Consider the following 134,743-nt stretch of genomic DNA (forward strand, 5'->3'; position numbering starts at 1 on the left):
GTTGCCACTAGTCTTCCTCATCGGTTAAGTAGACTAATATCACGTTCATTTCTTTGAATTCAGTCTCGACTGGAGGTATAACCCACCTTTTACAAAGCGATATGTTTATATTTACATTGTCTAAAACTGTCAGGGCAGTAGCCAAGTTTGCCAAGGTGTCCGCTTTCTTATTTTCTAATCTTGGAACATGCTCCAACATCACACTGTCAAATTTTTCCATCAGTTGTCTGGCATAAGCGCAATAAGGCTTCAAGTCTTCATGCTTCACCTCATACTAGAGTAAAAGTTGGCTGATTATCAACTTTGAATCGCCATAAGTCTCTATGCACGATACTCCAATCTCTAACGCCATTTGGAGGCCAATATCAAGGCCTGATATTCGACGACATTGTTCGTGAAAGAACTGGTGAAGGTCTACAGCAGAAGAGGATCGATCCCAATTTTAAAATTTTCACAGAAAAATCATTTTACATAAAAGAACAAAATTATGCATTATACAAATTTAATTTACAACATGCTTAATTCACAAAAGAATTAAGGAAGAAAATGACTTACCCTTGTAGCCAAATAATTCTTCACGTATTCCCTCTATCCAAATCATGAACCCTTTGTTCTTGATCTCGATCTCTAAAAAAGACTTCCAAAAAATATAAATGGCCACCACTAAAAAGCCAACCTCCGTATTCTCTTAGGAATGAGAACTTAGGAGTTATGCGCTCTGTAGTTTTGGAAGAGAGGGAAAGATTTGAGAGGAGGAAGAAGAAAAATTTTTCTTCTCTATTCTTGGAGAATTTTTTTCAGAGATCTCTCACTAACTCTTAGAGAGAAGAAGAAGATGATCAGTCCAAACTGAACCCATCTCTTACGTTCTGGTTGAGAGAGAATTAAAAGGAGAAAGTTGTAACTCCCTCCCTTTAATTAAATTAAAATTAGTTTAATTTAATTAAAAATTACATATATATAATAACTAACTTATTTTATATATATATATATACTATATGTTATATCAAATATAACACACAACCTATAGTTTTTATATTGTATCAAATATAATATAACCTATAGTTTTATTTTCTCTCAACAATGTATGGTATAAATCACATTTATACTAAATTCAATTATATGACTCTCATCCATATAACTAATATTTGAATCATATTTAAAATTTTAATTTCTCTCTACCATTTGTGGTATTTAACATATATCATATTTATATTAAATTTAATTATATGAAATCCATTCATATAATTAGTATTTGAATCATATCCAAATATTTAATTCCTCTCAAAGAAACCTTTATGTTATAATGTGTCGAATACATTATATTAATTATATCACATATAATTAATTTAATTAATTATATCACATATAATTAATTTAATTAATTATATCATATATAATTAATTCTCTAAATTAATCCAAAATTAATTCTCAATAATGCATGTTGAGCTATAGAGGAACTTTATAGACCTATAGTTTGAAGCGCTCCACCGGTACTTGGATAATTAATTAAACTCTTTAATTAAATTACCCAACATCCATTAACTGCCAGTTGCTCCACTAAAAACCGGCAACTGCACTCTTCACACTACATATATATTTCTATGTTCATTGGACATAACCAGTCAACATTGTAATGACCCTTCACAAATTGTTCGTAAGTACAACTAGGCCAAAATTATCGTTTTGCTCCTGTAGTTACATATAACTCCTTAAGTACCACTGATCCCTCTAATGAACAATAAGTCATAGTCCAACTATGAACAAATCTCTCTCGGGCTAAGAGAGGGTGGCCACATTGTTCAAACCCTGGAATCAGCCCTTGAGGGAGTAATTTATCTACTTACCTCGACATCAGGGAATGAGTGAATTCTGTCTTGTGTAGCTATGTTCCCAGCTCGCCAATCAGAAGAATCCCCAAAATGTTAGGCATATTGAGTCGGCGATTTAGCCACTCTCGCCCATGCAAATTAAAGGTCCGCCTTCATTGGTAGGAGCTCACAACTTACTCAAGATTCTAGTCATGTCACCTATGGTCATCCTGGTGAAATGTAAGTTTTTATTATTAACGACACTATATAATAAGACTAGTCATTTCGTGGTCCGGTCTTATACAAACTCTTTGTATATGTACCCCGTTCACATGTCTCTACACGAATTATTAGGATTAGATCATTTGTAGCACTTTACAACACTTGTAACATCTACAAAGCGAGTTGTATCCGTAGTTCACCAGGATAAGGTACCCAGCCTTATCCATCTACTACAGACTATTTAGGTTATCATCTAAACATGGTCCACCTGTATGTCTCTACATACATATTTAAGTTACATAAAATAACCTAGGATCTTAGTTTATTGGATTGAGTAAATGCTCATAAAATAACAATTATTTTATTAATAACAATTTATTTATACAATGTTTACAAACTACGAGAATACAAGAGAGATTTAGAATACCAATCCCAACAATCTCCCACTTGTCCTAAAACTTAGGGAGCCAAATGTACGATACAAATAAAGTACAAAATACAATAAATTAAGGCATACACGATACCTCAGTAACATTTCCCACTTGCCCTAGACAATATGACACATGTTACGTAAACCCAAACTTTCTAGATGACCCTCGAACAGTTTAGACGTGAGAGCCTTTCTTAACGGATTAGCAACATTGTGCTCTGAAGTAATCTTCATGACAATCACATCACCTCGATGCACAATCTCCCGAATCAAGTGATATTTTCACTCTATGTGTTTTCCTCTTCAATGACTCCTAGGTTCCTCAGAATTTGCCACAACACCACTGTTATCACAATAAAGTGTGATGGGAAAAGACATATTTGGAACAACTTCCAAATCAGTAAGGAACTTTTTAAGCCAAACAACCTCTTTAGCAGCTTCACAAGTAGCTATGTATTCGACTTCCATAGTGGAGTCTGCGGTGCATCCTTGCTTGATGTTTCTCCATATTATAGCCCCTCCATTCAGAGTACACTAACCCGATGTGGATTTTCGAGAATCCCAATCAATCTAAAAGCCAGAGCTCGTGCATCTTATAAGGATCAAATCCTTATCTCCATACACAAGCATATAGTCTCTCATTCTCTAAAGGTACTTGAGGATTGTCTTGACTGTTGTCCAATGATATAATCCTAGATTGAATTGATATCGATTAACAATCCCTACTGCATAGCAAATGTAAGGTATGGTACATAACATTGCATACATAAGGCTACCAACAACCAATGCATAGGGAATTCGTCTTATTTCCTCAAACTCTTGAGGAGTCTTAGGACACTGCTCCTTAGAAAATAAAATTCCATGCCTAAAAGGTAATAAACCCTTCTTGGAATTGTCTATCGAATATCAGACAAGCATTTTATCAATATACGATGCTTGAGATAATGCCAACCTTTTGTTCTTACGATCCCTAATGACCTAGATCCCTAAAATAAACTGCGCCTCTCCCAAATATTTCATTTGGAAATGGGTGGTCAACCATTTCTTTACATCAGTCAGAAAACCTACATCATTCCCAATTAGTAGGATTTTATCCATATACAGCACGAGGAAAGCTATTGAGTTGATGATTTTTCTTGTAAACACAAGGCTCATCAACACTCTGATCAAAGCCATAAGATTTGATTGCAGTATCAAATCTTATATCCCAAGATCGAGATGATTGTTTTAGTCCATAAATGAATCGATTAAGCTTGCAAACCTTTTGCTATTGATCTAGCTTAATGAATCCTTTTGGTTGATTCATGTAGATGGTTTCTTCAAGATTTTCATTCAAAAAGGCAGTCTTGACGTCCATTTTTCCATATTATATGGTCAAAATATGTGGCTATGGAAAAGAGAATTCTAATAGAATTTAACCTGACAACAGGTGAGAAGGTTTTCTCATAGTCCACTCTCTCAACTTGGGTATAACCATTTGCCACAAATTTAGCTTTAAAGGTATGTACTTTTCCATCTACACCTCTTTTTCTCTTCTAGATCAATCTATAACCTATAGGTTTTATCCCATCAGGATGATCTACAAGCTTCTAGAGAGAATTGAAGTACATAGACTGTTGGCTTTAATCATTCATCCTTGTCAACATCTTCAATTCCTTGTTTATAAGACAATGGATTCTCAACATCATCATCAGTTACGATGTCTTGGGCTTCTGTTAAACCCATGTAACGTACAGGTGGGTTCATAATCCTCCCACTACATCAAGGTAATCTCAACTCTTGAGATGGATGTGAATGACTAGATGAACGGACATCAACAACTCTTGTTGGATTATCAGCCCTTTCAACAACCCTTGTTGAAGTCTCAGTAGATTCATTAGAAATTTCACTTAAAACAAATTTTCTTCGTGGTTTATGATCCCTCATGTGGTCTTCTTCTAAGAAGGTAGAGTTGTCGATACAAACACTTTATTCTCACTTGGATCAAAGAAGTACCCACCTTTCATTTCCTTAGGTAGCCTATAAATAGACATACTTTTGAACGAGATTCCAACTTTTTGGGGTTTGCCATTAGTGTTGGGGTTGATGCCCTAAATTCTCGTGTCCCATAGTTTGTAAACATTTTTTGTACGAACTCTTGGGATGTGTAATATATGATATTTACTTCACTTCTTGACTTTGCACATTTGGATGTTTTATTTGCTTTACAACAAACCAATAAACTTAAAATCCCTGGTTGTCTTTATGTAACTTAAGCATGTAAGTAGATAAATTGCTCCCTTAAGGATTGATTCTAGGGCTTGAACATTGTGGTGCCACACCCTCTCCTGACCCGAGAGGGGTTAGTCATAGTGGGGCTATGATTTATTATTCATTAGAGGAATTAGTGATACTTAAGGATTTAGATGTAACTACATGGGCAAAACGATAATTTGGTCCTGTTGTAATTACAAGCAATTTATGAAGGATCATCATACTGTGGATTGGTTATATCTAATGGACACAGAAATATATCTATAATGGGAAGAGTGCAACTATCAGTCTTTAGTGGAGTGCCCGACAGTTAACGAATAGTGAATCATTTAATTAAAGAGTTTAATTAATTATTCACAAACCGTTGGAGCTTCAAGCTACGGGTCCATGAGGTCCCCTCGGTAGCTCATCGGATTTTATGAGAATAAAGTTTTGGATTAATTTGAATTGTTTAACTGAATTGAGGGAATTAATTATATATGATATAATGAAGTTTATGTAATTATATATGATATAATTATTATAATGTATTTGATGCCTTATAATATAAAGAATTTATGAAAAAGAATTAAATGTTTGAATATGATTCAAATGTTAACTATATGAATTACATTCATATAATTAAAATTTAATGTAAATGTGATTTATATTAAATACCATAAGAAAGATAAGAAACTATAAGTTATATATTGTATATGATACAATTTTGAACTATATGTTATATGTTATATATGATATAACATATGATTACATAATATATAATAAGTTAGTTATTATATATTTTTTGTTATAATTTTAATTATGAATTAAAATTATTTATTATTTTATTATTTGAATAATTTTCTAATTGTTTATTTTTTAATCCACCATTCACGTAAAAAAGTGGTGGAGGCGTCTCTTTCATATACCTGCAAAAAAGACAGAAAGAAAGTATGAGATACACAGAACGTAAGTTTCTCTCTAGATTTTTTGCTTTCCCTAAAGTTTTTCTTCTCAATTATTTCTTCCTTCTCCCTCAATCCCAAACCTCTCTAAAGCCCACATCTCCAAGATTCTCACCAGAGAATATCGGGGTCTCTTTCGTGGTTGTGTTCCTGGGATTCTTTTTTAAGAACGTCTTCAAGGGTAAGGTCTCCCAACCTTTTGTTTTTTTTTTAAGCATGTTGTATAATTTTGTTTTTTCCCTAATGCATGTACTGTAAAATATTTTTTTAAAAAACGATTGGGTTTTTGGGATGATCCACTTCCGCTATAATCCCTTTCACAAGGGTTCTTTCAATTGGTATCAGTGCCTTGGCTTGATCCGAAATTCCCAATTTTTTTAATTAATTTTATAGTGTTGGTGGGTATTTTTTAATCTGCTACATGACTATTCAAATTCATGTGATGAATGGCTTTCTATTGAATGTGTTTTGGTTGATGGATATTTTCAGGATAGGGTATAGATTTACAATATTATTTTCTTTACTTTTTGATTGTAAGGGTCCATGTTTCTGAGGCAAGTAATTGTTATTGAGTATGTAATATTGTATATCGAGTCGTTCGTGATGTTCCTAGAGGTTTTCTGGCATTTCGGGGCTGAATTTGGACATCAGATCGAAGAAAATCGATGTTGTGCACTAGCAGACTGCATCGCTCATCGCGACGTTGTGCCCTAGCGTCGCGACACTCCGAGTAGCAAAAGGAGAAATTTCTCCATAGCGTCGTGATGCTAGGCACAGTGTCTCGACACTCCGATGTGGAAAAACTTCTCCTGTTTGCTCATGGTTCGTCCAGTTCGAGTGGTTCGAGGGTGGTTCGGTTGACGGTTGGACCAGTTCACGGCTTGGTTCGACCGGTTCACTTGTATCAAACCGGATGACTTTTATTAATGTAATAGTTAGTCATTTTATTGTTTTATTAGTGTCCTATCCCAATCCATCAATCTTTAGTTTTTAAATATACATGTGATGTATGCTTTATTTCAATATATGTCATATTGTATGTCATATAGATTTAAAAAACCCACCATAGGTTATGCATTTATCATCATGCATCATTTTATATTATAATGGTTATAATATTAGAATATTCATGATTTAAAATTATATAGCATGCTCATGCATCATATAGTATAATTGTTATATTATATAAATGCATGCATTAATAACATATACATGCATCATATATATATTATAAGTGCTATAACATAAAGTATGAATGTATAGTTTCTTTAAAGTATGTTATTAATGTCCTTCATTACTTTATAAGATGTAAATGTTATATATATATATATATATATTAGTAATGAAATCGAGATTGCATGAAGCATGGCATTACCTTATGTTAATTTATAATTGTTATGATTAACTAATGTATGTCAAGCATGCAATATTTTTTAATTTTTTCATTTATTTATAATCGTTATAAATTAATGAAATTAGAATTAAAATCAATAATGAAAAGTTGCATCCAATCCTTAGGTTATAATCGTTTTTAAAATTTTTTTAAAATATGATTGAGATAGACCTAAGATCACATTTCTAATGAGATTAGAAATCTTAGTTTAATCTTTTAATCGGTTTAATAGGATTAAATTAATTTCTTCATAAAAGATAAAAGTGTAGCAAATATATCTATAAGGAACCTTTTGTTTAAGGTGGTTCTATCTAGGTTGGGGTACTTAAGATGATGGAAACATCGCACCCCTACCTGGAAAGATGAATTAGATAGATTTGTTACATGCATGCAAATTTGATTAAAAATTATTAGAGAGTTTAATAATACTTCAATCAAAATTGTTTAATCATCAAAGACAAGTCTTGTTTTTTAGAAAATTAAACTTCCACTTAGTTAAAATCATTAGCCAGGTTTTTCCTAAGTTAATTAACCCTAGGTAAAACACTAAGTGGAAAGAAAATAGGGTACATGATACTTCAGTTTTCCTCTACACGTTTCTCCTTGAAAATTCACACCGTGAGATCCACACTCGGCCTTGAGGCACCATGAGTGTCCCCTTAAAGGATGGAATTTGGGTAGGCCAATATCAAGGTGAATGGAGAGAGTGTTTGTAGTAAATGGGAGTGGAACGTGTGACAGCACATCCCCCAGTCACTCTCATTAGGTGGAACTAAAGTTTCATGCATTGCCTCATGGCATCATGGGTGTCCCCCTAAAGGATGGCAATTTGCATGACGCTTTGTTTTAACCTCCAGAATTGGATAGGGTTGCTTTAGTTTCATGTCCCAATTGGTTTTTCCCTATGGTTAGCTCATTGAGGCGGAACTCTAGGACCTAAAATGAGGGGTTACACTTACAAGAATCGTTAAGCTAGTTTAACGTATTCTAGACTGAACAATGGTGACTAACAGTGACAATAACAAGTAGTTGTTATGTCTATTGGTTGAGAATATCTCATTTTAGTGAAGGGATACTTGATCACTCTACGGTGACTTTTCTTCTATCTCACTAGTAAAATTAGATGTCACTTAGGGTACATTCTAATTTTGCTAAAATTGATTGGTTGTTTAAATAATTAATGAAAATTAAACTAATTTGAAAATAGTTTGTCATTTTCAACAATTATATAATGGCTACCGCTACTCTAAACTTACTCACCGCCGATAAGTTAACTGGTGAAATTATGCTACTTGGAAAACCATGATCAACATGATTTTAATAATCGATGATCTTCATTTTGTCCTAATGGAAGATTTTCTTCCCATTCTTGCTCAAAATGCTCCTCTAAACATTTAAGATGTATATGACTGTTGGACAAGAACGAACGAAAAGGCTCGAGTATATATCTTGGCTAGTCTTACCAAAGTTCTGGCCAAAAAGCATGAGCCCATGCTCACAGCCCGTGAGATCATGAAGTCCCTGAGGGGAATGTTCGGACAACATTCTGCACAACTTAGGCATGAAGCTCTGAGAGAAATCTTCAATGTTCATATGCAAGAAGGAGCATCTTTTTTAGAACATGTTCTCAACATGATGGTCCACTTCAACATTGCGGAGATGAACAGGTCTACCATCGATGAAGCCAGTTAGGTTTTCTTCATATTGGAATCTTTACCTGAAAATTTCCTTCATTTTTCTAGTAATGCTGTTACGAACAGGATTGACTACAACCTGACCACTCTGCTCAACAAGCTACAGACTTTTCAGTTCCTGCATAAAAACAAGAACAAGAAAGGTGAAGCAAATGTTGCTTCATCTTTTAAAAAGTTACACAAAGGTTCGACCTCTAGAACTATGTTTGTACCTTCTTCCTCCGGCACCAAAAAGTGGAAGAAGAAGAAAGGTGGAAAGGGGAAAGCTAACCCTGTAGTTGTTACTCAAAGGGCAGAAAACCAATCAAGGCTGCAAAGGGGATTTGTTTTCATTGCAACTAAGATGGTCATTGGAAGAGGAACTGCCTCAAATACTTGGCAGAAAAGAAGAAAGCCAAGCAAGGAAATCTGATTTACTTCTTCTGGAAACTTTCTTAGTGGAGAATGATGATTCTGCCTGGATTATTAACTCTAGGGCCACTAACCACATTTGTTCTTTATTTCAAAGAATTAGTTCCTGCGGCAACTTAAAGCTAGTGAGATGACGATGGGGGTTGGAACTGGGCATGTCATCTCAGTTGTGGCAATGGGAGGAATCCGATTGACTTTACAGAATAAATTTATTATTTTAGATAATTCTTATATGGTTCCTCATTTGAAAAGGAACCTTATTTCTGTAAAATTTTTGTTAGAACAATCCTATGCAATCAACTTTTTTGTTAATAAAGTGTTTATTTCCAAAAATGGCGTTGATATTTGTTCTGCAAAACTGGAATGACCTTTATGTACTAAGACCATTAGCTACTAAGGCCCTCCATAATATTGAAATGTTTAAAACTACAGTAACTCAAAATAAAAGACTTAGAATTTCTCCAAAAGAAAATGCCCAACGTTGGCACCTAAGATTAGGTGACATAAATCTCAATGAGATTGAGAGGTTAGTAAAGAACAGACTTCTAAATGAGTTAGAAGAAATGTTTTCCCAGTGTGTGAGTCATGCCTTGAAGGCAAAATGACAAAAAGACCTTTTACTGAAAAAAGTCATAGGGCCAAAGTACCTATCGAGCTCGCACATTCAGACCTTGTGGTCCGATGAATGTCAAGGATAGAGGAGGTTAGGAATATTTCATCACTTTTACTGATGATTATCCAGATATGGGTACGTTTACTTAATTCAACATAAGTCTGAGTCTTTTGAAAAGTTCAAAGAATTCAAGGCTGAAGTTGATAATGCATTAAATAAAATGATTAAAACATTTTGATCTGATCGAGGTGGAGAGTTGATGGATTTATCTTTCCAGAACTATTAATAGAACATGGAATAGTATCCCAACTCTCAGCACCTGGTACACCTCAGCAGAATGGTGTATCAGAAAGAAGAAATCGAACCTTGTTGGACATGGTTCGATCAGAATGAGTTACGCTTCCTTACCTAACTCGTTTTGGGGTTATGCAATAGAGACTGCAACGTATATCCTGAACTTCATTCCATCCAAGAGTGTTGCTAGAACACCTTTGGAGTTATGGAATGGTCGTAAAGTTAGTTTAACGTCATTTTTGAATCTAGGGTTACCCAGCACATGTGCTTGAGGCTAATCCTAAGAAATTGGAACGACGTTCAAGATTATGCCTATTTGTAGGCTACCTTACAGGAATGAGAGGTGGTCTTTTCTATGATCCAAAAGAGAACAAGGTGTTTGTATCGATGTTAGCTCTAAAAAAGAGCTAAGTTTATGGCCTTAACTTTCCTGTATTTGGATAATTTTTGTGCTTTATTTGTCCTATTTTTTAGAAGGATTAACCCAATGGAGCAAGTACGTTGTAAGGATAAATAATCAAGCAAAAAGGAAGGAAAATCAGGAGTTAAATGCACTAAGTCAAGCTTAGATGCAAAAGGACAATTCTACCTTGTTCTAACATTGCAACGCTCTTCATAAGCCTAAGTCCAATGCTCATTCGATGTTGAAAGGCAGTAGCATCAGGTATAGGACAGCGTTGCAACACTGCCCCATGTGTCTCAATGCTCCGGAGTTGGATCATCACTAACATTCCAATGCATCCCTTTTGAACTCTAACGTCTAAAGACAGAACACTCAGTATGCAACGCTCCTTCCAAGTGTTGCAACGGTACGACGATTGACGAAATTTTGTGCAACGCGCGACACAACCAAGCGTTGAAGGCATCGTTGCAACACCTCCTTTACGCTCTCCAATGTGCACTGCCACGTTGCAAGCTATTTCCAAATGTTGCAACTGAAGAAAATCAGACATGAGGATTTCCATGAGCAGCGGAAATATCAATTTAAATTCCATTCGAAATTGAAGATACATAATTACAGTACAAGAAACGGAAACTTATAGGTCATGCACAATACAAAATTACAACATGCTTAACAATAAAATCAGAGGATAGTATCATACTTTTGAGACTCATGCTTCAAAATCCCTCGATCACGAACGCTCATTCAGTCTCCAAGATAGCAACACACGAACACTCGAACACTACGACCGCAACACAGCACGATCAACAGCAAACATGAACTCAACGATCTCCAAGATTACAAACCCAACGAATAACCTCCAAAACCTCGAACTCAGTTGAGTTGAGTGAAGACACCACCGCAATGGCTACCTTGGTATTCTCTGTGTGAGAATCCAAAAGTGTGGGCTCTGTATGAACTTGGTTAGAGGAAGAGACCAGATGAGTAACAATCGTGTAGACGATTGAGCAAGTGGGAGATGAGATGTGTCTACCGTATAGATGAATGCTTAATCATTTAAAAGAACGCGAGCTATCGTATAGCAAAATCCCCGCGATTATTTAGCTACGACCAGCTGAGTGAACTATCGCATAATGTCACTCCACGATCGTTTAGTCTCTCTTTCAGCTATCGTTTAGTGAATCCAATTCACTTGACAGCGATCCGTGAGTTATTTCTGAGAATAGCAACTCTTGCAAAAATCTTTTAAATTTAGGAAAACATTTTTCCTTTTATCTCACGGTTATCATGAAAACCACCAATAACCTCCCACTCAATTGGTTATTAAAGAAAAAGAGACAATTATCCAATAACTAATATTATTATAAATATATATGATAACCAACTTACCATATTATATTTATAACCTATAGTTTTAATATTTTATCTCATGAAACATATAAACCATAGCTCTTTTTCTATTTCATGGTACTTAATGTAAATCTCATTTACATTAATCCTCCACTTGATGTATCTCATACATCACATCGATCATATCATATATAATCGAATTTTCTCTTGTCAATTTGAACATTTCAAATCAACATCAAGAACTGATTCTCAACTTGAATTCATTGAGCTACCAAAGGGACCTTATGGACCTGTAGCTTCAAGCTCCAACGGTACGTGAATAACTGACTAATCTCTTTAGTCATGGGATCCACCATCTGTTAACTACCAAGCACTCCACTAAAGACCGACAGTTGCACTCTCCTTACTATAGATATATTTTGTGTCCATATCAACCAATCAACAATACAATAACCCTCCACAGATCGCTCGTATGTACAACTGGGCTATTAACCGTTATGCCCCTGTAGTTACATCTAACTCTTTAAGTACCACTCATCCCTCTAGTGAACATAAGTCATAGTCTACTATGACTGAGTCCTCTCTTCCAAAGAGAAGTTGTGGCCACTATGTTCAAGACCCAAAATCAACCTTTAAGGGAACAATCTATCTACTTACCCCTACTTCAGGGAAGGAGTGAATTTCATCTTATGTAACTGAGTTCCCAGCTCCCAAATCAGACAAATCACCAAAAAGGTAGGCATGTTGAGTTAGCAATCTAGCCACTCTCACCCATACTAATCAAAGGACCACCCTCGAAGTTAGGAGCTACCAAAACACTCATGATTAAGGTCATGTCACCTATGGTCGTTTAGGTGAGATGTAAGTCTCAAGTATCAATGACGTTATATAAAGAGATTAGTCATCTCGTGATCTGGTCTTATACAAACTCTTTTTATAAGACACCCCCACTCGCATGTCTCCACATGAATGGTCAGGATCAATCATCTGTAGTAGTTCACAACACTTGCAAACTTCTACAAAGCAGGCCGTATTCGTAGTATCACCAGGATCAGGTATCTCTCCTTAATCCTTATACTACATACCTTTTTAGGTTATCACTTAAGGCATGATCCACTTGTATATCTCATATACATGCTTAAGTTTACATACAATAACCATGTAGCTTTGTTTATTGAATATGAGTAAATGCCAAAGAAAATGACTCTTATTTTATTCATAACAATGTGTACAGTTTACAAACTACGAGACTTTGGGAGAATTAGGACACCAATCCCAAGAGCAACGTTGCACGAAACCTATAAATAAGGTGATCAGGACCAACTTTCATATATCTCATTCCTACTGCAATTTACCTCAGAATAGAGTGCAATTTGAGAGTTTATTCTGGTTTTGGGAGCCATTAAAGCCAAATTTTTGAGCAATTGTCGCCATAGTCAACCTATTCTCTTTTGATCATTATAATTTCAATATGGCTTTTAAAGGCTAGGTAATTTTCTTGAGATAGTTTGTATGTCTTAATTCTTGAAGGTTTACTAGTTTAATTTATTCAATTATTGTGAACCCTTTGGGTGGATTTGTTTTATTATTAATAGAGTTTTGATGCATTTTTCTGACAAATTAATTTGTTGAATTTCTTGTATGCAAAATCATTCTAGCCTTTGCATTATTAAATGATTAATTTGCACGTATTAGGATCGCATGTTTAGGGTCTAGAGTGTTTCTGGCCAAATTCATGTATGCCCTAGTACAATCCTTCCCAAATAAATCATGCTATAAGATGTGGTTGTCCGGCTTGTAGTATGTCTCAATAATTGAACCATTTCTTATTGCTTTTTAGTTTTAACTCATATGTTGCTGAGAAGGAAAAGTTTTAAACTGAATAAGTGCTGGTTTGGATTTTTATCAAAATTAGCTAATTGGGCTATTATAATTTCTAATAGGTTGAGGGATTCACATAATTGGAGAAATTAACTAGTACCATGATAGAAAATAAAAAATATACAAACTAATCCCAAGAATTTTCCCTTAATTTGATTTAACCCTTTTCTATGCTAACTCTTGTTTTTCTCTGTTTGATTTTTAATTTATTTTATAAAACAAAAACAAAAACCATCAAAACCATTCAAGTGGAATTCATAAATTGCCCTAAGTTGATTCAACAGTCTCTTTATGGATTCGACCCCGATCTTACCGCTTTACTGCGTTTGTGGTATAAGTCCTAGATTGGTGAAAATAAATTATATTTGCTTAAGCCAGGGGCAGTTACGACAATACTAGTCCTAGAGTCTGAACAAAATTGGTGCCATTGTTGGGGATACTTGGCAATCAGCCTAGGAAAATTTTTGGATTCCTTTTTATAAAAAGAGAGAGAGAGAGAAAAAAAAAGTGTGTGTATTAACCAATAGGAGAGGAGAATCCGAAGGAGACGTAGAGAAGAAATCCCAGAAGAAGAAAATTCAGAAGTTGCTGACAACACAACAATGGGAGAGGCATTTCGTGAGAATACCTTAAGGGAGCTAGTAGAGTCTGACATGGACTAGCAGCCCCTGTGCATCGTATTTCCATCTACCACGGTGTCGTTCGAACTAAAACTGGGATTGATCAATCTATTGCCAACCTTTAGAGGGCATGTAGGGTAGAACCCCCATAAATACATCAAAGGCTTCCATATGGTTTGTGTAAGTATGAGACCCCACGGAGTCACAGAAGAGCAACTAAACCTTAGGGCATTTCCTTTTTCACTATAGGATGATGCCAAGGATTGGTCGTACTACTTGGCTCCAGGGTCAATCACTACTTGGAATGAACTTAAAAATAAATTTCTTGAAAAAATTTCCCGACTTCTAAAGCCCATTCTATAAGGAAGGATATTTATGGTATAAAACAGTTTGTGGGTGAGTCTTTATCTGAGTATTGGGAACATTATAAACACTTGTGTGTTAATTTCCCTCATCATCAGATTTCTGACCAATTACTAATTCAATACTTCTATAGTGGTTTGCTTACCAATGACAAGAACTCAATCGACTCAGTAGCTGGAGGCGCTCTTGCAAACAAGACGCTCAAGGAGGTCTAAGAATTGATATCATACATGGCTGAGAATAACAAGAATTTTGGCACCAGGACCACTGAATCTAATTTAACTGGTAATTTTGAGGTTAAAGGATTAAAAACTCAAATTTCTAACTTAACTTCTTTTGTGACGTAGTTTGCCCAAGGAGGAGTCGCTCAAGTCAAGGCTTGTGGAGCCTGCAGAATATTAGGACACACCTTTAAAGCATGTCCTCAAGCACAAGTCAACGTAGTTGGGGGTTACCAAAGGATGTACGACCCTCATGGCCCAATATACAATCCAGGTTGGCGTGATCATCTTAATCTCAAATGGGAGGTCGAGGCCAAGGACAAGGGCGTGATAGTTCTAATCATTCCAATCAATCATCGTCATCTTCCTCAGGTATGTCTTTAAAAGACATTGTCAAAAATTTGGCTGATAATTCCCTTAAATTTCAACAGGAAATTCAACAGCCGCAAAAAGACTCTCTCCAACTATCCCAGGACACAAAGGCTTATCAGCAAGAAGCCAGGGCGAACATGGCTAATCTAGGAACTCAAGTCACATAGTTAGCTGCTGCAGTGAGTTGAATAGAGAACAAAGGTTCAGGGAAGTTTCCTACCCAACCAGACCATGCTGACGTTAGTGCCATCACACTAAGAAGTGGTAATGAGCTTCCATCAGACAACCTATCTTCACCTGGTAAGTCCAACGAATAAGCTGAGAACAATGAGGGTAAATCTGAAGCACAACTATCTATTCCCAACATAAGTAATCTTCCTTTACCTTCTGTCGAACCTAAAGCTCCGTTTCCTAATAGGCTAGCAAAACCAAAACCAGAACATAGGGACGAGGAGTTGATCAAGATGTTCAAAAAGGTTTAGATAAACATTCCTCTCTTGAACACAATCCAGCAGATCCCAGGTATGCTAAATTTCTTAAGGAGTTATACACCAAAAAGAGGACAGGAAATGATAAAGAAAAGGTAGTGGTAAGTAAGAATGTATTCGCTCTCCTTAACATAATATTCCTGAAAAATACCAAGATCCAGATATGTTCACTTTGCCCTACATTATTGGCAATAGAGTCATCTGTCATGCCATGCTAGATCTAGGAGCCTCTATTAATGTCATGCCCTATCATATTTATGAGGATTTAAAATTGAATGATTTACAAAAAAAAAACTGTTGTATGCATCCAACTAGCTACTAGATCTTATATTCAACCCTTAGGGATTGTTGAGGATGTATTGTTGTAGGTTAAGGAATTGATTTTCCCCATCAATTTCTATATATTAAAAATGGATGAAATTTCTACGCCTTCATCTTCTACAATTCTGTTAGATAGGCCCTTTCACGAAAACTGCCAAGACAAAAATAGATGTACACAAGGGATGTCTGTCTGTAGAATTTGATGAGGAAGTTGTTTCCTTTAACATATATGATGCCATGAAATTCCCCGAGGAATATTTGTCCTTGTGTTTAATTGAGGTGTATAATGTTATAAATGATATTGTGTTGCATGATGATGATGATAATTCTGACATGTTGGTTGCTCCATGCATTGATCTGGATTTGCATGATTCCCATGATTTATCTCTTTCTGTTGTTGTTGTTAGCAATTTAGAAGAACCTTCTTCTGACTTCAATATTCTTGTTTTACAGGTACAAGGGATTGAGCTGAAGGCTCTCCCTAGCCATCTGAAATATGTGTACCTGGGAGAAGAGAATACCTTTCCAGTCATAATCTCCAGGAAGTTAATGATTGCCCAAAAGGAATCCCTAGTTGAAACTTTGAAAATTTAATGTAAATGTGATTTATATTAAATACCATAAGAAAGAGAAAAGAAACTATAGGTTATATATTGTATATGATACAATTTTGAATTATATGTTATATGTCATATATGATAAAACATATGATTGCATAGTATATAATAAGTTGGTTATTATATATTTTTTGTTATAATTTTAATTATGAATTAAAATTATTTATTATTTTATGATTTAAATAATTTTCACTCCACCACTCACGAAAAAAAGTGGTGGAGAGGTCTTTTTTTTAAAAAAAAAAAATAGGCAATATTATTATACAATATCAGGAGGATCCCACAGCCTGGGATCAAGCACCACAGCAAACAAAGCAACAACAAAACCGAGCTCTTAATCGAACCGGAGATCAAAAGCTATAGGAAAAGAAAACAGAATAACCGTCCAAAGAAACAATCACAAAACAAAACAAACCCCACAAACCCCACAAACCGAGAGCAACACCCAAAGAAATAAAAGACCGAACACAATAAGAAAGAAATAACATTAGTAAAAACTAAAGAAGACCAAGAAAATCAACCTGCCAGGAAATAGCACGAGCACAAACCATAGAAACAATAAGATGGAATAAAGCAGACACCACCCTTGGATGACCTCCCTCCAATTGATGATTCCTCTCCTACCAGATATAACAAATAGAAGCACACCAGAAACTCGAAACAACTTACTACGTACCCCTTACCCATCCCTACTCGACAAACCCAACTCAACTCGACAACCCATCCAGCCATCCGATGAGACGACCCCAACAAACGCAACACACCCGACCATACTTCTCTCCCAAACCCACACTCAAAGAATCAATGATCCCAAGACTCCCAACCCCCCACACACAAGAGTACACACTATCAGACGAGACATTCCACCTCCTAGCCCAATCCTGAGTACCCAACCTATCTTGTATAGCCAGCCAGGCATGAAAAGAGTATCGAGGAATATCACCCCCAAACCACAGAAGTCGCGCCTAAGACACCCTAGGACGAAGATCACGTAATCTCTCCTATGCACTCGCAATAGAAAACCAACCATTAGCACTCGGCACCCACACCCAATAATCCTCACCACTCACCCTAGGCCCCGCTGTTTGAATCAAACCCCAAATCTCATGCAACTCATGTGAAACAGAAGACCACCTCCAACCCCCCTCTCCATCTAGAAAATCCTCTTTCATATACCTACTCAGAAAAAGACAAAGAGAAAGTATGAGATACACAGAACATAAGTTTCTCTTTGAGATTTTTTGTTTTCCCTGAGGTTTTTCCTCTCAATTCTTTCTTCCTTCTCCCTCCATCCCAAAATCTCTCTATATAGCCCACACTTCCTAGATTCTCACCAGAGAATATTGTGGTCTCTTTCGTGGTTGTGTTTGTGGGATTCTTTTTTAAGAACATCTTCAAGTGTAAGGTTTCCTAACTTTTTGTTTTCTTCAATAATTTTGTTTTTTCCCTAATGCATATACTGTAAAATATTTTTTTAAAAATAATTGGGTTTTTTGGATGATCCACTTTCGTTGTAATCCCCTTCATAGGGGTTCTTTCAAATCCTCGTTGATTAACTTCACTACATTTAGCAACATTTTCCTTTTCTCTTTGTCCCTTGATATTCAGTATAGACTGGAGTTTATCTAGGGAGCTGATTTCATTGTCATGAACCCATTTTGCTTGACTTATGAGAACTTTCGCTCAAACAATTCTTGTATTGATTGCATGATCTGATGTGCAACCATGCTCTCAAATCTGTTGGCTAAGGTATCAGGTATGCTTGCCAAAATGTAAACTCTGGCCTCATCACAAACATTTCGTGTTGCATCATGGGTTGGGACTTGAGGACAATCCTCAGTCAAGACGATGTTGAGGTCGTTAACCATGAAAAAGTTTTTAATTGAATCTTTCCAAGTCGTATAATTAAAATCGATCAAATTGCAAACAATGGAAAAATGCAGTTTGCCATTTTTGTTGAAAAGAAACAAATTGATCTACATTCGATTTTAGCATAACACTAAAAGATCCAATCAATTTTAGCAAAAACTACATGAACCCCATATAACATCTAATTTTTGCCATGATGCTTCAGTGATTTAGGAGAAAATCTACCGAAGGGTAGTCAGTTATCCCTTCACTGAACTGAGAAATTCTCAACCAATTATTACACCAAAATAACTTTTATTCCTATACTAATCAGTCATCAATGATTTGGTCAAGAAATCATTAACTAGCTTAACAATTCCTTGTAAGTATGACCCTTCATTTTAGACCCTAGAATTCAACCCCAATGAGCCAACTATTAGAGTTGATGCCCTAAATCTCGTAGGGTCCTATAGTTTGTAAATGTATCGTACAAACTCATTGTTTATTTAATAAAATATATGATATATTATTCTAAATTTTGTTGCATTAATCACAAACCAATAAACTAAGTTCCAAGGTTATCTCGTAGCTTAAACATGTATGTAGAGATATATAGATGGATCATGTTTTAAGTGATAACCTAAATGGTCTATAGTAGATGGATAAGGCTGGATACCCTATCCTGACTACACTACAAGTAGGCCTGCTTTGTAGATGTTACAATTGTTGTAAAGTGCTACAAATCATCTGGTTCTTATCATTCATGTGGAGACATGTGAGTGGGGACATTCTATACAAAGGAGTTTGTATAAGATTGGACCACGAAATGTGTAGTCTCACGTTCTTAGTAGAGACATACATTTCATCAAGATGACCATAGGTAACATGACATGAATCCTGAGTGAGTTGTGAACTCCTACCTATGAAGGCGGTCTGTTGATTTGTATGGGTAAAGTGGCTACATCGCCTACTCAACAAGCCTACGATTGTGGGGATTCGTCTGATTAGGGAATTGGAAACACAACTACACAAGATGGAATTCACTCTTTCCCCAATGTCGGGATAAGTAGATAAATTGCTCCCTTAAGCGTTGATTCCGAGGCTTGAACAATGTGGCGCCACACCCTCTCCTAGCCCGAGAGGGATTAGTCATAGTGGGACTATGATTTATTGTTCATTAGAGGAATAAGTGGTACTTAAGGAGTTAGATGTAACTATAGGGGCAAAACGGTAATTTTGGTTTTAGCTGTACTTACGAACAACTTGTGAAAGGTCGTCGTACTGTTGACTGGTTATATCCAATGGACACAAAAATATATCTATAGTGCGAAGAGTACAGCTTTCAGTCTTTAGTGGAGTGCCCGACAGTTAATGGATGGTAAATAATTTAATTAAAGAGTTTGATTAATTATTCACATATCGTTGGAGCTTCAAGTTACAGGTCTATGAGGCCCCTCAATAGCTCAATGGGATTTAATGAGAATCAATTTTTAGATTAATTTGAATTGTTCAAATTAATTGAGAGAATTAATTATATGTGATATAATTAAGTTAATTATATATGATATAATTACTATAATGTATTTGATACATTATCATATAAAGTGTTTTTTAGAGGAATTAAATATTTGAATATGTTTCAAATATTAATTATGTGAATTAGATTCATATAATTAAAATTTAATGTAAGTATAATTTATATTAAATGCCATTAGTGAGAGAAAAGAAACTATAGATTATATTGTATATGATACAATATTGAAACTATAGGTTATATGTTATATTTGATATAACATATAGTTTAATATATATCATATGATAAAGTAGTTATCATATGAGTATATATTAAATTAATTAATTAATTATTATTTTATTATTTATGAAAATTAATTAATTTTATTTTAAAATTAATTATGGGGAGGGAGTTGTTTCATATGACGTGTGACAGCACATCCCTCATCTCTCTTATTAGGTCGAACTAAAGTTTCATGCATCGCCTTGTAGCATCGTAGGTGTCCCCTAAAGGATGGCAGTTTGCATGACGCTTTGTTTTAACCTCCAGAAATGGATAGGATTCCTTTAGTTTCATGTCCCAATTGATTTTTCCTTACGGTTGGCTCATTAGGGCGGAACTCTAGGACCTAAAATGAAGGGTTACATTTACAAGAATAGTTAAGCTAGTTTAACGTATTCTCGACCGAACAATGGTGACTAATAATGACAATAACAAATAGTTGTTATGTCTATTGGTTGCAATGTCTCATTTTAGTGAAGGGATACTTGATCACCTTATGGTGACTTTTCTCCTGCCTCACTAAAACATCATTGGAAAATTAGATGTCATTTAGGGTACATTAGAATTTTTCTAAAATCGGTTGGTTGTTTTCATGATCAATGCAAGTTATCTAATTAATAAATTGCTCGTTTTCAGCAATTTATATTATGGCTACCGCTATATAAACTTGCTCGCTACTGACAAATTAACGGGCGAAAACTAAACGTCTTAGAAAAACACGATCAACACAATTTTGATCATTGATGATCTTCGATTTCCTGATGCAGGATTATCCTCCCATTCCTGCTTCAAATGCTCCTCAAACGTTCGAGAGGTGTACAAATGTTGGATAAGGGTGAATGAAAAGGCTCGAGCGTATATCTTGGCTAGTCTAATCGAATTCTTAGCCAAGAAGCATGAGCCCATGCTCATAGCCCATGAGATCATGGAGTCCTTGAGGGGAATGTTCGAACAATCGTCCACACAACTCAGGCATGATGCTCTAAAACACATCTTCAATGCTTGTATGTTAGAAGGGGCATCTGTATGAGAACATGTTCTCAATATGATGGTCTACTTCAACGTGGCAGAGATGAATGGATCTTCCATTGATGAAGCTAGTTATATTAGCTTTATATTGGAATCTTTACTTGAAAGTTTCCTTCACTTCCGTAGCAATGTTGTTATGAATAGGATTGATTATAACTTGACCATCTTGCTCAATCAGCTGCAAACCTTCCAATCTTTGCATAAAAACAAGGTTCAGAAAGGTGAGGCAAATGTCGTTTCATCTTTCAAGAACTTCCACAAAGGTTCGACCTCTGGAACTAAGTCTGTATCTTCTTCCTCTGACACCAAAAAATTGTAGCAGAAGAAAGGTGGGAAGGCGAAAGCTAACTTTGGAGTTATTGCACAAGGAGGCAGAAGGCTACCCAAGGCTGCAAATAGAATCTGTTTCCATTGCAACCATGATGGTCATTGGAAAAGTAACTGCCCCAAATACTTGGCAGAAAAGAAGAAGGCCAGGCAAGGTAAATTTGGTTTACTTGTTTTGGAAACTTGCTTAGTGCAGAATGATGATTCTACCTAGATTATAGACTCTGACGCCACTAACCATGTTTGTTCTTCATTTTAGGGAATTAGTTTCTTGGTGGCAACTAGATGCTGGTGAGATGACGATGCGGGTTGGAATTAGGCACGTCGTCTCGACTGTAGTAGTGGGAGGTCTCTAGTTGACTTTATAGAATAAATTTCCTTTATTAGAAAATGTATATGTAGTTCCTGGTTTGAAAAGGAACTTAATTTCTGTAATGTACCTTTTAGAATAATCTTATTGTGTAGTTAATAAAGTGTTTATTTCTAAAAATGGTGTCAATATTTGTTCAGCTGAACTGGAAAATAACCTTTATGTGCTAAGATCGTTAACAACTAAGGCACCCCATAACACTGAGATTTTTAAGACTACAGTAACTCAACATAAAAAGACTTAAAATTTCTCTTAAAGAAAATGTCCATCTTTGGCACCTCAGATTAGAACACATAAATCTCAATAGGATTGAGATATTGGTAAAAAAAATGGACTTCTAAGTGAGCTAGAACAAAATTCTTTACCTACATGTGAGTCGTGCCTAGAAGGAAAAATGACTAAAAGACCTTTTACTGGAAAAGGTCACAGGGCCAAAGAACCTCTCAAGCTCATACATTCAGACCTTTATGGTCCGATGAATGTCAGAGCTAGAGGAGGTTTTGAATATTTCATCATTATTACTGATGATTATTCCAGATATGGGTACGTTTATTTAATGCAGCATAAGTCTGAGTCTTTTGAAAAGTTCAAAGAATTCAAGGCTGAAGTTGAAAATGCATTAAACAGAACAATTAAAACATTTCGATTTGATAGAGGTGGAGAGTTTATGGATCTAACATTCCAGAAATATTTGATAGAACATGGAATAGTATCATAACTCTCATCACCTGGTACACCTCAATAGAATGGTGTATCAGAAAGGAGAAATCGAACTCTGTTGGACATGGTTCGATCTATGATGAGTTACTCTTCCTTACCTGTCTCCTTTGGAATTGTGTAATGGACATAAAACTAGTTTATGTCATTTCAGAATCTGGAGTTGCCCAGCACACATGCTTGAGGCTAATCCTAAGAAATTGGAACCATGTTCAAGATTATGCCTATTTGTAGGCTACCCCAAAGGGATGAGAGGTGGTTTCTTCTTTTATCCTAAAGAAAACAAAGTGTTTGTATCAACAAACGCTACTTTTCTGGAAAAAGATCACATAAGGGAGCATAAACCTCGCAGTAAAATCATGTTGAATGAAATTTCCAAAGAAACTACTAATTCTTCAACAAGAGTTGTTGAAGAGCCTATTACCTCAATAAGAGTTTTTGAAGTAAGATCATCTAGTAGATCAAATCCACCTCAAGTGTTGATGGAACCTCGATGAAGTGGGAGGGTTGCAAACCCACCTGTCCGTTACATGGGTTTAACTGAAATCCTAGTTATAGTAGCTGACAGAGAAGTTGAGGTTTATTGTCTTACAAGAAGGCAATGAAGGATGTTGACAAAGATAAATGGATCAAAGCTATGGATCTCGAAATGGAGTCAATGTACTTCAATTTAGTTTGGGTTCTTATAGATCAACCCGATGGGGTTAAACCTATAGGTGGCAGGTCGGCAGATTCACCAGCATTTGTAAAGTTGTGCCTATGCAAACAATATTATAAATCACCAAACTAACTACTTATATTAATTGGTAGTACGAGCGGTAAGTCTAGAGTCGAACCTTAAGGAAGTGCGGAAGATTAGTTCGTCAAACTTGTTTTCAGTTAAAGTGATAAATGGGGGGAATTGGTATGGTTGGATAATTGAAATTGCGTGAAAATAAAAATGCAAGAAAAGTAAAGATAAATCGAGATATCTTAGTTTAGAGGAATGGATTTGCTCAATGTAATTTAGATCATCAACCCAATTTATGACTTAAATTTCTTGTTTATTCATAGCGCAATTGATTGGAAGCCCAACCAATGGTCCTAGTTATCTAATTAGTCAGTATGCATATAAAATGAATCCACTCCATACAAATTAACGAATCGCATTAAGATCTAGGGATTACACTAAGATGAGTGTTAATTCCCAACGCCTAATTAAACAATCAATATGGTTTTTCTCTAGGTTGTTAGGAACAAACCAGTCCTTTTTTCCTAACTAACCTATTACTTCCAATGGGATTATCCTATAAATACGTGTCAGATATTACAAGGTTATCTTAAAAGCATTAAAATTACATGACAAAATTATTGGGCGTCAATCAACAATCAAAATCATGCAATTCATACATATAGATTCAGATTAAAAACCATAAACAAGTTCGAATAAATCATTAAATTAAAATCTCATAAATTACATCGAGTTCCTCCAAATCCCTAAACTAAGAAACCAAAATCTTGCCTTCCCATAAGGAATGAGAAGTTACAATCCGGCATTACTCGATTAAATACTAAAGAAATGCCCAAAATACATTGGATGAGGGAAAAGAAGGGAAAAATCAGCTGAAGGCCGAAGGTGGGCGTCCTCTTTCTGACCTAAAAGGGAAGAACTTATATAGGGAAAGGTCATAGCGTTGCAACGCTGGCTAGCGCGCGCATCCGTCATTATATTTGTAGCATTGCAACACTACATGCAGCGTTGCAACACTGCCCTGTTTTGTCCAATACGGGCAGCTATTGTCTTATATGTTGGGATTTGTGTCCTAATTCTCCCGAAGTCTCGTTGTTTGTAATTATACACATTGTTTTATGAATAAAATAACTGTTATTTCATTATGGCATTTACTCATATCCAATAAACAAAGCTCCATGGTTATCTTATGTAAACTTAAGTATGTAGATGTGATATACAAGTGGATCATACCTTAAGTGATAACCTAAATAGGTTTGTAGTATAAGGATTAAGGTGGGATACCTGATGACACTACGGATACGGCCTGCTTTTTAGAGGTTTGCAAGTGTTGTAAACTACTACAGATGGTAGATCGTGGGCATTCATGTGGAGACATGCGAGCGGAGGTGTCCTATACAAAGAGTTTGTATAAGACCAGACCACGAGATGATTAGACTCTGTATATAACGTCGTTGATAATAGAGACTTACATCTCACCTAAACGACCATAGGTGACACGACCTCAATCCAGAGTGTTTTCGAAACTCCTGCCTTTTAGGGCAGTCCTTTGATTAGTATGGGTGAGAGTAGCCAGATTGCCAACTTAACATGCCTACCTTTTTGGGGACCTGTCTGATCTTGGAGCTGGGAACTCAATTACACAAGATGGAATTCACTTCTTCCCCGAAGAGAGGACTCAGTCATAGTAGGACTATACTTATGTTCATTAGAGGATTCAGTGGTACTTAAGGAGTTAGATGTAACTACAGAGGCATAACGGTTATTGGCCGAGTTGTACTTACGAGCGACCTGTGAAGGGTTGTCTCACTGTTGATTGGTTAAGATGGACACATAATATATCTGTGGTAAGAAGAGTTCAGCTATTGGTCTTTAGTGGAGTGTCTGGCAGTTAGATGGTGGATCTCATGACTAAAGAGTTTAGTTAGTTATTCACGTACCATTGGAGCTTCGAGCTACAAGTCCATAAGGTTCCCTTGATAGCTAAATGGATTCAAGTTGAGGATCAGTTCTTGGTGTTGATTTGAAATGTTCAAATTGACAAGAGGTAATTCGATTATATATGATATGATCGGTATGATGTATGAGATACATCAAGTGGAGGATTAATGTAAATGAGATTTACATTAAGTGCCATGGAAGAGAAAAAGAGCTATGGTTTATATGTTTTATGAGATGAAATATTAAAACTATAGGTTATATATATTATGGTAAGTTAGTTATTTATAATAATATTAATTATTGGATAATTATCTATTTTTCTCTAATAACCAATTGAGTGGGAGGTTATTGATGGTTTCATGGTAAAGTGAGATAATAGGAAAAATGTTTTTCTAATTTTAGTAAGAAAAAAAGTTTTTTTTTTTTTTAGATTTCCAATCTCGGAAAATACTCATGGATAGTTGTCAAGTAAATAAGATTTACTAAGTGACAGCTTGGAGTTAGCTAAACGATCATGGAGTGTTCTTAGGCGATAGACAATCAGCTAAGTGATGAGCTAAACGATCGCATAGCTTTTCCTAAACGATTAGGCATCGACCTATACGATAGGTTCTTCCATCTCCTACTTGCTCAGTCGTTTACATGATTATGTTTCCTCTGGTTTTTTGCCTCAAACCAAGTCCACACAGAGCCCACCCTCTGGATGCTCACACCAAGAATACCAAGATAGCCTTCTTGGTGGTTTCATACTCAACTCGATACTGTTGAGGTTCAGTGGAGGTTGTTCGTGGTGTTCGGGGTGTTCATGACCTTGGCAATCGCTTAGTTCGAGTGTGCAGTGTTCGTGTAGTGTAGCGGTCATGTTGGATGAGTGTTCGTGTGTTGCTGTGTTGATGTGATCAAGCGTTTGTGATCAAGGAACTCAAAGATGAATCTACAAAAGTGTGTTGATTTTTGTCCTTGATCTTTTGTATAGCATGTTTGTGATTTCTGTATTTCGCATAACCGTATGTTTCTGTTTCTAATTGTAATTGTAAAGTTTATATACGATTGTAATTTGGAATGATCCTTCCGCTACTCATGAAAATCCTCTTATTCGATTTCCTTCAATTAGTATCAGAGCTAGGTTGTTCTGATATTCCAAATTTCAATTCTGTTTTGAACTTCTTTTACAGTCTTGATGGGTTTTCTACATTTGTGTTTAATTGTTAAATGCATTTGTTAATGGAGTGATGAATGTTTTCGGATTTATTTGCCTTTGGTTAAAGCTTTCTTCAATTATAAAGTGTTAATTTGCAAGGGCCCCTGTGTTTTTGGGCGTAATTAACATGCTATCGAGTCTGTAATTCAAAGTGTTTGAGTTAGTCGAGTTGTTCGTGATGAAGTTTCGAAGCATGGAGATGCGGTTCTCAACGAGGAAGAAGACCAAGGGTTGGTTGTATCATGTAGCCTAAGGTAAACGATCGTTGGGATTTATCTAAACGATCGTGTATATTTTTCTATACGATCGTGTAGTATTTATTAAACGATCATTTACCTAATGCTAAACGAAGGGTAAATCATTTACTCTATTGCACAGCGTTGGTTGCCTGATCACGTAGGCGCTAAAGGTAGACAATCGTAGTGGGAGCATATGATGCTAATCATTTAGTAAAAGGCACGCGCTAGACGATCGTGTAGTTAGCTTGCTTCATCGCTTAGTTACTACCTACACGATCGCACGGTATATGATATGAAAACGCTCGCAAAGCGATCGTTTAGGCGATGGTGCTTTGCCGCATCATAGTCGTTTAGACGATCACGTAAGGTTGGCATTGTGCAGAGCGCACTAAACGATCGCATAACTTCATCGCTTAGTAAAAGGTACACGATCGTTGCTAAACGATCATTTAGCTCTAGAAGCGTTGGTAAACAATAGAGCGAAGTGTTTGTTCTTTCATGTACACGATCGTGGGGAGTTTAGTACACGATGGTTGGAGATACGTTGCTTCGCCCGGACGGTTCAAGATCAGGTTCACCTGTTTGAATCAAAGACTCCTTGTTTTTTGTAATAGTTAGCTTTAATTTTGTAGTTTTGAGGCAATTTTACCCGGTTCATCAACATTTGTTTATTATACATGTGTTGTATGGTGTTTATATGGAAAAGTGTTTGACATATAGTTTTAAAAACCCACCTTAGGTTGTGCAATTATTCATGCATCATGTATTATAAATGTTATAATCTAGCATGAAGAAATTACATGAAAGCATGCGCATGCATCATGAAATATAATAGTTATATTTTGCATGCAGTGAGAATTTTCATGCATCATCCTTTTATTATAAGTGTTATAGTCTAAGGGTGAATGGAAGCATGTTATACTTGTTTCGTTGTAGTTTTGTATAAGTGTTATATAAAAAAAGTAGCAACGAATGAACAATGCATTGAGCATGACACTTAGGCTGTTTATAAGCATTATGAATGTCTTGCATGTGTTAGCTTAGCATTGTGGTTTTGGTTGTTTCCGTTTATAAGTGTTACAAAGGAAATTAGAACTAAAATCAATAAGAAAGAGTTGCAAGCGGATTTAAGGTGAACTCACGTTTTTTAAAAGGGTTTTAAAATGTGATTGAGATAGACCTAAGTTCAAATGATTCTAAAGAGTTTAGTAACCTAGATTAATCTTTTAAAATCGGTTTAATAGGATTAAATTTGTTTTAAATCTATCTATAAGAGACCTTTTGTCTAAGGTGGGTTCTGACTAGGCTGGGGTTCTTAAGCTGACGGAAACGGAACACCCCTACCTGGGAACCTACCTAGAAAGTGAATTAGATGGATTTTCTACAAGCATGCGACAATTGGTCAAAGACTCCGTTAAAGAGTTTAATGGATGATGATCAAAAGTTGTTTAACTATCCAAGGTAAAAGTTACTCTTGGGCAAACCTAAAAACTCACTTAGTTAAAATCCTTAGCAGTGTTGTTTCTAAGTAAACTAAACCCTAGGTTATAAAATACTCAGTGGGAGGAAGAGATGTATCTGATATGTCTATGATTCCACTCATGTTTCTCCCTGTATGTTCACACCGTGAGATTCATGCTTGGCCTCGTGGTGCCCTGGGAGCATCCCCCTTCAGATGGTGTTTGCATGAGTCAATATCAAAGTGGACGGAGAGAGTGTTTATAGTAAGCTTGTGAAGGGTGTGTGTCAACACGTCCTATGGTCTCTGTCATTGGTTCACACCATGAGATCATTCTGTACTCCCTCGTGGCGCCCTGAGAGTATCCCCCTTTGGATGGGTTTTGTGCAATTGGTCAAGATCAAGGTGAACTCCAGAAATGGATAGGGTCACTTTAGGTTTTGCCCCAATCAGATTTTTTCCCTTCGGATTGGCTGCTTGGGGCAGATCTCTAGGACCTAAAATGGCAGGTCACACTTACAAGAGATTGTTAAGTAAGTTAATGATCTCTTGGCCAAATCAATGATGGCTAATCGTTATAAGAGCAACAGTTGTTCTGGTACTAATGACTGGTTGAGAACTTCTCGATTCAGGGGAGGGATAATTGACCTCCCTTCGGCGGCTTTTGTCCTAAACTTTTGAAGCGTCATTATGAAACCAAATGTCACACGAGGTTCATATTAGTTTTGATAAAAGCTTATTGGATGTTGTTTGTTTTACAACGGGTATTTGATTAAAACCTAACGTAAGTCAATATGTTTTTCTTTTCAGCAACTCGTTAGTATTTCTGTTTACTTCTTTTAATATGACCCAATACATACAGTGGAAAGAATCGTGTGAAACGTATTTCATGGCAAACGACTTCGAATTTATCATGATTGAGGAATGTCCTCAAATCTCGACCCTTGATGCACCACGAACTGTTCGCAATACATATGAGGTGTGGATGAAGGCTAATTCATTAGTCTGATTTTATATTTTGGCTAACATACCTGATGTTTTGGCCAAAAGGGTTGAGAACATGGTTATTACATGCGAAATCATGGACTCGTTGCAAGATATGTTTGAACCTCAGTTCTTACTTGTCGAGCACCAAGGAAGCCTTTTACTGGAAAAGGTAACAGAACCAAGGAAGCCTTAGAGCTTGTACATTAAGACCTTTGTAGTCCGATGAATGTTAGAGCTCGGGGTGGGTATGAATATTTCGTCTCTTTCATAGTTGATTATTCAAGATACGGGTATCTCCACCTAGTGCAACGTAAGTCTAAAGCCCTTGACAAGTTCAAGAAGTATAAGGTTGAAGTTGAAAACTTGTTAGGTAAGAAGATAAAAACACTACAATCTAATCGTGGTGGAGAGTATATGGACCTCCAATTCCAGAACTATATGATAGAACATGGGATTGCATCCCAACTCTCGACCCCTAGTACACTTCAGCAGAATGGTGTATCAAAAAGGAGAAACAGAACCTTGTTGGACATGATTCGATCTATGATGAGTTATACTCATCTTCCAGACTCGTGTTTGGGTTTTGCAGTGGAGACTACATGCTATACCCTAAACAACATTCCCTTGAAAAGTGTTTCTGAAACACCTTTTGAGTTGTGGAGAGGCCGTAAAGATAATTTACACCACTTCAGGATTTGGGGCTGTCTGGCACATGTGCTCGTGACTAACCCAAAGAAGTTGGAACCGCGTTCGAAGGTTTGCCTCTTTGTTGACTACCCCAAGGAAATGAGAGGTGGATACTTCTATGATCCGAGTGAGAACAAAGTGTTTGTTTCTACTCACGAAAATTCTCGTAATCGATTTCCTTCATTATAGCGTTGCAACGCTCCGTTTATGGGTGCTTTCATCCATTCACGTCCCTTGGAAGCCCGGTTGCTCAAATTAGCTCCTAATTGCTTCAAATTAACCCCAAATAGCTTGTAAAGATCAATTCTACCTCCAAGATGCTTGATACCTACAAAATCATCAAATAAACACATTAAATATAGTAATGACCTACAATTAAGCAGAGGAAAATAGCACATTTTTTGTGCTATCAATAAGTTGTAAATGGATCTACAAGAGGAAACGAGGTGCTGATAGGAAGGTGCAAACCTTCAAGGCTAGATTAGTGGCAAAGGGTTACACCCAGGTTGAGGGAGTTGACTATGAGAAGACTTTCTCACCTATTGACATGATTAAATCTATCCAGATACTCCTACCTATTGCCTCATATTGACTATGAGATTTGGCAAATGGACGTCAAGACTGCCTTTTTGAATGACAATCTTGAGGAGACCATTTATATGGAGCATCCCGAAGGATTCATAATCCAAAGTCAAGAGCAAAGGGTTTGCAGGCTTAATCAGTCCATTTATGGACTGAAGCAAGCTTCTCGATCTTGGAACATAAGGTTTGATACTGCAATTAAATATTATGGCTTTGATCAAAATGTTGACGAGCCTTGTGTTTACAAGAGGATCATCAACAGTTCAGTAGCTTTCTTAGTGTTATATATAGATGATATCCTACTCATTAGGAATGATGTAGGTCTACTGACTAAAGTTAAGAACTGGCTAGCGACCCAATTCCAAATGAAAGATTTGGGAGAGGCTCAGTTTTTCTGGGAATCCAGATCTTTTGAGATCGAAAGAACAAAACGCTAGCTCTGTCTCAAGTATCATACATTAACAAAATGCTTGTCAAATATTTGATGCAGAACTCCAAGAAAGGCTTACTACCTTTCAAGCATGGAGTGATATTGTCTAAGGAACAGTGTCCTAAGACACCTCAAGAGGTTAAGAAGATGAGACGGATCCCCTATGCATCAGTTGTTGGCAGCCTGATGTATGCGATGTTATATACGAGACTTGAAATCTGCTATACGATGGGGATAGTCAGTAGATATTAATCTAATCTAGGATTAGATCACTGGACCACCATTAAAAACATCCTCAAGTATCTACAAAGAATGAGGGACTACATGCTCGTGTATGGTTCTAAGGATCTTATCCTTACTAGATACACAAACTCTGATTTTCAAACTGATAAGTATTCTAGGAAATCCATATCCAAATTAGTGTTCATTCTTAACGGAGGAGCAGTAGTCTAGAGAAGCACCAAGCAAGGGTGCATCGCTGACTCCACCATGGAGGTTGAGTATGTAGCGACTCATGAATCTATTAAGGAATCTATTTGACTCAGGAAATTCTTGACTGATCTGGAAGTCGTTCCAGATATGTCAAAGCCCATCACACTTTATTGAGATAATAGTGGTGTTGTGGCTAATTTTCGAGAGCCTACGAGTATGGCCTACTTTTTAGATGTTATAATTATTGTAAAGTTCTACAAATGATCTGATCCTGATCATTCATGTGGAGACATGTAAGCAGGGATATTCTATACGAAGGATTTGTATAAGACCGAACCACGAAATGTGTAGTCTCATTATATAATAACATTCTTAATAGAGACTTATATTTCATCAAGATGACCATAGATAACACGACCTGAATACTGAGTGAGTTGTGAACTCCTGCCTATGAAGGCGGTCCTTTGATTTGCATGGCTAAGAGTGGGTAGATCGCCGACTCAATAAGCCTACCATTTTGAGGATTTGTCGAATTGGGGAGCTGGGAACACAGCTATACAAGACGGAATTCACTCATTCCCCAGTGTTGGGGAAAGTAGATAAATTGCTCCCTTAAGATTTAATTCTGGGGCTTGAACATTGTGGCGCCACACCCTCTTTTGGCCCAAGAGGGGTTAGTCATAGTGGGACTATGATTAGTTCATTAGAAGAATCAGTGTTACTTGAGGAGTTAGATGTAACTACAAGGGCAAAATGGTAATTTGGCTCAACTATACTTGTGAGCAATTTGTGAAGGGTCGTCGTACTGTGGATTGATTATATCCAATGGACACAAAAATATATTTGTAGTGCGAAGAGTACAGCTTTCAGTCTTTAATGGAGTGCCCGACAGTTAACGGATGGTAAATAATTTAATTAAGGAGTTTGATTAATTATTCACATATCGTTGGAACTTTAAGCTACAGGTCCATGAGGTCCCCTCGGTAGCTCAACAAGATTTAATGTGGATCGGTTTTTAGATTAATTTGAATTGTTCAAATTAAATGAGGGAATTAATTATATGTGATATAATTAAGTTAATTATATATGATATAATTACTATAATGTATTTGATACATTATAATATAAAGTATTTTTTGAGGAATTAAATATTTGAATATGTTTCAAATATTACTTATGTGAATTAGATTCATATAATTAAAATTTAATTTAAATATGATTTATATTAAATGTTAGTAGTGAGAGAAAAGAAACTATATGTTATATTGTATATGATACAATATTGAAACTATAGGTCATATGTTATATTTGATATGACACATAGTTTAATATATATCATATGAATATATATTAAATAAATAAATAAATTATGATTTAATTTATTTAGTAAAATTAATTAGTTTTATTTGTAAAATTACTTATGGGGAGGGAGTTGTAACCCCCCCCCCCCCCCCTCCCTTCTTTTTTCTCTCCACCACATATGTGTTACAAAGGTTCTTCCTTCTTGCTCCTGCAAGAAAGGGAAACAAGTGTGAGACACATTGAACTCAATGTAATTCTCCCAGACCTTTCTTCCTCAAAAAAATTTTCTCCATTCCCTGAATCCCAAAATTAGCTAGAGCCCACCACTCTTGGATCCTTCGTCCCAGAGGATACCAAGGTTGCATTCATGGTAGTGTCAATTAGAAAGGTTCTTTGTGAAGAAAGTCTTCAAAGGTAAGGTTTTCTGAAAACCCTAAAATTTCTTTTCTTTTCATTTTTGTAGCATGCTGTATTTTTTTATAAACGCGTGATCTGTACTTCATTTATGTAAAATTGTTTTTCTAAAAAGAATTGGGATTTGGGACGATCCTGCTTCCGCTCAAGGTTCTCCTCACATGGGTTCCTTCACCAACTGAAAGGAAAACCCAATTGGGGCAAAAACTAAAGCGATCCTATCCATTTCTAGAGTTTGCCTTGATATTGACCTAATGCACAAACCATCCGAAGAGAGATGCTCCTAGGGCGCCTCGAGGCTGCGTAAGAAGATCTTACGGTGCAAACTAATGAAGGACTCTGTAGAGCATGTTGACACACATCCCTCTCCCATTTACTATAAATACTCTCTCTATTCACCTTGATATTGACCTATAAAAACATCATCCGAAGGGGGATACTCCCAGGGCACCTCAAGGCCAAACATGAGTCTCACGGTGTGAACATTAAGGGAGAAATGTGAGTAGAAAAATTGACCTATCATAAACATTTTTCCCTCCCACTGAGTATTTTTTATAAAAACTTAGGGTTTATTTAACTGAGGAAAAATACGGGTAATTATTTTGTTAAGTGATTGTTTAAGTTTGCCCAACAATAACACTTACTTTGGATAGTTAAACAATTTTGATTAATGTTCGTTAAAAACTTTTGTCACGACATCATCGCGACGTGGTGTGGCCAACATCCCTCTCTAAAGGTATCTTTCAAGGTAAGATATGATTGGTCACCTATTTAAAAAAATTGAAAATGAAAACAGCATACTTTTCCAAAGATAGGTTCGGGAGTCATTGAGTGTAGGGAAGGTATTAGCACACTACAACACCCGTTTTAAAAAAAAAACAGCATTATGTCTTTCATAAAGTTATCTTTTGTAATACCAATTGGGTCAATGTACTATTTTACCCTCGATATTGTCTTATTCCTTAAGTTCCAACTGATCCTCTAATGAACAATTGGTTTATGATGTAATCACTAAACCGGATCCCTCTCGAGCCAGTGAATGCTCAAGACCTGGATACATTACTTAAGAGAACAACCTTTCACTTATCCCTAAGTCGAGTAGGCGTGAATTTCGTCTTACACTATATGTCCTCAGCTATCTAACCCGGTCTTACCCCCTGAAATGGGGGGCTTATTGAGCCGGTGTTGTCAAGTCAACCCTCAGCCATGTAAATCTAAGGATAAGCTTGAATAAACAAGAGTTTATAGTTAGCTCAGGATTAAGATCGAGTTACCTAGGTCATCTAAGCGAAATAGTCAATCTTAAATAGTAAACAGCATTATAAAGTAAGAGTGATTTTTTTTTTTTGGTCCGATCTTTATGCAAACTCATTGTATAGGACACCCTCACTCCTCATGTCAATACATGAACGAATTTGGATCACTTCATTTGTAGTATCTTTACAACAACTTGTAATAGCTGCAAAGTAGGCTGCATTCAATAGTATTACCAGAATAAGGTACACAACCTTAATTATATACTATAGACCGTTTTGGTTATTTACTCGAACTTGATCCATCTCTATGTCTCTACATAAAGTTCAAATATTCATATAATAGCCATGGATCTTAGTTTATTAGATTTAGACTCTATGAATGCAATTAATAGATTCAATACCTTTATTGAAGAAATGTTGAATAACATCTTTTATTGATAATTGAATATGTTTAATTTTACAAACTGCAAGTTTTAAGACATAAAACCCAACAAATTAGTATTTGAATCATATTCAAATATTTAATTCCGCTCAAAGTAACCTTTATGTTATAATGTATCGAATATATTATATTACTTATACCACATATAAATAATTTAATTAATTATATCAATTAGTTTGAATGATTCAAATTAATCCAAAATTAATGCTCAATAATCCCTATTGAGCTATAGAGTGGACCTTATGGACCTGTAGTTTGAAGCTCCAATGGTATTTGGATAATTAATTAAACTCTTTAATTAAATTACCCAACATCCATTAACATGGTCACTTCACTAAAGATCAATAGCTATATTCTTTGCACTATAGATATATTTCTGTATCTATTGGATATAACCAATAACCAGTGCGATGACCCTTCACAAATTGCTCGTAAGTACAGCTAGGCCAAAATTATCGTTTTGCTCCTATAGTTACATCTAACTCCTTAAGTACCACTGATCCCTCTAATAGTCTAACTATGACCAAAACCCTCTTGTGCTAAGAGAGGGTGTGGCCACATTGTTCAAGCTTCAGAATCATCCCTTAAGGAAGCAATTTATCTACTTACCCCAACATTAGGGAAGGAGTAAATTTCGTCTTGTGTAACTGTGTTCCTAGCTCTCCAATCGAACGAATCCCCAAAATGGTAGGCAAATTGAGTTGGCGATTTTGCCACTCTCACCCATGCAAATCAAAGGATCGCCTTCATAGGTAGGAGTTCACAACTCACTCAGGATTCAGGTCATATCACCTATGGTCATCCTGGTGAAATGTAAGTCTTATACTATTAACAACATTATATAATGAGACTCATTTTGTGGTCCGATCTTATACAAACTCTTTGTATAGGATACCTCTGCTCACATATGTCCACATGAATGATCAAGATCAGATCATTTGTAGCACTTTACAACATTTGTAACATCTACAAAGCGAACTGTATCCATAGTGTCACCAGGGTAAGGTACCCAGCATTATCCATCAACTACAAACAGTTTAGGTTATCATTTAAACATGATCCACCTGTATGTCTCTGGATATATGTTTAAATTACATAAATAACCTAGGATCTTAGTTTATTGGAGAGTGCTAAGTAAGTACTTCTTTATACTATCAAAAGCGTTTTAGCAGGCTTCATCCCATTCGACTTTTTCTCCATTTCTCATCAATCTTTGAAAAGGTTGGCACCGACCATCCAAGTTGAAAATAAACCTTCAGATGTAAGCTAGGCATCTCTAAAGACTTCTTAACTCATGTAAATCCTTTGGCCTCGGCATCTTCTGACTGATATTGATCTTGGATTGATCTATCTCGATCACTCGACGCCTTACCACAAAACTAAGAAACTTTCATGAGGTCACACCGAATGCACAAGAGGGTTCATCCTCAACTGATATTTTTGTTGGTGATCGAACACAACTCTCAAATCCTTCAAGAGATCTTGTCGTTTCTTGGACTTGACCACAAAATCATCAATATAGAATTCGAAATGTTTGTGCAACATATCTTCAAACACCTTTTGCATGGTGCGTTAGTAAGTAGCACCAGCATTCTTCAACCCGAAGTGCATCACCTTGTAACAATATATTCCCTTTGGATGCTAAAAGTCCGTCATTTCCTCATCAGCGAGTGTCATTCATATTTGGTTATATCTAGAAGACCCATCAATAAAGGACAAGGCCTATGACCTATAGTCGTGTCCACTATGATTTCCGTGATGGATAATAGAAAATCATCCTTCGGGCATGCATTATTTAAATCGTGAAAGTTTACGCAAACGCGAAGCTGTCCATTCTTCTTTCTAACAGGAATAATGTTCACTATCCACATTGGATACTTGATTTCACGGATGAATCTTACTTCAATCAACTTATTGACCTTGGTTTCTATTTGAGGAATAAGCTTTGGCTGAAAATGTTGTTAAGCTTGTTTAGTTGGTCGATATCCTTGCTTGATTGCGAGATGATGGATTGCTACTTTTGGATCATGCCCCAGTATCTCTTTGTATGATGAAGCGAATATGCCCCTGTACTTAGTGAGTAAACTCACGAATTTGCTTTCCTCTTCACTAGAGAGGGACGTACTCACGAAATTTGGGTGCAACTTCTCTACAGTACCAAGATTCACTTTTTTAAGTTCATGCACAGTGGATTGACCACCATCTTCAAGTGTTCGGCTGGGGATCCTCCACATCTTATTCGACCATTTCATTTTCCGACTCTTCCATGATGGTAATGTGGTGACATGAACTTTCACCTTCCTCCTATTATAAGCTTTCATTTTCAGGATTAGTGAAAATAATGTCACGCATTTTTGCCTTTAGAGAGCCTTCACTTGTGTTGAGAGTAACGAAGATTTTTCTTTTCATCCGCGAAGGTACAACACAACAATTTCTTCGTCACCCCTTGCTTCACAAGATAATTTCTCTCTTGATTGACTTTTGGTGTCCTCATGCCTGAGGCGACACCAGATTGACGCACGAGACATCGGCTCCTTCTTCTTTATAGTTATATTAGGGATGATACTTTGAGTTTCCTCTTCACCCTTTATCTCACTAGAGAACTATTTGCCACCGCACCTAAGGCAATAGAAAATAGACATGTGAGACATTCCCTCCTTTTTCTTTATAATTGTACCTAATCGTTCAAAGGTTGATGGTCGTCACTATTGGGATTGGTGTCCTAATTCTCCCGGAGTCTCGTTGTTTGTAATTATAAACATTGTTTATGAATAAAATAATTGCTATTTCATTCTGGCATTAATTCATATCCAATAAACAAAGTTCCATGGTTATCTTATGTAAACTTAAGCATGTATATGAGATATACAAGTGGATCATGCCTTAAGTGATAACCTAAATAGGTCTGTATTATAAGGATTAAGGAGGGATTTCTGATCCTTGTGACATTGCGAATAGGCCCGCTTTGTAGGGGTTTGCAAGTGTTGTAAACTACTACAGATGGTAGATCTTGACCATTCATGTGGAGACATGCGAGCGGGGGTGTCCTATACAAAGAGTTTGTACAAGATCGGACCACAAGATTATTCGTCTCTATATATAAATTCATTGATAATGGAGACTTACATCTCACCTAATCCTGAGTGTTTTGGGAACTCCTGCCTTTGAGAGCGGTCCTTTGATTAGTATGGGTGAGAGTGACCAGATTGCCAACTCAACATGTCTACCTTTTTGGGGACTTGTCTGATCTAGGAGCTGGGAACTCAATTACACAAGATGAAATTCACTCCTTCCCCAAAGCAGGGGTAAGCAGATAGATTGCTCCCTTAAGGGCTGATTCCAGGTCTTAAACATAGTGGCCACAACTTCTCTTTGGAAGAGAGGACTCAGTCATAGTAGGACTATGACTTATGTTTATTAGAGGGATTAGTAGTACTTAAGAAGTTAGATGTAACTACAGAGGCATAACGGTTATTGGTCAAGCTGTACTTACAAGCGATCTGTGAAGTATCGCACTATTGATTGGTTAAGATGGACACATAATATATTTGTAGTAAGGAGAGTTCAGCTGTCGATCTTTAGTGGAGTGCCTGGTAGTTAACGGATGGTGGATCCCGTGACTAAAGAGTTTAGTCAGTTATTCACATACTGTTGGAGCTTCAAGCTACAGGTCCATAAGATCCCTTGGTAGCTTAATGGATTCAAGTTGAGGATAAGTTCTTGGTGTTGATTTGAAATGTTCAAATTAACAAGAGGTCATTCGATTATATATCATATGATCGATATGATATATGATATACATCTAGTGGAAGGTTAATGTAAGTGAGATTTACATTAAGTGCCATGGAATAGAAAAAGAGTTATGGTTTGTATGTTTCATGAGATGAAATATTAAAACTATAGGTTATAAGTTAATTATCATTTATATTTATAATAATAACTAATTGAGTGGTTATTGGTGGTTTCATTTAACTGTGAGATAAAAGGAAAATGTTTTCCTAATTTTAGTAAGTTGTTAATTTGAGATTTCCAATCTCGGAAAGTTCTCACGGAATGGTTGTCAAGTAAATCAGATTTACTAAACGACGACTTGGAGAGACTAGACGATCATGGAGTGTTCTTACACGATAGACACTCAGCTAAACAATGAGTTAGACGATCACATAGCTTTTGCTAGACGATCGCATAGCTTTTGTTAAACGATTGGGCATCAACCTATACGATAGGCTTTATCTTCTCCCACTTGCTCAATCGTTTACACGATTGTTCTCCTTCGGTCTCATCCTCTAATCAAGTCTACACAAAGCCCACACTTTGGATCCTCACACCGAGAATACCGAGATAACCTTTTTTGGTGGTGTTAAACTCAACTCGACACAGTCAAGGTTCTGTGGAGGCCATTCGTGGTGTTCGAGTGTTCATGACCTTAGTGATCACTTTGTTCGAGTCTGCTATGATCATACAGTGTAGTGGTCGTGTTGTACGAGCGTTCGAGTGTTGCTGTGTTTCTGTGTTTCTGTGATCGAGCGTTCATGATTAAGAGATCTTGAAGATGAGTCTTAAAAGGTTTGTTAATTCTTCCCTTGATCGTGTAGTATAGCATATTGTAATTTCTATTTTGCGCATAGCCTATTGTTTCTGTTTGTGACTGTAATTATGTATGTTCATATATGATTGAATTTGGAAAGATTCTTCTGTTGTTCATAGAAATCCTCATGTCCGATTTCCTTTAGTCACCACTAGAGATCGATAGACGGTTTCTTCTTCTTCATAAGGCATAGTCAGTCAACCTTCAAAAGGTTGAGCGTCGGAAAGAGCCAGGCATTGGACACTGACTTCCTTTCTCTACTTCTTTCATGCTTAATCTTTTAAAGAATAAACCACGTGTGACAGGCGATCTGATGCAGTCAAAGGTTGAAGTTCTTTTTTCTGATGCGGTCGAAGGCTAAAGTTCTTTTTATCCTTACTTTCCCTTTCTTTTACATCATCAACCTCCTCTGCAGTTATATGATTGCTATTGACCACCTTTTCTTTCACTCTTCTGGTTATACGAACTAGCTCTAGTGACTTATACCCAAGTCCTTTTCTTGACGCAGGTACAACATGCCCTTCCTATAAAAGCTTCTTTTGGGTCGGAGAAAGCTCGGATCGCTCATAGATCCTCAAACTCTTAAACTTAGTGTGAGTAGCAAATTCATAACCTGCTTTTGCCAGCAGCTTGTAAGCCTTAGAATCAGACTCGTCTTTTGTTCTTGTTTCAGGCATATTTATCTTTGTCAAGTCTATTTTCGGTTTATGGATTTCCTGCTTCATCATCTTTGCGAGTGGTGTAAAAAAATTCTCTTTAAGATCTCAATATCACCGATCTTTAAGCCTTTTAAGCATTCTGTAAAAGGTCTCACCCTTCTTATGTCTCGACAAAGGAACGCGGCACAAGATTGGAGGACTTGAAACCTTTTCGTCCTTTAAAATTGTAGTCTTTTTAGTGTTGGTGGATGCCTCCCTCTCTTTTGAGCTAGAGCCATGTGTCTTATCGCTTGATTCTTTCCTTGCAATTGCTTGCAATTTTGACTTGGTTTCATCTCCATTCTTTATTAAAGGGGTCTCCATAGGCCTTCACCGATGCCATCACTCTTCAAGTAAAACTTCGCATCTATGAGGTGGGACTCAACTTCTAAGGAGGGATTAAAGTCTACTTCAACTTTCTTGATTCCATCTTCATAGAACTTGAATCATTGATACAGTGTTGAAGTTATTACCTCATTTCCATGAATCCAAGGACGTCCCAACAAGAACTTAAAAGTGGTCTTCAAGTCTAGGACATGAAACAACACATCAGCCTTCAGGTCACTGATGATAAGTTCTAAGTGTATCATGCATATCACTCTTTGGTTTCCTTGGTTAAAGCCTTGAATTACTAATTTGTTGTTCGATAATTCTTCCATCAGGATGTCCAATTGCTTCATAGTCGTTTTAGGCATTATATTGATGGCTGATCCATTATCAATGAGAATTTGACCAACTCTCTTTTCTCAAATGTATTCTGAGACATGAAAGGCTTGTTATGAAGCTTTGATCCCGACAGTAGATGATCTGAGAAACTTATTGACGTACAACAAGAGGCATATGTGTGCATCATAGAGGTCAATGTACTAGATGCTTTTCATTCTAACAACACGTTGATGAGAGTTGTATTAGTTACTTGAGAGAGTGACAACAGGTCATCTATGCTAAACGATGGTAAACTTCTAATGTCATCATGAACTTAAAGGAGTATCCTCATCTTCTGTCATGCTAGTAGCATGACATTCAACAACTTCTAGTGTTTTCTTTGAACTGTCGTTTTAGAAGTTCTCTGGAAAAAAAATCTGCTAATGTCATATATTGCCTAGGTTGAGGAAAGTCCTCATCTTCCTTCTCAACAAACTTTGGTCTCCAAGCCTTCTTTTTCCCCTTCTTTTTCTGAGCTTGTTCCCTCTTCTATAACTTTAATAAAAGCGCGACTCTTTTGGGTAGAACTCAACTTTCTTTTATTTCAATGTGTTACAAGAATCCATCATTCGTCATCGTCATCATCAACATATTCATCTTTGTTTTGAAAATCTGCCATTCGGATCACTTGATCACTTGATGAAATCAAATAACTATAGGTACGAGGGTCCCAAAATAGACAAAGCTTTCTCTTTTGTCATAAAGCGTGGATGATGTTGGAGCACTTGAAGTTACCACGACTGCAACATGGTTAGTTTGAGCCACTTCATCCAGATCCATCTCAATCTTTTTCTCTCGAGCCAACTTTAGAATTAGCTCCTTCAGCACAAAAAATTTTTCGACCAAGTGGCTAAGACTCTGTGATACTTGCAGTAATTGGGATCATCTACATTTTTTTGCTTGTTCCAGTTGTTTGTATTCAGGCAGCTAAATAAGTTTCTTTTTTAGCAATTGCTCCAGCATGTCCGCAACATTAAAGTCAGGGAATGGGTATACCTTTTCTTGTCTCTCCTTCAAAGTTAAACGATGTCTCTCGCCTATATCATCTTTCCTTTTTTTTTTTTCCTCCTTTTTTCCTTTTGGAGGAAAACTTCAGTGGGGTCGTGTTAACGACCATTGACTCGCTCTTCACAATCTTTTTGACACCCTATATTTCTTTCTTGTCTTTCTTAACTTCAGGGACCAGGAAATCCTTAGTTTCCCTATTGGTGATACTTAGCTCCATAACGTGGGTGTGAGTTGCCAACTCTTCAAACGTACAGGCTTTATTCCCTGCAGAATATAGAGAAGTCCTCAATCATGCCATGGGTGCACATTTCTATAGCAAACAACTCGGTGAGTCAGTCTTTGCAATCCAAACTCAGAGCTCTCCATCAGTTGATGTAGTTGATGACCGGCTCTCCCTTTCACTGCTTGACATTCATCAAATCCATCATGCTAACAGTACACCTGGTGCTGTAAAAACGGTACAGGAACTCTCTTTCAAGTTTCTCCCAACTGTCGGTTACCTCGAACTCTAGATCAGTGTTCCAGTAAAAAGCATTTTCTTTCAGGGTTCTGACAATTGCTTGACTAGTAGATCTTCTCTAGTTCCCGCGTTCTCACATGTTTCAACAAAGTGGGCAATGTGTTGCTTCAGTTGCCTTTTCCATCGAATTACTGAAACTTCAGGGGTTGGTACCCAGTAAGCATCCCTAAGTTATCAATTCTCTTAGTGTATGGCTTGGAGTACATAAAAGAGGTCTGAGATGGGCCTTCCTACTGAGCTTTGATTGAGTTGGTAATCATATCCTACAGTTGTTGGACCGATAATGAGGCAACAACAGATGATTTTTGTGATTTACTTTCCTGCAACACCGTTTTCCCCTTATCATTACCTTTGACAGTCGGAGTTTGACTAGACTCAATAGTTTCACGAACCTGCATCTGCTCTCTTAAGGCAGCGATCTCATGATCTCACTCGTCTATAGCTTTCATCAATAAATTTATCTTTCTTTCCATCTCTGTCATGGCCACCTCGGCTATTACATCCGCCATCATGACAGACATTACATCCGGTTTGATTTCCTCTCTGACTTGCTGGAGGTAGAAGTAGAGTTTTCAAACAAGGGATTTTCCTTGATGACAATCCCGCCTTTGGAAGACTCTATCATTTGTTTCAAAATATTAACGCAATGACAGAACCTTGCTCTTGCTCCTACATAACCTCTTTTAGCGACTGCGGGTGACAGGTCCCGTGTAGGAGTCGCTTGCAGCAGTTACTTTAGATGCAACTTTCTTTGGTCCCATTTGTTTGTTTGAATGTTAAGAGAGAGAGATGAAAGGTAGAGAGGTCCCACTGGGCTTGCCAATTTGTTCATATGAGGTTTTCAGAGAAACTTATTTTGTGGAGTTGTTGTGTTGATGTTGATGTTGATTTGATGCAATGTGGTTCGAATCTTTAGTACTTGATTCTTTGATTCTCTATCGGTTGAATACGTACGTTTAACTTGAAAAAGCAGAGCATGTGATGTTCTTGAAGTCGAAGTCTTGGAAGAGTTTTTGTATCTTCAAGAGACTTGTATCTTTAAGGAGTCTGCAGCTTCAGGAGTCTAGGAGTCTTTTGATTCTTAGGAGAATTTTCTCTAGGTTCTCTGGAACGTAGAATTTTCCCCCAAATGAAGAAAACACTTCTATTTATAGAGTTCTCTAGTAAGCTTTATGTGCTTGGACTTGGTTGGTCCATGAACCCCTTGGGCCTAATTAATTAGATTTAGGCCTAATTTGGCATTTGAGCCAAATTATGCATATTTGTTTTGGCTCAATTGGACTTTTGCCCAAATTATAATATCAAATTAGATCAAATTAATTTTATTCAATCCAAAAGTCATGATGAAAATACGTGGCATCATCAAAATTTGCCCACTTATATCTTCAATTTCAATTTGGGATACATATCAGCTTTTAATTAGCCCCAAATTAAATTATTTGTAATTTCATCATTAATTTGAGAAATAACATGGCAATTTGTGATTGGTTCAAAATTTCTCTTTCAACAACGTTCATGTGAAACCTGGATTTTCATTTTTCCTACTTAAGCAGATAATTAGGGGAATTAACTAAGTGAAAGTTAGAATCCTATGTTAAAGAGAAGGAAAATTCTAAGTGTTGAATAGATTTTCCTTGAGTAGTTTGGAGTTAAGCCTTAACTAGTGAAAAATTTGGCTAAGTGTAAAGTTAAAAGAAACCATGCATTTGGTGTTAACGCATGAGATAAGGCTAAGTATAGTATGAAGCCGAAGGCAACCATGTGTGAATTTGTGAGGTTGAACGCATGATTGGTGTAGGTGTTGCCTCAAGTCACCCATGCATTGAGAATGCGTGAACGAGAGCGGAGAGAGCAAGATGTTGAGCACAAGACAATAGGCAGACAATCTTGTAGCAAATAAGCGGCAAGGTAGGCGATCGTGTAGCAAATGAGCGGCGCTATGCGATGAGGTAGGCGATCGTATAGAAAATGCACGGAGCTCAGCGATGCGCTAGACGATCGTGAAGATGCGGGCGGCGTTAAACAATGAGAAGTGACGCGCTAGACGATCAGGCTATACAATAGGCAAAGACACTACACGATTAGTGTAAGCGCTAGACGATAAGCGTAGAAGCTGGACGATAGAGCTAAACGATAGCAATAGATGATAGCGTTAAGCATTGAGCGGGCGCTAGACGATGAACTTAGACGATAAACAATGCACGGGCACTAAGCGATAGGCTACACGATAGGCAGAATACTGAGCGATGGGTATTGCACGATAGATGCAGATGTTGGGTGATGATAGTATGCGATGAGCAGATGTGTTAAACGATAAGGCATCAATGCTACACGATGGAGCTAAACGATGGGCGCGGCAGCTAAGCGATAGGCTATGCGTGAGATCACTGAGAGCGAGATCGTTTACTAAACGATTAAGCTACACGATGGGGCGTTGGTGATAATGCGATTGATGCAGACACTAAACGATTAGAGCGAGATGTTTAGTAGACGATGGAGCTAAGCGATGAGTGCAAAAGTTGCATGATGGACTAAACGATGGAGCGGTGTTGAGGCTTGCGTTACACAAGGCTAATGAGCTCATCTAGATAAGTGGCTACACCGAGAGATGGTTAGACTTGAGCTAATAGGAGCTGAACGAATGAAGTTTCATGCAAAGGAAGTCTTATGCATGAGGAAGACAACACAAGTAGGTGTGTGGCATGAGAGTAGATGAATGTCAAGGGAGTAGGTGGTGGCAAAACATGGTGCAAACACTCCAAAGTAGAAGGTGTCTTTCATTGGGACTTGGTAAAGATGATAAGGATCATTTCCATTGGCCTATAAATACCACCACAAGATATCTCTTCCATTCACAAGTCAAATCCTCTTCAAAGAACATAAGAAAGAGTGTTAGAAGGTAGATTTGGAGAAGACCATGCATTGATCATGGAGTTCCAAGAGGAGGAGATGTTTTCCGGCAGTGAAGTCTAGAAGTAGCATCAACTTGGGACGAGGATTTCTCCCAGAATACTCGTGCGTTTAGAGTGATTCTAAAGCCATCTAAAAGCTCTGAGAGTATAGTTTTCAGGGTAGGGCTGCCGGAGAAGAAGCTCCAAGGAATCGGGTTGGAGAGTGAAGAAAAGACAGAAGGGTCAAGCTGCCAAGTAAGCTTGGGCCAGTCTTGATGTTTTGATGATTTCGGCCAAACCACGAGAGGTTTTGAGCTAAGATTTTAAGAGTTCAAAAAAGGAGCCCGAGAAGACTAAGGAACTTCTAAAGAGGAAGATTCCTACCTTATCAAGGTGAGTGGTACTTTCCTTTAAATCTTAAAGCATATCTTTTTTAGTAAATTGTATATGCTGATGTTATGAATGATTATCTAGCATGAGAATGAGATTATGTGATTGGGATGGTCAGGGGGTCAATAGACCTAGTTCCTGAGCTCGGAAATGGAACCTCACAGGATGGTCAGGGGACCGAGATGTCTAGTTCCTAAGCCTGTGGGAGGAACCTCGTATGGGATGGTTAGAGGGCCGACAGGCCTAACTTTTGAGCCCATGAGCGGGGAGCTATGTGCATATAGGGAACAAAGGGAATGCAAAAGAGTAAGCATTTGTAATTAGTAACAGTTAACTATCTATCGTGCTAGTAGATAGGAGTGGAGGCCAGACTCATTCAAAGCGGAGGTTTGAGTATTAACCTCGTATATATGATATACTTGTATTTATGAGTTGAAATTGAATCTAAAAGTTACGACCACTCATGAAATTGAATCTAGAAGTTACGACCACTCACTGAGCTTTCTGAAGCTCAATCCGTTATTTCATGTTTTTCTTCCCAGGTAGCGAAAAATGAGGAGTACCAAGGTGTTGCTAAGATCAAGGTCTGCCGCAAGCCATAGTCACACTTTCGGGGTTTTAGAGTTGTTGATGTATACTTTGTAGCTAAGCTTGAAGTTGTATAAACATTATATTGTTGTAATAAAATGAACCTACTCAATCAGCTGTTTGTTATCTCCTTGACTTAAATTTTACTGAAAATAAAGAGGTTCAAATGGGCAGTAGGTATCACAAAAGAGTGGTATTTTCAGTCTCTCACGCCTTTCCTAGGGCTCAGGAGACGGGCTCGAGTCGGGGTGTGACAGTTCATTTTACGTTTTTTTCCAACTTTTGGATTCTACTAAAATCATATAGAATTTTAAGTTAACTTTTAGTTTTTAGTTTTATTCTTTAAGAATAAGATTCATTTCATATGTTTATTTCTTTCTCACCTAATCAAATCTATATATGAAAATATTTAAAAAATAATATAGAGTTAACAAAATATACCATTCTAAATAATTATTTAAAATTATATAATGTAAAAAAAAAAAAAAAAAAAGTTTTAGTAATATGTCTATTTTAGCTATTATAACTAGAAAAAGATAATTTAGGGACAATTTGATAATGTTCTCGTTTCCCATTTCCTATTTCCTATTGAGTTCTTTACTTTTTGTTTCCAAGTTTTAAGAAGTAGAAATAGGAAAATGTTTGGTAACTATTTTTATTTCTTGTTTCTTGAAAAGAAGAAACAAAAACAGAAACTTGTTTGATAATCATCTTATTTCTCGTTTCTTGTATTTTCTCCCCTTACATTTTCTCTTATTTTATAGTTTAAATTTAATTTATTTATGTAAAAAAAATATAGCATGTATTAAAATATAAAAAATAATTATAAAACATGATTTACATTATCAAATACATATAAGTCTCGATGAAAAATTACTAACGATAATACAATTATTTCTATCATTCATATGTTGATAAAATTTAATTTGCAATATTATTTCTCACTCAAGTCAGTTGTCTTAAATGTTGTTGACTCAAATCCAACATAATTATATTATTTTGTAAATATCGTGGTTATAAAATATTAAAGTGAACTAAATGAAAATCTTAGTAAATAAAATTCATAAATTTTAAAATTCTTATTGGTTTTGAATTTACAAAATAAAAAATTTAAATTTAAAATAATATATAAACATGTCTATTGCTAATTTTAAAATTCAAAATTCAAAAAATATTTAAATATACCTATTGAAAATTTAAATTTTGAAAATCAAAGTAATATATAAATTTAAATGTTTAAAAATTTAATTCAAACTAAATTAACCTATAAATATAAAAAATAATAATAATAAATTTTTTAAAAAAATAAGAAAAAAAAATATATATATGATAATATAGAAAAGAAAGTAATCTAAAAGAAAGAAACATAAAATGTAAAATAAAATAATATAAGAAATGCTATATATGGGAGTCAAACCCAAACCTGGGAAGTAAAAAGAAATCCAGGGTAATGCGTACCACCGACCAACCAACCAACGCTAACTTTTATTACATAAACGAATCTAAATGAAATAGAAATAGAATAGGGAGTTCCTCAAATTTGACCTCATTATTAGAAACGTTTTTCAAATATTAAAAATAAGAGACGAGAATGGTTATCAAATAACTCAACTTTTCAAACAATGAAAAACATAAATAATAACGGGTCTTAGTATTTATTTACCTAATATTAACACTTATTTTTATATGTTTCAAACTTAAATTTACTAAATATTAACTTACTTTGTTTCACAATCGATTTTTTTAAAAGTATAACTTTCAATAATTACTTTTAGAACTACAACAATCACAAGTAAAGCTACGTGATGGTACGTTATTAATCTGTCATAGCATTGAAAGTCGTGCTTTTTTTTGTGGTCTTTATTTTTTCATCTAAATAATTCAAATAATTCACACGAATTTTACAATATGTGAGACCCATGAGCAAAAAGCTTTCCATGGATAATAAACCCTCAACCACTTTGTCCCCCTAACAACCAAGATTGCACCTTTATCGCACCTTTATCGTTATTCATCGTTATAATATTATTTTGATTCTTATATTTTCAAATTTGGTCTAGTTGTAGAATGGGCAAAATATGTTCTTGATATTAGGCCCGAAGCCCAAATCTTTTAGTTTGCCCAATTTACGATTTAATAGAAAAAGTAAAAAATATACGGATATACCTGATACACTTGATACACACTTTATAAACTCGATACACTTGATATTCCTTTATACACTATTGATGTACACTTGATACCCTTGATACACTTGAATCAAAATGATACACTTAGAATTTTAAAAATAAATAAATAAATAAATAATCTTGAACTTCTTCATCTTCAAAAGTAGTCGGCCCCTCCCCTCCCCCAACATCTCTCTTCAAACAACCAACACTGCTCCACACAATCTGTAGTCAATCACTGCTCCACCTTCTCGCTGCACTCCGATCACCGATCGTCGGTTGTAAGTCGTTGGTTTTCTCTTTCTATCTCTATCTTTCTTTCCCCCAATATCTCTCTTTCACCAATTCCACACCATTTATCGCCGATCACTACTCCATCTCTTCGTTACTTACTCTTTGTTGACCACTGCACGTCTGATCAACGATCGCCGACCGCTACTTTTCTCTCTCTCTATCTTTCTTTCTGTCTATAAATTAATTGTTTAGGGGTTTATGTAATAAAAAATAATTAGAAATTCATAATTGCTAAACCAAGAAACTGTTTAGGGATTGCATATTTTCTTTATTTGCAAAGTTTGAAAGTAAAAATCATAATTGCTAAATCCTAAACTTAATTTACTACCCAATATAATTTTCCTTGAAATTTATCAAATTTTAGTCTTTGTACTCTAAAAAAATTTTAATTAGTCCCTAGTTGGTTTATTGTTAATTTTTTCAAAAAATGTTTGGTTATTTATTAGTAATTTCATTCTAAATTTGAAAACATTATATATGAAAATTATTATTATTATTAAGTCAATTTCAAAAAATAATTAATTAAGAGGGACTATAATTAAAATTTATTAAAAGTACAATACAAAATTGGACAGTTAAAAGTACAATGAACAAATTTTAGGAAGTGAGGGAGGTATTTTAATCAAAGAAAAGTAGTTAAAAAATAGTGGTTCTTTTCCCTTTAATCAAAGAAAAGTAGTTAAAACAAATAATGGTCCTTTTCCCTTTAAATATCATCCTTGTGTGAGAACTGAATCATGCGTTTTTAAGATATGAATTGAGAGATTGAAGCTGCTAGAAGAAAACTGAGTTCAAAAGAGTTGGAAGAAGAAAATAAAAAGTGTGTTTATGTTAGAAAATGGATGAAAATGGGGAAGATTTGATCAGCTTTTTACCAGAAGAAATGCTTAGATTCATAATTTCCCTTCTTCCTTTTGAATCAGCTCTACAAACTTCCTTGCTTTCTTCTAGATGGAGAAAGCTATGGAATTCAGCTCTTCTAGTGCGCTTTGGAGCCATTGAAGATGTTGCTAATGAAGTTTCTTCTTTTTTCAGTCACTTCCATGAGCTTCATCCAATTACAAGACTTCAATATCACTTTAGTAAAAATGGTCTTCTTTTAGCTTCCATTGCAGCTGATAATAAGCTTCACTTGGATTTCTCTAATGGAAAATCAGAGTTCCCATGGCATTTTGATTGGGAATTGAAGTTTGATACCCAAAATCCAACTCCATCTTCCTTTTATGTCAGATCTTTATGTCTAAAATCAGTGAGTTACCTTACCAATGAGGCTGTTTCTTCCCTAGTTTCGAATATTCGGCTTCTTGAGAACTTGAGAATCGACCAGTGCTATGGATTTCGATCGCTATGCATCGGTTCGAGTCCGAAGCTTCAGAGGTTGACTGTCTTGGAATGCCCGGATTTGAGATTTCTCCATATCAGATGTTCGAAGCTTCGATCCTTTCGGTATCGAGGATGACTTGCACAGATTCGTCTTGACAGTCATTTTAACTTGCAAGATGCAATGCTTGATTTCAGACAAGGACCTGTATGCAACAACTTGAAGATTAGTGACTTTGATCCATGCCTCTTAACTATAAAAAATGCTAATACTCTTACATTATGTAGACGGAATTATGAGGTAAATTTTTGCTTTATTTGTATGATATTTCTTTCATCATATAGTATAAAAATTAAAAATGAAGACTGTTATTTGTGCTGTTGCAGGCACTAATATGGCCTTCTTTAGCTTCTTTACAAGGGAACTTCATATTTTATAATCTTAAAGAGCTCTGGTGGATTGATTATTCTTCAAATGAAGGATACAATAGTAATGCATTGGTCACCTTCCTCCAGATGTGTCCTGCCTTAGAGCGACTTTTCGTCACGGTACATCTCGTCTCTTTCGCTTCTCTTCACTTTCTTGATGATACAATCTGCAGCTATGACAATTGACAAAACCAATTCTAAAAGCTTCATGAACTTATTTACATTGATGTCAAACTCTATACAGATTGATCCTAAAAGCTATGGCACACCGAGCACGAAGACGTACTCAAAGAACGTCTGGAGGAAAGCGAAATTGGAACATCTAAAACTTGTACGTTTGAAGGGGTTTATGGATCAGAATGAAGAAATGTCATTGATTAGGCTGATAAAAGAGCTAGTTTCTGAGAATCCATTGTTCATATCAGTAATTGATCAGAACAACTTGGAGAGTTTGGTTGAAATTCCTTCCAATCAGTTCAAATCACAGAGTTTTCTCAACATCAAAGCAGAGAAACATGAATCAAATGGAAGAAAAACTTTCTCTAAGTTGGATGATGCAGAACAAACATGGCCTAAACATCCTCACATGAATCTTTAGTTACCAAAATCACACAATGCAACATTAGTATCCTTGTTTTAGCTATATTCGTTTCGTCGCGCCGAAATTTGACTGTTGAGTTCTGTAAAAACTATCTTTGGAACCTATCTGAATGTTTCAAACTAATGCTTTCTTGTAAGATCAACAAACTAAACTGATATCTCAAACTGTAGGACATGTTAGTATTTTTCAACCTAGCTCAATAAAATATACACCATTGAAGAGTTATGAAGTAGTATAGCTTCCTAAACTAATCCTATTTTGAACTCTATTTTGACATACAACCACCATTTTAAAATACTCAACAACTCACAAAGATCCAAAAGTTTGAGTCCAAAAGTTTGAGTTTGAAGGCCGGTTTGAAATGACTATTTTAAGCCTTTAAAAAGTCATTCTCAACCTACTTGAGCCAAACTTGAATAAACTTTAGATACATACAATATTTATATAGAGAATTGGACAAAGCCAGTTCATATTCAGAATGGGCTTCCATCCATGAGAAATGTTGTGGGTGTATGACTAAGTGTTCAGCTGGGGATGACCCAAGGATCATTCCAAGAGAAAAGAGGTCAACTCCCATCCTAAGATTAACAAAAACCGTGAAGGTCAACTTCTATGAGAAAAAAATAATGCCCAAGTATATAGGTTAACCTATAGGGACAGCCATAGAGCTTGGCAACGTCGATCCTATAAAGGCAAAGATTATGTCCAAGTACTTCACAATTACATTTGTTTGGATTCACAAATAAGATTATTTGTAATGGCCAAATTAAGTTATTATCGGTCAAATTAATTATTCAAGAGATCACGTGGCTAAGTGGCTATTATGAAGTTAAATTTCTATATAATCAAAAGGACCAGAAAATTTGAACGAGTTAAAAAATATCCTGAATTCTCTACTCTCTAGCTCTCTCTCTCTAAACAATTAATAATTTGATTATCGGAGTGTTAGTAGCTAAACACCACACCAGTGTGAATTTTCTTTTATTGTGCAGGACAATCTTCCAATTACTCCCGTAATTACAAATTTAGAGTTGGTATAAAAAAAAAAGTAGCTAATAATAATTTTTTTAAAAAAAGTAATATTTAGATGCATCCCAAGCTATCACTCATCTTTATGCATCCCACCCTCATCACACACATAGAAAAATAATTAACATAATTCAAGAAAAAATAGAAAGAATTTACCATATAACAAATTGATATTGGACAAATTAATAGGATGCACAAACATAAATACAGTTCGGGCACTAATGTGAGATTCCCCAGCTCAACCAATAAACTCCTCCCAAGTTTAATACTCAGATAAGATGTTGCATCAATCACTATCAGCCAAAGTCCTTAAATTATAAACCCAGCACTTTCTCATGTATGTTTTTTTTCAATTAATTGGGTTCTGATTCTGACACATTCATAGTTAAAAAGAAAAAAAATAATGTCTTTCAAACAAAATAAGCTACAACCATATATTCTCTGCCTGATTCTTTGTTAATCAAAATCTTCAATGGGGAATAATCAACCCATACAATATGAAATAAAAGGAATCTACTGTCTCTGAATAAGTCAAGAAAAACAAAACATCAAGAAAAGAAAAGAAAAAAAAATAATTAAAAAAATAATAATAAGCATCAGTCCAAAAAATTGCAACTGAAACTGGCCTCTGGGGCATTCTTGTCCCAGATCTTCTAGTTTTTAAGGGGAACGGTCCTAGAAATCATTATACTGAGTAAGAGGCTCATGCACAGAGTCTGAGATAAAGAGGGTGTCATAAAAAATGGCAGCAATGGCTGCACCAGCCATAGGACCAAGCCAATAAACCCAGTGATGGCTCCATGACCAGGTGACTACAGCAGGGCCAAAGGAGACTGCAGGGTTCATGGAAGCCCCATCAAAAGCACCACCAACCAAAATGTTAGCACCAACAATGAAACCAATTGAAATTGGGGCAATGATACCCAAATTCTCCCTCTTTGGATCTATTGCTGTTGCATACACTGTATATACTAATCCAAATGTCATCACTGCCTCAAATATAAATGCATTCCACACAGAAACTCCTGTTGACAGGGCAAATGCTGGGGTTACCTGCATTTTGTTACCCCTCACATTGTATGTATTGGAGATGAAAGATAAGGGACAATTATCAAGGGAATAACTATGAAAAATAGTCATTATGGTCTCTAAACTTTCATTTATTTCAATTTGGTTCTCTTAGTTTATAAAATATGTATTTTACTCTATGAATAAAGAAAGTAATAATCATTTTATTTTGTGTTTATCAAATAAAAAAGTGTAGCTTTAAACAAGGGTGAGACTGAAGTCTGGACATGTACATGTAGTAGAGCCAAATGGCTTAGTAGAGATAAACATTAGTTCAGTAGATATGAATGGGCAAAATAACAAAGATTGAAATAGTTATGCTTTGAATGCAAAGTTCAACGAATGTAATATTAATTTTGAAAGTTGAAACCAGAACGATTGTTTTTTATTCATCAGTTTGCTTGCCTAGGATATTTAGTAATATCAAATTGTAACTATTTTCAAATAAATTATATTATTTATTAGCCCATGAAATAGAATAAATGAATATAAGTTTTTAAGTTTTAAAAATTAAGCGCTTAATTGACATATAAATGTTAAAATTTTGAGTTAAGTTATTTTTTTCTTTATTATATTTAAATTTTCTATTAATAAATCAACATTAAAATATATATTAGTGATCATTTTACTTTTTTCTTTTCGTGAGGATCCCAAATACAAGATTTTAATTGCTTTAATTTTAAATCTTTCTGATTTCAAACGAAAATTTAAATTATTTTTGGACTTTTGAATCATAAGATTTAAATCAAGTTTCTTAATTTCAACTGTAATAATTTAAGGCCCAAACTGAATGTTTTAGAAGTTTTGGGATAAAAAAAATTTATTGTGAAATTTTAACCCTCACATGTATCATCAATTACACTAAAACTACTTGTTTAGTAGAGATGTCCAAATTCTCCACGAGACGGGACCCGGGGGTCCACCCTGAATGGGGTGGGATTCCCCGTTAGGAAAGAAATGGGAGAGGAAGTGGGGAAAAAAATTCACCATGAGCTAAACTGCATTCCCCATCCCCGTCCCCCTCCTCCTCCCTGTTATGTTAATATTATTATTATATAAATATTATATTTAAATTTCAAATTTCATTATTTATTGGGAAAGATAATGAATATGTTTAACTTGAATATTTAAATTTAGATTATATATGTAAATAATTTGATTTATATTTATTTCTACTAAAAAATTAATTAGCTTTTTTAGACCAAAATTTGAGTAATTTATCCAAAATTTGAGTAATTTATCTCTAAATTTAAATTGTTATGTAAAACTAAAAATAATAAACAATTTAGTGATAAAGTTAATTATTTAATTAAAATTTGCTCGATTTAAATTAATTGACTTTTTACAAAAAAAAAAAAAAAAAAAAAAAACGGGTAAAATTCCGAACCTGATCCTCGTGAATTCCTCACGGGAATCCCGCTCCGATCCCCATAAGAAATTTCACGGGATGGGGAATGAAATGGAGAGCGGGAATGGGATGGAGAATGGCATCCCCAGCCCCGCCCTACCCTATGAACATGTCTACTGTTTAGGGGGGGGGGGGGGCATGTGCTAGTTTTTGGTTAAACTAAAAATAAGTTGGCTAGTTTCCAAATTTTAGAATTAAAATGATCCCCTAAACCTAATTCAACTTATTAATGTATATGTTTTCAATAAAAAGAACAAGAATTAATTATTGGAATAAATTGTATTTGACTCTTCCATGGTAGTTTCATCATTCACATCCATAGGATGCATTACTTCACTAATGGTTAAGTAATCTTTTCATTTGATAACCACTTTTATAGAAGGGATGTGACTATTTGAATAGCTATAAATTAATCTATAAACTATAAATATAACTTTTTCCAAATTGAAAAAGCACTTTTTCCATCAACATTTTTCTCTTACAGATTTTGTTCAATTTGCTCCACAAGATGATGTTCGCTAGATCTTGTGGGATGAGGTGTTACATTCATGAAAAGGTAAATATGATCTTACTTTGAGGAGCAAACCAAACTTCATCAAACTATTGACGAGACAAAAGTATCGATGGAAAATTTGTTCCAATTCAGATAATAGAGATATTTATAAACTGATTTGTAGCAATTTGAATAGTCATATCCATTCTACATATTGGTTAATAAATGAAAAGAATTAACTGGTAACTCATGAATACAAAACGATGTAACTCTAAATCAAAAATCACATTACTATCTATTCCAATATAGAGATTCTAATCCATATTCTCACTTATTGTTGGACTAAAAAATGATTCTACAAGTCAAATACATTCTTATTTATTAGTCACTAACCTGAATATAGCTTAATTAATTAACACAACTTAAATAAATAAATAAAAAGTTTTAGTAACATCATACCTTTCCACCAGTTGCAAACTTAAGAAGGAAGCACGCAACAACAGAGCCAAGTAATTGAACGATCCAATACATTATACTTCTAAACAACGATATATTTCCACCTACAAGCGCACCAAATGTAACTGCCGGATTTACATGGCCACCGGAGATATTCGCTCCAACGGAAACCGCCACAAATAGCGCAAAAGCATGAGCCAGAGATGCCATTATCAGCCCTGACGGCGTTGCAGATCCACCGTCCGTTAACTTATCTGCCAAAATTATAAACCTACACTTCAATACGCAATCAATAGCTCAATTAAAACTGAATATCCTTCAATTTTGAATCCAGAAAATGCACAGATCAGTCATTATAATCCTAATTGACAACTACCAGGTCAGAAATCGAACAAATCAACAAGTAATCGAAATTCAAACAAAATGCGGACCAAAGAACATCGAATCAACGATTTAAACTCAATTACAAATTAGAACTTACCAAAAGCCAATCCAGATCCTTGTCCGGCGAAAACAAAGATGATCATGGAGAAGAATTCGGCAAATGCGGCCTTGATCGCATCGGGTTGGCTCACCTCTCCCGGCGTTCCGAGTGTAAATTTTTGGATTGGCATTTTTTTTCTCTTTCCAGTTCTAAGAGATTGAAGAAGAATTTTCCTTTTTCACTCTGTTTTTCTTTGCCGGATGCTTTTATGATTTGAATTTTGTTCTTTGTGCTTCCACTGGCCTTTTATACACCAGAAATAACCGCTTCGTTACCGGCAAAACAAGTTGCCAGTAAACTTACAGTAGGGGGTATTCTACGAGCACCTGCGGGTGACACACTAGCTAGAGGATGGGAGCATTGGCAAGCTGCCACGTGTGTGGCGGTGATGAAACATAGGTGGCGTTGAATAAGTGCCGAGGAGATATAGGATCCATTTCTAAAAAGTTGATAAGAGGCCATTTAAATCCTATTTTGACACTCTGATTTTTACGTTAAAAAAACTTTTCGTTGTTGTAAATTTTATATCAAAATTACTATATATATTACAAAATAAATACATCTCTAATACTTAGTATCGAAAAAATCATTTGTCACTCTCCAATCATCCCATTTTATCTTTGTCTTTTAATTACATACTTAATATCCATATAATTCTATCTATTAATTATCAAATTGTTTATAAATAATGTCATTTTGTAGAACTTAAAAAAATGTACAAATCGGTGAGAGTAAAAAAGAAGAGAATTTTATATATTTTTCCTATTTCCATAATTCCTATTTTCATAATTTCATAATTTTGGTTATTTTAATTTATTTATTATTTTAATATATTATAATTTTTCGATATTCGTGTTCCCGTTGTGCCTCGTTTTGCTCCTCAATTTTACAACAGCTTCTATTATTTGTAGTATCTAAAGGTATGTCGCTTTTCTCTATTCATTATAATTAATAAATTATTTGTTGTTTTGCATGTTTAGTATATATTAAAATTTCAATATAAATACAATGTTATGTGATAATGTTATCATAACAAATCTTACGAAATTAGAATTCATAACCTTTGACATTCATGGTAATAATTATTTGTCATGGATGTTTAATACAAAAATACACCTGAATGCAAAAAAAAATAAAAAAGTCATCAAAAAATAATTATTCTTCCTAAAACTCGTTATGAATGGATGCATTTGAGGCTCCAAGATTTTAAATCAATATGTTAAAGAAAATATTTTTCTACATTTCGTGTCTTGAATATGCTCCTGCAATAGTGATATCGAGAGAAATATCTTAAAAAGTATTCTGAACTCATCTCACGCAATAGTGATATCGAGAGAAATATCTAAAAAAAAGTATTTTGAACTCATCTCACGTCTTCTCATGAATGAACGACATAACGAGTTATTGATTGACAAAAATTATGAATCTCAACTAACTAGAGCAACAATCACTATTTAAAATTAAAATAATAATAATGATAAATAAATAAAGGTTTCCATGACCCTAAAAATTTGTCATTATTACATTCCTTGACTTTAGTTTTTGAATCTACCATTAGGAAAGTGTATAGATGACACATAAAAATTAGTCATTATTACTTATTTTATGACTTTTCAATACAGTCAATAATGAACATTTATTGACATTGGTTGCCTATATGGTAACATTTTCTATGACAATTTATCATTATCAATAAATGACGAAAAAATGACTTCTTATGTCAATTAAACTTTTATATTAACATTAAAAATCTATCACAAAAACATTAATAATGACACGTTTACGTGTCAATAATGTCTTGACAGTAGCACATTCTAAACGTCATTGAATTACGTACTTTGACACTTATTTATAGTCATTGAAGTCCAATTGATGATAGTATTTTAACGTCATATAAATACATTTCATGACATATGTGAAAGTCAACAAAATGTTTATAATAATAGATAATTATTTGTATCATACCTACCATTGCATCTATGTTTCCTCTAATTTTGACATAAAATATGTACACGAACATAAATATAAACTTTCATATATAACGATGAGCTTTGTACCGTTAATACAAGAAAACTATATAAATGAAACTAGTAACCAAACTTCGGTTATCTACAAATCTAGTAATTATAACTAAGTGTTTGCACTATCTTTGGTTAAGAACACACACACACATATATATATATATAAATAACATGCTTGGTGGGACATTTCCTCATTTCAACGAGCTTGTGTGAAGGCCTAGTGAAAAAACATTCATTTTAGAATTCAACTGAATACATCAATGTAAACAATATTAACAATATATATACATATGTTATATATACCTTCTTAATATTTACAATCTCTCTTATCATACACTCAAAACCATACTTTAGTCGTACAAATAACCTTTAAATGAAACTTTAAAACAAGAACGATCTTTAGAGTTACAATATAACCACATAATCAGGCTCAAATCACATTAAAATTTCAAATCAAATTTTAATAACATGAATAACCTCCAAATTTTACTCATTCTTCAAAACAACAGAGGTAACGAACTTTTAACATTGAAACTTGACATAAAAATCAATATAAAGCGTATTATAACATGTGCAAACTTTTTTAGTATATATCAACTAAACAAACCAAAATATAACAAATAATAAACATCAATCTTGCTCAAACATTGAAGGATCAAATCCCACAGCAGAAGTAAGAGAACGTGTGTACTTTTAATTTACGTTTTGAATTTACAGAATATACAAAGAAGTTGAAACATATTTAAACTAAGCATGCATTTTACAAAGAAGAAATTCTAGGAGAAGAGAGTTACCTTTGAAGACTATTCTTCATTCTTTTCAAATACTTTTTCAACCCCCTCCTCTACCACAAAACATAATACACTTCAATCAAATCATTCTTCAATGAAAGTTCACAAACTCCATAAGCTAATTATCCCAACAAAGTATATTGTTAATAACTTTTTAAGAAAAAGAACATAGTAAAGTTTAAAGATACATTTTCAAACAAAGTCAATGCTTATAAATTTTTCAAGACCCCCTCCCCTCCCCCATAGCTAAAAAGGTAAGTAAGAAAACTTACGAGTGTCTTAGCAACTTGTGTATTCACCGATTGTCCATCCTTCTTTTTGTATGCTTTAGTCCATAATGCAATCCTTGTGACTAAAGTTTGATCTTAACTACTTTTTTTTCTACAAAAAAAAAAAAGATTAAAAAATGAATTCACATACAATATGAAAGCGAAATTGAAATGTAGTAATAATGATGTTTACCATCTCTTCAGCCAAATGGGCATACCTTTTCCTACTACATGTATGTGGGAGCTGTTTTTTCTTCATGACTTTGTATTTTTTTACTTTTCAACTACTCAAATAGAAGACATTCAATATTTTTATCAAAGTAATAATAGGAAAATGTAAATGTACACGTCTCGAAGTAAAGATTTTCATACCATGAAGTTTGCACTAGTCTTTTCACTCACAAAGTCCATCTAGTCATCAACAAATTGCAAATTATCGGACATTAGCTATAAAAGTGCATCCTTTGTTGGGGAATCTCGAATTTGTTTCACTAGACGAGATTTTTCAGTCCTTCATAATCTACCCATCTTTTGGGAAAAAAAAACTCTTTTTTGCCAATCTTCATCTACATTGTACCTTGACTAAAGTTATGAATAGTTAGAAGTAAATCATAATGATATGTGCGTTCAATTTGAATTATATAAATGAAATAAAGTAACTTTATACATGGATAGGTTTCCATAAGACTATTTTCAACCTCGTAGATAGTTTCTTCTAATTCTCTAAATTCATTGATACAACCTCTCTCACTAGTGGACCAAGAAATGAAGCTAATCCTACCGATTCAACCCTAGTGGGTTGTCCATATTCATTGAAAACAAGGTTCACTCTAGATTGTTTATCAATGGCTATTGTCTTCATCTTTGTAAGGACCCTTGTTCTTTTTGGCAAAGTCGTTGTTTCATATGAGGGCTCATTGACTATATGATCTTCATTTTCAAGTCTGTTTACATTAGAAGTTTTTGTTTGCCTATGAATTGCTAATTTTGTTTGAGTAGCCAGTGAGTCTAATGTAGGAATTGAAATAGGATTACATTTAGTTGTCTTCTTATTAGGATTGGAAATATTCAAGGTGGTCATTTAGAAGAGGCAAACTATCATTATCATGGTTTGACGCATTTGATTTTTTCCTTTGAACCCCTACCTCTTCTAGTTGGTGGTCATTCAACATTTCATCACTCCAAATCTTCCTTCGTAAAAACCTTTTTTTTTCCTTTAATTTTTAGTTCCAAGGTATCTTTATGTGTTGTATAGTCTGAGGTAGTAGCATGTTTCCCTTCATCTCAACCTAAAAGCATCATTAATAAATAATCAATACAAGTCATATTCTAAAAAAAATAGTGAAATTTTTTTTTAATATAAATATTTACCATCATTCGTGATCTCACTATAGTGGAGGTGGCTTATCCAATGACATACACATCGATATTGATACAAAGTTATGAAGAAAGTTAATTGATAGTAAATAACTTACATCAATATGCCATATTTGCCAAAGTGGCTAAAAAGTCTTTACATAACAAAGGTTAGATCATGCAATCAAAGCACCTTTACAAAATAAATATTATAAAGTATAACAATCACAAACAAGCATTTAGACAATGCATCAAACTGCTCCTCAAATCAAAATACCCTCACAATCTTGTCTTGCATGAGTAAGCTCATCATTTTCGCCAACGTGAATCTTCACTACGAATTTGTTCATTACTAACCACAATACCATCATAATTCTCATCGTACATCTCCAAGTCATGAAATCCTCTAGGTGGTGCTTTTAATAAGACATACCAACTTGAAGTGTCATGTTCTCTAACATAAAATACTCGTTCGGTTTGCGAGACAAAGACGAAAGGCTCCCATACAAATATGCTTTAGCTTTGATGTAAATTAACAATACTGAATCCTTCCTCGTCTTTTACTCCTTTACGAACATTTGCCAGTCGCATCGAAAGATTGGAAGTTGGTAGACATAATAATCTAATAAGATGATTTCTTGTAACACCCCATAATAAGGAACTAAGTTCACAACTTGAGATTGATCTTTTGCACTGGATCTACATAATGTTCTAGCATGTACAATAACACCACTTTTTTAGGTTAATTTTTCAACACTCTTTATGTGAAATTGTTGCCCATTTATGATGTATCCAATGTAAGACATAGCATTTTTTCTGAGCCCATTTGCAAGTCATTTTAACAAGTCAAAGTAACCATTAACAGACGAATCTAATTCAATCTAGTAAGAAGAAACATACCTACTTGTTAGTGAAAGTATATTATGGTTTTAAATATTCATTCGTTATTAAATAGTTAGTATTATCTTAGATTTCAACCATAATAAAAAAATTTCTGTATGAACCTTCCAAAGTAGATTAGAATCTTTTGCCAGTCTTTTATCTAAGATCATGAGTTCATTCATATGCATCCTACCCAAATAAGTTGTCATTAAATAATAATAATCTTAAATTAAACTAAGTAATATTGTTAAACAAAATAACTCACTCGAAAAATGGTTTCACCTCTGTTGTATTGAATAGGACATATCAATATGCAATCTCAAGTACATAATCGGATAATACAATTGGAGTTCCAGACGATATAGGGCGACCCTCTAGTATGACATCATTCTGGTAATCTTCATTACGATATTGTTTATTCACTACCTCAACTGACTGTTTAAAATACTTGTTCAAAAATTCGACATATTTATCAGCGAAGTAACATGCTACAATACACCCTTCTAGTCGTGCTTTGTTCCATACATAACCTTTCAATAACTTCATATATATAGAGTAACTGTTATTAGCATAAGGAAGACCACTATTATCAATATATCAAAAATAAAACAGTTACCTTTCAAATGGGTACATCCAACGGAATTGAACAGGTCTGCATATACAAGCTTCACGACCCAAATGAATAATCAAATGTGTCATTAAATCAAAAAAATGAAGGTGGAAAGTACCTTTCAAGAAGACATAAAATGTCCACCACTTCTTTTTCAAGCTCTAACATAACCTCTCTATCAATTATATGTTGGCAAAGTCTAGTGAAATATGAACATAGCATGTATATTGCATGTCTTGGACCTTTCAGAAGCAGGCCTCTAAGCACCACAGATAAAAGTTGTTGCATCAACACATGATAATCATGAGACTTCAACCCCATCAATTTGCATTAATCTAATGATACACACTTTGAAATGTTTGAACTGTATCCATCAGGTAATTTTAGTTTGTACAACCTTGAACAAAATAATTTGTTCTCGGACTTCGATAATATGTGTGGAGCAGGAGGTAGGTAAGTTCTCCCTCCTCGTTCTTGAGGATGTAGGTCAGGGCGAATTTTCAAAAGTTGTAAATCTTTTCTTGCATTAATTCCATCTTTTGTCTTTCCATTTATATCTAATAATATACCTACAATACTGTCACACACATTATTCTCCACGTGCATGACATCCAAGTTGTGGTGTATTGGTAATTCCTACACAATCAAAGTTTCAAATTGTTAATGGTCTAGTTTGAAACTCAATAAATACACCATAAACTTAGAGTTCGTTAACCTTCTAATATAGTAGATCGAAGAAAATTATCGCTTCTTCCACCTTTGATTTGACGATTCTTTATGACTCTTGCTCATTCTCTTTTCACCTTTCTCCCAACAATTATCAAAATCTTCAGGTTGGGTATAAATTGCACTACTTGTTGGAATTTTGGGAGGTAACTCTTCTTCTATTTTCCCATCAAACCATGTCTTTTTTTCTCTGATATAAATGAGCCCTTGATAAGAATCGTCTATGACCCATATATGCAAATTTTTTACTATGTTTCAACCAATAAGAACAAGTATTATCTCCACAAGTCGGGCATGCATATTTGCCTTTTGTGGTGTATCTAACAAGATTTCCATAGGCTGAAAAATCATTTATATTCCACATAAGAATTGATCTCAAAGTGAAATGTGTGTTACTTACAATATCATAAACTTGTACTCCTTTCTATTGTTGTTGTAAATCTTCCACAAGAGGTTGTAGATAAACATCAATATCATTGTCTTGGATTTTTTTTTTCCTACTTTTTTCCTTTTGTTGTTGACTTTTTTCTTTCTTTTTCTCCTATTAATTTTCTTTTTTCTTTTTCTTTTTCTTTTTTTTTTTTGGCTAATGATTTTTTCTTTCTCTCTTTTTTTTTAATGATCCAAGAGTAAGTATGTAGAAGATTTTAAGACAAGTTGTAGTATGTCTTATATTACAAGAAAAAAATAAGAAGAAACAATAAAAAATTGAAACAAAGTAAAGATATTTCACCTCTAGAGCCAGCCAATGATGATGACCAAATGCTTTGATATCAAATGATAAGCACCCACAATGTTTGTTGAATGCAAAGCTAGAGGATCTTCTAGGATCCTTGCAAACACTCATAAAGAAAGTTAACTTAGATCAAACTTAGAATTTATGATGATCACTCCTAGATCTTGACAACTCATTCCATAATTAGTTTGATCAAGACTAATCCAATGAATTGATTTGAACAACAAACCTAAAGCAAGATTTGAAAGAAAAGAAACACCAAAGAGGTTAAATAAGCATAAGCTTTTTAATATTGATAACCTAAGTTTTTAAGAGAACTACAATCCATTTTATAGGCCAAAAGGTCGTGCATGGACCAAAAACTCAAGACATTCAAATACAATTAATTACAAATTGTAGAAAATAAGACCTAGAAACTTAAAACTTAATTTCTTACTAATTAATTGGTCAAAATGCAAAATTAAAAATGTAAAAGGTCTCCAAATTGTCTTAAATAACTCCTCTAGACTTTGGCAAACTTAATCTTCACGTTTGACAAGGTTTGACATCACGTTTTCCCATGCAGTGCACACTTGGCCATATTTTCTTCACAAAATATGCACACTTTATTTTACCTCCAGGCCATCTTCCAAACTGTAGGACTTTTTTCATGTCATCTTCATGTCATTCTCTTCTTAACTCATTGAACTAACATTATATATAAATTGGGGCTCAAAATTATTTGTCAATTTTTGTAAATTTACTAGCTTTTGAAGATGTAATGTGAAAGTCTCTTGAATCTTCTCTTCTTACTTCTTGTAATTGCTCCTCCGGGTACATGCAATCACTTTAATTAAGGTTGAATTCACATCAAATCCCTTCAGATAGGGTTGGCAAAAATTTTCGCGGGGACCCATCCCGATCAGGGTAGGGAATCCCCGGTTTGACCGAGAATGAGGTCAAACGAGGGACCTCTTTAGGGTCCCCAAACCGGGGACGGGGTGGGGATGGGGAGGTTGTCCTCGCCCTATTCCCGACACCGACCTTGCCTCGATTAGGTATATATAATTAGATTTTTAAATATTTTCTCTCTCTCTCTCTCTCTCTCTATATATATATATATATTAGGTATTTAACTTTTTACATTTAGCTTGGTTTTTAATTTAGTCCAATCTAAGCCCAACTAAAGTATCCAAGCTCAAACCAAGATAATTTTACAAAAAAAATAAAAAATATTAAAAAAGTCCCCATAGAGAAATAAAAGGGAAAACGGAGAATTGGTCACCGCGTTCTCGTCCCTATCCCCACCTTGAAATGGCGGGGATGGGGACGAGGATGGGGATAAAATCCTCCATCGGGGATAGGGATGGGGAACCCTCCCCCGCCTTGCCCCGACCCCGTTGCCAATCCTACCTTCAAAAATACAGCTTGTATAGCCCAAATCAAAGTAAAATATATTAAAGGAGATAGAACAAAACATATTTCATCAAAGTTGTTCTACACTCATGATCTTGAAGTAGAATATATTAAAGGAGATAGAACAAAGCATATTTCAACAAAGTTGTTCTACACTCATGATCTTGAAGAAAATGACAGCATCACTGTACAACAAATTTGTTCCAAGAATAACCTAATAGACTTATTTACAAAGACATTACCTATCATAACTTTGAAAATTTGGTGCACAACATTGGAATGAAGCAATTCAAATATCTCATTGATGTTTCCATGGGGGGAGCAAATATATTGTATTCTTTTAGGATTATTAAATTATATGAAATATGTATTTTTTTTCTTTCACTAGAATTTTTTTCCATTGGGTTTTTTCTTAGTAAAGTTGAACAAGGCATATTTTATATATATTATATATACACAAAATAGATGTCCAATACTTAATGTTTTAAAAGACCATTTGTCACTCTCCAATCACTCCATGTATCATTCTACATGTTGTCCATGTGTCTTTTAATTGCACATCCTTAGTGTTCATGTAATTCCACCTTCTACTTCGTAAATTTTCTATAAATAGTAGCATTTTGTGGATATTGAAAATGTTCACAAATGGGTGAAAATTAAATAATAGAATTTCATTTATGTTTTCTATTTTCATAATTTTATAATTTTGGTTATTTTACTTTATTTATTATTTTAATATTATGGTACTCCCATCGTGCTTCATTTTTGCTCTTCGATTTTACAACAAAAATGCATTTGTGTCTATTTTCTGTAATATGTATTTCTTTTATGCCATCTATTTAAAAAGTAGATGGTCCAATGAATAAATGTTTATATATATGTGCGTGTGGTGTTATATGTTGGAGTTATAAAATTGATGATCTAGATATATGAAAAATCAATAGTTATGACTAAAATTTTATGTAAAGTTTAGAAGTTAAATCTTACTATTTGAAAGCATATTTGAGAGACAACAAGATAATTGTTTAAAATAATTATACAGACAAAAATTGAATAAACATAAAAGTTGTTAGTCTAAGAAATCAACATTTTAAATATGTTGTTATATTTATATCAACGCTAATATACCAAGTATATTATATTTCCACTCGGTATGTAGACTTAAATTTCGTGGTAACATTTCAAAAAAGAGATGAAACTAATCTTTAATATAGAGGTATAAATCTTATCATTGAAAACACAATGACTAAAATTGAATAAAGATTAAAATACCGTTATCAAAAATAGTATGTTCACATATTTTCATTCAACAAAGTAACATCAAAATATATGTAAAGAAAATTTTAAAAAAACTAATATAAAGTTGATTTGCAATTGACCAAAGTTACTTTTCTTCCCCCCCCAAAAAAAAAAAAAAAAACCTAGAATGAGTAAAGTTGTTCAAATGACTTGACAACTTGAACAACTCAAATTACTCAACTCAACTCAACTTGTAAGGAAAAGCCATACAATAACCCAAAATTTTGGACTAAAATGAGATTTTATCTTCTTTCTAAATTTTAAGATTTTTGCCCTTTTACATATATCGTGTTCAGGTAAAATTATCAAAATGGAATATCGCACATTTAAGTGGGTCTCTCCTCTCGATCTATCCATCTCTATCACTCTCACTCTTGGTCTCGATCTCGTCTCCTCTATCACTCTTGCTCTCAATCTCATCTCCTCTATCACTCTTGCTCTCTCACTCTAGGATTTCACTTCATCTCAGTGAAGAAGAAGATTAGGCAATGTCAATGTATGTGTTTGTATTTTTTTAAGGACGAAAATATCGTTATCATTGTAAATTTTTTTAAGGACGAAAATATCGTTATCATTGTAAATATCAGTAAGTTAGATTTATGGATATATCGACGGATATCTTAAATATCAATGGATATTCAAGAAAAAAATCACGAATATCACAAAATTGTGAATTTTTTAGTGAAATTTTAGAACAAATTTATTTAAGTAATAAACTCTGACTTTAAATATATAAACCAATAATTAGAAGTCATATATGCTTGGTTATGGAATAATAAATAATAATGAAGATCAAAAAATTATTATGAACGGAATGTTTTATTAATAAAATCTAAGTCATACAAAATGAAGGTCAAATACAAGATTCAATAATAAAAAGATGATCTACGAGGTATTAGCCCAACATTAGCATATTTGATGATGACAATATTACTCCCAAGTTATTATATGTTAAAAATTTATAACATAATTGGGAAGTATGTCATCTATGAGTTTCAACATCAACCCCAATATTATCAATAGGAGAGTACCTTGGATCAAACTATGTTTCATTCAAATGAGGATGTTCCGGAGAATGTAGATAACATAGAGGCCCTAAATCTGAGTCTTCATGACTTTCATGAGGAAGTTGTCCTCATGTATAGATCGATATGTTAAACTCATCACTATAACCACATGAACCATAATCACTCGAATGACTATAGTAATTACTTTGAGAATAGCCATAATTACTATTGTTATTGACATAGTGACCATGTCTATATTGACTATCGAAACTCATCTCCTTCATACTGAAACAAGTGAGTCAACATGAGCATCATTAGGTGTAGATACTCTATGAATGAAAGGTTTTTTTATTGTTCCAATTTCTAGTCCACCAACTCTATAGTCATAGTTGGAGTCTTGTGTGACATGTGTGAATTGAGATTATCCAGTGAAAGAGCTAATTCCTACTCCTCCAGCTTTAGGGTCATGGTTAAAGTTTTTTTTTTTTTGTATTTTTTTCAAATTTAATTTCTTTGAAAATGAAAGTTTTTTATTCAAAATTGAGAAAAAAATGAAAATTGTAAAAGATAGCACATTAGAAAAGTTTGATATTGGAAAAAGAAAAAAGAAAGCTATATATAGAAATAATCAAACGACATGTAAACGGAATATCCATGATATATCCACAAAATATCCGTGATATATCCTCAAAATATCCACGATTTTGTTGAGCTACGAAAGATATTAACCCAAAAAGATATATCGGAATATATGGCTAATATCGGAGATATATCGCTAATATCAGCTATATATCGTGAAATTTGGAGAAAAAATATCTCATCCCCAATATTTGTATCGGATATGTGATTTTACGGATATATCGTGGATATATCGTCAATATATCAAGATATTTTCATCCTTGATTGTTTTAATATTTTTCTATTTCTATTTCTATTTTATTTGTTAAATTTAACCTAGACTAGAAAAAATTGTTTGTTAAATTTTATTTTTATTTTTATTTTTATTTTTATTTTTATTTTTTAAAAAAAAAAAAAAAAAATCGTTTTATCCGGTTGACCAATTTACAAAGTTTCCCAAAAGCAATGAAGAAAGAAACAAGAGTAGAAAGAGTGTTGAATATGACCACAAAAACCCAACCCGATTAGATATAGCATTCTAAGCTTCCTTCCATTTTCCAATTTTTCATTTTATGAGAGCTTCTCTGGATCAGATATGGCAGTTTCAACCTCTTGCTTCAGTTGGGTTCCCACCACCGCATCCAATTGGAAGGTTTGTGTATTCATTTACATTTCCCAATCTTCAGGACCCAGTTCTTGCTTCTCATTGTGCTTTGATTCCAGCTGAGGTTGCTTCCTTTCAATGAGCCATCAACAGCTACTTCTTCTTTTTCTTCCTGTAGTACAATCAATTGCTCAACCGAGAAAACTTCCCGTGAGGAAGGTAAGATTTGCAGTCTTAACTTTAATGCTCAATTCCAATGCTTAGAGTCCATGGGTTCTTAAAGATTTGCAGCTTCAGAATGGCTGCCATGCCGATTTTAGAATAATGTGGTTTTTTCCTTTTGGTTTCGTTCCTTGTGGAAAGGAAATGCCCATTTGGTACTTATTTGGCTTGCTTATTCTTTGAATCTGTTCAAATTTTGAGGACTTTGTGGAATTATATGAACTTTGTAACTTGCGTACAAGGTGTTTGTAGAAATGTCTAAACCAAATTTGCGTAGAAGAAATGGATTCTGACCATTGTGGTAACCAATCTAGGGACTAAAGTGTTACGAGTTTACTTGGCAACCACATATAGTACGTTTAGGTAGTTGACGTGTGAGAAACCAAAACAATGACTTCACTTACTATGGTTTTTACTTTTCATAGCGGGATAGTTCACCTCATGAGAACTTTGATTCAGTTCTACTTTGAACTTTTCTTTTCCTTCCTTATAGGTGTTTCTTTCGCTGTTTTCTTGAGCCTGGATATCCTTATCTGACCCGTGGTAATATGACGTTGATATATTAACATTTAGGCCATTGCAATAGAAGGCCGCTTCTGTTGGGAGTTGGAGCTCTAGCTACAAGTTTACTGGCTGCAAGTCCCCTCTTTGCTGAAGGTTTAAATTCCCAACTCTCTCCAATAATCTAATGTTGGATTCTAAATTAATATTGTGATTTTTTTATGTGCAGAAGTCCCGAAGAATTATCGAGCATTCGTAGACTCTACAGATGGGTATTCCTATTACTACCCCTCTGATTGGAGGGTGAGAAAATTTCAACTAGCAGAAACATGAGATGCATGTGTAGTAAACAAAAGAATATACTAAAACAAACAGTTTCTAAATGTTCCCTGTCTAGGAATTTGATTTTAGAGCCCATGATTCGGCATTCAAGGATCGATACCTGCAGCTACAGAATGTTAGAGTGAAGTTCATACCAACAGAGAAAAAGGATATCCATGAAGAAGGTTCATTAGATGAGGTAAAGGAATCTTTAATTAGATCATATTTGATATTCTGGGAAAAGAAGTCTGAATTGTTTAACTTAACTAAAGCAGGTTGTCAACTTTTTGGTAAAACATCGATATGCTGCACCAAATCAAAAGGCTACCATATATGATATGAAGGAGGTTTGTATTTTTCTCTGCCTCTCAGATCAATCTTAATATTTATCTTCAAGTCTGTTTCTTGGACATCTAGCTGATCTTTAATTGACCTGTTTCAGCGAACGATTGATGGGAGAAATTATTACACCTTCGAGTACAAACTTAGTTCTAGAGCATTCTCCCGCACCTCCTTTGCAACCATAGCCATTGCAAACGGTAAGCTCATTTTTTATTAGAATTTTGAACCCTTTCATTTTTTTATTTATCAGCTCTGAATCCCATGCTTTCTTAACCGTAGGATACTTCTTTACTCGGAAAAAACTAATAAAGAATATCAAATTGAACTATCCAGTTTAGAAAGATAGAATGAAACCAACAGAATCGAAGTTAACCAAACTCATTTTATCAATTTGTATTCTGGAATCTTGAACTAACTCATATCTAACCTATACTTTTAGTTTTTGGATTGAATACAATTCGATTCGTGTTAAGTTCTCGATTTCCATCTGATGAATTAAAACCCACATTCATCCCTTACTCTTGTATATTCAAATGGGGCTGAGAAGAGAAATAGCAAATTCTAAAGTTTCATTGGAAAAATAGCAAAAGAAAATCAAATTTGTAAAAATAGCAAAATGAATTTAAATAATATAAAATACTAATTAGTAAAAGACCAAACTACCCCAAAGACTAACGAAATGAATACAAATAAACAATACTTCAAAAAAAACTTAAAACTGCAAATACACTCTATCTAAGCAAAAAAAAAAAATTACAATCTCAACCAAAAGTTAGTTGAAAAACAAATAACATGGTCAAAATCTTAGAAGGGTTCCAAAATCCAAAAACTAGCCAATATGGCCCTCACCGACAACTAATTGGTGTTGCTTCTTCGGTGGACGGCCACGATGGTGCGTCTGCAATACGATGATCATAGGTGGTGCCATGTGGCTGCTTGGAGAACATGCAAGCCGAAATGTAGCATCAATTTTAAAGGAGAGATTGTGGAGATGTTATGGCTATAGATTTGTTGCAAATGGGAAATAAAAAAGAGAGAAAGGAAAGGGTAGGATGAGAGGGAAGAAAAGTAGGATTAGTGTTTTTTAAAAATATATATATTTATAAATATGTAAGTAGGAGGTGCTTAGATTTTTTTTATTTTTCACAAAAAATTATAAATATATTGGAACTTGAAAATGAGGGATGGGTTTTTTTTTTATGAAATGGAGAACAAATCTTATTAAAATAATAAATAGGTATATAAATATGTTTTATATACCAATGATAAATTGTTATATCATTAGATTACAGTTTAAGAAGTATAAACTATATAAATAGTAATAATATAAACAAAAAAATATGAATATGCTAACAAAACGTATAAACAAATAAAATAAACCAGAATCTGATAACAAAAGATATATTCAAATGGATATTTATCAGGAAACACGAATAACGATAATTAAAATTGCATAACTTCATATTATAATTATGTTGTATGTATAGATGTAGATGTAGATTAGTTAATCTCATAATTTTATGTTACAATTACACCGAATGTGAAAATGTAAATTAGTTAATTTCTAGAGCGCACCAAAGATAAACTAGAAATATGTTTAACTTCATATTACATTTTGAATCTAATAACAACATGCTTAAACAAATGAAAAAAGATTTAGTTATAATTAAATCTAGTAACAAAAAGTTAAACCAATTAAAAATAGTTAGATAAACGAAATTTGATAATAATGTTCTCAGAAGGTTGGAGAGAAGGATATGTTTCCACTAAAATAAATATAATGTATTTGAAAGATTAGACACATTAAAGAGTAGTCAATCACCACATAAAAATTATAATTCTGATTCTCTAGCGTTCAACGTAGCTTTGGAAGTTTCAATTTATTGTAGTGTCTAACTCTGAATTCTCTCCGATGAACAAGATTTCACCTTCTTTTGCCAAAAAAAAAAAGAAGAAAGTTGATTATAATAATGAAGTAAAAGAAGATTGAATCGTCATACAAGAGCAAATGAAGAGAAAAATAGAAAAATCGATTGATCAATGGATAGAATCGTTTGGTAAAATCAAAAGATGAGGATGAAAAAATTAAAATTAAGGAAAAAGAGAATTTGTAAATTGAATTTATTTATGCTTCAATAACCAATACATGATTCTTAGATAGTGAAATGTAAAATAACCAAAAATGTATTTTAAAACATTAAAAATGGTAATATAATAATATGATATGATATAAAATGAAATGAAAATTGTGACTAAATATAAAATATGTACAATTAAATCTAATAATATGTACAAAACAATTTAAACCTTCGAAAATATGGAAAAATATCCAATTAATTTATTAAGAATATGTATAAAATAATTCGTTCAAACATCTGAAAAAGATGTGATTTGATAAAATGACATTTTATAATATATGGATATTTAAAATATAAATTTGTTAGAAAAATCTGGATATTTAATTCAAGTGAAATTAGTTCGAAGAATGGTTAAATAGAATTTAAACTAATAATAAAATCTACATTAAAATATTAAGTAGGTGAGGAAAGTTGGAAGGGCGGTTATTTTTTGGAAGACGATTGTTCTTATTTTTTTTCAAATAAATCGATTAGAGAGAATGTGGAGAACCAAAGAGTCGGCAATTACCATGTATACGGAACCTATCATTGTTTATGATTCTACACTTACCATGTTTTTATAGTTTCATTAATGACAAGCTACGAATCAGATAAGGGTAAAACAAGGATTTGAAATTTTACGGCCATGTGCATGTCATGTGAGTTGCCATAAATCTTATTATTTATCGGTTTTGCCATTTTTCAAAACCAAACCCTAAAATTTATCATACGGTCCAATTCCTCATTCAAATAAAGTTCATAGAAGAATATAGTAACCTCTAAGGGAGCGATTGGGCCCCAATTTGCCTTAGGTGGATAGCCCACTCAATGTTTGAACTAAAGTTCCCAATTATTATAACTCACACTTAGTTACGGTAAAATTATTAGAAAACGCTCACTGTCCCAAACATGGACTATTATAATCCAGACTAAAATAATCGACAAACGAAACACAAATTGTTGTAATCCACAAACTATAATAATCACCGACTATAATAACTAACTTCGTGTTCCAAATAGTCCTAAGTGTTTTTTTAGTACACTCTAGTATATCATAGGAAATGAGAATTTGAATCACCGACCTCAAGAGAAGGAATACGTATCGTTACCTATCTATGCTTGGCTAATGACCTAAACTGAAGAAGGGTTATAAGCAGCTATTTCTCTAATATGCAGGTAGGTACTATACCTTGGTAGTTGGGGCAAATGACAGAAGGTGGAGAAGGTATCGCGACATGCTTAAAGTGGTTGCTGATTCATTCAGGGTGTTGGATATCTGAGCTATTTCTGAAGGGTGTGAATCTCACTCTTTTTCTCTATTTAAAATTTATATGTAGCGCTATTGGAAATTGATGTATATATCTGGTATATACCAATGTCCTTGTAAGATAGATAAATATTTATTACAAAGAGCTAAAAATACCCAAGTTCTATTTTATTTCCAATACCCAAGCTCTATTTTACTTCCCATTTGTCCACAGCTGTAATGTAGGTTTATTAAACAAAAGCAACAAAATAGGCAAAAGATAGGGAGTAATTGTTGAAGGGGAAAAAGAAAATCTCAACGCTTGAAGAAAATCTTCTGGGATAGAAGTAATTCTGGGAAATCTTCTAGGATAGAAGTAATTCTAATTCCTCTTGACACCCTAGAACAATTAAAATTACACCCTCAAACTTTTAGGTATAAAAAGTAGGTTCTGATTGGACCCTCGAACTATTGATGATTGTAAAACTTAAATTTTCAAGTAAAAAATTGACTCTCAAATTTGTAAAATTATTACAATTTCTACAATTATATAAGTTTGAAGGTCTAATTTTGACATTTGTATAAATTTGGAGTGAATTTTTCAATTTGCCAAAGAAAATAAAATGAAAGGAAATGGATATGTTGGGTTAAACACAACCAAAAATGAACAGCTATTGATTAATTGTAACAACATATATACAAAAGTTACAAACGTATTTTTCCTCTTTGGCTTCCCAAGATTCTTACATTGATTCATCATACAAAGAGAGGGAGAGTTTTTGAAGTGAAATAAAATTTAGAAAATGAAAAACCACACCTAGAATTTGAACCCACCCTCTATTCTAATCATCAATAAACAAATCAATATACCATGGAAACAAACCCCAATGAAATTGATGCTTGCCTCCTAAAGAATATGGATTTGGCCCTCAAGGGAAGGCCTCTCAGTCAAACTCCAAAAACCTCCTACTTCTGTACCCTACCATCTGAACAAAGAAACTACTGGCGCTGCCACAACATGCTCTTGTTACATGTAAACTCTTTTTCCAACTTCTGCCCCGACCCGAAACCCCTAGCTATGGTTGAGCTACAAAATCTCTCCGAGGAGCTCTCTTTTGTCAGAAACTCAAACAGGCCAGAGGGAGCTAGCTAATGAAGGCAGACCAAAACTTGACGTGTTTCGAACAATCAGTTTCCAAATTTCAAACAAGTCGATGCTGTCGCAAACCCTTACCGAAATGCGGCTGCATCAAGCGGACATATAGACCGTTCTTGGCCACCAAAGAATCGTGAGTACCCTCCTCCACTATTCGCCCTCCATTTAGTACCACGATATTGTCAACGTGCCTCATCATTGCAGCTCTATGGGCAATCAGGATGGTTGTTTTATTTCCCATGATCAAAGTGTCAAGAGCCTCTTGTACGACCCGACTTGACTCGGATTCGATTGAGGAACTTGCCTCGTCCAACAAGAGGATAGGTGCATTCTTCAATACTACCCGAGCAATTGCAATTCTCTGTTTCTGCCCTGGGGTTAGATCCACACCCCTCATACCTACATGTGTGTCATAACCATGAGGCAGGCTACTGATGAAATGGTGAGCATTTGCTATTCTAGCAGCCTCTTTCATTTCAGCTTCACTAGCATTGTGCCTTGCATATATAATGTTTTCCCTTATGGTTGTTGAAAAGATTATAGGTTCCTGCTGAACAAGACCTAAATGATTCCTCAACCATCTCAAGTTATAGGTTTTCAAATCTCGACCATCCAAGAAAACTTGACCAGCAACGGGGTCGTAGAATCTCTCAATCAACGATATTATTGTGCTCTTACCTGACCCAGAAACACCCACCACGGCCACGGTTTGCCCACCATTGACTTTTAGACTGAAATTGCTCAATACCAAAACTTCAGGTCGAGTAGGATAACAAAAATCTACATTCTTGAGCTCAATGCTTCCATAGACGTTAGGCGGCTTCAATGCAGAGTTATCATCTGGATCAATCTTCGGTACACGATCAATGATTTCAAATACTGAAATGAGTGACTTGCGCCGTTTAAGTATATATGGAGCCAACCCAAAAGGTTCCACCAAAGCAAACGTTGCAAAAGAGAACACCATGTACACTTTAAGAGCAGAAGACAGATCCATATACCTCTTTTTGACAGAAAATGCAGTGTACCAAAGAAGAAGGGCATTACAGGCAAAAAGCAGAAACTGCGAAAAGCCAAACGCAAAACCAATGGCCATCCCATGAAGGAAGCTCTTCTTAAATATTTTCTTTAGTTGCAATCTGTAGAGTTCCATAACCTTGTTTCCAGCACAGAAGGCTACTACGGTGTATATGTTTCTAACTGCATCTTCAAGAACCAAAGATGCTTTCCGGTGCATCTCCTGTATGCCCCTTGAAAATCCAGCAAGCCATAACTTCTGCAATATTCCACGACAATTTATGCACCAGAGTTAGAGAGAGGGAGAGGTTTTATATAGAAAATGTAAATATTTTGAAATCGTGAAGAGAGAATTACCAAAACCAAGGAATTCTTATTAGAAGCTAACACATAGGGAAACCCTATAATTATGAGGAAAGCTTTCTTAATTTACTTTATATAACCACAAACCTAAAAAAATAGCTAATTTGCCTAACTAAACGCCATGCCAAAATACCCATGGATGGAGGAGCTGAGAAAGGAAGGAGAAAGAGGAAAGGAATACATACATAGATACATACATATATATATATATATATATATATAATTATTTATTTTTTTTTCTAATTTCAAAAAAAAAATTAATAAAAGATGAGTTTCACATCAGCTTTTTGTTAGTAGTTAATAGAAACTGATGTCAGGGACCATGCTACCTAAATCAAACCTCGGTGTTAAAATGTGAAGGTTTCTATTTCACCTTTGTTCATTTGTTCTTGCGTTTTTATTTCTTAGCGCCATGGATGGCAGAAAGAGTGTGTGTGCATTCACTTAAGAGTCTGGCTAGCATGAGACGTTTGGAAAATAATTTGGAAAACTAAAAACTGAACTACAAAGTAAAGCATACACACCTGTGCAACGGCAGAAACAGTTAACACTGGCAATGTTGCCAACGCCACAAGTGCCAATCGCCACTGTAGCAACATCCCAATAAGAAGTGCTACAATAACAGCAGCACTATCTTGGATAAATATGGAAAGTCGATTGCTAAAAGTAGCTCGTACAAATGTAGCATCGTTTGCCAAACGCATGGATAGAGTGTCTGCACTGTTCTCCTCTTCGTCAAACCATCCAACTTCATTTCGTAGCATCGCTGTTATTTTTGGGAACAGAAATATAACAGACATAAATCAACGTTAGATGAAATAGTGAAATGCATAAACAATTATATTCCAAATTCAAAAATTTTTACATACATTATAAAACAAAACACCAACCTGAAAACATCATTCTCCTAACTCGCTCAGTCATTTTCTCCCCCATTATTCCGAAGTAAAAATGTTGAAGAAAATTGGCAATCACTGTGACAAAACCCATGCAAGCAATGATCAAGCACCATTTGTCTACTTCGTGCCGTATGCTATGGCCTTCATCCCTTTTGTAATATGCTGTTATTATCAGAGCAATTACATATGCAAGAAGAGGATTGAAAGATCCAAAGATGGCAGCACCAAGACTTCCTAAGACGGCATAAAGCCACTCTGCAAAACTAAGCTCAGCAAGCCTCCAAAAGGATGGTGACTTTTTATGCTTTGTATCCTTTTCTTCCTTTGCTTTCATTCGGAAGTCATCGGATTGACTGTGTAGTCTACTAAAAGTCTGTGAGTGGGAACGCTCACTTTTGGGATCAGATGTCAAGAGAGGTGAAACGGGTGACTCAGGGTCCGAGCCATTTGACGTTTGACGATGTGCAGCTTGAACATCAATTTTGGGTAACTCTGGGAGTCGCATTTCAAAACTATCCTGCCGCCTAATTGATGGTTCCTTGTCAACCGAAGAGTCCAACATCTGGCCATTTTCCGACATCTTTTCAGGAGGGGGGCTTGGAGCTTTAGGCGATTCGTGAGAATTGTTATAAACACCATCTGTCGAACGAAAAACACCAGGAACCCTTTGTAGAGAGGGTGACTTCATCATTTTAGGGGATGATGGTTCTTGAACACTGTGACTAGCAGAAGAATCCTTCTCAATTTGGAAAGTTGAAGAATCCTTGTAGTTTCTTACTGGCATCCTGAATAAAGTCATAATATAGAAGAAATTCAGAGGAAGTAATCAGGAATTTCAACCATCAAGAGACATACAAAGCAATAGGTCTTCCAATTTTCTTTTTCCCGATAAGAAAACAACCAGCTTAAGGGAAGATAAGAAATCCAACCATAGCCAAAGAGTTCTCAAAAATGACCTCCAATTGGAATTTTAAAACAGCAGAACTACATTTACAATTAACAATTATCTTGATTCATCTCCATGAAAACTCGGTTTCCATCAAAATAACAAATAAACAAACAATTAACCTTCTTGTTCCGTGCAATGGAAATTTGGGAGAACCCTGCTAAAATTTCTTTTTCAATCCATACAAGGTGAGGGAGGGGATTTAAACCCAGGATGGATTGGATAAAGTGGGAAATCTTTCCTAGTTGAACCATCAATTGAAGAAAATTTTGCTGCAGTTGAACAGAAGAAAAGACCTCCGACAGCAGAAACTAACAAGCTAGATTTCAAAAGAATATACACCACATAGAAAATTAACAACGCGTGACTCTAATTATACCTTCTGGGAAGCTTTGCAGCTTCTTCGCATTTAAGAAGTTCTGTATAAAGGCCATCAAGGCTTAACAATTCATCGTGTGTGCCCATTTCAACAAGTTGACCCTCCTCCATCACAGCAATGTAGTCCGCATTCCGTATCAGACTAAGCCGCCGAGCTATAATTATTGTTGAACGCCCCAGCATGAGAAGATCAAGAGCAGCTTGCACGGTTTTTTCAGCCTCAAAATCAAGACCACCAGTTACCTCATCAAGCAGCAGAATAGAAGGATTTAAAAGCACCGCCCTAGCAATTGAGAGTTTTATTTTCTGTTCCTCCATCAGCTCAATTCCAGCCCTACCCACCTGATAATTGGAAGTTTTAACAAATAAAAAATAAAAAACAAAAGGGGGATGTTGGAACTCATTGAACAATATATGAAAGAACTCAACCATAATCTTCACAACTTTTGATTTACCTGTGTGTCATATCCTTTCTCAAGAGAGCTAATAAACGTATGTGCATGAGCTATTTTAGCAGCTTCTTCAATTTGATCAAGCGTAGCATTTCGCCCATATGCAATATTATCTCGTATACTCAAACTTAGCAAGGCAGGTTCTTGAGTCACTAATCCTATCTGACTTCTGAGCCACTCCAATTTTAAGCTTTTTATATTTTCTCCATCCAAAAGAACTTCTCCTGAATCAATAAAAATAAAAGATAAAATAAAATAATTTGGGGGGGGGAGGAAGGAGGCAGATAGTTTGAGGTGCTAAGAAACATCTAAAGTTGAACTTTCGTTAAATCCCCTGAGGAAAGGATTATAAGGAAACAAGAGAAGCAAGAACACAAAATTTGTACCTAATGTGGGATCGTAAAACCGCTCCATGAGTGGGATTATACTGCTTTTTCCAGATCCATTTCTCCCAACAAGAGCCACAGCTTTTTTTGCAGGCACAGTAAGGTAAAATCCACTCAAGATAGGAATTTCAGGCCGGGATAGATAGCTAAAATATACATTACGAAATTCGATATTTCCTTGAATGGAAGATGGGGTGACTCCGTCCTGATTACTTGAAGATGATGACCGACTTATCATCTCAAAAAGTCTATAAGCAGCTATTCGTCCTTGGTCAAATGAATAGAAGTTTGTAGCAGCTTGGTTTAACCCACTACAGAAAAATAATATATATAAGAAGAAATAGGAGGGAGACAGGAATTTAAACTTCGAAGACCAACTTGAGAAATACACTTACAGGCCACTTAAAATTACAGCAAATAGTGCTGTTATAATCTCTCCTCCATGAGCTTTCTGATGTGTGACCAAGAACCTTCCAACCCAAAGTTGCAAAGCACAGGAACATATTGCAAGCCCATACGTGAATCCAAGCCCGAGACCTTGCACAAGGCTTATCAATATACCATATCTAAGAGTTGCTTGTAAAGATGTTGCATAAGAATACTTGGCTAATGTTTCATTAGTGAACGCATACAGCGTTCTGACATAAGAGACTGCCTGCACAATAAGTTCAATACTCATTTCAAAACAATGGAAATCACACATTTTCCATTCCTACTCAATAATATTTACATGAAGAAAAAGTTCACGGTTTAACAGAACATAAAATGAACTTTTACATCCTCTTTTTAATTTTTTTTCTCACACATACGTACTCCCTCCAACAAATGCTCTCAAAGAAATATTATTTGCTTTATTGCAGTCCTGAAGGATGTATACTCACATGAAGCCGTAAAAGAGAATCTAGAACTCCTTGTCTTCCAAGATCCACTTCCTAGATGGCCAAGAGCTTCGTATAAAATTATTCTCTCTTCCAATTGAGTAACATAATTTTGGCTCTAATAAGTGTGTTGCCTTTGTTTATGTATACAAAAATCTTGGTTTTGGGGGTTAATCTAATACTCTAACATGGCTATCTTATAGGTGACTTGAAGAGAGAAATAAAAGGGTTTGGGGGTATGCAAATGAAGATGCTGATGTTTTTTGCATCGCCTGATTGAAAAGCTTTTTTTTTATCTATGCCACTTATAAGATACATCATAATTCTCCATTTCCACTTTTTGCATATGTTTACATCCTAATAGTATATTTCTCACCACACTCCTAGCATTGGTCATTCTCTCTCATAAACCAAATTCTCCTTCCAACTCCTCTATCTTCCCCTCATCCCTGCCCCTCCTCTCCATCACTCTCTCCCACTATGCCTCCCTACATCTATCACCCTACTTTCTCCCTCCCACTCTCAGATCCCTCCCACCCTCACATAATGCCAAACTACTCCTCTGAACTCCAAATGACCCTCTCCTTTCTTTGATATGTGGAATAGACGGAGCACCCCAACCAATTAACTTCAACGGCATTCTATGCATACTATAAAAGGCAGAGTTGTGGGTATGACTGTGTAGTGTTATGGATCCACGAAATTAACAAACGACAGGCAGAATGGTAGGTACTATAACAATATTAGCAGTGCAAAATACCAAAAGTCTCATGATGTCGTAGGGAGTAGCAACATTTTCAAAGGCTTAAGAGACCTTGAGGCTTTTTTCTCATAGAGAGGCAAAGCATTGCAAGGCCACCTCACCTCAAGGCTTACACCTCAGAAAATTTTGAAAACATTGGGGAGTAGAAACTACTACCCGTTGAAAGAAAGAAGGAAAAGAAAAAAAAATGCACCTGCTCTGCAATGCTAGCAGCTTCAGCATATGCATCTTGAATATTTTCAGCAAGCCTATGAAGAAATATATTTGATATTCCTCCAGCAGCAACTATGAAAGGACCAGTCGCCAAAGTTATGAGAGCAATCTGCCAACAGTTGATGAATCCAATGATGAGGCCACTAAAGAATGTAGCCATGTTGTGTATATAGTTGCCAACCTAAAAAGAGTGCAAAAATAACAAGGATGGTCAGGAAAAATCCCAATGGATATATAGAAGATGAACAAAATAACATCTTAAATTTTATTCCCAATCCCCAATGGTAGTCCGAGACATACTTTTTCACTAAGAGCAGACTGAATGAGCAGCACGTCACTCAACACTTGGCTCACAATATCCCCATTGTTTCCATATGTATCAAAGAAACTCATATCTTGATTGAGTAACACCTGAACGTATCTGGATCTAATGACAGCAGTTTGCCTTTCGCCAGTTAGAATCCAGCATGAAACCTCTATCACACAGATATGTTAGTTGATTGCCAATATAAAAAAAAAAACTTAAAAATGAACAAGGAATTTTAGATAAACAAGCATCAAATAATATTAGATCTTACCAATCCAACCGGCAATGAAAACACCAATAGCAATATAAACAACACTTAAAGCAAGCTGCAAAGAAATGAAGTCCAAACAAAAATTTTAGCATTTCTCACTAATTCTGACAGGCATTTTCTGAGCATACAAAATTGCAATTGAAAGAATTAATGTGTTAAGTACGTAATTTCATACGGGAAAATTTCATATAAAAAACCTGTATAAATCATGTATAGAATTATACTCAACTCAGTCCTCCATTCTCAAATCAATCATGAAAGGGAATAAGATTGACAAAAGTAGAATAGGAATACGACCAAAAGGCATGTGTCTAGCACAAGCTACAAACGCCATGTCTTTTCAAAGTCGAGCATCTAAGTTACAAGTTCATTAACTTAAAGCTACATCAGGAATTAAGCTTGCTGGTAATATTTTATTGGCTCATGAATATTCAGACCACTAAACTAATTACATGATTGACAAAAAAAGCAAATGGCATATACACAAAAAGGAAACTATAATTCCTATTAAAAGAATAAAGCTTCCAAACGAAAGATTCTGTTAGTCCAATTACCAAAGAAAACCAATCAAGAAGAAAAGAGAATCATTTCAGAACCTATATTCTAAGCTCAGCCACCTTGACCAATAAAATTAGCTCAGTAAAAGTCCAGTTCCGGAATTTCAAACTTCAATTTTAGTAATTCCCTAAGAAACAAACACAGCGGTCACCACAAGCACACAAAAAATCCCCAGAAGAAGGATTTCCGAGAATCAGTCACTAACCTCCCTAAATCTCTGATACTGCTCATCGTGAGGAATCCTCAGCACATGGACAATCTTAGCAAAGTAATGAAGATAAACGACCAAAGCAGTACCATGTGCTGCAGCGGCAATCGATCCAACAACCATGAGAGTCCAATCAAGCCGGTCAGCACAAGCAAACAGCCGCGAAAACGGCACAGCAGCAGGAGGCGGCTCAATCTCCTCAGGCTCCTCGATCTCCTCCGGCTCCTCAAGCCGCTCGCCGGTAGGGTCGTTACCAGGGTCAAGGTACGGAGACGGAGATTCCGGCGGCTCAGATACCTCAGAGACAGGAGTCAAGGGTTGTATATGAGGTGGAGACCACCCAAACAACCCCCGAGAGATCATCATCTTGAAGAAGAAACCCTAATCCCCTACCTCCCCCGTCCGTCAATCCCAAAACAGAGACCAAAAAAAAAAAAAACCAAAACCCTAATTCCCCCTAAATTTAGCCACAGATCTGCTAAATTTAGAGGAAATTTTTTCCTGAAGCCAAAGAAATATACGAAGAATTGGTCCTGTTTCTAGGGTTTCAGAATCTCCCTTTCTTCTTCTTCTTCTTCTTCTTCTTCTTCTTCTTCTTCTTCTTCTTCTTCGAGAAAGAGAACCAAAGAATGGTGGTGGTTGCAGGTGGGGGGCGAGAGACTGAGTCAAAAATGGCGGAGAAACGAGGCAAATGTTTGACTCACCCAAAGTATCACCCAAAAAAAAAAATTATTTTAAGAAGAAATAAAAGTTTAATTATTATTATTTTAAAGAAAAGGAAAAGAAGATTATTATTGTTATTGTTATTATTATTTTCCTTTTTGCCTTCTTTTTAACGGTCAAGTGCAGGCGAAGCGTTTCGACATTTGGAGTACGGCTCATGGCATTAACAATAACAACAATTCAACCATCCCATTTCTTTCTTTCTTTTTTCCTTTCATTTTCCTATTTCCATTATTTTTTTTCATTTTGTTTTAATTTGTATGAAATTTTAATTAGGTTAAATTAAGAGATTCATCCTTTGCTTACAAAAAATGATTTTTAAAAATAGAAAAATAAGAGAAACTATTTACACAAAATAGCAAATTTAATCATCTTCTCTCTTCTCCATCATCCGCCTTCTCCATCTTCTTCTTAGGTCCGATCTCAGTCTCTCTCTCTAACCAACGTACTGTCTACTTCCTCTTTGGTCCAATCTCGGTCTCTCTCTCTAATCAATGCACTTTCTACTTCTTTTTTGGTCTGATCTTGGTCTCTCTCTAACCCACGCACTCTAACTCCAACAGTCATCGCACTCATGCCCAACCATCGTTTGGATCTACATCGCAAAACTGGTTGACATTATCGCTAGTGAACCAATTTTTCTCTATCTAATTGATCCACTCTCTCTTCCTCTAACTCTTATATTTGTGTAACCCAATCCTCATCGCCAGTATTAGAGTTCGCCAGATTTTTTGCTGTTAGGGTAAGATTTTGGGTGTTTTAGGTTAATTTTGTTTGGTTCTTGAACACCTATTAAATTTTGGTGTTAAAATTGATTTACCCATGAATTTGGATGCAAAATTTGAGTTTTATTATTTTTAGATAGTTGTGACTATCACATGTAGACACTTGTAGATTATAGACGCATAAAAGTCTTATCAACGTCTATCAGTGATAAAAATTCATACAAGTCTATCACTGATAGACTTCTATCAAAGTCCATCAGTGATAGAAATTGATAGAAGTCTATCATCGATAGAGACTGATAGAAGTCCACGATATCTATCGATGATAAAAACTGATAAAAGTCTATCATCGATAGTATCAATGATATAAACTGATACAAGTCTTTCACTGATAGAAACTAATAAAAGTCTATTATTGATAAAGATGGATAGAAGTCTATCAGTGATAGAAACTAATAAAAGTCTATTATTGATACTATAGTGATAAAAAACTGATACAAGTCTATCACTAATAGACGTTGATAGAAGTCTATTAGTGTCTATCAGCGTTTTCTCTTTTTCTTTACTATTTTTATAAATAGTTTGACATTTTTTCTATTTGTGAAAAATTTCCAAAAAAATTCATCCATGTGGTTTATGCAATAATTAAAAAAAAAATTTAAAACAATTTGTATCCTTATGTTTCAAAGTTTATTCAATTTTAGTTCATGTAATTTCATATACTAATTTTTAGTATTTGTATTTTTGATAAATCTTAAATCTAGTCCCTTGAAACTAACTTTTATCGAAATTGGTTCAATAATAATAATTTTCAAGTAAAAAAAAGTAGTGAATATGTTTTCAAAAGTTATAGTAAAAATGCTAATAGTAACTAAAAAAAGTTTTAAAAGAAACAATAAAATTTATAAAAAAAAAATAATTAAAAAAATTCAATGGTATAGACTAAATTTAAGATTTGTTGAAAATATAAGGACTAAAATTAGACATTTGAAAATACGAGAGCTAAAATTGAATAAAAAATATAGAGATTAAAATAGTATCTTAAAAAAAAAAAAAAAAAATCTAGTTCAACCATATTTGAAGTTGGAGATTAAACATCTGACTTTACTGACTCATATGTTACATATTTGGATTTGATTTCATTTTAGTCTTACTAACTTTGGTTTTCTCTTAAAAAAAAACTTTAGATCTCTTAGTTGATTATATGTGTTTTATAGTATGTATAGGAATGATGGTTAAAATTTTCTTTATTGTTTTCAAAATTAATAAAAAAAAATATTTTTTTAATCATTCAAAATGAATTTTAGTGGAACATAAATTATTTTAAAAGTATAAAATTAAATATTAACTTGATTTTGGGAAATTAAAAATGTGTTTTCAGAGTGATTTGAAACTTGATACAAGTGATTTTAACTATTCCAAGATCATTCCCAAACATACACTTAATTTAAAGGTGACTTTAACAATTCTAAAATCACTTTCAAACTTATACTAGACAGATAAAACATCGATTTTATTTAGAGATGTCCAAGGGGCGGGGCGGTTCCGGGATGCCATTCCTCATCCCCATGAAATTCCCTGGATTCACTAAATTGTTTATTATGCTTAGTTTTATATGACAATTTAAATTAAAGATAAATTATTCAAATTTTGGCATAAAAAATTAATTGATTTTTTTAGTAGAAATAAATAAATATAAATCAAATTATTCACATATATAATCTAGATTTTAACATTCAATTTAAACATATTTATTACCTTTCCCAATAAATAATCAAATTTAAAATTTAAATGTAATGTTTATATAATAATAATTATAACATAAAGTTAAATAATTATACTAAATAAATATGTAGAAGCTAATCAAGGCAGGGACGGGGACATGGAATGCATTCCCGATCCCGGTCCTCATTTAGCTCATGGGTTTCCCCGCTCCCTCCCTCATTCTCCTCCTAATCGGAAATCTGCACCCGTTCGAGTTGGGATCCGTTCTCGTGGAAAAATTGGACATCTCTAACTTTATTTAGTTAACCTATACTTGTATTAGGGTATGTGTTTTCAATATGACTAATTAGGTAATAGTTTTGTTAGAGTGAGAAAATAAATAACTTGAATTTCATGTGGATACATTGTGATATTTTATCAAACTATTGAAAGAATGTATAGAATTACAAATACGAAATTAAAACCAACTCAAAAGAATTTAAACTCACTTTAAAAAAAACCCCTTAAATTATCAATTCAACACTATAACGGCAATAACATTTATCTTCTACGATAATTGGTGTAATTAAATTTTTAATTGCCAACGTTTTAAACTAATGCAAATTCAATATCAAAATTAATTATAGTACCAACAATTATTTTTGGAAAGGTTTATACTAGCTATACGTGGTATTAAATCTCTATCAACATTTTTACATTTTCATAAGTTTGATATCGACATTTCCATTATATCATAGAAAAACTTCACACAACATAAAAAAAGTATGCGACAAAATGTCACTAATTTAAGTATAATATAAATAATAAATATGTTAACTTGTTTAAAACCCATAAAAAATATTTTTGAAATAAATCCATTTTTGATATCTAGATTTTGGGTTAGTTTCAATTTGGACCTTATGTTTCAAAATGTTATACATTTAGTTCTTAAATTTTGAGATTGATTTCGATTTGGTGTTTACGTTTCAAAATATTACCATTTTACTTTTGAGATTTGAGTTTTATTTCACTTTCATTCCTGAATTTCAAGATTTACACCTTTAACTTCGATTTTCATTACATACCTACTTTCCGTTATTGACATTAACGTCTATTTATTAATTAAAAATAAATATGAAGTGAATTTTTTTGTAGTGATCTTTTTAATTATAGAAAATTCCCAAAAATATTTACACTTTATAGCTTTTGGAACTTTTTGCTATAAAATGTAAATATTTTTGGGAATTTTCTATTTATTAGAATTTCCTTTTTTTTATATACGGTTAATAGTAATGAAAGATAGTGAAGCCTAATTAATTACATTTTTTTAAAATTAATTAATAAATATTAACATTAAACAATGAAAATGAGTATTTATTGAAAATTCAATGTTACAAAAATATAAATCTTGAAACTTATAGACCAAACTGAAACATAACTCAAATTTTAAGGATAAATTTATTTTATTTTGAAACCTAGTGACTAAACTGAAACCAAACTCGAAACTTGAGGATTAAATGTGCAACATTTTGAAACCTGGAACTAGATCCAAAGAGGAAAATTTTCCAATATTTATTTATTAATATAAATAATTTTTGTTTTAATAAATTTTCCATAAATATCTATCAATGTCGATATTTTATCTATTTCACCAAAATTTTCGTAAAATTAAGAACTCGACATTTTTATTGATATCAACCTTTTGAATTTTTTACCTAAGTTCAAAATTGGCATTTAAAAAAAAAAGATTGGATGTTACAAAAAGATATTTATTTAAGAATTAAAAAAGATGGCGAAAGGGAAATTAATTGTTTGTATTGTAAATGTATTTAAAATGTATTTAGTATTTGTATGTCACTGTCAAATTGTAGATATGAAATCCAATGAATTTGTAAGGAGATGACACGTGGCAGCATTGAGTGAAACCAGCGGTGAGATTAGCAAGGAGACATAATTGAACTTGAACTCTTCTCTCTCTATGAATGACAGGCCATTTTCTCTGTGTTTTGCTCTTTATTGTTGAGTGATCATGTGCACTTTTTAGAGTGTTATTATGGCTTTGCTTTTTTGGGTTTGTGGGTTCAACCAAGTTGCTAATATGGGTTGGATTGTGTTTTAAATTAAATGGTGAAATTACATTTTTAGTCCTCGTGTTTACGATAATAGCTAATCTCTAAAATTTCAAAATGTTTTATATTAGTTATCAAGTTTTTTCGAAAGAATCAAACATCTAGCTTTGAAGTTGATTATACAATCTTTGTGTCAGTTACCGAATTTTTAAAAATGTATTTAAAGGTTTCTTGTATAATTTATTGTTATTATTTTAAATGTTGACATGAAAAATTCATTTAAAATAATATATATAATTTTCAACGTCTCCAATCTTTTGTTTTTTTAATTGAAAATATCATGTTAAAAACTATAATAACAATAAAAAAAAATATTCATGGACCTTTTAAACATATACTTGAAAATTTGAAGACTAAAAAGTTACACTTTAAAATTTTAGGAAGCATTTGGGGTGAGGAATTGGTTATTATAGTTCTAGGTTATTATCGTTAGGTTATAATAGTTTGTATTCGGAGTGTGAGTTATTTTAGTTTAAGTTATAATAGTATGTGTTTAAGGTGTAAACTATTTTAGTTGGAGAAAAAAATAACAAATATTGTAGCAAAAAAATGATGAATGTAAAATAGTAAAAACCGTAACAAATGAGAATTTTGAAATAGTAATGAGTGTAGCTAATTGATAAATATAAAATAGTATTTACTGTAGCAAGAGATTATTATTATAACCTTAAGATAGTACCCCAAACACTCTCTTAGAGATCAAACATATCTTTCGTGCCTTAAACTTTAGTTTTTCCAAATAAAAACATTAAATATTTTAAGTAGTTGATGTTATATTTTGAACCTAATTTAATTGTTTAATGAACAATAAACACTCAGTTATTGACAAAAATTTAATAGATATGTAGTATTAACATTTTATTTTGAAAATTTTCCATAAATAGAAAAAATATCAAACCATTTACAGAAATAACAAAAAATACTGCAAGATACTGATAAACTTCTATAAATATCTATCGACTTCTTTCAGTTTCTATCATTGATGGATAGTGGTAGACTACTATCCGCTTTTATAACAAATAAAATAAAATAAAATATTGCTATTTTGGATAATAATTTTCTTTAATTTTCTATTTTTGAAAATCTCCCTTTTACTTTTAAAATATAATTGTATTATTAATAGTTTGATGGATAGAAATTATCTTTAATTGTCTAAGTTTTGTCATTTACCAATCAAGTAAATATTATAAATTAGTAAGAATCTTACATAAAAACCAGTTATTAAAAAAACAACCCTAGTGCAACAACATTTATTCATGATTCTTTTTTTAACAAACCTACTCTGTACAATTGAATCTCGTAATCATTAGTACCCTCTTACTAATTGAAAAATTATTTGTTTTTCTTTCTTAAGGTTGAAACTCCCACCCCTATTTTTTATTTTTTAGAAATAAAGACTTAATAGATGTGAAATATATTCTTTATTAAAAGAAAAAAAAATCAACATTGATTAATCTCTATCAATTGGATTATTTATATAAAAATTGAAAAAAAAAAAACAATCAATGTCATGGAAGTATACAATATTGTTCTTTATATTTTATTAGTTAATGGCTAACTTTGAATACAATTGAATAATGTGTTAACCAATAAATGAATAATTAATTAATTGATTATACAAAATCAAAGTTAATAATCAAAGAGCCACTATTTGACTTAAAAAAAAAAAAACCACGACTAAGATACAATAATTTACATAGAAGGCAAAATTTCATGTCTATTCAATCTACATTAAAAAATTTGAATACCTAAATTATTATATGAATAAATATAAATATATCTCAATGGAATTGATCCATCAATTATCATCTAAGCAACATAATAATAATTATAAATGTGGGTAAAGAAAAAAAAAAATTTTTTAGATAATATGTGAGATGAGGATCGTACCTTTGACCTCAAGGTGAATAGTATATGTTTGATATCAATTGAACAAAACGAGCATAGTAGATAATTATAAATTTTAAAAAAATATATGAAATTCATTTATTTTAGACGAGAAAAAGCAACACAAAACCAAAACCAATTACTCCTGTACTTCCTCATCGTAGATGAGATGGCAGATACAATAAAAAATGATATCTTTCCATAAAAAAGAGCAATATTGAGAGAATGTCAAAACTGTTATAGCATGAACAGTTTTATTTCCTCTCTAGAGATATGATAAAAAAACGAAACATCAATAGAATTTGCAACAAAAAGAATATCTTCAATAACAACCTCAATATCAGATAAAGAGTTGTCTTAATATGAAATTCATTTGAATCTAAGGCATTGAAGTCAAATTCAAGCATTGAACTAGCTATTCCACTTTCAACAATTATGAAATTATAAATGCATATTAATTAGCATTTGATTCGTCATTTTAAAGAGTAAATATGTAAGAAAAATGAAAAGAGTGCATTTTCTTTCTCTTTCTTTTTATTGGATACATCTTTTCATTTAATTAATTTCTTGTACTTTGGCTTTTGTTGGTGTGTGACAGTCCTCCAACGCTTGTGTATAATTAATTCTATAGGGAATTGAACCTCCAAAAAAATGAAGAAAAAAAAGGAAACGAAAGGAAGCTGTTTCGGCTTCGTGGAGCCATTTGAACGAATCACAATCAGATCATTTTGACCATTTCCTTTTCCTATATAACTTTTCTTTCTTTATTTTTTGGGAGGGCCTTGCTTCAAAGTGATTTGAACAGGATGTTTTACTTTAATATTGCAATTTTAAAAAAATGATTAGTGAAATATGGTGCTTTAAAAATATTTAGAGATTTTGGAAAAGTGTGGCAGCTTTTTAAAAGTTTGAGGGTTAAAAAAAAAATACAAAACTAAATCGAGAGTTAAAAACTCGATCAAAAAATAAAAATAAAAGTAAGTCGAGAGTTAAAAATTCGACCTAAAAAAAATTAAAAAGCAAGTCAGATGATTCAAAACTCGACCTACACAGGTCGAATCTTCAACATTCGACATCCTGCACACCGTTGTCACAACCAGTCGAATCTTGCTACACCACTGCCATAACCCAATCGAATCGCATGCGCCTGCTATCTCGAGAGTTGAAGTCTCGACCTGCTGTGACATGTTGAATCGTCACTTCAACTTTAAATCCTCAGCTGCCGCTCCACCTACCACTTTTAATTCGTAGGTCGAATATGTCTTTTTAAACTAGCTCTTCACCCTTCTCAAATCACAAATAACACTGATTATTACCTTCTCTTACTCTCTCTTTTTTTTTTTTTGTTCGTGTGAATCCTTTCTTTTCGCACTTCACTCTTCTTTGATCACAATTTACACAGGTTTGTACATTCACTCTACTAAATTTCTATCTTTTAAAAATAATTATCAATTTTGTTCATATTTTCATATTATTGTATTTTTTATAGTTTTTTTTTTTTGTTTAAGAAACAAACAACCAAAAAGAGGGATATGTTCATTCAATTAAATTTCTATTTTTTTAGTTAAAAATAAATTATAAATTATAATAATATTTCATTTTTTCGTAGTTTTTGTTGCCGGATAACAAAAAAAAAAAAAAAAAAAAAAAAAGAACCGTTGTCACTTTGAAGAAAAAAGTAAGACAACTATTAAATTTATGGGTTTAATTTTTATTTATTAGTAGTATTTTGTTTTTAATACTTTTTTATATTTATATTATGCTAGATATATCATTTTATTCCTTATATATTGATGTTCATAGTTTTTTAATATTAATTATGTTAGTTTAAGAAAACACATAGCGAAAGAAAACAAAATCATAAAGCATTATAATTCATCAATTTTTGCTTTGAAATCAGCATACTCATCAAATGAAAAAGAAGGTTTCATATATATCTTTGAAGATCTTTTTCTTCAACAAAAATCAGCTGCAATCCTCTCAAATTTTGGTTGTGGATCATCACTAGAGCTTCCTACTATCCTCTAAGAGTCTTATTGAGTTGTGAGACTCAAAACAAGCTAGAATTCAGGGAATTGAGAGGAGAAGGTGACTGGTCTTTCGGCTTGGTGAAGAACACTTCTTCAACCTCAAGACTCTCAACAAATTCAGCAATTACCCTGGAAATTTCCACTCAAAGTAGAATTTTTATGTAGGTACTTCATGCAAATGTTGATTGCATGATATGGTTCTAGCTCCACCTTCAAACATGAGCTGGAAATGTAGTACAAAAGTGACTAAGGGGCATGCTTTAAAGTGAGAAAATCTCACATTTGGGAATTTTCCATTTAATTTTTTTTTTTGAAATGAATTTTCAAATAAAAACTATTTTTTAATTTTTAACTCCATAATTAAAACATGAAATTTTATTAATTTTACAAAAATCAATTCAATAATTAATTTTCTAATAAAGTTAATAATACATAATTAATTAAACAATTTAATTAATTCTATTAATTTAATATCAAATATTAAATTAATTTATCACCAATTCCACCATCATGAATCTCTATTCATGAATTTAATATTTAAACTATATTTAAATATTAATTAATTCTCTGATATCGTTTAATTCCAAAATTAAACGTGTAATTATATCACATATAATTATTAATTTCCTTAATTTGAATTTGAACATTTCAAATTAACTTATCACGTTATTCTAAGGTTTATCCATTTGTGAGCTAGTATAGGGACCTATTGGACCTACAGATTATGGGCTCCAACGATCCGAAATTAATTGGCTAAACTCTTTACACTGAGTTAGCCCCATTCGTTAACTACTGGGTCACTCCACGAAAGCCCAATAGTTGCACTCCCCTCATTGTAGATATATTGTGTCCACTCGATATAACCATGATTAGTAAGTTAATCTTTCATTGGTCGCTCGTAATAACAGTTAGGTCAATAACTGTTTTATCCACGAGATTACCTCTTGTTCCTTAAGTTCCACTAAATGAACAATTTGTTTGTGATCTAATCAACAAACCGAATCCCTCTTGGCCCAATGAGGCGGATAGGAGTGAATTCTATCTTGCACCCTATGTCCTCAACTATCTACCCGGTCTTACCTCTGAAATAGGAAGTTTTGAGTCACCCTCACCTATGAAAATCTAAGGATAATCTCGAATAAATAGAAGTTCATAGTTAGCTCAGGATTAAGGTTAAGTTGCCTAGGTCACCGTTATGAGATATTCATTCTTAAACAGTAAACAACGTTATAAAGTAAGAGTGACTTATTTCTTGGTTCGATCTTATGCAAACTCATTGCACAAGACGCCCCCACTCCTCATGTCACCACATGAATGAATTAGAATCACTTTGTTTGTAACACTTTACAACTTCTTGTAACAACTATAAAATGGGTCACATCTGATAGTGTTACCAGAATAAGGTATCCAATCTTATTCCTATACTACAGATCATTTTGACTATTTACTTGAACCTGGTCTACTTTTATGTCTCCACATAAAGTTCAAGAACTCATGTAATAGTCATGAATGTTTTAGTTTATTGGATTTATTTCTGAAATAAAATAAGCAATTCATATATTTAATAATAACTAGATTGAATCCACACTTCAATAATAACTTTATTGATTTACAGAATAAATTTATTGTTTTACAAAACCACGAGTTTTATGACATAAAACTCAACAAATTATTGATATTAGTCTGAATTCAATAATATTTTAGATCTACCATGTTAGTCTGAATTCAATAATAGTTTTTTAATAATATGAATTCAATAATATTTATATATTGATGTTAGTAATTTTTTCTCTATAGTTTAATATTCTTATTTATATTATGTTAGATCTACCAGGTTGGTATTTTCTTTTACATTTTAAATAATATTAGTGTTAGGGTTTTTACGGTTTAGTGTTCTTTTGAAGAAAATTTAGTATTAGAATTTTAGACATTAGATTTTGTTAGTACAATATATATATTTTTAATTTTATTTTTCTCTACATTGTTTATTTATTGTTTTTTAATAGAAAAAGACGCATCATTGTTTTTTTTTTTTTTTTAATATTCTATTTTTTTTAGTATGTTTTTTTTAAAAGTTTAGTATTTTGTTTGATTTTACTAAAAAAAATCCTAATGGAATGATTTTTTGTTTTTAATACTATTTGATTTTTTTAATTTAACTTTGAAGTTTATAGTTTAAAAAGTTTAGTTTATAGTTTAAAAAGTATAGTTTATGGTTTAATACAATGAATGATTTTCTATATATAATTCTTATAATATTCGATTGTTAGCCAACCTCTATGAAGCGAGACGGTATTCTTGAGGTGGAGCATGGTTGGCATGACTATCTATGCAAAGCAACAAATCTCGACGTTTGTGAAATCGTTGAGCCTCTGATACTTTTGTAATTATGGACTTGAAAACGATTTCCAACAATAGCTCTACAGCTCTAACATGTCGATGCCCAATTAGTTGGACGAGTCTACGGTTCTCGGTATGTTATTTTGATTCAAGTTAATTTGACAAATATTTTTGTATGACTGATCTAGTTAATTTAAAATCTAAAATATTATTTTAATAATATAGGTGGAGAAACAAATTTTGTGTGACTAGGTCAACTACACATATAGTTAGTCAGTATAGATACGTTTGATCTGCTTCAACTTGATTAGGTCAGCTACATATAGTTAGTCAGTATAGATACATGTTTGATCTGCTTCAACTTGATTAGGTACATTAATACTGAATCTAATTGAATTTTTTATACATATTTTTAATGTCTTTAATATTTTTTAATATAATATTTTATGTTTCAAATTATTTGGAGCTTTATAAAGCTATCATGGACACTTTACTCAATTTCTATACAATCGAACATAAGACAGACGATAAGTCATCTCATATGTTTTCATATTGGTAGATGCCATCTTTGTTAATGAGACAATTTGGTAATACTAAACCCCCTGCATAACATCAACCTAAGAACTGGAGATTGGTCTGAAAAAGTTGCACATTTGGTATTGCGATGACACTATCATGCAAAGTTTATTGCAATGGGATTTCAATTAGGCAATTTGATAGTGATATAATTCAAAATTACATCAATTGGTACAATAATATTACAAAGTGTTACGTTACTCGTCCGAGAGCAATTATGGGTCATCTGGTGCATAATTAAATATTGTATAATTATTTTTAATTTAAATTTATTTTAATTATTGTCTAATTGTTTAATAATTCATAAGGATCGAGCAACAGTAGCATTCGTGATGTTGCAAATGATCCAAATCAGGTTCTTGCTATATGTAATAATAATGAGAGTTATATGGAGGAGTTACATTATATGTACGATATACCTATTACTCCAACAGAGTTTGATGAAATCACTCACAATGTGGAAGAATTGCCTCCTATGACGCAGACACAGAGCCAGACAGATTACTTTAATATGATGATACCAGCATTTGGTTCAGGATATTATGATTCAAAGGCTAATCCATCGTCTTCATACATGCATTGACATGAGCGCAACCATGGAGAACATAATGAGTATTTATCTATGAATCACTTGCAGAGGTACTAGAACAACATCAAAAGAAACCAAAGCAGCCTCAAGTTCAAAGTCGACTCGAAATAGAAGACGTTCGCCTTGTGAGACACATTGATTTGTTATTATTATTTTTAAATGAATGAGTTACATTAAATTGTTGTATTAATATGAACATTTTAATTTACATTTTGTTATTTTCCAATTATAGAAGAAAAAATGATTGAGAATTTATTTATTTTTTCAATAATGTCTCTTAGAGTTAAGAGTTAAGGATGCAAATTTTATTTATTATTAAAAAAATACAAGGACACCCTTTGTTGTTATTATCAAGAAATATAAGTACATAGAGTACTCTAAATAAGGTACAGGAATAATTGTATTTTTTAAAAAATAGTAGTCAAATAAAAAAACTACCACATTTCTTAAATATTTTGAAAACTACAATATTTCACCCATTAGTTTTAAAACTTACAACATTCATCCAAATATACCATTTGAACTCTACCTAGAAACACTTAATTATCCTATTTCAAAATAACAAAAAATATATATTTTTCCTTTAAATTACAAATTGGCCTCTTAGTTTTGAGAAATTTAGAATTTAATTTTTGATCTTATGAATAGTCCCTATAATTTATTTAAATTTACAAGTAGTTCGTCAAACCACATATTTTGGGAGTGATTTTGAAATAGTCAAAATCACTTTTTTGCTTGCCAAAATCACTTTTCCTTAAAATGATGGTATTTAACATGAGTTAAAATTGATTTTAGAAAAATCTAAAACCATTTCAAATTGATTTTAAAAGAATTAGTTGATAAATGATTTTTTGCTAGATGATTGATCGGAAATCAGACTCGAAATGGCTATCTAATTCAGTTTTTGTAAAAATATTGTTGTATTTAACACGACATTGTTTGTCATTAAATTGTTAATTAAACAAAAAATTATATATAATTTTAATTTTCTTTCAAAATCTATCATAAACATTTGCCTTACTACAATAAAATAGATATTTACCACAATTATTTAGTTAAATAATAATTTCTCAAATAAAAAATACAATTTTAAGTAATTGAATAATTCTAACATCATTTTTAGAACCAAATATAATAATTCAAAATCATTTTTAAATATTTAAAATCCACTCTAAAAATTTGGAAGCAAACATAAATTTGATTGTTTAGACCCCATTTAATAACCATTTTGTTTTTGGTTTTTTAGTTTTGAAAACCATGCCTATAAACACTACTTTCACATCTATATTTCTTTATTATCTACTTTCCACCAATGGTTTAAATAACCCAACCAAAATTTGATAACTAAAAAAAATAGCTTTAAAAAAGTTGTTTTTGTTTTTAAAATTTGGCTAAGAATTCAACCATTGTAGTGCAAATCATTGTAAGAAATGTAGATGAAATAGACTTAATTTTTAAAAACAAAAACAAAAAACCAAATGGGCAATCGTAAAGTTGAACATTGTTCTTATTATTTTATTTTATTTTTAGTTCAACATATGGAGTAAGAAGATTGAATTTCTGACCACTTGGTTAAAGATACTAAACCAACAAAATTATGTTCAAGTTCTCACAAGTTCAACGGTATTAATGAATGCACATTTAAAAGCATACTCAAATATACGTTATGATAACATCCCTATATCACTATATGTAAGGTTTTTTCTTTTTAGTAGGCCATGCCCCCAATGTTTTCTAGACCACTAGTTTATTCCTAATAGGCCCCCATTTCTTCCTTCTAAATCTTATTCTAATCGAATTAATAAAATACAGCGACTGCATGGTTCAAAAGGTACCTCAAATTATATCCCAATCTACTCTCAAGTCCAGACTATATACTTTTTCTGTTTCTATTTACTCATGACATTTTTTCAAGCCAAAGGTTGCCTTGGTTAAATAAACCCAGTTACAATTGTGGTTTGAGTGGTTTATCGGGTAAATTTCAAATGATTTATTGATTGATGTGTGAGGAATTTTATAATATAGTTTGGAGGATTTTATCAAAATTCACTTGTAGAGTTAAAAGTTAGAATTTAGTTCTTATAGTTAGATACAACTTTATAAATAATTCTTGTAGTTTGATAAAATTTATAAGGATTTTATCCTACCATATGGATTAAATTCTAGTTATAAATTAGAGGACTAAATTCCAACTTTTTCCGTATGGAATCATATTTGTCATATAATCTTTTTGTTTTCGCCAAATGTCCCAAGCACCTCAAGATGTGAGAGAGATTCGAAAATATTCCATGCACTTTTAAGAGTGCTAATTAAATTCTAATTTTATTTGGGTTGATCTATAGAGAGTGGCCGGTTTCTCGTACACTGTTTTTGGAAGTTTTTAGTGGTGGTTTAATTTTTCTAGTTGAGCTTTGTATTATCCTCCTGTTGGAAGCTTTAGAGCATTATGAGATTTGTTTAGTTTTCTTGGTGTTGGTTCATCAAAAGCTTCTTTCTTCCGATTTTAGTTTGTGCATCATTGAAGAATTTTCAGTCTGCTCAGTTTGTTGGTTGGTAGTCATATTTTGGATTTTTGGTAGCTTTCTAGTAGCCTTTGTTTTTCTGCCAATAAAGGCGAATTATCAGTCAGTTGTTTGAAAGTTTATCTCTATTATTATTTTTTTTTCCTCTTTTGAGGCAGAGCTTATCTCTGTTTGATTGTATTTGTTATTATTTTTTTCCCACACCTTGGGAAAATTTGTATCTCCTAAACTTTTAATCTTTTTCATTCCATCAATGAGAAGTTATTTCTTGTTTTTTCCTAGCTAAGTTCATGCTTATTTATTGAGGTTGGGTGTTTTTCTTTACTTGGCTAGGTGTGGTTTATCGGTTAAATTTCAAGTGATTTATTGGTTGATTTGTGAGGAATTTTATAACCTAGTTTTGAGGAAGTAGGTTAACCACCAACTCCAATTTAAGAGTTTAAGAGAGTGGAATTGAAAGTTCAAAGTTAATATCAATATCAACTCACCAAACTAAGTAAATAAGAAAAAATGAGTTTTCACCTTGATTAAATATGAAGTCTTCCCCTTAAAATATTAACAAAATCACAACATTATAATACTCATAACACTACACCATACTGAAACTGCATTCTTCGCATCTCATGAATAAGTTCCATAAAGTTGTCAGTATCAAAAATAACATTTAAACAATCTACCAACACTCTTTCCACTACAAGATTTTCACAAAAGGACGATCAAAGCTCTCTCGACACACTAAAGGCCAATTACCAGTGGAATGAAAGGCGAACACCTCAGCAATTTATTACCTCGTAAACAAAGTAAAAGATACAAAACCCTAGAAAGAGTGCAGAATGACCATGACAATGTGTTCTATTCTTATTAGTTCATTTATTACCAAGTATAGATAACATTCCTTTGTCCGGGGGTTATGGCCCTCCTTTTATAATTTGGGAAGCGGGAGAAGGGATATTCTTATTTGGAGTCCTAGTCCTTCCGAGGGCCTTTCTTGTAATTTATTTTTCCATCATTTATTGGATCCATCACCTCTTAGGGAGTCGATGTTTTCGGCTCTTTAGAAAGTGAAAATCCCAAAAAAAAAACGTAGGGCATGTTATCCATGAAATAATCAATATCCGAGAGGATCTCAAGGGATGACAGGTTTTTTTTTGTTGTATTCTTTGTCGGAGGAAGGAGGAAGATCCACATCATTTATTTTGGAATTATAATAATGTTTGTATGATTTTCGAACTTCTTCTTTGGTGTATTCGGCATCCAATTACCTGACACATAGCTTTTAGTGATATCATCGAAGAGTTTCTCCTTCATCTGTTGTTTAGGTGAAAATGGAGATTTTTTAAGGAAGATTGAGTGCGCTTCGTTGTGGGGTATTTGAGAGAGAGAAACAATAGGATTTTTAGAGGGATCGACTTTTAGGGGGGTCCGGATGATGTTTAATCCTTCGTGAAGTATAATGTTTCTCTTTGGTTTTCGATAACGACCGAGCCCCTTTTGTAATTACTCTTTAGGTCATATTTTGTTAGATTCGAGGCCCTTCTTCTAGGGTGCTTTCTTTCTTTTGTCGTTATTTTATTTTAATCCTCTGTATTCTTTCATATTTTTTCCCCTCAAAGATAGTCTTTTTTTAAAAAATATAGTATAGATATTGTTAGTACTTTGGTGTTGGCTATATTTTTTAGTGTGTTTCGTGGTTGTTGGTAATCTTGTTCTTTATCAAATTGTCCCACAGTGCAGTTTCTATCTGGAAATTCTTTCCTTGTCTGGAAAATTATGTGGGTTTATTCTTAAAGATCTTTTCCTTCTCTAGGCTTTGTTGGTTGGTAATGGTCTGATTCTTCCTTTTTGTCGTGCATATTTAAAGTTTTGTATTCTTTGTTTTAGGATTAGCACTTTTGAAAAAGACGTCTGCCATTTATTTGTTTTTTGCTAAAGAAAACAACATTGGTGTCAATCCGTGTGATTGTGAAGCAAGAAGTTCTGCAGATCTTGAGTTTGTCCCTCTTGATCATTTTAAAGCATTAACGTTTATATAAGAAGCGATCTTTACTAGGGGGAGCCTAAGTATATCAAGTGAAGTGGTCTTCATTTGAAAGCAGAAAGATTGAAGATATCTTTGAGAGGAAGTCTCACACTTAGGGAGAGCCTCAGTAACCTATGTAATCATTCACTAAGTTAGGCTATTCGTGTATCACTGTAGAAGCTTTGTATTAAAAGATAACTAAAACGTTGTAAGTGTAAACGCGTAACTGTTCATTAGTGAAAATATCTTTCCTAAAACACATTGCCTGTAGGTGGTATTGCACCAAACTGAGTTACCAAACCTTGTGTTCTGTTCTATCATTTTATCATCTACTTTTTAGTTTATATTTTTGGGATTGTTGTAACATTAACTTGTTACGTAATCCTTCTTTCAAATACCACTCAAAGTATCAAATCAAACTTAAATTATTTGCTAGATTACAAATGCAGCAGCACTTGCAGTTGAGAAAACAATAGCAACCAATGCACAGTAAAATGAATAAAGGTCGAGAGATGTAAATTCAGTACAACGTCAAAAAGAAGAAGATTACATTCCAGGCTATGGTACTCGAGAAGCATGAATTGCAAGTAACATGGATATGCGATGGTATCAATTGGAGATGCTCCAAATTATCCAATCTATATTATAGGTTTTCTCCAGTTTGTGAATTCCATTTTCACCTAAACTACATACCTAGCACTAGGTCTCCCAGTGGATCATCAATCGTTAGCCTGACTTGGACTCAAATATTTAGCTGAAGAAGAAATGCTTTATGGTTGGATTTTCCTTAATTTGTAAAATCATAACTCATTTTTCACAGAAAACACTACATGCATAAACTCAAATGAAACCTAGGAGCTCACAATATAAAGAGTATGATATAATGAGCATTATCATAATCAGAAGTCATGATCCAATACCTCCTATTATAAATTGTTGTGATACTTTCAGTGGTGAATCTAAATGGCATCACAATAATTCTCCAGCCAAGCAATAGCAGACTTGAGGATGCGAAGCTCGCCAGTGAGAAGATGATGGGCCATCAGCCTTCGCCATGCCAACTTTTTGCACAAACAGGGAGAATCAACAGGTTCTAATGCCTACATGATCAATACAAGAAGATTTGATTTGTCCCAGTGGTACACCAAAATATCCAAACCCATTATCCAAATTAGTATCTCAAAATCTCAATCTCCAACACAGAGCAATGCAAGAATGTTAGAAACATCTAAGAGAAAAGAAAAGGTTAAATTTTCCAATATTAAATGGCTGACATTACCTGCATGGATTTGGGAAGTCTGAAAGAAGCCTGGATTTTTAAACCTAGGCTTGACAACTCCTCCCCCAAATGTGCCCAAATGTGGGTTGGGGCTAGGAGGTTGTGACTTGTGAGAGAGTAGTGGGACAGTAGTAAGGTCATAGTAGTAATTAGTTAGTGGTGTCTTGGTTATAAATTAAGGGAGTTGGACACTTTAGAGGGGGGAATGATTTTCGGTTTTATTAGTGTGGGACTTTGGGAGAGACATAACCCTCTTGAAGTGCTATTGATATTATAATTTCTTAACATTGCAATATAGTTCCATCTTTTGTTTTCGATTGAGTTTCCAGTCAGGAGAATCCTAACCGAAGCCAAAGTCACCAAAGCCTAACCTCCAGCCAAATGCAAGTATAAAGGTTAGCAGAACGAGTAGGCATATAATGTGGCCACGTTCAAAACAGTAATACATTACTCATTAGGAAAGAAATGGAATAACTGAAAAAATGTCACAAATATGGCTCTAACTAAAGTCAATAGCCAAAACTCTTCAGCCTTCCAGCTATAATTCCTATTACAGAATTTCACCAATAATCATGACCAGAAAATCAAAATCTTGTATGATACATGCGTCACATATTGCATAACTTATTTATAAAAGGAATGGGAAAAATACCATTTTGGCCTTCAAGTTTTGAGTCTAGTTTCCATTTGATCCCTAAGTTTCAATATGTTATGTTTTTACCCCTTGAGTTTCGTGTTTAAGTTCCATTTGGTCTCTAGGTTTAATAAAGTTACATTTTTAACCTTGAGTTTTAAGTTTTACTTCATTTGGTCCCTAGGTTTCAATAATTTGTACTTCTTTTTCCTCAAATTTTCACTAATACGCACTTTAGTCTTTGAGATTAACTTTCAATTAATTAATTTAAAATAATTGTGATGTGAAATTTTTAATTAATTTTAATAATCATGGAAAATTAGTGAAATCTAATTTAATTATAATTAATTTATTTCTTTTAAATTAACATAGACATTAATACCAATTAACACCCAGAAATAAAAGTGAGTATTTAGTGAAAAATCAAGGTTAAAAGTGTAAATTTTGAGTCTAGGGCCAAGTAGAAACAAGGGTAGAAATGTAACATTTTGAATTCTAGAGACCAAATGAAAACTAGATCCAAAACCTACTACCAAAAAGGTATTTTTCTTTCCCAAAGAACATTTAGTTGAACAAGTTGATTTTGGAGTGTGATTACCTGAATAGATGCATTATACTCTTCGACTAATTGTTTGAATTGAGAAAGCAAAATCTGATGTGCTTCAACCTCTTTATTGACATTCTTCAGTGGAATTCGAGCCAACCGACCATCACCATTAACAGCTTCAGTACTTAATTCATTTAACTCTGTACAATAAACAAGGACCAACAAGATATCAGAGTCATGCCAATACAGGAATGACAGCCAATAAAGAGGGAGATACAAACCCTGAGGATTAGAGCAAGATAAAATACGAGCAAATGCACGAAGTGATTGGGGAAGACCTCTCCCTTTCCCAGTGGCACATCTCACTTCCCTGATGGTGGATAACAATTACAAAAGTTCTAATGGTTATGGTCAAGACAATGTAAGATTTTGGTATCCGTACCGTGAGTGTCCGGGCCAGCTTACGTGTATCTCGACTAATCTCACGGGACAATCCATCTGACTCTATAACATTTGGGTATCAAGGAAACCCATAGGATATTAAATCTTAGGTAAATGGTGACCCTAAATTGAACCCATGACCTCTTAGACCTTTATCAAAGTCATGTGCCCTATTTACCGCTAGGCCAACCCATGATGGTTTATTATACTTATCATTACAAATAGAGGGGAAGGGAAATGAAGAAGAGAGACAATTTTGGTGAGTGAATTAGGCTTGAGCGTGATCTCAAAGATTGGGAGGGTCAAAGTACATCGAATTACTTGGTTTATCTTGTATTTTGGTTACCAATTATATCTCAATATATTTAGGTTCTATCAGATTATGAGGAAGGAAAGTTGAAGGCAGTACGTGAAAAAGTACTACCATATTGTATTACCGTTCTTGTTCTTTCACAATAGTAGAGAATTGGATATTCTATCCACGTTTGATTATCTAAATTTTGCTATAATCAGTATTCTATATCTAGAACTCCTACAAATACTACTGAATATATTTGCCCCCAAAAAGTTTATATGGGTGGGTGACTGACCAAGCAATAACATTCTTCTCGCTCAGACGCTCAGTATCTTCACTTGACTGCATTTACATACTAACATAAATTTTCAATATAAGTAAACATTCCATTTATATAATTAGCATGCCATCTGTTACTGCACGGGAAGCGCTCAAAGCAACAAAATCGTTAAACTCAAAACTGGATTCTGTCCCCGTACAGCCTATATATAACATGGGCAATTCAGTTTGGATAACTTATCCATACCCAGCAAGTATCAAACACGGGAACTTGTTTGAAAATGTAAACTAGGGTGTTATATTTTTCTTTTACACAAAATCACATGAAAAATTATATAAGAGAAGAATAATAAATTTCAAAAGGGAAGATATCTGTGGCTTGTCAGAGTTTGCGCTGCTTTGTGGGGTTTTTGGGAGGGCAGAACAATAGGGTCTTTAGAGCACTTCGGGGGTCTTCAATTGATGTTTGGACCCTTATTAGGTTCAAGTTCAACATCTCCTTGGGCTCCAGTTGCCGAGGCTATGCCTGTTTGTAATTATCTGTTGGGCGTTATTTTACTTGATTGGAGGTTCTTTCTTGTTTGTCTCCCTTTTTTTACTCATATTCTTGTATTTATTTATTTTTATTTTTTTCATTTTTGGGCTGTTTTCATATATAGCAAAATGACCAACTTGTTTACAAATATAGCAAAATAATAAAAAGTTTCCACATATGAAAACATAATATTTTGCTATATTTAAAAATATTTCTAGCAGTTCTGTCATTTAAAATAATTTCTCAAAGATATAAATTTCCTAGCTTGAATAATTTGTAATTAACGGACTATGGTTGTGTCAACATAGTTGAGATAGCTGGGTGCACCTACTGATCCTAGGACTCTATGTTTTGTTGTATCTTTGTTTTTATGTTTCTTGTACTTTGAGTATTAGACTCTTTTCATTTCATCAATAAAAAGTAATGTTTCTGTTTTAAAAAAAACGGATAGTTTGGAACTTACAATTGGGAGAAATTCCATCTAAATGAAGTTACAGAAAACTTCTCCAATTGGATAATAGAGTTTAAGGCTTAAACTAGAAATATTAAACTATTTTTTGATAAGATACTAACCTGATGGTGAAAGAATTCCCAGTGGAATAAACACCTCTAACATACTCGGTACCTGGTGTGCAACTTCTTAGCCAAATTTCCAACTTTATTCTCGCCAAAGGATCATCTTTATCTGTTTTAACCTGGACCTGTACCTGAGTATTCCATATTTCCATGTAGACATATAAAATTCAACATTCAAATAAGTATCCATAAAAGAAGTATATATATATATATAAAGATGAGCATCATCTTCAACAAAGAATTTTAAAAGTAAAAGAAGCAAATTCAAATGTTAAGTAGCATTAACAAAATGTACAAGTATCGTCCAACATATCCCCTTCTTTTCCTAGAGATTAAGAAACAAAAATACTTTTATTATCCTAGATGTGAAGAGGACTGGGAGAAAGGAGATCCGACATAGCATTTAAACATTTATTTTAAAATGAGAAACTCAACTTTCATTCAGGGCAATGAATGTAAAAGGACAGGATTACAACTCTCTCTCTCTCGTTTGTCCTTTTTGCTAGGAAGCATATGTGATGCAAACGTAGCCAATCAAGCAATCAACATCACGTGGAGGAGAATCATCGTTTTGCTTGGAAAAGCAAAACTCCAATTGAAGGAGCCTAGAACTCCAGTTATGCAAACACCAGTCGGACTAATATGTCAGCAAAGGCCAAGTGAGAAAAGATGGCCCTTGCATCTCAGTATTTCCTTTGCACATAATGTACCCATCAACCTGTTGAGGAGATGTGGCCGTAGATTCAAGAATGGGAGAGAATGGTCAAATAGGAGAAGGTTAATGTTGAAGAGGAGGATCAGGGGTTCATCCATCCAAGAGCCATTGCATTTACTTAACAACTTCATGCAAGATCGAGAGAATTAGAAAACCCAAAGAAGATTGTGTTTGTTGGTTTTAAAATGCCATGGATCAAACTAAGACCACATTAAATCATAAAAGAGAATCCTAATTGATTGAAAGTATCATCACAATGGAATTATTATAATGCTTAAAATTTTTTAGAGTAACAACTATACAATAACAATATTTCTCCATTGCAACAGTAGTTTCCTTTGATCTAAATTTCCATAACGAACCTGATCATGGATGTTGTATGGAAGTGCAAACCCAAAGTCCAACGTCAACGTAGCATTAGCATTTGAATATTTTCCATACCTTATTAGTACCTAGTGAATTACAGGGTAACAAAGTCAATGTATTACATCAATTAAAATGGATTATATTGGCTTGCAATTCCGTAAAATATTAGCACAGAGGTAATCGATAAAGCGTGTACATAAAACAATATCATGTATGAGTCATACAGACAAAAACTATATGCAAACCATGAATGTAAAGCTCAAGCCATAAACTTTCAAGAAAAGAAATCTGTAGATCCATGGGAAATCTGGATTTCAACTTCTCCCGCACAAGTAGATTTCACAAATCATGTAACTAACAATGATAAACTTGTACACATGTCAAAGGTTCAGAAAAGATTGATGATATGTTAAGACTTCAATCATTCATGTAGTTTGTACACATCCAAGGTTCAGAAAAAATTATAGTTTTGTTTAAACTTCATATCATTTAAGAATATAACCATAACTTAATAATTAATATAAGAAAGGTATTGAAACGAAATCAAAGTAAAACTTCCTCCAACAGATGACACATCCATCGGCCCCCACAAGAAGGGAGACACCGAAAAAGATGAACAGAAATGCTACCACCCAGTTCAAAGATAATAGCCAAAAAACGTGGACAATCACTGATGAGAAGTTGTTGATGAAGCAAAACTGAAGGTGAACCAACAAATAAATCCCTCCACCTGAAACTTGTATGTTTAGTTGAAGTTGAAAATAAAAAATGAAAACTTACTTGTTCACCAGGGGCATAATCACGATCAGCAATGACCTAGCATAGATATTCAGAAACTTGAAAGTCAAAAGGGAAGTTTAGTTGGGGAGAAAACCTGTAATAACAGATAAGCAATAAAACAAACTAATGATATCAATTGCAAAAGGAATTGTTGATTTGAAGATAGAGGTAACTACGAAGCTAGAACATCCACGTCATGATAATGCCAAGTCAACTAAGAGTAAGAAAAATACCATGATGGACAGAAAAAGAACTAAAATACCATGATGGACAGAAAAAGAACTTCCACAATTGGAGTAAATTTCAAGTAACAATATCTTAACTTTCAGAAAATATGATTTACAACCAGAGAGGGAGAAGGGGACCTCAGAGAGCTGTTTGTCATAATCATTCAGTACCATTGCTTCTGAAGCGCCATTGTGATTTAGAAAATCTGCAAATGGAATCTGTCAAAAATATTAAATTATACAAATACAACTAAAGAAAAGCTTTTTGTACTAATAAATCTGCTCGAGCTTACAAAATACATATGCAACCAAATAAAAGCTTTTGATGTACAATAGAAAAGAAATGTAACTTCATATAATAAAAGAATACCAGAGAGACACCCTCTGTGCTTCTCCATGCTCTAGAAGTAACTGTCACAATCAATAGTAAATCAATGAAAATTCATAACAAAATTTTTCAAGGAATTGCAAACTGATAGTAACTCAAACTGTTTCACTATATGTGAACATCAGAAGGGGAAAACAGCACAACTGATATACCAACCTTCTCAACTGAATTTACCTACCAAGGGCATGTGCATGCATAAAATCATCGCAATTGATCCTATCAATAATTTCAGGGAAGGTTTCCAGAGCCTGAAACCATATGATATATGCATAATAACATAGGGAAAATCAATAAAACTAAGTAACCTCAAGTCAAAAATAGATTTAGAAATTGTGGTAAACATAGTCTAATAAAATGCTCTTTTCTATGTAATTTGTATATACTTACAGTATATATACACACACATGTAAACAAAGAAATTAGTGTAAAAAAAGGTCTAAAAAAGAATTGCACAAGTCATATAATACCGAGATGCCAAGACTAGGATGCCAATTTGCAATTCTGTATCTTAAAATTGACCAACAAAGTTCATGCCATAAAATAAAGGTATTTTAACTTAATGATGTGATATACCTGATTTTATCAGGATATATTAAAAACTCGATCAAGTTCAGAGTTAAACTAAAAGTTAATCATTGAACTAAGGAATAGGAACTCTGAATATAAGGATACTAACATAGAATTAGCATTGCAACCGATTTCAAAATGCCAAGCAATAAAAAGAATTATTTGGCTGAAGCAAAGCACATACTTTCCTGATTGCCAGAAATTCCCTTTCAATCTGTGATCTTTGATTAAGTGATTCCTCATACAAAGAGCTGTTACGAATCATCTCCAACTCACTTTCATTCCAAAACATCTGCAAAGACTCAAAAGAGGTAAGAGTTAGAGCCAAATTCTTCTCTATGAGTTTTTCCAAATGAGTGTCAAACATCGTGAAATTGAAAGCCTAGAAAATTTCATCAGCTCATTACTAAAATAGAAACAGGTCTGAATGAAAAGGGGAGAAGAAAAAAAAAAAAAAAAAAACAGGACCCCTACAACCAAATTCCCGCCAAAAGGAAAAAAGGCCATGATGAAACTAACTGATAAGATGTTTTCCTTGTTTTTGGTAAAAGGAATTGGTGAGATGTTATGTAACCTTTTAAGACATGCAGTGGTATAAAATATTAATGACTTCGTGTGCTATACACAGACAGACACACATACATATATATTCATGACTTGGTATGCTATAGAATAAATATAAACAGATCTGAATGAGATGTTATCTGACCTTTTATGACATGCAGTAGAATAAAATATCAATGACTTGGTGTGCTATACACAGCAAACATACATTCATAAATACATACACACACACACATATTAATAAGAAACAAATAAGGAAAATCATACAAAACAGAGATAATTATTATAAATTTTAGCATGTAGTTGCTTTGCCGCAACATCCATGGAATAACTGCAAAAACTTTATCCACCGAATTTATAGTCTTGCCACATCTCAAGAATGCTGGATTATGGATGGAATTTATTCCACGAGTCATTCTCATTTGGTTTAGGAATATTAGAAAAAGAATATACACACAAACACACAAAACTGCTCAACATATATATGGTTGCTCATATTTACCAAGCTGAGAAAACATGTGATCATTTTCATATATCAACCCCTGCAACATGAAATTGTTCCTAGCATGGGACAAGGCAGAATACTAACTGTGTTATGCATCTCCCATGGTTGAGGAAGTCGGGTAATGTAAGGCGCCCATTCAGAACCCTACCATGAAAAAAATAAAAAGTATATCAAAATTGAAAAACTCAATTGATTTTCTTGTACCACAGTTGAATGCAAACATAGCTCTCATCTTTAAAATAACAAACCTAACCCAGTCCTTACCGAGCCCAATTTCTGTTCAAGAAGAACTACAACAGCAAGCTTGGCAACATTTCCAATCTCATTGCCTAAAAGATTTTTAATGGGTAAAGGAAGAACATCGGGTGAAATTTGCTGCAAAGAAAAAGTTACCTTACATCAATATTTTAAATATTTTCTATCAGTATTATGAAATTCATCAGGAAGTTATTTACACTATACCACATTGAAAGGAACCTTTAAAATACAATCTCCGGCTCGTATAGTCTCAGAAGCAAACAGAAACCTAAGCTTAACAAACGAATGATATTGGATTAAACTGTTTAAACCTCATAGGAACGTAATGGCAGAAGTCAAAGAAGTGTGAGTACCTTCCAATGGAAGATTTCCCAATAGAAAGCACTGACGAGATCTTCATCTCTGCTTTTCGTTCCAACCATGGTAGAAATGTGTCTTCGTTACTCTCGGCCAAGAAACGTAGTTCCTGATAAGTGCAGAATGATCATGATCAAGATTATACTATTCAACTACAACATATCGGAAGAATTAGCACTATACCTCGAGTGGAGAAGTGGTTGAGAAGTAGCCATTGAAGTGGAAAGCATGAGAAGCAGAAATTACTGGAGATGTCCGCCATCGCGATATTTTGTTGAATCGAATTCCCAAAAGCATTTACACAACAGTTATCTGTTGAATTCACATTAGAACGAACATTACCGAAGCTTACATCAGTAATATGTCTCAAACTTTACACATTTCAGCAAAAATTAAAGCACAATTAAGAACAGTGAACTCAAATTACCTTGTATTTTATGCAAAACATGCAATGCCCGTAGTGCTCCGATGAGTCCAAAATGGTTGCCGAGTAAGAGAGGGTTCCAAAACTTACAGTTCTAACAACAGCCTTTTTTTTCAATGGCCTTCTAGTTTCATACCAGAATTGATAATATAAATACTTTATTTTTTATTTTATATCTTGAAATTTAAATAAAAAGACCATACATGTCGTACTTTTCGATTTATGTTTTTTTAAAAAAAAAAAATTAGAGAAGAACAAATAAAATAAGGGGAGACCTTAAGTATTGTGTACACTAAAATGAAAAGAGTAAAAAGTAACTCACCGAATTTATTATTAATTTAAAATATGTATTTTTTTTTGTTACTTATAATACAATTATTTTTATATATATTAATTTTACTTTTATTTAATTTCAATATTTTTTAATAATTTATTCTTCAACAACTCTTTAAAATAATTTCTTTGCACTTTAGAAAAAAAATTAAATTGAGTTGTTAATTTTAATTCAATATATGAAAATAATTAAATTAGATTTTTACATATTTATGTTTTGCTTCTATTTAGAACAAAAATTTAAATAAATGACCCAATTAACCCGAACCGACCAAACCTAAATATTTCATGATTGGGTTGAGTTGGGTTCATTTTTTAATAAGGATTATTTGGGTTGAAGAAATTTACAAACCGAACAATTGAGTTGTGTCTTTCAACCCAACCATGAACACCCGCAGTAGAACCAAATCCATGAAACTACCAAAACAAGAAAAAGTAGTCTTGAAATAGACTTCTATTGCACTCACCTCACAAGATCCATAAATGGTAATACTCAAGTTGACGCAGATTCACTTGTTTCAAGCATGGAGAGAATGAGTTTGGATGGTCTATTATTCCATTACTAATCATATTTGGTTTTTAATTATTGATTTGTATAAAGTCATAGTTTATTGCTTAAATAAGGTTGTTATAAAATTTCACCAAAAAATCCAAACATTTTTACAAATTTATGTGATATCAGTGGTTTTTTTTAAAATATTCGTTGATATATCTATAAATCTGAATTACCGTTATTTACATCAATATCAGTTCACGTTGATGGAAGATTGGTATCATTGGTCAAGGCAAGCCAACAATTATATTGATCCATTGTCGTCACAAAATGATAGATTAATATGATTCGCACAAATTGTAGTGTAAACACAAAGACACAAGATTTTTCATTGTTAGAGCCGACTCCATTGAGGTAAAATACATCGATTATGTATGTGCTTGATGGGATTGTTGTGACATGTAGTTTGAGATGACATGAATGAACCTATCAAAACATGTTGGCACATATCAACAAATACCTAATGTTCTTGTGGATAGTGTAGCACTATCAATAATGGTCTCTCATAATTCCAATGGGTGTTTCAAGAATTAAGATTTGATCTCTAGCAATGTCAATGGACAATTATGACTACTAATTAGCACATAAATTAGTATCGGTTGGGCAAAAATAATAATAATAAAAAGGATTAACAAGTTTGCAACCATTCTCTGCAAATGATTATTATAAAAAGAAAAAAGAGAAAACGTTGAAGGAAATGTTTTAAGTCTCTTATTATTGTTGTTTTTGTTTTAGTAAACTTGAGTTCCAAATTGAGCTTATAGATATAGGCTAGGAATTTAAAAAGTTGAGGTCAAGTTGATGTTTTCTGTTATAACGTTATATCAGATATACCTTCAAAATTATAATCGGTGTTCAAATAAATGACCAATTGCATTCAAATGCATTTATATTATCAAACCATGTTCACTTGCGAGGGAATACATCCAAATAAATTCATAATAATGCTAGATTAATCATTTTTCTTAGTATATAAGAATTTGAACCTCCGATTTTAACCAAATGAATATAAGCCAAATACAATTGACTTGGTGATAACATTATATTAGATAATAAATACATTTATATTATTAAATTGGGTTCACTTGCAAGGAAATACATCGAAATGAATTCTTAGTAAGGTTAGATTAATCATTTTTCATGGTATATAAGAATTTAAACCTCTGAGTAATGCTCATGCTGGCCCGAACTTTTATGACGGCACTTTCACTCAAAATCACAACAAATCAATTTACATATATAAAGATTATTGAGACAATAAAGCATACATATGCACAACTTTTTACACAATAATCGATATCCTTCTTATGCCATGCATTCTATCAAAAAAAATTACATATGGCCAAACCATTTTTAAGGCTTTTGAGACAGTAAAGGTTCCAATTGAGGATCGATTTCATTGGAACTTGGAGATTTTTGGAAGCCCGACTCTAATTGGCTCACTGATAAATCCTCACTTCTGGACTTCATTAAACTTTGGAGAAAGCTTGATCCATCTTTAGGTGATGAATTTGATATTTTGGCTGTTTCTTTTAAGTTTTCCACATGTTGAAGACAAACTTGAACTGCATCATGAACTCTCACAAAAAACCACTCCTTGCCAATAAGTTCGACGACGCCAGATCTTGAAAATGTAAGCAGAACGTCTCGATTCGGATTGGAAATGGCAATCTATATACAAAACAAATTGTTAGTTGAGAAATAATCAATGATTGAATGTATTGAGAGAAATGGAGTTATAACTACCTGAATATCACGAAGTTTGTACTCTTGATACAGATCTTTTAGAGCTTGGACAGCACTTGAATCTATATAAGTAACAGCTGCCAAGATAGAAAACACATTGGAAAAATAGAAACTAAGATTAATAACTAAGACTAAAAATTTCATAAATGAAGAAGCGAATAGATTTAGGCATGTTTCAAAGTGGATTTAATAAGCAAACTAAGCTGATTATAAGCCACTCAGCAAGAATGTATTACGTTAAGTTGCTTTCATGGCTTGGTTCTATACACTTTTGAAAGGTATTTTTAAGTGCTTCATTCACAAGCATTTTGAAAACCACAAGCAAGCTATAAGGCTTTTCTAACAAAAGATTTCAAACATGATGATTTTGAGCGGGGAGTGCTTATTGGCCATAAGCACTCTCTCCGTCTACATAGGATTACACATTCCACACAAAAGTAACTGTATGACCATACCAACAAAAGCATAAAAACAAGTGGTGTTCATTTCAACTATATATATTTTATGAACTCTACGAAAGTGGGAGGATGTATAAACTTACGTGCCATCTCTATAATCACGAAATAGACTCTTTCGACGTCCGGTCCACGACCAGTAGATCGATCCACTTCAACTTCGTATTCACGTAACCTGTGGAAAAAAATATAAACAATAAAAAGGCAAGTAAATGGTCTCAATGGGATTGTGAGGACAAGTATGCCAAACTAATAAGCCCATGGGTGGAAGAAGCACCTGTCTTTGATGTAACTTGTGTTTGCAAAATAAATTGGTGCATCAATTCGAACAATCACAATCCCATTATAGGTATATGCTTCAGGATACTGTTGAACATTTCTATACACAGTGGTGCCAGGGAGACGCCCCAATACAGCTGTAAAATGACAAATCAAAGAGTTAACATTGAAGTATGAGGATATGATAAAATTGTATTAGACGTATGTTAGTCATTAGCAAGTTTGTTAAAAGAAAAAGGTCATAAATAGAGGAATAAAGTAAGTTGAACAATTACTTAGTTGTTTGTGCTTGTGCATAGAATTACTATGGATATTTAGCTGTATTTTCTTATTCTTTAAAACCATCAATACAATTTCTAATCCAATTCTCTACTCTCTCAGGATTCTCTAATTAGGATACTTCAGAATATTAAAAGTAAACAATGATAATTTAATTTTATTGATTAATTACAAGCCTTTTGTTCCTTCTAAGGATCATGTACTTCAATACCTCATAGAATTTTTGTTTTCCGTTTAGTTTATTCGCAGAAGAATATAATCCTTCCAACAGAAATAGAAGTGATTAAATAAATAGGCCGATGGCCAAGGAGTAGGAAGTAATTCTCATTTTTCTTGCTTGATTGGAGACCTTTCAAGTAGGATCCCTCCACTCTTACTTTGTGGGCTTTATTTTTTTTTACGTGTTGTATTCTTTCATTTTTTTCCTGAATGAAAGCTTGATTATTCATTAAAAATAAATAGAAACACCAATAAGAATGCTGTTGAAATGGGGAGAGTAATGAATCATCGATTTTAGAAGTTCCTTGTAATGGCAAGTTTTGATTGGTTTGAGAACAGAAAGCATAATTGCTATGGAATTTATAGTATCTATGATGGAAATTCACTATGCACCTTTTTGACAAGATATACAAATCAATCACACGAGGTTAATTTCATTAGAGGTAAGACTTAAATGTGGGACCCAACACGCCAAGTTCACATATAAGCATTAGAGATGAACCACTTACCCATATGTGGATTTGCAGATTCGTGAATGACAAAGACCAGTGAAACACCCACCTACAAAATAAAATTCACATTCAACCGCATGTTTCTCGTGGTATTCTTTGGAATAGACAATAGAAGAGTCGAACATCATTAATGGAGACATTTTTAAACAGGTACTTCAATTTTAGTTAAAATAATTGTGTAACAAGTAAGGTTCTAGTTCCACATTATACACACTGAGTATAAAACTAACGTCAAAAGAAAAGGTTAACAAAGATCTCTGTGGTAGATAAAGTGCAAAAAGGTGTCAATAGAATTGAAGTACTTATTATAGGTGCCCCATCAGGGCGTAGTGTACAATCTTGTGGTCTTTTGAGGTGTCTTTGGGTTGATCTTTGAGTGCCATTAAATAATGAATGAAATTCTCTCAACTTTTTAGGCGAAAAGTCACTGTTATGGTAAGCAATTTTCTTTGCGATCATGTAGAGCAATTTTTAAGAAAAAGACATATGAGTTTATTCAGGTTGAGGGATCCTGAATGATGTTTGGAAGCAATTCCTTTTCCTCTTTGGGTGTATATTTACATATTTTATAGTTACTTGCAAATAGTTGTGACTCTTCTCTGTAATAATTTTATTGTTATTCATTTTGTGTTGACAATGGCTCTACCATTCTTAATGTAGCAATCTTGTAGTAGCAATCTTGTACTCTTTTTTTTACGCGAGTTGGTTTTCTTATCAATATAAAGCTACTTCTGAACTTTAAAGAGGTCAAAATCATGAATTTGTTTGAGTTGAAAGCTAAGATACAACGGTTTCCATAATAAATAAGAACACACAAAAAGTCGATAAATAATTATCTAAATAAAACTATTGTATTAGATCGGATGACAGATTTTAAATTCATACCCCAATTAAGACACCGATCTCAATACCAAGGAACAACGTAGCAATGGCAGTTATCACCCAAAGAAGAAAATCTTTCTTATCTATACGCCACAAAGAAATAGCTTCCTCGTAATCCACCTGAAACAATAGGCATCCAAAAAAAAAAAGAATAACAGTTGCTGCATGACAGCCGTATGAAAACAAAAGAAAAAATAAAGTTCTATAGTCGATAATCTCATCGAAACAAGCAGGACAACATGTTCCCTATATAGTTTGTCTGACTGGCGCATCATATGATAATAATAGTTTGTCAACTCATCCTTGACTCCCCCATTTAAATAAACCGGGAAAGATGATTTGTTGCAATGCGCAGATATTGAATTTCGCATGAGTTATCAGTCAAATTATACTAAAGAACTAACGAGTATTGAACAACAAAACTTAGTTTTTTCCTAGACCCTTTTCTTGAGCAAAATCTATCAACTATGACCATGAGCTCTATTCATGAATTAGCTCATTTATTAGATAAGTACATTTAGTCATCATTTGTTAACATGATCAGAGGATCTAGCTAAGAAAAAGAATCTGCTAGATCAGTGGTGCTTACCAAAGTTATTACAGCAGAGATGACAATCGCAGCCAAAGAACACTAAGATGACAGAGAACAAATTAGCAAGGTTAGCATCTTTAACTAAAAAAAATGCAATGGTGGTTTCAAAGAGACAAATATATTAAGTGTTTATGGTGCAAATAGAATAGGAATCTCAAATTTACTACAGTATTTCCTCCTTCCGAAACAACAATCCATGAATTATGTCCAGTCCAAGTCCAAAACGGGATATGAAAGATGGAAATAAGAAATAAAATGATAAAACTAATTTTTAACCTCATAGTTTAAGCTTTAAAGATTAAAAAGAGTTCAATATATATATTATAAACAAATCACATTTAAGTTTTCTTAGCTCCTATTTGACATACTAAACAATGATTGCAGCATTAGTATTGTGACCTTCTCTGCAAAAGGAAAAGGAAACGCAATGGAACAAACAATAACAAGGTCCAAGTACAAGCCATCACCCGGTTATGTTAATGTCTTTTATAATGCGAAAATTGAGATAAACCTGAGGTATGTGCTCAAACAGCGGAGTCAAGAAAAGAAGGGCACCGCCCATAATGATTCCTGTAACAATCTGAGATAAGCTAGTTTTTGCTCCGCTTTCATGGTTCACAGCTGATCTTGAGAAAGAACCTACAAAAACAGTGGAAAAGGTATTCACGCTGATGATTCATTGAACAAAGAAATATCAAATCATTATATATTTCTAGCCAATTATGAGTCAATGGTTAGTAGCTGAATAAGAGAAAATATTAAAGAAAATTTACCTGTTGTAGGGTATGCAGAAAAAAATGAGCCAACAACATTGGCTACTCCAAGGCCAAATAACTGTTCAATATATATATATATATAAATTAGAAATGACTTGTCTCAAGGTGAAGCAGACAGTTTCAAGGTGCAAAAATCATGTGAATCATTTTCAAAGGACAAAAGTGCATACCTCCTGATTTGAATCTAACTCGTACCCATTCTTGGCTGCTAATGCTTTCGCAATCCCAACAGATTCCTAAGTACAAAAGAGAATGTCCAAAAGAAACCACTGAGCATCAAGCATGATAATAACGTAAGCACCAAATTTTGGAGGGATAAGAATGACTACTCCTACCAAAATAGCCACTCCAGTGATCAGAAAGGCAGTTGGAATCAACGACTTCACGTGCTCAAATCTTTTAGGGATAGAAAACGTTGGAAGGCCTTGGGGAATGTCTCCAACCTAAACCAATACCACTTTAATAAGCATCTTTGGTTCATTATCAACATATCATTTGAAGTTTCTAATCCCTTTAAAAATAACTAAGACTAACAAATATGTCGAGAGTTAGCAGTTGTATGTTTTTACAGCATAGTAAAGAGCACAAGGGCATGAATATAAATCAATTACATACCACAAATCAATATTGTAGCATGAAATTCAAATCTATGTAGGAAGTCTTTCACTAAAATTACTAGGTTTTTGTCTATGCCTTGTTCATAATTAACATACATCAATTTTAGTTTATGGAGCATTGCAACGAAATTAAAATTGATAGTAGTTTAAAGCATATTATTATAAACATCATTTGCATAAAAGTGAGTTGAATCTGGATAAAGTAACAAACAGATCTAGAAAGAATCCTAATCTTTTTTTAAAATCATAGATGCTTACCAAAGAAATGGAAGATAGATTTAATACTTTCGTCAAAGTTGTGCCCATAACCACTGCTGTAAGGGGGCCAGCAACTCTGAGAAACCGTAAGTGCTTCCTTGTTTTTCCCTAATAAAAAATGCTAAAATCATAAGAAGATTCTAATGATAATTTAACATTCTTAATAAGTAGATAAAATTCCATACCAAATGCTTCATGATTTGAAGTACCGCAAGGATGACTGATCCCATTATAAAAGGTGCCCATAAGAACTACAAATAGAAATCTCCATTAGATGGTATACATAAAGAAAACTGAATAAGATGCAAATCCTGTAAAAATAATGTCATGCAAAGATACTTTATCAACTCAATTTCCCTCGTTTGTTCTGCCGTGTATTAGTTCATGTTCCAAACTAAATATGCTATAAGCGTTAAAGTGGAATTGCTTACCAAACAAAGGGAGATTTCAAAATTCAGGAATTAAAACTTTAACTTAATTGCTAAATAGGAGTTGATGTAAAATAATTTAAAGTGCATCCTAAGGAGATTAGAGAGGGAGACAGCCCCGTCAGTTGGTACAAAGTTCGATGAGGTATTTATTAATCGGCTTTGCATGAAAAGTTTCTAAAGTTTGAAGCTCCTCTAATATAAATCACCAAAGAATCATAGTGAATCCTATATAAAATTTATCGAGGATATACAAATATATGAAAATTTAAGTGAGTAGATGTGAGCATGCTTCAAAAGTATTTATCCTACATGGCAATTTGCATCTTTGATTCACGTTGAAATCCTAGTCAAGAATTATATATCTAGATATATTGTACCTACTACGTAAGAAGAAATCAATTGTAGTTGGATTATTCATAGCAGGATAAATGAAGTATTAAATCAACACCTAGTCTACTAAGCCACAAGGTTATTTAATACAGGGCCCGCAATACATACCCCGTCCGCTCCAGCTATTATGCTCTCAATTAGAGGCACGATTCTGCTACTTCTTGATACATCATACCCCAGAAAGTATTTCACCTGGGATAATCCAATCACGATGGCAGAAGCTGTAGTAAAGCCAGAGATTACAGAGTGGCTGATAAAGCGAATAAGCCATCCAAGCCTGACAAAAGGCAACAAATAGAGTATCTAATTAGGTCAAATTAAATTAAATTAATCAATTAAAAAGATCTATTAGCAGACTATTTTCCTTCATATCCAATTCTACAAAAGTATTCTGCCATTACTCCAAAAATAATGTTTTAGTTGTATAACACAGTCACTAAATAGGATAAAAACCAATAACTTTGTTCAAGGTTCAGTTTGAGAAGTGCTATATTACAACGTGTTGTAAACAAATATTCATGTGATTGATGATTAATTATATAAACATCTGCTGTTTCAACGGCCTGATTTGTCAAATATATCAATTATATGAATACCTTGAGATATGATTATGAAATAATAACGTTTTACATGTCATAAATATCTCATCAAGCGGAAAAGGATACCTACCTCAAGAGACCCATCACGCATTCCAATATTCCGACCATGAGTGCCAATAAGATTGCGAGTTCAGTATATAATTCCTCAGATGAATTGACAATTCCACCCAATACATTGGAAACCAGTAGAGAAACCAATGCTACTGGACCAACTGCCAGCTGACGAGAAGAACCAAAAATTGCATAGACGAACAAAGGGAGAAAACCCGAATCTGCCTTGCAATAAAAATTACAGGGTGAGATGAAAATAGGATATGTAACATAGAGAGGCTTTCAAATCTATAAGCATAAAAACGTTAGCAAAGTGTAAGGAAGAAAAAGACGTCAACACCATCGGGGCAGTTTATTTCAATTAAGAATTGTTTGCTTACAAAGTCCGTATATTGGTCGAAGCCCGGCTAGTTTTGCATAAGACATTGCCTGGTAAATCAGAACAAGCAGTCAGACCACAACATACAGTCAACTATTTTGAAATATGTAATTAACATAGAGTCTAAGACAGGTCAAAATCTCCAACAACAACAACAACAAATTAATCTAAGATAAGAAAATTTACATTATGGAATAATAGATATTTTGAACCTACTAATCTGTACAAAACACAAATTATTTCTATGGCAACAATTCAATCTGACTTTCTTAGCTATAACTTGTACAGTTCTTAATGTTCATTGCTCATTTTTAACAATCATCAATTACACCGTAACATAACTGGCAAAATTGATGAAATGAAACTTTTGAAATGTCAAGAAACATGCTTCAAGAGTTTAATTATGAGACCAATAAGATGGTGTCAAGAAAAGGTTGTCCAAACATCAACATTTTCGATCATGCTTGACTGATTGAACTAGAAATCCAACGGTGATAATTTTATTCTTGTTCCATAACCAACATTGAACGTTGAAAGGAACGGCCAATTTTGGTACTCGTACCAAATTTGAACTTTAGCTGATTACGGAGTGGACGTAAAACAAAAAACGTTCATAATCACCCAAAGTAAATGGCTCCAGAAATCATTTTGGTCGTTGAGGATGAGGAACCGGACTTGAAGTTACTTACCCATGAAAGTAAGAAAAAAGACAAAATCAAGGTGTCATTGGAGCAGAAACTACTGCTTATAGAATTTCAGCAAACACTCTGTAGTGATTTTTCTTTTCCGTTTAAAATACTGTTCAACTTTTTAGTTAGAACCAATTGGGACGCAACGTACAAATTCCAAAAACAAAAACACTCAGTTGGCATAATTCACTAATTCTTTGATTTTGGCCACCAAATTAAACAACATTCAAATCTCTTGTACTTTCTTTCCTTTCTTCCTCGACAACTAAACGAAACAATCAAACAAAAAATCGAACAATCATTAATCATTTCTGAATCAAACTTCGAGAAAAAGTATAATCGTACCTGCGGAACGAGCATGATGCCAATAGTAATCCCGGACAAGAGATCGCTCTGTAAATTCTCCCGCCATTTATACGTTCTAATCCAACGGGAGCAAGGTAACAGAAGTTCCATCCAGTGAATCCAAGTCATCCGCTTAACCTTCGTCGTCCATGACTTCACCATAGTACCGGCGTAGAATCCACCGGCGGTGGAGGAGGACGTCGTAGTAGGATGCTGCAATGGAATGACCTTGACAGGTCGGCTGGAGGCAGGCATAGCGGAAAGAGCGGAATTAGAGAAAGCAAGACTGGTGGCGCTAGGTGATGAGTATGTAATCTCCATGCGCAAAATCAGCGCATGGAGTTGTATGGATTCTGATGATTCTTCCCAGTCAGTGGGACTGGAAATTTAGACGCCGAGAGTTGATCCGATGAACGGAGAAGGAATCAGAGGAAATGGTAGAATGGAAGAAATTTTCTCGACGGAATCAAATTATTTTCCCGGGAAAATTTTGGAATTCATGGTCTACTGTTGATTCGGCGTCGTCCATTGAAGGAGATACCCTCTCCTTGTTAATCATCTGTCAACATAGAAATATTAAATGTGATTTAATGCGAAGGACAAAATCCTCGTTCGTTTATATATTATTATATTAAGAAAAATACATATTCGGCTCTATTTTTTATACATACATATATATTTTATTTAAGAATACAACAATTAAAAAGAATTACAAAATTAAATTATTAACACGCTAAAAGCCCAAACCACGAAGAATAAGGAATATAAAAAAGTTTCGAAGCTCTTTCTTCACCATAAGTTTTTAACCAAAGAAATACGTTGAGACATTATTTCGACCGTATTTTAGTTTAATATCTAATAAATCATAGATTTAAAAATATCGAATAGACCAATGACTTTGAAATAAAAATTTAAATAGATTTTAAAATGTATAGACTAAATAGATATAACTCTTAAATTTAATTACTTAACTTATAATTTAACTACTATTAAATTAGTTTAATATGATCATTTAGATCTTGTTTGACCGTTATTTTGTTTTTGTTTTTATTTTTAAAAATTAAGTATATAAATATTACTTCCATCTCTAAATTTTCTCTTTTTTAATAGGGATTTAATTTTACTTTTATATTTTTATTTAAAAATACTATTTTGCTCTATGTATTGTATATCGAGTTTTGTTCTATTTATTCTTTGTATTTTTAATATATCTTAAAATTAAATGTAACTATTTGCTTTACATGCTTGAAAAAACATGATAGAGATGTGTTTTAAGACTTATAAGGGAACTAACATAAACTATAATTTAAGGGGGAAAATGGTAAACATTAAATTAATGGTAATATTAATTAAAATTTATAAATTAAATTTAAACATTTAGAAATATAAAATTCAAGTGGAATGGGACTAAAGTACAAAACCTAGAAAGGTGTTTTTACTTTTTGTTTTCTAGTTCAATACCATGCGAAGGGACGAGGGGTTTGAAACTCTAATTTATTGGTTGAAAAAATATATATTTGAACTAGTTAAATCATGTTCATCTTGACTCGTTCATATAACTTTAGATGTTGATGTTATCTCACGATTTAATTAGACAAATTTATATTGTCACGTACATTTTTATGCTTAAGTCGATTTTCAGCATAAGGGCCAGAACAAGTTTTTAGGGGGAAAATTATAAAAATTTACCTAATGTAGAATTATCACGTTCTATATAAGTAAGGTTAAACAAGACTTTATGAAGATGAATCGAGCCTGCATAAGGGAAAATTAGTTGGATAGTTTAGATGAACCTTTTGGGTCAGGTCTACTTGAGCAAACTTGTTGGCCTCATACTTCGAAGTCGAGGTAGGTCTTTTGGGCCAGATAGCCCAATTGCCTCACCAACTCTCTACTTGTGTCTCATCTATACGTGTTTCCTTCTTGTATTACATCCGCCTGGGATGAGTCAACTTATTTTGCCTTTATCTTCAAAATTGAATTTCGATTTTCTCGTATGTCCAAAATTACCAATAACAAATGTAAAACTAAAAATTATAACATTTATTTTTCTCTTCGCTCTACCATTGAATTAAACATATATGTTTATTTATTTTCTCTTCCACATCATTCCTATTCGTAAAAACCGTGTAATACTGTCACAAAAAAACTATTGTCAATTGTACGCGTCTAATTAAAATAGAGTAATAAGCTAGCACAATCAAATTGTTCAACTCATCACTAATGCTATTTTAATTCACAAAATTCAAACGAGTTAGTATATATTTTTTAATACATAATTATATACATACATGACCCATTGTCAACGGATAAAATAAATGGCAAATATCAAATTACACCCCCAAATTTTGGGTGTTATATCAATTTAAATCTTGAACTTTGGGGATTATATTAATTTAAACCTCAAACTAATAATTGTACCAAATAAACCTTAAACTTTTATAAGTATATTTGTTTTACTCCGAACTTCCATAATTGTATCAATTTAAACCATCTATCATGTTTTGTTTGGATACACTTATGAATGTTTAGAGTTTAAATCGATACAATCACCAAAATTTAAGATTTAAATCGATATAATTTTTAGTTTATGGTTTAAACTGATACAATCTTCAAGGTGGAAGGATATAAATTGATATTGGATACACTTATGAATGTTCAGAGTTTAAATCGATACAATCACCAAAATTTAAGATTTAAATCGATATAATTTTTAGTTTATGGTTTAAACTGATACAATCTTCAAAGTGAAAGGATATAAATTGATATTTGTCTTAAAATAAAATAATTAGAGGGCCATTTGAATAGAAGAGGCTAGTTTTCAGATACGTGTTCCTAGAAGTCATTGGTTTGAAATTATTACTTTTTCTTAAAAAAAAAAAAAAAACAGAAAAAAATTCAAAATTTTGCATCAAGGGTTTTGGTGTATTTGGACGGTTTAGCGTCCAAATTCAAAACTGGGAGTTGCGTGGTGATGAATGCTTTTGGTTTTAGATACCTTCAAGTCTCTTTATTTTGGGGGCGGCGCGTTACCATCTGACTTTTATTTCCATTTTTCTCCCTAAAATTTGTGTTTGTTTTTTTCCCCCTTTTTTATTTCCTTATACAATATGGCGCCCTCGCTCTATTATTTTATAGATAAATTAGAATTACATAAGTATTCGAAACGTGATATTATATTTTATAGGTTTGATATTAAGAGGTTGATGATATTTCTAAATATAATAAAAAAAATTGATTAAATATCACTTTTTAAACTTTCATAAAAGCAACATTTAGTGTTTAGGTTTATAACGATTTGATCTCTGTACTTTCTATTTTATAACGATTTAGTTTCATAACTTTACTATATAATAAATAGTTATTGTACTTTAACATTTGTTACAAATTAGTTCTATAGTACAAATCAGTGTTAAGATTTAACTAGATTGTTATAAAATAATAAAAATTTACATCTAATTTTGTTAATTTTTTTTACGTGGGGACCAAATTGTTACAAATTAAAAAATGCAATGACCAATTTGTTACATATTAAAGTTTAAGGATTAAATTATTACGAAATTAGAAGTACATGGATAAAATCATTTTAAACCAAAGTCGAGAGATTAAATTGTTACTTTCATGAAAGTCTAGAGACCGAAAGTATTTTTAACATACAAAAATCAACGAAGCATTAAAAGTAATCAATAAAATAATGTTGATGTGAATTTAATATAAAAGAATAACTTGTTTAAAAAGCGTAAGCTATTTTTTTTTTTATTATTGATTTACCTCTTTTTTAATTTTTGTTTTTAATAATTCTTTTTAAAATGTCTAATAAAATCGATATTTTATTGATATTTTCATCGACATTTCTGTAAAATTAAGGCATTGAATATCTTGGTTGGTGGACTTGAAAATAATTTTCCTTAAGGATGTGAAACCAATATTCTCCACTTAACCATATAGAGTGTAAAAGAATCCAAGGAGGTGTGAAGGTCTAATACACTATTGGAAAAAATGAGGTATAAATAATTGAACAACACTAACAAACTTATTGTAACTCAACTAGATACAAACATTTGTTGAAGTAGAAGACAACATTAACTCTTCTAGAAGCTTCTTAAAGTATATATCTACAATAGATTTCTCTAGAATTATGTTGAAGATTCATGTAAATATGTGATAAGAAAGATCTAGAAATATCTTAGTCTTTATTTAGGATCCAATATAGAGAATTTCTTTAGATAAAGATAATCTCGTAGAAGTATCTAGAAATTGGTTAGATCCAAGAAAAGTCTAGAAAAATCATCTTCTTGAGGTCAAAGGATCCCATGCATATAAATAGGAGATATGTCTTCATTTATAAAGCAATGAAATGAAGAAAAAAAGTAAAGTTAGAGAGCTAGTGAAGAAAAGTGAGTACGGTTGAGAGAGTGAGTGTATCCTCTCAAAAGTGTCTATCTTTCTACATTTTATATAAAAGTTTATTTCTTCAAAAGAGATTGTCTCTCTTCCTTTGTACCAATTTCTTCAACAAGTAGTATTAGAGTCAAGCTAGCATAGCTTGCTGTGGTGGAGTTTTTGAGATCGAGTACAATTTAAGATTGTGAAGCTTGTTGTATGGGACATAGCTACTCGTGGAGTATGTCATCACTACAAGATGACGGGAGACCTTCAAATTGTTGGAGGAATCAAAAAGCTCAACACTCAAAAAGTAAAAAAGATGGTCCAAATGCATAAATTCGTATCTCCAAAGCTAGGACTTGTGGAATGTTATCGGAGGCATTGAAGACAATCCACCTGAGGATGCTACTGCTTTGAAGAAATGGAATCAAGACAGTTAAAGCCATGTTTGTAATTAAAACTACAGTTGATAAAGAAATGATGGAGTACATCAGTACAGTAGAGACACCGAAGGTAGCATGGGACACGTTTGCCACACCTTTTTTTTTTTTTAAAGAATATTGATGCGATATTGCAATTTCTAGAGAACGACCTCTTATCAGTTACTCAAAAGGAGATGACTGCAGGTGTACACGGGTTAGGGGAATTTTTTAGATTAATCTGAATTTTTGAGTTTGTCGGGTTGGCTACCAGAATGACTCGAATATGGTCTCCAATCGGACCCGACCCAACTATTAAATTTCAGGGGTTGGGTTTTCGGGTGGGTTATTTGTTTTTTTTAAGGCATCAGGAAACCTGAAAGAAGTATGACAAACAAAGGATCAAGCTTACTTGCTCGAAAAAATTAAATGAGGGGAATGACAGATGAAGGATTGAAGCATACCAACGGTTAAAGTAGATGAGTGAAATGACTGAAGCTGACGAACGACTGAGTACTTATACGAGGGAAAGTTGGAGACGTACGAAAAAGGCAACACCGAAAAATGAAAGCAAGAGCTAGAGATGAGAGGTAGCATCGATGAATAAATGAGGGAGAGCTAGAGACAAGAGGCAGCACAAGCAGAATCAAAATTTGAAAGAGAAAGAGACAAAAAGGTAGATGAGAGGTCTAACATATGTCAGACGCAAGATCGAAGAGGGAAGGGTGAAAGGCAAAATCGAACAAGAAGGCACAGCAGAGCCACACGACAGAAGGCGAAATTGAAAAGAGAGAGCACGGGAAAGAGTCTAAAGGGGGAAGAGCGAGGGAGATGAGCGACACATTAAGGGGGTTCAAAACAAAAACTCTAAATAAAAGTAATTCGAGATGAGTTGGGTCAACCCAAATCTTTCAAAAATGCAACTCGAGACCCAACCCTACTCAACCCAAAAATTACAAAAAAAAAAAAAGAAAAAAGAAAAAAAGAAAAATCAATCCAACTCAACCCAACCCAACCCTTATAGTTTGGGTTGGGTAGTCCCGGTTGTTTGGGTTTCCGAGTCATTTAAACACCCCTAGATATGGCTATCAATCGATAATTCACCAAGATAAACACTCTATGTCATGAAATCCATAAATTAAATCTAACTTTCGCTATTTCAAAATCGAGAATGTTATTATCCATGAACTTAAACCTTAAAAGCTTTATTGCTGCAAAATCAGATCTCAACCCCCAATTGACATCCAATGTGGTGGAGAACGAGGTGTTGGCCCTCTATGCATTTAAATTCTGACCAAATGGAACTAGAGAACATAATTTATGTACCTGGAATGAAGACGAATTTGGTATCAATATCTCAATTGACATCATCAGGAAACTTCATTGTGTTTGGATATGATAGTGTCAAGGTGTATTAAGATCTCAATTCTAACGACACATTATTGATGGAAGAGCAAATAATGGACTTCATCTATGTCATGTTAGCAGATGGCACCTATGTTGATAAATAAATGCACCTAAGTGTGAAGTGCATTGATTCTATCAGTTAACAATGCTATACATCAAGAAATGTTACAATTGATGAAGCATCTAAAAGGAATCAGTGAAGGTTCTTAAGCGAACGCGAGGATCGTTCCCAATTTTCGTTTTCACAAAATTGTAAAATTACATAATAGAACAAAATTACGCATTAACAATTAAAAAACAACATGCTGAATTTGAGAAATAGGAAAGAAAAATATGTTTATCCTTGAAGCCAAATTTCTTCGTGTAGTTCTTTGATCTGGTCACGAACGATTCAAACTCCAAAATTGAAAATACAAATGACCATCACCACTTGAGAACCTTCTATATTCTCAAGGGAAAGATGATTCTTCTATGTGTGATTGGGAGAAAAACCAGAGAGTTTTTTTTTCCCCACAATTCATGGATGAATAAGACAAATGAATAATCTCTGAACTCCTCATTCCACATTTTTTTTGTAAATTGAGAGACACAATAGCCTTTTACACTTCTGCTTCGGTTTTCAAAACCTTCAAACGACTGGTGCTGAGTGACAGAGTTGCTCGTGCTGTTGTTGTTTGCCAATGATCAAATGCACCCCATGGGAACAAAACCCAAATGACTTGCAACTACCCCATTGTGATGGAGGAGAGAGAAAGAGAGAAGGAAATAGATGAACTCTAAGTTCCTTTTTGGTCTTTTTCTTATTTTATCTTTTTTTCTTCTTCTTGTAAACTAAGCCCCCAATATCTTAATAGAATCTTCTCCTTTTTTATGATGTGAATTTCTTCTTCTTCATGTGAATCTAATTTGCTCATGGTTTCCTTTGATTTGGGTCACGTGGATTTGATTTGCCCATGACTTCCACTATCATAATTTCTTCCTTAACAAGAGCATGAGAACTTAGTCATTGTGGCCTTGATTTTCTTAATTTTGCAAAGATCTTAACTTTTATAAAGATAGATTACTCTCGTTCCACATACAGTACCAACTGTTAATGCCAACATTTGGACAGGGAAAACACACATGACAATTCATGTGACAACAACAGTAAATTTATAAATTGGGGAAGAGATGATATACAAAACAAAGGAAAAAAAAGCTCCAATTTATGAGAACTCAATAATTTAGAAGAAGTCATTAGTTTTTAGACACATCATATGGAACTATAATGACGTGAGAAACTTAAGATGGATTTTACCTTTTCCTCTAAACATAATGATGAGATGAATCTCTCATATATATAAGTTATGGTTAAATCTTATCTTTATCTTATCTTATCTTTTTCTAATATTTGACTTATTTCGTTAGGTTAAAATTCACCCATAACATAATTAAAATTTAATATGATTCACTTTTTCGTTAGTCATAAATGACCATATAGTGTAAATTTTAAGGACCAAATAGATTCTTACAAAATCACCCATTCTTATTTTTATTTCTTCTTTTTTAAAAAAATTATTCAGTTATTGTTACTTAAGACATGGATATCTAAAGTCTAGAAGTGGGTTAAATTAACATAGAACCATAAATAAGCATATTGTTTTAAAATCACATCACTATCACTCTTTTGAAGGAAAAAAAGGTTACAATAAAACTAATATTATACTAAACTAAAATATAGATTAAATTGGAAATGGAAAAATGTTGGGTCCCGATCGTAAAAACTGTTGTGGCTTTCATTGTCAAATCATATACTTGGTCTACAATTAAAGTAAGATTCAACCCATTGAAATCAACCCAATAAAATATTTCAAAAACGAGGATGCCACTAAGATGAGATACCCTCTTATTATTATTTTATTTGACTAAAAGATCCTTGCGTGGCAACACACGTGTCGCGAGTGGATAGGTGGAGAAAATTAGCCAATAGAATGGACATTGTCTCTTACAAGTTACACAATTGGCTTCACAATGAAAGACATATTCACGGTTCTTCAAATTTGATTGATAATGGCTGATGTGATTTGACTGACGTTTTTGTTTGGTTTAAATCTTATTTTAGCCTCTAAATTTTGAAATAAGTATCTATTTTAGTCTCTAAACTTTTAAGAAGTGATTATTTTAGTTACTGTTGTTAAGATTATGTTAATTTTTTTAAAGATTAAATAATTGCATTTAGTATGGGTTGAGCAAGATTAAGGTGTAGTGAAATATTAACCACCAACGTGACAAAATAATGAACGGTCAAAATCTTAGATGCAAAATGACTAGGGATCTCCAGTAGAGAATCGCTTTACCACCTAATTCAAAATTAAAACTCTAGAGTTAACAAAATCTTAATAATATAGACTAAAATAAACACTTTTTAAAAGTTTATGGACTAAAACGGATATCTTTGAAAGTTTAGGGACAAAAAAAGAACATGATTCAAAGTTTAGGGACCAAAATAAGATTTAAAATTTTTTATTTTTAGTTTTTTAATTTTGAAAAATATGCCAATGTTTAGCAATTATTCTATTATTTATTTGTAATTTTTTCCAACGTATGTAGAAATTTTGAAAACACCAAAATCAAGATTTTGGTTTCTTGTTTTTATTTCTAGTTTTATTTTTAACATAAATGAAGGTGTTACCGATGACTTTAGACTGAAGGGTATAACAGACACAGGAGAAACATAATAAGATTGAGAAAATAACAAAGTTTAGGCCAAAAACACCATTGTTGAGTCTAAGGAGAAGGTTAATTTGTGCCAAAAGCCAAATCAACGTACTCAACCTTGGGCTAGCAAAATAGCTGATGGTGCATGTCTCGTCCATTCCTCGACCTAAAGCATCACTGTAGGATTAAAATGGACCTAAGGGAACGGGTTCGATTGACCTAGCTAAACATAAAATAGGGCACACCTTTCGGCTCGGTAAGTTGAAGAATCATCCTAAAACTACTCCAAAATCCTATTTGGATGATCTAAGTCAAACACTTCTACAAATACATCATTATAACTCTCAGAGGTAACTTGAATTCTGCTATCAAGATCTCTCACTTCCACATTTTTTTCCACTCTTTGACTTAAACATCAGAGTGTGTATGGCAAATATCACACTAATATACAAGTTTTCTTTTCAGCCGACGACAAACAAATTTACTGTTAGTGTCAAGTGAAAGTCAGGTGCATTTCTTCTCTCCATATTTTGACATCCACATAATATATTATTTTATAATTTTTTTATAAGATGCACGGTAAATATATTCAAATAAATGTAATATAAAATGTTTAATATTTAATTTAAATAACACATATTTTGATGTAACATTTTTTTAATATAAAATGTTAGAGAATAGAAAGGAAAATATATAAACACACAAACTCATTTAAAAAATTAAATAAATTTTGATTGTTGACATGAACATAATTTTTTTTCCCGAGCATGATAGATGTGCTATGAATATCGTTATATATATATATATATATATATATATATATATATATATATATATATAAATAAATATAATATAAATCATATAAACTAATCTAAAGGCCAATAAATAACTTAATCGATTAAGTATTTACGTGAATTAAAATATATGTGACACAATTTTTAATGTTCAACTTATCGAATAGAGAAAGATTTGGATATAATTTATGAGTCAAGAATTAACTACAATTGGTCAAAGATGATGGAAAAAAGGGGGGAAAAAAGCTAACATTTATTATTTGGTAATTTATTTGTATTTATACATATTTATGTCACAATTAAAATTATATATTTCAGTTTCATCAATTAAACCTCAATGAGTAATTAAAGCATCTCGACTCACTTAAAAGCTTGTAAGTTGAAAACTTGAAACCTATACTTCTACCAAACTAATATTATAGAAGAAAAAATATAACTAAAATTAATTTTAAAACCAAATACAATACTTATTTTTTACCAACATTGCAGGGTAAGAAAATGTAGCAGTATCATGAAAGAAGGGTGGATGGAAAACTGAACCGACTGGGCCATACGTTAAAAAAAAGGGCCAATATGGGCCGGACACCCAAATGAAGCCCAATATTGAGTGGGCATTTGTGAGTGCCCGTTACTTTAAGTCCATTACACAATGATCAATCGATTTCGCTTCACGAACCCCCAATGTTGTTGTAAATTTGGGTGTAGATGGTTGGGTTTTGTTGGACCAACATGAAATTTTGAGTTGGTCGGATTGAGTATCCGAAATACTTGAATAGAGCCTCCAATCTAATCTAATCCTCGATAATTGAGTTGGGTTGGATTGGATAGTCGGATTTTTTTTTTGTGACAAGAGAAATAACACAATATAACATTTGATTTTGAAAAATAGCAAAAAAAAAAAAAAAAAAAAAATGAAATGAGAAGAATGGCAAAACTATTAACAATTGATAAAAATATCCCTAATAAAAAAAATATAAATTTCAAATCGTAACAACTAAAATTTGATTACCTATTAAAAAATTGAATATTTAAAAACACTGATTCAAAAATTCAAAAATTCAAATTCTAACCATCAAGATTCTATTAACTGTAGTCCTAAAAGAATTATATCTATTAACTATGGAAAAACACAATATTTTGAAGCACAAAAATTTTGCTATGAAAATAACTAATTAGAGGAAAATCTTATAAATGAAAAAAAATAGGAAACTATTTACACATATAGTAAAAAACAAGATTAGTCATTTGGTAAATTTGGTAAACTTTGTTATATGCGTAAATAGTTCAACCTATTTTCTATATTTAAAAATACCCCTAACTATTAGTCCCCAAGACACCACAAAACACAATACTAAAAAAACAACTAAAAATTGTGTATCGTTATATAGTATTAGATGAAATCGAGCAACTAATTTCAACAAAATCAACATCGACACAGATACCTTGTATTTGCACCCTATTTCAACGTGATACAAACATCGGCATATACATATATATTATATCCAAAATAATTAATTATAAGTCTTTGAGGCTAAGCCCCACAAATACAGTATACTGGAAAAAATTTAAAAATATAGAAAATTTTTCTGTCTATTTGCGATAGACTATTATTAATGTCCATTGTATTTTGTATTCTACATTACCATTGATGGATTACTTTTCAACCGATGTAAACTTGGACTAAGCTCAAATTTTGTATCGGAATTGAGACCGACATTTAGGGCTTATTTGTTTGTTAATTTAATTTTATTTTATGCTTTTAGATTTATCGAGTACAATAAATGTGTATTTGGAAGACAATTTGAAATATTTTTGAAAATTGTTCTCGGATTCTACGATCAAACAGTGGAAATTCTGAAAACAACAGTTTTTATGTCTTCATTGTATCCAAATTTTTATTTTTAAATTTTAAAGCGCGGAATTATATATTAATTCTTAATACAAAATATTCAATTATTTTTTTTATTTTAAATGATGAAATAACATTTAATATATTTAATTTAGGAGTGCATGGTGGATCTCTTATAATTAATTAATTAATTATTTACTTGTGGTTTACATATACAAAATTAGTAAATCAAGCAAATGGATTATCCTATAGACTTCGTAGTTAACAGTACATTCTTATGTCAATTGAGCTATACTCAACACTATTTTATTTATAAATATAAATACAATTTTTTTTTGTGCTTCTCCCTTTGTAGGGCCTATTGCCATATTATGACAAGGTTACAAATTAGAATGTAGTTTTATTACAATTTTTTTTTTTTGTTGAAAACAACAAAAACAAATACAAAATACAAAATTTCTAACTTTCGTAGTGTATCCACAATATCGTAGTCATGAATATACATAAAGATACATGTAAACAAACATACTAATGTCATAAACGTTGGTATTTCAATGTATATATAAGAACCATAACTAACATATAATATACCATACGTGTAGGAAAATACTTAATATCTTAAAATAAGGATAAGTTGAATCAAAACTTGATGCAACTACCTTATATAACTTCATAAAACACAAAATCCTTAACTGTTAATTATTGAAAAGATACCCGATTTAGATATAAATCTCTTTCGTACAATGTAAATCTCAAGAGAAAAATGTTGTAAATATAATTATCTATGTGGTCTATAAGCAATCAAAAAACACAAAGTAAATAAATAGACCCAAAATTTTTAATAAAATGGCCAATAAAAGTGGAAATAAGTGCACACGATTGTTTAGGTAAGCTCCTACAACTAGGTACATCACGAAAGATATCATATAATGTAGTAAGTATATACCCTAACTTCCTATCCCGTAGAATTTTAAATATACATATAACTAAGTACACTCAAGGATCCATGATACAAAAACTAATTCACCGGAAAAGTGATTAGCAAACAAAAGAACGAAAGAGTAAGAGAAGAAGAGAAACAGAGAAAGAATTATAGTGGTTCAACCAAGTTTGGTCTACCTCCACTTTACAAGGCATCCATGGATCTTATTGATGAAGAAGCTTCAGAAAGACGAAGATACAAACTGACTTTCAGACTTCAGTCAAAGCTTTCATTTCTCACACACAGCTCGCTTACAAACAAACCAGTACTTGTTTGAAAGTAAGTAAGAGAGTTAACAAAAATGGGCCAAATAAGTAAAGCCCAAGCCCAAAGCCCAACTTAGCTTCTACACAAGTCTATTTGTATATCCGTCAAAATTGATCACAAATCACCTTACAGTTATACAAATATACCAAATGAAAGACCCATACTAGATACCTTGTGAATTTTATGTCATGGACTTTGTTAGTTAACACCCAGCCTTTATAGGCTGGTTAGATATTGAATCATGGAGCTTATTAAAAGACTTTGTAAGCATATCTGCAGGATTGTTCAGAGAAGAAATTTTCTCCAGCTTGACTAACTTGTTCACGACCATTTCTCGAAGATAATGATATTTTACATTGATGTGTTTAGTACGATCATGATATAGAGGATTTCTTAAAAGCGCTAAAGCACTTTGACTGTCACAAAATATGATAGGTACTGATATTTCTCCAATAAACTCAATAATTAATCCCCTAAGCCAAACATCCTCTTTGACTGATTCTGTAAGAGAATATACTCAGCCTCTACGCTGGACAAAGCAACTACAAATTGCAAAGAAGATTTCCAGCTAATAGGATTTTCAAATAAAGTAAAGACATATCCGTTGGTTGATCTTCTTCTATCCACATTAGCTGCAAAGTAAGAATCAACATAGCCTATAACACAGTTTTCATCATAATAACCTTTTGTATAAACCGGATTAGTGTTCCAGCTTCCTTTGACATATCCCAAGACCCATTTGCAGGTTTCTCAATGTGGTTTGCCTAGATTACTCATAAATCTATTGATCACACTTGAAGCTTGAGATATATCCGGTCTGGTACAAGTCATACCATACATTAAGCTGCCAACTAAATTTAAGTAAGGAACCATAGACATTTCCTCCATCTCTTCTGCTACTGTAGGAGAATGTGCTCTGGAAAATTTAAAATGATGTGCAACAGACTGTCCTTGCATTTTTCATATTAAATTTCTTGGCCAGCTTATTCGAATAATCATTTTGAGTCAATGTCAGAATACTTGCTTCTCAGTTCTTTTGAATTTGCATTCCTAGAATTTTGCTTGCTTGGCCAATGTCTTTCATCTCAAACTCACTGTTTAATTGGCCCTTGAGTTGTGAATTTTGCTCAGCTTGTTTGATAATATTGACATATCATCTACATAGAGTAACAAAAAAAAAAAAAAAAAAAGAGTCTTCAGCTGAAATATAATTCACATATACACAACTATCATATAAGCTTTGAACAAAACCACAACCAAGTATGAAAGTATCAAATTGCTTGTACCATTGACGAGGTGATTGTTTCATACCATAAAACGATTTCTTTAAAAGACATACCATGTGTTATTCATCCTTTTTGACAAAACCGGGAGGTTGCTGCATATAAATCTCCTCCTCCAAATCTCCATGTAAAAAGGTGGTTGTTACATCCATTTATTCCAATTCAATATCATAAAGAGCAACTAATGAAAGTAGCACTCTAATAGATTAATATCTAACAACCGAAGAGAACACTTCATTATAGTAGATACCGTATTCTTGGGTAAATTCCTTGGCATTCAGTCTTGCCTTGAACCTTGGTTTGTCTTTTCCATTTATACTTGGTTTAATCTTGAAGATCTATTTGCAATCAACAAGTTTATGTCCCGAAGATACTTCTTTAAGCTTCCAAGTATCATTCTTCTTCAATGAAGTCAATTCCTCTTGCATAGCTAACTACCATTCTTCTTTTTGTTTTGAATTGAATGCCTCATCATAGGTTTTTAGTTCAGAACAATCAACACTTTCATCAATATACGAAGCATAAACTTCTATCTTTGACATTTCAACTACACAATTAGCTTGTTCATAAAGTAAAGGAGGTTTAATGGATCTTCTTGGTCTACCTCTTGTCAACTGATAGTTTGTCAATTCAGTTTCTAGTAAGGTTTGAGCTTGAAAATCAGATTGTGATTGAGATTGACGAATCACTCTAATCACTACTACAAATTTGGCCTTTGTTGATTGGCGAAAATGTAAAAAAAAAAAAAAAAAAGTCTACTTAGATGACAAAAAAAGTCAAGAAAGGCAACATCAAAAAAGCTTGACCGGTCAAAAAAAGTCACCAAAAACCCTTTATTGATGTTTTTCGCCATCAAGAAATGGTACTTTTGTTAGCATAATCACTATCAAATAGATTCAACCCTAGGATAGAAACATAGTTCCAATAAAGGGAACCCATGGACCATATTCTTCGCCAATCTGAGTTTTGCTCACGTCTCGAATGAATTCAAGGACATATTCGAAGAAATTCTGACCGTCAGTAGGAATGGTTTGTGGATTACGAACAGCTATAATGGCTGAACCTAATAAGATAGCAATTACAACCCAAGAAGTAATAAGTACTTGGGCATGTACTTGGAAACCTCCTATTTGCCAATACAAATGTTGGCCGACTTCCACACCAGATATATCGTATAACCCTTTTTGTGTGTTGATAGAACATAATAGAATATTCATATTGCCCTCTGAAAGAAATAGAACTTAAAACAAATTATTTTGATTCGACTGTCTTTTTTTCGACTTGCCTTGAGTTGTCTATTTTTGATACCAATTTATTACATTACAATATCCCTAGTTTTTTTTATCTCTTTTGTGCGATTCGAAGAGTGCATAACCGCATGGATAAGCTCACACTAACCCGTCAATT

General features: G+C 33.4%; 6 protein-coding genes and 2 pseudogenes across 13 annotated transcripts; 2 read left to right on the forward strand and 6 right to left on the reverse strand.

Annotated features, from left to right (window-relative positions):
- The first annotated feature begins 49,465 nt into the window (after positions 1–49,465).
- LOC120080376 (F-box family protein) lies at positions 49,466–51,177 on the forward strand. The gene is given in 3 exon segments (XM_039035022.2): positions 49,466–50,360; positions 50,447–50,608; positions 50,733–51,177. Coding segments are annotated over 3 exon segments (1,299 nt in total). The 5' UTR covers positions 49,466–49,577; the 3' UTR covers positions 51,087–51,177.
- A 1,323-nt stretch (positions 51,178–52,500) lies between these two features.
- TIP1;3 (tonoplast intrinsic protein 1;3) lies at positions 52,501–56,249 on the reverse strand. Its single transcript, XM_039034801.2, has 3 exons — positions 56,025–56,249; positions 55,547–55,797; positions 52,501–53,171 (listed from the first exon to the last, which is right to left on the reverse strand). The coding sequence occupies exons 1-3, from the start codon at positions 56,155–56,157 to the stop codon at positions 52,794–52,796; spliced, it is 762 nt and encodes a 253-aa protein (XP_038890729.1). The 5' UTR covers positions 56,158–56,249; the 3' UTR covers positions 52,501–52,793.
- A 4,524-nt stretch (positions 56,250–60,773) lies between these two features.
- Positions 60,774–61,534, reverse strand: LOC150035471 (uncharacterized; annotated as a pseudogene).
- A 73-nt stretch (positions 61,535–61,607) lies between these two features.
- LOC150035472 (uncharacterized) lies at positions 61,608–62,562 on the reverse strand (annotated as a pseudogene).
- Positions 62,563–68,200: 5,638 nt separating this feature from the next.
- PNSL1 (PsbP-like protein 2) lies at positions 68,201–73,289 on the forward strand. 2 transcript variants are annotated; one of them, XM_039033616.2, is made up of 8 exons: positions 68,201–68,389; positions 68,461–68,560; positions 69,137–69,220; positions 69,294–69,367; positions 69,462–69,584; positions 69,661–69,732; positions 69,828–69,924; positions 73,021–73,289. In XM_039033616.2, exons 1-8 carry the CDS (start codon positions 68,333–68,335, stop codon positions 73,122–73,124), a joined length of 711 nt encoding a protein of 236 aa, XP_038889544.1. In that variant the 5' UTR covers positions 68,201–68,332; the 3' UTR covers positions 73,125–73,289. The 2 variants fall into 2 exon arrangements, with proteins under 2 accessions (XP_038889544.1, XP_038889545.1); XM_039033617.2 differs by having other exon boundaries at positions 68,208–68,389; positions 69,297–69,367.
- Positions 73,290–73,737: 448 nt separating this feature from the next.
- Positions 73,738–82,621, reverse strand: ABCB6 (P-glycoprotein 6). Its single transcript, XM_039033573.2, has 11 exons — positions 81,883–82,621; positions 81,120–81,174; positions 80,842–81,017; positions 80,522–80,722; positions 79,083–79,342; positions 78,688–78,998; positions 78,305–78,525; positions 77,851–78,191; positions 76,517–77,310; positions 76,151–76,392; positions 73,738–75,522 (listed from the first exon to the last, which is right to left on the reverse strand). Exons 1-11 carry the CDS (start codon positions 82,249–82,251, stop codon positions 74,293–74,295), a joined length of 4,200 nt encoding a protein of 1,399 aa, XP_038889501.1. The 5' UTR covers positions 82,252–82,621; the 3' UTR covers positions 73,738–74,292.
- Positions 82,622–99,879: 17,258 nt separating this feature from the next.
- LOC120079668 (SET domain-containing protein) lies at positions 99,880–109,007 on the reverse strand. Of its 7 annotated transcripts, none has more exons than XM_090314991.1 (16): positions 108,871–109,007; positions 108,627–108,755; positions 108,440–108,552; positions 108,306–108,354; positions 108,093–108,203; positions 107,913–107,972; positions 106,944–107,051; positions 106,371–106,440; positions 106,175–106,215; positions 105,943–106,023; positions 105,578–105,613; positions 104,794–104,883; positions 103,714–103,847; positions 101,872–101,960; positions 101,642–101,790; positions 99,880–100,230 (listed from the first exon to the last, which is right to left on the reverse strand). In XM_090314991.1, exons 2-16 carry the CDS (start codon positions 108,738–108,740, stop codon positions 100,090–100,092), a joined length of 1,386 nt encoding a protein of 461 aa, XP_090171117.1. In that variant the 5' UTR covers positions 108,741–108,755; positions 108,871–109,007; the 3' UTR covers positions 99,880–100,089. The 7 variants fall into 7 exon arrangements, with proteins under 7 accessions (XP_090171117.1, XP_038889895.2, XP_038889894.2 ...); XM_039033967.2 differs by having other exon boundaries at positions 108,291–108,354; XM_039033966.2 differs by having other exon boundaries at positions 101,642–101,960.
- A 1,926-nt stretch (positions 109,008–110,933) lies between these two features.
- LOC120080009 (sulfate transporter 4.1, chloroplastic-like) lies at positions 110,934–119,872 on the reverse strand. The gene is made up of 17 exons (XM_039034531.2): positions 119,253–119,872; positions 118,220–118,268; positions 117,859–118,060; positions 117,298–117,466; positions 116,554–116,619; positions 116,369–116,476; positions 115,829–115,936; positions 115,664–115,729; positions 115,491–115,551; positions 115,229–115,356; positions 114,715–114,756; positions 114,129–114,245; positions 113,241–113,292; positions 112,232–112,370; positions 112,041–112,129; positions 111,500–111,576; positions 110,934–111,424 (listed from the first exon to the last, which is right to left on the reverse strand). Exons 1-17 carry the CDS (start codon positions 119,571–119,573, stop codon positions 111,107–111,109), a joined length of 2,112 nt encoding a protein of 703 aa, XP_038890459.2. The 5' UTR covers positions 119,574–119,872; the 3' UTR covers positions 110,934–111,106.
- Positions 119,873–134,743: the final 14,871 nt, after the last annotated feature.

The sequence above is a fragment of the Benincasa hispida genome, chromosome 6 (genome assembly GCF_027475165.1).
Source record: "Benincasa hispida cultivar pf3 chromosome 6, pf3_genome.v1.1, whole genome shotgun sequence".
NCBI lineage: Eukaryota > Viridiplantae > Streptophyta > Magnoliopsida > Cucurbitales > Cucurbitaceae > Benincasa > Benincasa hispida.

Bases quoted from the DNA above. Each gene is read 5' to 3' on its own strand.
- PNSL1 (XM_039033616.2), top strand. From the start codon at position 68,333: ATGGCAGTTTCAACCTCTTGCTTCAGTTGGGTTCCCACCACCGCATCC. The intron at 69,368-69,461 runs GTGAGAAAATTT...TTCCCTGTCTAG, and splicing joins ACTACCCCTCTGATTGGAGG to GAATTTGATTTTAGAGCCCA. The intron at 69,585-69,660 runs GTAAAGGAATCT...TAACTAAAGCAG, and splicing joins AAGAAGGTTCATTAGATGAG to GTTGTCAACTTTTTGGTAAA.
- ABCB6 (XM_039033573.2), bottom strand. From the start codon at position 82,251: ATGATGATCTCTCGGGGGTTGTTTGGGTGGTCTCCACCTCATATACAA. The intron at 81,018-81,119 runs GTAAGATCTAAT...TCTGTGTGATAG, and splicing joins TTTCATTGCCGGTTGGATTG to AGGTTTCATGCTGGATTCTA. The intron at 78,192-78,304 runs GTAAATCAAAAG...TCCAATTATCAG, and splicing joins AGAAAGGATATGACACACAG to GTGGGTAGGGCTGGAATTGA.
- LOC120079668 (XM_039033965.2), bottom strand. From the start codon at position 108,740: ATGCTTTTGGGAATTCGATTCAACAAAATATCGCGATGGCGGACATCT. The intron at 106,024-106,174 runs GTATTCTTTTAT...TATTTTTGACAG, and splicing joins GCACAGAGGGTGTCTCTCTG to ATTCCATTTGCAGATTTTCT. The intron at 105,614-105,942 runs GTCCCCTTCTCC...TATCTATGCTAG, and splicing joins ATGACAAACAGCTCTCTGAG to GTCATTGCTGATCGTGATTA.
- LOC120080009 (XM_039034531.2), bottom strand. From the start codon at position 119,573: ATGGAGATTACATACTCATCACCTAGCGCCACCAGTCTTGCTTTCTCT. The intron at 118,269-119,252 runs GTACGATTATAC...CTGATTTACCAG, and splicing joins GCATCATGCTCGTTCCGCAG to GCAATGTCTTATGCAAAACT. The intron at 117,467-117,858 runs GTAGGTATCCTT...GCCTTTTGTCAG, and splicing joins TGCGTGATGGGTCTCTTGAG to GCTTGGATGGCTTATTCGCT.